Raw genomic sequence first — 139530 nt, forward strand, 5'->3', positions numbered from 1 at the left:
GATGAACCGGTCGTTTGATGTCGCCAAGCACCGATTCCTGTGCCGCGGCAGCACGAGAGACACCACAAGCCTGTGGAGTTCCGAGCGGGCCCAGAGGGTGTTGGTGACCAGGCGTCGGCACCGGAGGAGCGTCTGTTCGGGGCCGAACTTATCTAGCTCACTAGTCCCCACGTGGAAGACGAGCGTCGTGATGGTTGGCCGGAAGGTTGGCCACCTCCCTCTAGCTCGATGTCGAATGTTGACGCCTCGCGGATAATGATAAAGTCAGGGGCTGCTCGGTCATATGGATCAAAGCGTGGACGAAGGTACCTGGACTGGGGTAGATTCTTGGGGTACATCCATGTAAGTTGCCCGATCTTCGTTGCGCCGGGGACCGGTCTTGAAATAATGGGCATGGTGGCGTGGGGGTCGAAGGCGTAGACTAGGCGCCTTTCACGGGTACTCTTCTAATAATTACTATAGTAGCTGGCAGTGTGAGAACATCGGGGGTGTGTCTTTCGAGCGCCCGGCCTCTAGCACCCGCTCCAAGCCTTCCGCCATGCTTTGGCTGCGAACGCGCGCTCGAAATACGTGATACGCCGAAGCATTGTTGTCCAAGGCAGGAAGCCCACGCTGATGACGAGACAACTGAAGCTGCTCCCTGTCGTCCTCACCTTTTCGGGGATTATAGCATGTTTAATGGTACATTACATGACGTTGAAGCGATCCCACTCTGTAGAAAAGTTTTCCAAAAAAATTCAAAGGGGCTTGTGTTGAAACTTGCAACAAGGAAAAATCGATTCTTGGATGTTCCGAGACTGCACAATCTATGGTATCCCCGCTAAGATTTCTCGGAAAGCACTTCCTGTAAAGATATGTTGCGTCTATATGTTACAAAGTTATGTTAAAGAAGTAATGTTATCTAAGTAATATGATACTTTATATTAAGTATCACCAGCAAGCAGATGTTACTGTATTTGAATCACTACTACTTTAGAAAAAAATTGATTGCACATTTGGTCATTCTGCCAGGGCAGGAGGACCCTTCACTTCTTCCACTGCCTAGGGTGGATGGTGCTCTTAGTGCAGTTGGTGCCTATAGGGCAGGATCTTGTGTGGAAACAGATTACGTTACTCCATTGTTTCCTTATGACGCTGCGCTCGCTTGCCTTCAGCACCACCGGGATACAAAGCATTTCCGCTAAATTTTTCTGGTAACCATAAGATGGAAAAAGCGCATCCCTGCCCGTTACACTCTTCGTTCCGCGCGCTCTTTAAACACCAATTGTTTTTGCCCTTCTCTTTCTTGCCCTTTGCACCCCTCTCCACACCGCGCGCTTTCTCACACTACCTGCTCTTGCTCCTCCTGCTCCTGCGTGCTGGGTCCGTAGCTCAGTCAGTAGCGTACTAGGCTTACACGCCGGTGACCGCGGGCTTCAATCGATAACACAAATTGCCAGTTTTTTTTTTCTTTTTAAGAGTATTTAGCGGTTATGGTCTGACTGGCCTACACATTTCGTTCTCTTGCGGCACTTGAACCTGGTTGGACCTTTAAAACTACCGATTTCAAATACTTCAAAAACTACGAGGTAGGAACTCTAACAGAAGGATAGCGTACTTTTTTGGACCCTACAAAGTTGTTGCTTGCAAAATCTTAATGTCCGGCAAATCAAATACCATTTTTCTCATTTTAAGTATGTTTTTACGCTGAAGGCCTACAATGCATTTCAATAAAAAAGTAGGAATTAAGACGTTTAAATCATTATGACAGGGTTAGTTGTTCAACCACTAAACTACCCGTTCAGAAAATGCAGTATTAAGCCGCGACAATTAAATAATCAATAGTATACTTGTTATCAAAGCGATAACTACAAACCTGTAGCTTCGAAAGCGTCCTTGCAACCTCACTGCATCCTAAAACGTTGTTCTCGTGCCCTTAGCTTGCGCTCTGTTCACGCAATAGTAGATCGAAGAACGACTTTCTCGAATTGACGTTTGACTCGGGCGCCGATCGGCAACAAGAACAGCGAAATCTCTGTGACACGTTGTAACGGGAGCATCCTGAAGCGAGCCTGTATGTGTATGTTCGTGTGCACGCATCCACAACCAACCGCCCGCCGCGCCGACCGCTCGATAGAGCGTGGCCACGGCCCACGACTACCGCGCGATCGAAACATCGTCCCGGGGGAGTGGCGCCGCCACCAGATGGCGCCAGCGTCGAAGTCCCTCCATAGAGAACCGATATATGAGAGAGGGGTCAACTAAAACAACGAAAGCGTTTGCAATTTAATGGCGGACGCCTCTTGCGCATGTTAGTTGCTTATGTGCATGCGTGCATTTTAGCGTGGCGGGGATTATAGCCGGAGAAGAGGGATGAGCGAAGCTCTGAGCCGCTCGCGAACGATCGACGCTCCCGCCGCCTTCTCGCAGCTTGTATTGCAAACGCGGCCCAACAAGCCACGTGACCGCAATCGAGTCATTGGAAACATTTTCAAATCTAGGCACACTGGCCCTCCATCTTGCCAGCCATACAGTCGGCGGTGGACACGGAGGACGCGAGCTCTGGCCCCGGCCTGAGGTGATCGTCTTTTGATTTCCTCAATCGTACCGCACCCTTTATTCGAGTTGACCCCTTAGTCCGTAACACTTAATTCCCCAAAACGGCAGGAAAAAGAAATTCTTTCTACAAAGTGGAGTACCACTTTTCTGTATGATTGGTGCAGTGATATACATTAGCTACTCACTCGGTATTTTTCGTTAATTCCCTGTCTATGTTGTGCTAAATAGTACAAATTAACCTCTATTAACCCTTCTTTTACTCACGATCACAAGTTATGTACGGGCTTGAACCTTGAAGCGCGCACACTTAGCCATAACTTGAATAACCCATAACGCGTATGTTCCAACAATAGTTTTAAAGCTATCGTACCCTCATCGGTAGCTTCGACAAAACTTCACGCGACTTTATAGAGACGGGTTCCACTTGCGTCGAAGCTCAGAATGCGTTGAAATGATGTTGAAATAGCACCCCGAAAACGCGTCCACGCACCCTTTTCTCCCTTCCTTCATACATTTTTACATATGCTTTCATTGACGTCGTTCAGAAGGTATTTAAGGTTGAGTATACACAAGGTAAACTCTCTCTCCCTCTCTCTCTCTCTTTGCGGAGTTTCACGCTTGATTTCCGTCCGCGTCGACTCTCTGATAGGGGTTCAGATGGCTAACCAGCCGATGGCCAGCTGTGTATCTATTTCGGCGACCACTGTTTCGATCGAGACAGGCGGCGACGACGGTTGGCCACTCGGATGGGCCCGGGGTTTTCATATATACTACAAAGTTACGCCACTGCTAGTGACGCCGGGTGGTTACGAAAGCGAATTGTCGGTTACGATGCTACGAGGACGTGATTCCCAAATTGACGACATTGTACGAAAGAGTGCGTCAACAGTGGAGGAAATGCGGCGTTTCCTTCCGTGTATTTGTGGCCGATGCAAACGTTGACGGCGTCTGTCAAAGCCAGTCACCGTCTTTTGTAGCATGGTTTCTTTTTTTCCTGGTATTTATATCTGCGAGAGAGCACGAAATCGGGATTTGAAATTGTGGTAGAAGCGCTAAGTAGATTCACTCACCCTCAAACTCACACTCACACTCACACCAGAAAAACGGTCATTCACGTCGCGCTGACTTTCAACTCAAATTGTATTTTCGTCTTCTTTCGTTTTTCTTTTACCCGTCTTAAAATTGTCATCTCACTTCATTCTCTTCTGTACAAAACAATTAGCAATGTCTATCGCACATTACCTTCGAGAATCGAGAAAAAACAATTCTTTTTCCGTTAGCGTTATGGATGGACTGCTAACACAGGTGTCACTTCTTTTTATGATGTGAGCTGCCTCTATTATCTCACGAGTTAACTGATGATGGTTCTTTGCGATTATGGTGCTATTTTCGAAGTCCGCGGCGCACCCACAGTCACGGCAGTGAATGCCCAAAAGTCCTGAGTTAGCTAATCGGGTGTTGTTGTTGTGTTCCCTTAATCTGTCGTTAATACATCTTCCAGTTTGTCCTATGTATTGTTTGCCGCATGATAGGGGAAAGGAATAAATCACTCCTTCTGAGCAAGGTATGTATGGGGTTTTATGCTTTTTAGTGCAGACGGTATTAGTTTTTGGTATGGCGTTAACTTTTTTACAAAGGCCTGATAGTTTGATGGGGGCAGAAAAGACTACGTCGATGTTTGCGCGATTCCCAATCTTCTTCAGGTTATGAGAAATGTTATGAATGTAGGGGATGACTACCGGTCTCTGGTTACTGAATCTTTCGCGTGGCTTGCCGGATGTGATTTGACCTTTTTTAATCTGTTTAAGGAGACTTTCGGCGACTGAAGTTAATATATGTGAAGGATATCCCGCACTTACTATCCTAGATACTTGTCCTGTGAAGCTTGTTAGGCCTGTATGTGGGCAGGACTTGAAAATAGAGTTTTTGAAGCACTGATTAACTATGCCTCTCTTTACCAATTTGGAATGCGCCGAATTATAATTGAGGAGTGGTTTTTTCCCTCTTGGCTCATACGACCAACAGACATGACGGGGCTGAAAGGACAATCTTAGGTCCAGAAATCTCAGGGATCCTAGCTCTGGAAGCTCGTGCGTAATCTCCAAAGGGTTTAAGCCGAGGAAACACAAACTCACCTTGATTTGCAAATGGCCCCTACATTTTATTTTATTTTATTTTTATTTATTTGAACATACTGCCAGCCGCCTGTTGGCAGCCAGGGCAGGGGTGGGCATAGACAGACACAAACAAAAATAGCACGATAACCTAACACACAGCAAGCATACCTAACAAATCATCGGCGATCAAAACAAAAAACAAAGTGTTTAATCATGGTAAAAAATAAATAAACAAAGTGGCATCGATTCACTTGACACAATCAACTCTCGAGCAAACGGTTCCAATTGTGTACACAAAAAAAAAATAACATGCAACAATAATAACCTAATATACCGTCTGCAGTCACCGCGAAAAAAGTTGTTCTATCATTGCTGCAAATGATGACGCTGTGGCTGCATCTGTAACACTTTCAGGCAAACTATTCCAGTCATTGATTGTTCGCGTGAAAAAGCTATTTTTTAGACAGTCAGTTCTACAGAAAGGGACCACAATAGTTTTCGAGTGCTTATTGCGCGTGTGCCTGCTTGAGTTGTAGTCCATGTACTTTTCGAATGACATGCGCGAAGAGTTGTGCACGATAGTATAAAGAAGCTTGAGACGGTTTATTTTGCGACGGGTTTCAAGACGAGGCATTTTTGATATGTCGTATAATTTTGTAATTGAACTTTTTCTTCTGTATTCGTTGTACGCAAATCGTAGTGCTTTCTTCTGAACTCCCTCAATTCGGTCTACGTTGATTTTGGAAGTGGGATCCCATACCACGTCAGCATACTCCAGAACAGGGCGTACGGTGGTGCTGTACGCTGCTAGTTTTGTTTTTGGTGTACAGTGTCTTAGTTTTCTTTTTAAGATCCAGAGTTTCACCATCGCTTTCTGCACAATCCATGCTACATGATTGTTCCAATTGAGTTTTGACGTGAGTATAACACCGAGATACTTGTATTCGTTGACAGTTTCTAAGGGATGGTTGTTGATGGTGTAGCTAAAAGCAAGGGGCGTTTTCTTGCGTGTGACGCACATGTACACATACTTAGAACTGTTAAGCGACATCTGCCAATTCGTGCATTATTGCGTTATACTGTTTAGACAGTTACTGAGCTTTACCTGATTACTTCTCGAATCCACCTCTGAAAACAATTTTATTCTTTTGGAAAAGTGAACTGGACGAGAAGCAACAATACCAAAAACAGTTTTATACGGTAAAACTACCATGGGATTATCAATAATTGTTACATAAAAAAAAGTACGTAGCGCCGAAGGTTTGAGCTCGTTTTGCAATTCGAATTTTATTTGTTTCAGAGCACCTTGGGGCCTCGCTAATGGCGGACCCCCTGGGGGCCCTCTGGGAGTCGGCCGGAAGCTACGCCTACTCGCTACACGTAAGTCTATTGCGTCTCACATCCGATGGCCCACAGGCTAGACTAGAATTGCTCCATCGAATCCATAGCAGTGGTGCAATGCTTACTTACGAACTCACTGAATACTGCTTATGTTTCACGACAATTTACGTTCATACGATAATACAATATACGGCGACAAATGCATAGGCAGCTTTGTTGTATGCCTTTGTATTCAGAGGGGGTAGTATGCCTTCACAGTTTAATCTACATCTCATCACTTTAATAAGACGATAAGTCATTTATGGACGAGGCCTTTTTAATGCTCATCACATTGTGGCGATGTTGCACAATTGGGCGTCAAAACGACGGCCGTTCATGTCTAAATCAAGACGAGGTAAAAATGAACTTACAATTTTATGAGCAATGTGCATTCCGCGGGAAGTTCACTGTAGCAATGAGCGAATTTAAACTTGGGAGTATAACGTACATGACGCAGAAAGGTAGCTGCGGCAATGCAAATATAATAACTTAAATACCTCAATTAGTATAATACTAAAGCTCCACATCATTCATATTTTGTCTAGCAATAAAAGAAAAGGAAGGCGCAGCTGTGACTTATGCATCCGGCGTACCTGTACAATCACTAATGCAAATGAACGCTACATGTCGACGCGCATAGAGGTACCGAGCCACACCCATGAGCATCCGAGGCATCCTCTCCGCCCAACTCGGAAGGAAACATAACCTCCGTTTCCAAAGAAATGAACTAAGACCAATACAATTAAGAAAAATTGACTCCGGTGGATTTGTTCTTTCTTTTTACGACTGCTGACCGAGCACATTCACAAATATTTACAACAATGCAATTCTTTGTGTCTGAACTCGGTTTTTAAAATGTGGCATCTGCTTTTTTATTAAGTCTGCGAAAAAACTTGTTTCTATGGACGAAGCTACAAGTTTTACGCTAATAATTCTAGTCACGGTAAAAAAAAAAAAAAACATATGTCGACAATGAGTTTTTTTGCATGCTTCTAGTGTTGAACCGGTAAACAGGCTTACACAATATTTGTCTTGCACAAAAGCAACTATATTTCGACCGATTGGTGCTCAATATTGCTAGAAAGAGGCGGGTTTGAAATTCAATTTCCGCAATACAAGTGATGTTCAGGAACAATTTACCATGTAAAAATGAATCGAATCCATTATTCAAGTGATGAACTATAGAAGACGCGGATGCAATAGACCTTATTCAGATTCGCCCGCCATCTGTCGGACGTGGCACCAACCATTCTTCTGACGCCATCTTTGAGGCGACTGGCAAGGTGCTGTGGCCGTTTGTTGCGTGTGAAAGCGACGCTCAGTGTCCGCACGAGCTTTGTTGTTCCGCTGCGTTATTCAACAAGGAAATAAAATGAAGAACAACCGAGGTAAAGATTCAGATTGTATCGTTTTCTTTTCAAGTTAAAGGTATTATAGCCGACGTTTAAATAGCCGTAGCGTTTTCCTGTACAATTCATGCTCCCAAGAAGAGCACCCACGCGTTAGTGGTGTGTGCTTTTACACGGCTCGTAAACCTTTCTTAACGTATGACACGTTCTGCAACGGCATGAAGGGCTCATGGTAATTGTATGTAACATCAGCGGGCATCTATTATTTTATGTGACTTTTTGGGAGCTTGGATGTTGGCTAGCATCATAGCTTCGCTGGCGCAGAGCAACGGCGAGGTCCAGTAAACATCACCCAGTCAAGAAAGGTAAAATAACGCAGGCGAGCTGGTAAATGACATCCATAGTAACCCTGAAACGTAGGAATAATAAAAAAAACTACACTGAAGATCTGCACTAGCCTGCTCACACAAGCGTATGCGAGGCACACAAGCGTAAAAGGATATGACCGGCGTGTTGCCGCGGTGCAAGTACGCAAAATATAACGTATTAAAAAAAAAAAAACTTTTTTACAGAAAGCCGGAACATTTTCCTTTTATAATGATAATAATAATACAAAAAACTGAATTAAATAGTGGGAATTATGTTTGAACTCACCGCGATATACGAATCATGGTAGTATGTAAAGATTAGATTGAAAAAAAATTAAGAATCTAAAAACGGCAGTTGAACCATGCACTTTCCTAGGGATTGTCGTTTGAAGCAAAGAATATTTACATTTCATTGTGCTCTTATGCAACCAAAAAAAAAAAAAAGTACCGAGAATGTATTTCCAACTATCACTGGCTGACAACAAAAGCGCAACGGCTAACTTTCGCGTCACCAATGGCTGCAGGGTCTTCTGCAACGTCAGGGTGTTAGGCCAACATGGACATCAGTTACCGTGCAAATTTAAGTAAGTAAACAGTGTAGCGTAACTTGACGGACTCCCGTAAGTTCGCTTATGTAAGACAAAATGCCTTTATGCTCGCAAAAAAGCAAAAAAAAAAAAACAAGAATAAAACAGCACACTTTTACTTTTCACCGCACTCACCATAAACGGTACACATTAGTATTCTTGTTTGCAGACGCTAATTATGGGAAAATGATACATCGATAAGCCTACGACATCTTCGTATTCTGCGCCTGATATGTTGTTTTTTTGTTGTTTTTTTTTCTGAAAACGACGGTCTTGTATTAGTGACACGTAGAGATGTTATTGATAAATCATTTCTTTTCGTGTAGGAGGAAATCAGGATAATGTAACAGAGGGTGTCCATAAAAACATTTACAGTATTTTTCTTTTCATGCAAAATTAAATTACCCATTGCCGAATCCTCAATATATGCCAAAATGTAGGGCTAGCGGTACGAACTAGATGCCAATGTTTCGAAGCTTGCCATGATATGATTAGCTACATACAATTATCGTAAATTTCCAATGAGAAATTTTGCGACCGACGAAACACCCGAATACCTAGAAATGAAGGCGCCAGATATACCGAAGAACGGGCCCCCGTCTTCCGACTGAAAGTTTCAGAAAATAACATAACTGTTCAATAAGCTGACAGTTAGTTTTGAAACCTTGCGTCCGGCCCTGCAGGAGTGGTATACGGAGCGGCGTTCCAAGAAACACGCTCCTGGAACACGTCTTTGGAACGGAGGAACGCAGCGTTCCATCTTGCATTGGGGGAACTGGAACAAGATTTTGTTAAATGTTTCGAGGGAACAGCAAGAGGAAAGACGTTTGCTCTTTTTTGTCTGTACATTTGTATTTTAATCCGAATGTACAACGCATTTAGGCTTTTTATTGACGTCTATTTTAACCTACAACTTCAAGGGTTTAGGAAGTGTCCAAGAGATAGTCGAGAACAAAGAACTAAAACAAATGTGATCGTGGCGACACCAGGCGTTCTTCAATGTGGAAATTTTCACTTTCTCGCTTTATAGTATTCGCCGGGTATCCAGCCGAATATCTCATTAAAAGACTGCCTACGTGTAGGAATGCGAAAGCATTCTTGCACGCAGCGCATTCGTACAAGCAGCGCGCCACGTCTCCCTATCGCACACGGCGCTGCGGCGGTGACACCACGCTCCCCCACTGCGCAGGCGCGGTTAACCCTGCCGGGTTCACGACGGCTTCCGTGACGAAGCATTGCGTTGTTGTGCTTTTCTTTGTGTTTTATTTCTGAAGCGCGCCCGCTTTGACCTTGGGCCCACCCGCTGGCTTCCGTGGCGAGGCATCTGCGTTGTTGTGTTTTTCTTTGTCTTCTATTGGGAATGGGCCAATGGGAAATTGGGTGCTGCTTCGCTCAGCCAATGGAAATTTAAATCCCGTTTTTCGCCAGTTTCACTTCATGGAACATTTAATGCTTTCGCCTTAAAATACGCAAACGTAACGTTACGGTTAACGCCACGTTTCAACCTTAGAAACGTAACGGGAAGGTGTTCCTTCCGAACCACCGGAACTTATTACGGGAACTCGTTCCAAGATCGAGAAGGAACGAGAAGTCCATCTGCTTTTTTTTTTGCAGAGGTTGCGGTAAAGTCAGAGCGCCAAGGTCTGATTCGCTTCGGTTGAAGAGCAATGGGTAGAACTAAAAGAAACCTGCCTTCAGGTCTACCCACTAGGCTCCAGTCGGAGCCAATCAAAGCTCGGTGTTCTGACGTCACCATAACCCCTGCAAAAAAAGCAGACGAACTTTGCGCTCGGCATAGTCAGAGAACAGTCTAGGAATTTGAAAGGCATGACATTATCTTCAGGATTCTTGGTTCCTGACTGGTTTTTCGGCGTTCTTATTGTCGAATGCCGCAACCTCATTGGCTGCCTAGCGATAATGAGATGCTCGGGCCTGGCCACGCCCTTCGTTTCTTAAGTTGTCGGTGACTAATCCCGTTAACATGAAGAAAAAAGAAAGAAAAAAATTTGGCAGCGACCTTTATTTTTAAAGTCCAATAAATGCATGAAATGCAGTATTTTAGGAGCGAGTGTTTAAATTTTTTGGTCGACAGTAGAAATGCATCCCAAATTGCCCTGCAACTGTGCTGCTACCTAAAACGTTCTTGCTTAAGCGCTATAGACGCTTTCTATTTCCTGTCATTCTTAGTCACGTGGGTTATTTATCTTGTATGCGGGACGAAAAAAAATAATAAAACATTGAAACCTGGAATATGCGAAAAAATATAGGGGAAGCAGAAAACAATGTGAGACAATCACGCATTTTTCGTAAACACCTTCCAGCGGCGTGGAGAGATCAAAACGATGTTCTACCGCATGCCAGAAGTAAAGACATTCAAGATGGCTGCCCCCTTGTGGTAAAGGTGTACAGCAACCTCCAGGAATTTCCTCTCGAGCTGCGCCTCCAGGTCCCTCCACTCCTCTTCACCCCATTCACTCATTGACCCATTGACTTCCTCCGTCGGGTCCGCCTGTGTCTAGAGAGTATAGGCTTCTTGCACCTGACGTAACTTCTTATTAGCGTCGAAATCGAAACCAACATGGTCGCCTGCCATCGGTCTTTTGGCGCCACACTGGAGGCATTCGGCGTCTTATTGTGGCAGCAGAGTGCCGTAGTGCCCTGGAGTTTGCCTCGCTCGCGTTTGATTATAGAGCAAATTTGGAGCGAGCAGCCCATGGAACACAGGTCATAATAAGCTGACCTGTTTTAACATCCTCGGACGGTACTTGAATGCGCGCGTGAGGTGCCACCGCTTTGATCTTGAACACCTATAGCAAGAGTGCTGTCGGACAGCAAAAATGCATCGTCTGCTAATTATTTGAGGCGACTAACAAGAAAATTAGTGCCGCCACCTACACGTAAGATCATTGGCGGATATTGTGCAAACCTTGCTGGCACTGTAGCCGATCTTCCAACTTTTTGACTGGCTCAACAGAGGAGACTGCAGCTGTCGCGCAAGGAATTTCGTCTTCTTTACTTGTTCTATTCAAACACAAACAGGTTCCTCACGATAAGTAGTGCAGTTAACAAACCCTTAGTTGGTACGAACTTTTCTGGCGAGATATTGCCGGCGTCTCCGTCGGAGTCATTCATGACACCGGCGAACCTATTGCTCGAACATCTCCTTGTCCTAATTCCTAACTAAAACCAAAATTCTAAAAAAAAGAAAAAAATATTAAAGGGAAACTGAAGCGGTTCTCTATTTGAGAAAAAACATTTCAATGGCCTTCATTCTACCTCCTGGATGAGGAATATCAAGATTATTTTTCAATTTGGTGCACGGAGGCTTCAGAAATTAATTTTTAAAGTACTGCCGAAGCCCCTCCTTCCCGGGGCGTGACGTCACACTAGGAGCCCTCAGAATATCTGCTCTCGCGCATCTTCAGCGCCTGTCAAAGCTATGCACGCGCACTCTTCCTATTTTCAGAAAGGTCAGAAAGAGACGTCACGACTGGTGTCAGTGCGGGGAAATATACCTGGCAAGCTTGCGTTGCACGCGCTCAACACACGAGCGACACGCGCTTGGCGGCCCAAATATCCTAGTATGACGTCACGACTGGTCGAATGTTTTTTCGCTTTTTCTCGCTTTTAGTTGCATCTTCAGGGAAAACAAAAGTGATGTTCAGATTCACGGGATAAAAATACGCCAGAATTCACCTCTAACTCGTTTTTTTCAAGAAGTGTTTCAGCTTCCCTTTAAGAGAATAATGTTGGTTGTAGCTCTATATTGTCGCCGACTTTTACTGCTGAAACAATTATTATGGCGCAACCGACCATTTTAAACATCAAGTGAGCGGAAAAACTACAGCGTGAACACTGCCCCAAAACACACAAAACACACAATAACCGCGACGAATGCCTCCAACATGAATTCCGGTGGGTTCCTGCGAGATTTTTGAACCGGAAGTAGAATGACATCATAGTCTCGTGCAAGATCCGTATGGGAAATGACGGGCTGTGGCCGGTCACGTGTAAACTTTCCCGCTAAATTTACTGGAAACATTTTTTCTTTTTGTGTAGGTCACATGACATCAAGCCGTGTGTCGTCATTTTCCCCAGTGTGTTTAGAGGAAAAATATTCGGCCAATCACGTATCAATTTTCTCGCTTAATTAAGCGGGAAAGCTAAATTTGTCTGTACGTCGCGTGACATCAAACCACGTGACGTCATTTTCCCGCTGAACTTCACGGGGATATTTGCGGTTCCACTTTTGGTGGCTTCACTTTATTTAAAAACCTTAAAAGTCGTTCCGGGAGTAAAGACTCTATAGGCGGATGGAGAGATGGGAAAAGAAAGGGAAGGGAAAGGGAGGAGAAGATCGAAGAGAGGAATTGTTTGTGTCACGTGACACATTTTCCCGTTAAACTTTAGCGGATAAATTAATTGTTATGTAGGTCATGTCACATCGGGCCACAGACGTCAATTTTCCTCGCTAAATTCAATATGGAAACTGGATTGGTGTTTATGTTACGTGACATAAATTTAACCATAAACTTGACCGGGAAAACTGGATTGGTGTTTACGTTACGTGAATATTCCCACTAAATCTAGCGGGGAAACTGAAATAACGTATAGGACACGTAACGTTTATTCATCCACCTGGTGTATGTGTCACGTTAAGTTAGGTCACGTGACGTTAATTTCTCCCGCTAAATTTAGCGAAAAATGCAAGGAGCCGAAGTGAACTCGCCTGCCTCAAATGGCCCAAGTGACCTTTGTCAACGGAGGACAAGATGACGGCGTCTGCTGCATCGCCAAGCACGTTTAAATAGGGCAGGTCCAGACATGACGTCAGGCCCACCGACGCCGGAAAAAGAAGTTAAAGAACTCAATCCCCGACTGCCTCGCGCACCGACGCGCTCTCATCCAAACTCCCACCGTCTGCTCGCCGCTCGGTCGACTGCGTTAGGCTTACGCTACGTCCGCTTCATGCCCGCGGTCTGCTTCGTCTGCTCGCTGTAGCGGCTGGCCTTTGATGCGACCGGCGCTCCAAATAAAATTTCAGTGAGAACCCTCGTTCTTATCAGGGCGGAGGGATACAAACACCTGCTGGAAGCAGGGCTTGGAAGACTTTCTCAACCCGCAGTGCCATTCTCAGCTCTCGTGCGCATACGAAGACCGACACGCTCGCTTTCCAGAGCCGCGATACGACGACTCGCTCAAGACGACGCTCCCAGCACGGTGTCGACAGCGTCCCTATGCACGACGACGTCCTACTGGTCAGGTTACTGTGGGGCTTCAGATCTAACCTATTCTACTCAGATTCGGTGGACGCCGCTAGGAAAATAAGGGGAAAACAACCACGTTGCAACGGCGATGTCATGGCAACGCAGATGTTTGCCGTATACCTTCATGGCGGCGTCCGTTAACTGAGTTTTCTATTCGCGAAGGAGTTTATTTGATACATTAATAAAAAACAGGCAACCTAGTAAAAAAACTTGGCAAAATTATTGTTTTAATAGCCGAGAGACTCAGGGGACATTTCGTGGCCATGCTTACTTCCGTTACACTTCGCTCTATGTATGGAGAATACGGACGCCACCTCCTGCCCACTATGACCTCCTTGTGCATCACCGACGGCCAGCGTTATCGACGTGATTGATGATTCGGAACGCAGGGGGAGGCATCCACGCACAATCGTGGTATCGAATATTGTTAGAGGGTGTACGTCTAAGGGTTGGAGTAGATTAATAACGATCGCAGCCTCTGTTCTAATACGCCGCGGAAGCCGGCGCTATTACGAGCGCCTCGCACGTGGCCATCGTTGATGCAATGGCCACGCGGCTCCTTCTACGTCCTCTCCATTCGCCTTTGTTTGAAGCGTTTATATTTTCGTTTTGGTTTTAACTGTGGTAGAAATAGACAAGTATGATGTAACACGAGCAAAAAACGTTTCTAAAAAAAAAAGAAAGGTGTTTCTGATTTTTACTTTTGTGTCCTTTAATGGATTGTCCGATCAAATTTTATCTTTTAGAAAACAATAAACTACGTAGTAATTGCTTTTCGGAATTTCATCCGCACAATATTCAAATTTTAATCCTCCTCCGCACAAGTAATTCAATTTTAGGCAGAACCCGACTGGCTCAAACTGCAACAGCGTTTTCGTTTGCAACAGAGGAAGCTCTGACGTAACCTCAGGCAAAAAAAGCCACCTCAGGTTTTGATTTCTGTCTGAGTGAAATAACTTCGTTCCAAGAAAAACAAGATTTACGGTAGTGAGGTAAGCTCAATTCTACGACGATGATCTTTGTACATATCATGAACCATTTTGATGAAAACCGGGAATAAGTCAACGCCCACGACTCTCGTTACAATGCTTGATGTGCCGTCACGACAGGACCAGCCATGTATACTTGCGAAATTGGGCGTAAAGTTTCGCATTGATGCCCATAATTGGTTTACCGAATGCTGAGGTGTCCTTTAATGAAATAAATATGGCATACGATTATATTTAGTCCCTCTCTACATGACGAGCGCCAAAACTTGGTAACTTCCGGATATCACCGGACAATCTCTTTAAAATATATGTTGGGTTTTTTTTTTTTTTTTTTTTTTTTTGCTGGTCACATGAGGTGTAGCTCAACTGAGGTCGTTAGGCCTATGTACCAATGACACTTCGGAAATGCCGAGCCTCGTTGGCTCAACGACACTTGCGAGCGCTCGTGTAAGTAGGGCATTAGTTAATGGCGTTGCATGAGAGTATAATTGGGTCCCACCTGTTGCAGTAAGGCTCGTGAAAAGTGAAAAACATTCCTATCTAATATCTTTGCACGGCCCCTTTAATTGAGTGCACGTTAACCCCACTGGCGCGATTGATTGTGATTGGGCTTTTATAAAGCCATTAAAGCAAAACAGGGAACTCCCAAACATTGGGCATTGAATTCCCAAACTTTGGGAATTCAATGTTCAACAAATAAAAAATCAGCACTGCCCTTTATTACACAAAAAAAAAATCAATCTGGTATTCTTTAGACTAAGCACGTTTTCAGCAGGGGTGTTGTTCCATTTATTTTATTCCTGGGTGGCGCTGCTGAAACACAAGGTTTTCTTGTGTTTCCTTTATTATTGCGCCGTTTCTACGTCTGCAAATCTTGCTCCTTCTGTGCCCCATTAAAACTTCATTAGAATTTTTTTTTGCTCTTTCTAAAGCTCAGTATAAAAAAAAATTGACTTTTAAAACTACTTCCGGAGTTAGCCTCTCCTTTTCGGTTTTTCTCATTTACAGTCGCGGTTCGCCGAACACTCGCTAAATTGAAAGCACTGGTTTAGAATGTGCTTCATCGATCGCGTGGGGTTTTCTCGGCTGTCCGCTACTTCGTATTAGCGCCGCTCACAGCCGCTCCCAATTTTATCGACCTGTTTTTTTGTTTTTTTTTTATCGGTGTATTGCCCGGCTTACATTCATATGCTTCGTCTGTAACGTGATCGCTTATGTGTATCGGTGATTTTTCTGTCACCAGATGAGTGTTTGTCGTCCGTGATTCAAATTCTCTCATCTGCAACCTCTACGGCAGCAAATAGGGGATAAGAACAGACTATTGAATGGAAGGTATAGTCCATTTTATATTAGGGTGTTTTGGGGAACCGCTTTTCCACATCCGATACGGTACAATGGGCCCTCCGGTATACGAACTTTGCATATACGAGTATTCTGTGGCCGCGCATGCGCAGCTTGTACCGGAGGGCCCATTGTACCGTATCACATGTGCGAAAGTGGTTCCCTAAAAGTCTCTATTAAGTTGGACACTATCCACCGCCACGACCCAATGGAGCCAATCAAACGTCGTCAAAGTGTCAGGTCGCTCGTGGTCTTTGTGCATCGGCTACCAAACGCTATACTAACAGCGCTAATCGAAACTCAATGTGAAACAGAGTATAGACAATTGCAAGCATGGCGCCGCGACTGGTGTCCCGTGTGTGCATGCGCGTGGAGCCTATGCGTGAGCGTAGCTTTGTCAAGCTTGCAGTTGCCCTGACTCGTCCACACGACCAGAGACATGGCATGGCGGTGGCCTGTAGCCGCCGTGCCTTTGCAATCGTCTATTAGCGGCGAGAAGTTATGGTGGCGCCCTCCTACGGTTCCCCCTTATGACGTAATTACCTTGCAAACAACCAGTTCGATGGTGTTTGTAAATAGCATGGTAGAAGCTTGAAATCATTGCACTCTCAAAGGAACACTGACAACACCGTCAAAATTAAAGTTCTTTCATTCCTCTCATTTCCGTCGATGACAAATCCTTTTCCGACGTCATAGTCAGCGTTTGGCCAATCGTGGAAGGCCGACCATAGCGACGCTTTCGGTCGCGCTCGTCGCCAATAGGAGGCATTCACTAGACGCCATATTTGAATGCGATGTTTAGAGCGCCTGCTCCGAACGAGCTTGCATTAATAGGCTGCCAAGACCGGGAATCTCAATGGTGAGTATTGCACGTTGCAAAATAACCGTGAACACTCGCCGTCAGCAAGCGCTCGGCAGTTGGGCACGCAGCTGTGGCCGCCTGTGAATACATCCTACAGACCAGTGTCCAAAATCCTAGCCCCTAGAGATAAAAATGGGAAATAATAATCTCAAACGCGGGCTCTTATGAAGAGAGGGGCAGTGTTGTACGGAACGGCGCTCCTGGAACCCGTTCCTTTTAAGAGGAATGAGGGAACGCCGCCGTTTCATTTTACATCGGTGGAACTGGAACGGGTACTCGTTACAATTTTACTGGAACGGAAAGAGTAACGGCGTTACTTTTTTCGTTTAGTGGTGTCATTTTTATTCTATTTTTACGAGGGAAATTTTAAAAAGCATAAAAGCTATATCATTACGAAAATATTCTTTTTAACTTGTTCACGTTTTGGTTACTTATCTTAGGATTCATATTGTGTGGTCTTCGCTTAGTAACAGTCGGTTGCTGAAAAGTTAAAAGACATCAATCTTTTTTTTTTTTTAGTGCCTGAGACTACGTTACAAAAAACAAAACGTTTAGTCGCATGAAAAGACACAAAGAGGGCCGTTTTAAACTCAGCTCCTCATGCACCCAGAAATCTAAGGCCGACTACAGCCATTTCTGAACTTTCATAAAGAGACCTACAGTTACAACAAAATCACAGGTTACTAGACAGTGAACGCACTTTTGTATCACGAACATTGGTCACTTAAACGACATACAAAAATTAACCTTTAGTCCTTCTCCCCTTGTCCCCCACCTTCAAACTGAACAACGAATCCAACCGTCACAAAGAACTACTTGTAGTTTTGAAGACTGACCTTCCAAAAGCATACCCTCTCCTTCACTTCTTCGTATTGCGGAGAGCAGCATCGAGAAGCAACTGCTGTTAAGTTCGGACGAGGGACTTCGTTAGATTGAAACGTGTGAGGTTGTTGTAAAACGCTCGTGCAATGAGGGGTAAAGCGCGAGACACATGCGCGAAAAAGCCATGCGATCCGACGTGTGAACCGCCGGAACGACGTCCGAGGGCGAGGGTTTTCGTCGCACCGGAGCGTCGGACGAGGCCTCCGTCCGGCGCCGGCGTGCGTCCAACTTGCCAGATATCGCCGCACGCACGGTCCGATTTTCGGAAGGCCGCAGTGGCCGCAGCCAATGAGCACGGATGGCGAAGGTCATGTTGTCAAGTGACTTTCGGACCGATCGGGCGAGGAGGCGCGACGTGGTTCGGGGAAGCGGATGTGGCGGTGCGCGGTGCGTCACGCGACGCGAGTCGTCGTTGTGAAGGAAACGGACGCCATCGAGTTTTCCCGCGCGCACAAAACGTTGTGCTCAGCAGCTCGTTTTGTACCACAAAACGAGCTGCTGAATTCGCGCGCCAAAGCAAGCCGGCCTTCTGGGACCGATCGAGCCCGTCGAAACCCGAATATACTCCGTTTCACCTTAGGATGGACAGCAGCGGACGCTATGAGCCATTCCAATGTCATGTGAGTGTCACGTGAACTTGGGGAGAGACTCAACAATGCGCCCGGTACGTAGTCACCTGATATGTACGCAGTGCTCGTTTCGCTGGGATGGCTCTAAGGTCCGCCGCGGTCCTTCGCGATTAAGTGATGTTGAGCAGAAAAATAGCCTCACGGAAAATCTTCACACACGCACACTTTAATAGAATGTAATAAAAAATATTACGTTTGTTTGAAAGTCGGAAAAACCAAGAAGAGCGAGGGAAGTATTTATTTTTCTAGGCTAGGTGGCGCGAGCTACCACCCGTTATAAATATGGCCATTAGCATCCATCTATTCATTTGGTAGAAGGACACCCGAAACTGGGCGGAGCTGAACGGAGCGACGCAACGGCGCGTCGGAAACCATGTGTCGCGAACCGTCCGGTGCGGCGATTCGGAGCAGCCATCTTCCAGACAGTTCGCACGCCGGATCGGACAGTTTTGACGCGCATGTGTCTCGCGCTTAACAGTAGATGCGGCTTGTCTCAATCGTTCACCACAAACATGAATCTGGTTAAAAGCTGAGATTTTAAACTTGAATATATCAACAAAAAAAACCTTGATTCCGCTTGTTTTCTTCTCCTGGTGCCCTTCCATCACGACATATAAATTCGTATGTGCCCATTTGATGGAATAGATAAAAAAAACTTTGCTTGATCTAACCAAATATGGTAATTAGAAAAATACAGATGTAACGTATATGCAACGAAACATTCCATTTTTTTAAACTGTAACGGGAACGAGTTCCTTTTTCACAGATGTAACTTGTAACGGGAACGCGTTCCAAAATTCAGAAGGAACGAGGAACGAGCTTTCGTTCTTTTTTTTTTTCGAGGAACGTGTACAACACTGGAGAGGGGCTGCGTATAAAACAAAATGTTAGCTTTTTATAACACTCTTCGCATCGTTGTTGTTCCTGGAACTTTGTGACTACGCATTTCTGACGTTCTTAACTGCACAGCGTTATGTGCAAAAATTTACAAAAAAAGAACAACTGAGTTTTGCAAAACGTGCAGCTTACCTACCGTGTCACGGCGTCAGCATAAACAATCATAGCGACGCCCATGGAACAGAGCAGACACTGGTCTGTAGTAATATGTCAGTAAAATCATAAGGGTTTACTTTCGCACGTGTCGGTGGCTTCGGCCAGAGCCGTACATGAAGAGGGTTCGGTCATTCGTCGGGAAGTATAGGAGGCAAATGAGGAGGCGCCATTGGCCGAAAGCGGACTGGGCGTGTCCCAGAGCGTCTTCACAAAATCGAATGTGGCCAACCAGAAGCCGAAAATAATACACTGGTGGTGGTCGCGAGAAACGAACTTAATAAGTGCGCGGGAGTAACTCTCGGTGATTGAAAATATGGTGCACGTGATGTTTCAATCATGGTCATCCAAAGTCATAGTGGAAGAGTGCGACTACGGAACGATCAAAATAACCCGTACTTCGAGCGCCGATTGACGGGAATCTGCCGTCCGAGCGGTCACACTCTGTCCGAGCAAAACAAAGTGAGACCGGCACATTCGTTTCTTACATCTTTCTGCATGATCATGATCGAAACATCACGTGCACCCTATTTTTAACCATAACGGGTTACTAAAGTTTACTCTCACGCGCTTTTGAAAACCATATACCAACCTATACCTATGATTAAAACAGTTTCCCGCTACCACCGCTAGGGGATTCTTTTCGATTAGTGCTTGGTCAAGAGAGCGTGCCAAGCCCTCTTTCCAAGTCTGGTGCACACCCTGGCTCTGCCCGCGCCTCCCATTGACCAGACTCTCTATACACGGCTCTGTCTTCGTCCAGTGGAGGTCATCCCCGTAAAGGGTGCAGCTCCGCATTAGAGATACTAATGAGGAGAAGCCTACTTCTGCGCTTGCACGCCCCCCGAAACTTCTTTGGGCTGCCGAGGTTGGATCGATTAACATTGACTGAATGCATATCCGACGCATCCTTGCCGGTAAAGCACCAAACATGCGCAACTCACGCGATCACTGCATTTGTCTCGAACAAAGTGTACAACTGAGGATTTTTTTTTTGTTTCTTCAAGGAGTCAACGTGACAGAGCTTCGCTCAATTCTACTCTAAACACAGTCCACAGATTGACGAAATCCACGCGAGGCCTTTCGTGTGCACTTTCTTTCGCATAAAATTTTATTTATTGCAAAAAAAAAATAAATAAAAAAACGCGGACCGGATACGCCGACCATTCAGATATGCCGTCGCCTTTTTCAGAAACGCCTGGTACGCGCAGGCTTCTCCGATGCACATGAAACAACCAGTTCTAACGACGCTAGAGGACGCTGCATTCGAAAAAAAAATAAAACAGGAAATAAAAAAATAAGATATAGCCATAGGAATATGAGATTACTAGGAATTTTGGCTTTCTTTTTCCTTAATGGTATAAAAAGTCGGCGCATCCCTCACTTTATGTACCCTGCCATTTTGTAAAGAAAACCTGATTTCAAACGCGTGCGCGTTTGAAATCAGGTACAAAAACGTACTTACGTCTTTGTGCACAAAAAAAAATAGGTGAACTAGGCCCAGAAAGCAATCAAACGCGTCGCAAACTGCCATCAGTTTTGTTTAATATTATGTTTATACTGCGCTAAGAAAAGCAATAGGGGTGGTCTGCCTTGGGTGGACGTGAAAGGTGGACTCATACAAAATGAATACCTCGAGCTTTCGTCTTCACTCACTCTGAGTGAAACGGGGGCAGAGGGAAACCTATCGACCGCCTCTTCCGGTACCGCTCGCGGTTTCGCTCCATCGGCTCCGCGCTGTGCGCTACCTTTCCCGCGACCTTCTGCTGGTCGGGGGTCGTGCGAGCAACAGTCACAACAAACCGATTCTGTTCCGTCTTGTGTAAGTAGTGTATATCAACGCAGAACGCGTTTTTTTTTTTTTTTTTTTTATCAGCCGAACTCTACGATAAGACCGTCTCGAAGAACCGTTACGAAGTATACGGTGGCATCACGTCACATCGTGACGTAATGTGACACGGTGACGATATGTGTCGTCACGTTGTCGCGTTACATTACGGTATTACGTGACGTCATGTGACGTCAAACCCACAAACACACACAAACACAACTAGCGACGGCCGGGCTAGGGTGCAAAGGCGCGCTTTCTTAACGGGCCTTCACATAAGGGTGTAGTTCCTCCCCGACACAGCAGTTCGGTAAGGTCGCTCCGACTTCGCCCTTCCTTTAGCACTTCACCTCATCATTACCCCAACCCTCACCGTGTGAGCCTCTTCGCTCCGGAATCGAATAGAAAAAAAATTCCCGAGTAGTTATCGTACCTATACAGGCCACGAGACCGCTTGCCTGCAAAGACATGCGTGGAGCACATATTTCTCTTCGTATTCCCAAAACAGATATTTTTTTTTTCATAAATGAGCGTTCATTCATCGTTGGCCACAAATGTTTCAATCGGCGCGCCACAGTCGTTGGCACGCCTTTTTAATCACCGTGGTCGGAACAGATGCCCAGGGCGGTTCAGGAAACAGTGGAAGGGGTAGCGTGGTCGCGCTCCCACGCGGTCAGAATATAATCCCATTGCTCCTAAGCGACAGCACAGGACGCGAGGAGAGCCGCTTTTTAGGCCTGCCGCGTGGGGGCGCGACCACGCTACCCATCGACCAGTGGCAACCGATATTTAATGTATTTTTTTATATTTGCTGATATATTTAATATTTCGATACTATTAGAGACATTACGGAATGCCTCGTGGTGAAAAGGCACTCGAATAACCCAACCTGCGATGCCTGGTTTGCCGGCAAACAAATTCAAGTAAGTTAACCGCAATGAAATGCATGTCTACCTAAGTTAAATAAATCTATAGGGTGCTTGATTTTAATTCGAACATTTTTTTGAACAGGGGATGAGAGTTAGACGACTTCTTTTTTTACCGGGAACGCGACAGAACAGCAGACGACAAAACAGCACGCGACAAAACAGCACGCGTCAAAACAGGACAGCGTCAAGACAGCACGGCGACAAAACAGCAGGCGTCAAAATAGCACGCGGCAAAACAGCACAACGTCAAAACGGCACAGCGACAAAAGAGCACGTGCCAAAACAGCGCAGCGGCAAAACAGCACAGCGACAAAACAGCACGCATGTAGCAACTTCGAGCGCGCTCTTTACCTCTCTCTGCGCGAATATATTCGAACCTCCTTAACCTTTTCATTTATTGTCGCTAGGTTATAAAGGAATTTATTGCCTATTTCATTGCTAAGTCAGTGTCCCGACTGGTGCTACTGTGTTATTTCTAAAAACAAACGAAGTTAGCAGTAGTTACGACTACTTAACTCCGCTAATCTCTGAAGAGATTGGGTAATTAGAGGTGATATCTTCGCGTCGATGTTGGGCGCGTTGCCTGATCTTTTTTTTTCTTTTTAGAGCCAACGAAAGATGAAAAGTTATTGGGAAAAAAGCAATCCATAAGTTGAAGTTATGAACCGTCTGGTTTGCGGCGGTCCGGCGAGGTTCCGTAGTACTCGTCGTTTCGTAATTACCACCTAAGCGTAGAACGTCTCCCCCAAAAAGCAGGAGATGCGCCGATTACAGATGCATTGATAGAACCTGGAAGATAAGGTAAATTTAATGTCGAGCAAATTCAAGGTTTACCATGGGCAAAGATTCTGCGGGGTTCATTCGCCGTGAATAAAATATCCAGGAAACACGTGGCTGCAGCTTGCAGGCGAGAAGTTGTTTCGAGTTAAATTCACAGATTATTTCCGACAAAGGCTTCGATCGAGTGGAAACCGGTGAAGCAGAAACATGCCACAGCCTCAGTGCTGTTGCCGTACAGCGTGGGCTAAGCATACCGTTGCCGCACACACTTTCTGTTTTACTTTTAACAACTAACATCAGCACATTGTCGTGCGATTGATTCATTTATTGTAGACGACATCACCAGCAAACTTGAGCGTCAATATTAGCAGAACTGCTCGAGAAATAGCCGATATACGCAACAGCGGGCGCTTCGGTACTGCCCAGGGAGCCTTCACGTGTGCATCGAGTATACTCCCCGCTCCCAACTTGCTCCCATGAGAACGGATTCGACAAATTGGCCGTCGACGAGATGACCTTCGAGGAATTGGCCTAGACCCTCCATTCCTTTACAGTGCCTACTTTGAGACATGCATTCTTTTAACTCCTTCGCTATATTTAGGGTTCAACGTTTTCGGCTTAAACCGATAAAACCGGTAAAAGTACGACGAAATCTTTTTTAAAAATTCGGTTTTAACTGAAAAAGGTCAGTATTTTCGAGGGCGCTTGGAGGGGTGGGTGGGGAAATGTGCTTCATTACTGACAGTATGACCACTTCCTCCCGCAGTTTTTAGTCTGTCTCCGAGATCGGTTCAACTTTCAACAATAGTTGAACCGACGCAATGGTCTTCTGGACGAAATGTGGGTTTTTCACCTGATAGGGATTTGTGTGTCGAATTTTTTGTTCAAAGGAGAGAGTATAATCGTGAACTGAACAATAAAATTAAAGGGCATCCGTAAATGCCGCACATTTTTTAACACCCATAGCTTCCGTCTACTAGAGGAGGGCATAAATACGATGGATTTATTGTCGTTTCTTGGACTGCGCAAATGAACCACCTCTCGCAGTCGTGAAAATGACGCTCCGACCGAAGTGGTAGTAAAGCTCATGTTCGTCCTGTGTACCAATACGAGCCCACGACGATAATGTCAGATCACGATAGGGCCCCAGTGCGTCTTGCAGAACAGGTCGCGTCGGCTGCTACAGACAGAAACAAATAAGAAATTCAGTACCTGGTTCACTCACTATTCATTTTAAACAAACGCCTTTAAATATCGCATTTTCGTCAGTATACTGGCTTTCGTCAATAAACCGAAAAGAACTGAAAAGTTTATGAGTCTACAAATATACTCAGCAATAAACCGTAAACTTCTGCTTGAAATAAAAACCGAGAAGTGTACGCTGAATTTCAAAATAATTAAAACAGAAAACGCCAAACCCGAGCTCTATTGTTAATGTCCTGTTTTGACGCTCTGCTGTTTTGTCGCGTGCTATTTTGACACGTGCTGTTTTGTCGTCGTGCTGTTTTGACGCTGTGTTTTTTTGATGCGTGCTGTTTTGACCGTGCTGTTTTGACCGTGCTGTTTTGTCGCGTGCTGTTTTGTCGTGTGCTGTTCGGTCATAGTGCCCTTTTTACCATGTATGTGCCAAGCTTACAACCATATCTTGTAAGGACTACTTCGCCTGGCGAGTGAACAAGGCGCAAAACCTCCTTTTATTTTGAGGGGGAAACGAGCATAATTAACTAACGTTACTGAAATCAGTTTTTAATTTTTACCTTACAATTTGTTTTTCAGTTATCGAATTGAACTGAGACTGTATCAATATTGTTATTGTTTTTTGTAGCAGCTAAAAACGTTTCCGCTTAATATACGACACTTTATTTTGATACCATATTTTAATATAGGTTGGTTGCTTTACAATATATCCACAGACATCTTTATCCTATAGCAAAATGTATTTCTCGTATTTACGTAATGAAGAAAAATAATCAGACGGCAGGTTGTCCGGCGTGTTTTATTCGGTATGAAACACTTAAGAAACAAGTCGAATTCAAGTACCGTTTTTGTACTATATTATTTTCGTTATAAAGACTCGTGTTGTTGCGGTCATACGATTTAAACGTAAACATTTGACAGAGGTCTGTCTCGTGGGGCAAGACTAATTAAAAGGAGTCCGGGACGACCAACCAAGCCCTGATAACAAGGGACCCGACGCTTCGAGGCCTTCTCCGCCAAGCCAGGCAATGGCTATTGAGGAGCAGAACTTTTGTTTCAGAAGAGGCCAAGTAGACCTTGAAATGTTAGGTCCCTTATTAGGGCTTATTCAAACAACTCGATCGTTGCTCGTTTTTTTTTTTTTTTTGGTTTAGGCAAGTTTGTTTGAGCATTCTTTTCATTATTTTTGTAATAATAGACCCATTTCTGAATTTTGAAATAATGCATGTATTATGTGCGGCCGCCATTAGTTGGTCATGCAGTGTGAGCACGCATTGGTCACCAGCGCTTCGTCAACATTCGCATTCCAGACGACTGCCGAGTCAAAGTTCGGTGCGAACTCGGAACCAATCACAGGCTTCGCGCCGGAAGGGATGAGACCAAATAATGGCAGCTGCGCATAATCTTTGCATCATTTCACGATGTCGTTAAGGGATATTGGCATCAGAAAAAATTAAGCGGGGTAAACCCTTACGCGCAAAATACTTTCTCAGTTGTTCTTTTTTTTTTTTAATTCTTATTATAGTTTTTGTTTTGCACATCAGAAGAGTAAAACAGTTGGAGGTTGGAAAGAATCCTATCAGCGTCATTAACATTATATATATATGCTCGTATTACGAAGCAAAAAACGCAGGAACATGTCATGGATTGATTTGCACCCAAGATTAACAGTATAATAGAAAGACAAACCGAAAATTTTATTCGCAGATTCTGGAGTGTGTTTTATTTTCAATCGAGCTTTACGCAGCTATCGAAATCATCAAGAGTTGAAAATGCCAGTTGAATTGTTCTCGGACTTACATGAACACTAACGTTCGCCCGGTGCGACACACCCGATTAGTGTGTCAAAGAATTTACGTTCAACCGTTCAAAAGCCCGAAAATATTGTATTAAAGAATATGGGGAAAAAAGAATACTTAGATCGTTCACCGCCCAAAGTATCGAGCGCCCATCGACACGAAAGTAAGTAGGATTTTCTTTCGGCTAAAGGTCGGGGTGCACTAGGTTAGAAAAGGTCATTCTGTGCAAGCTTCATAACTGATTAAACGCCTTTAAACGCGCCTTTTGTCCCTCGCACAATAGGACGATCGATACACTCAAATTTCTTTCGACTGGCTTATTTACGCAACATCGTCGACCCCAGAAGTAAAGCCGAAAAAAAAAAGAGAAAGAAGGAAACTACCAGAATAACCATCGCCGGGCCGACATGCAGACGATACATACGACGAACTCACGTAATTCAGTTTGCACAAAAAGTATTACGATCCCCCGACTCGAGCGACCCATATTTATCTATTCATTAAATTTTCTACCCCTCCCCCCTCTTTTTGACTCAAATGCACATCTCTTTTTTATTCCTGTGACGCAGCGCGCGGTTCGACGCAGACAGGGGAACGACGCTTCCCTTTTTGTTTTTTCCCTTTCCTTTTTCTCCCGTCCCGGGTTTTCTGCGTCCCCCGGCCGGCGCGGGACTGCGCATGCGCGTTGAGGGAGACTGACTGCCGCGGGAAAGGCTCGACAGGCGCCATTGGTGCAGCCTCTGCGCGTCTCTGCTCCGTCGTCGCTCCCGGGCCTCCCGCCCGCCATCCCGAATAGCGTCGACATTGCTGAGCCCGGTGGGAAAAAAACGGTGAGCGACCTTCGGCGGTACGAGCCATGCTCGAATCGTGACACGAGTTATTCGAATCCGGCGAAACTCGCGAAACCCCGAGCAAGTGCGCATATTCGGAGTGCGGCCACCATTACGACGTGGGGGAAAAGACCTGCTCGAACCGAGACCGCACTAGAGTTTTTCCTCGAATCACTTGGTCACGTGCGCCAGGGACTTGCGAGTCGTCAACGCGCGCGTCTTCATCGCACTAAATAATATGCCAGCGATGATTTATGGCGTACCTAGGGGTTCTAGTGGTTTTCAGTCGAAAAGCGCTTTTAATTGGTTAATATTCTCTTTTCTCATGTATTCCTGCGCTGCCGGGAGTACCTTTACCTGCTGAACATCGTCATGTATCGTTGACGTATTGCCGAGTGACACCCGTGAACGTTCTTCGCTTTATTCGAGGATTTTGTTCGTGTGCGGACGAAACACATAAACGATGACGGCCCAAAAAGCACTCCGCCGCGTGCAAAAAAAAAGAAAAAAAAGAGAGTTTAGCTTTTGTGGCAAGTGTCTTGATGGGATTTGCTGGTGCAAATGCTTGCGAGCCGGTTCTTTACATTTCAACCGAAGGGAGTTTATAATATGCAGTCAGCGTTTCGCATGGACCTGTGACCAAAGCTGAGTAATCAGAATCATCAAAAATTTTTTATAACCAACCAATTTAAAACAGACACTCGTTTCGCTCTCTCTCTCTCGAAGAACACTCGGAGATCGCAATGTGATGACACGTCCGAATGCTTTATTGACTCGTTTCGCTAAACGCTACTCTGGCATCGCTCATTCTTCGAAACCTATGGGCTTATCCCCTCAAAAGTAGTGACGCAGCACAGTACTTGCACCTCGCTCGGACAATACAGTCGTATCATCTTTTTGACGAAAAAATGCGTATAACGAACTCATCTCAGGACTTCGTTAAATTGTTCTGAGAATCCTGGGAGTAAACGCGTGCCTTTGGAGCGTTCGCAGCTCCATCGGGTGTTCGTGAAAACAAAATATTTTTAGAGCTAGGCGATTGTAACGCTGCGTTTTACTGCACGTAATTTATTATAAGTAACGCAAATGCGAAAAAAAAATTTTTTTCTTTTCTCGGAATAGCAAGCTGTTTGGGCATACTTCGTTTTCCAGTCATTTGGCCAAGTCGATGTGACGTCAGAAACATGATTAGGTTTATATATTGAGTCACGGGCGCTTTTCTCGGACGTGACATCATGCTGCGCTTTGTAGTGGTGCACTCTGCACCATTGCTTATTGACTTTCCCCGCAAGGTGGGTCTTGCTGCACAAAATTAACAACGGGAAACGGACACCGGCATTATTTGCTGCAGTTATCGTCTAATTCCCCTGTCAGACGGGCGTCTTGAAGGCCTTTGGAGTAAATGTTTTTTTTAACTCAAATGTCATTTAGGCGGTGTCAGACGCGCAAGTCAAATGTTATTCGGGCTGAATGACATTTACAATCAACGGAGTTCCAACAACTTCGATAACTCCTCAACTGCCTACTCTTGTCAAGGAATCACGGATGTCTACGAAAATAATAAAACATTGGCACTCTTCATTAGGAATTCATTAGTTGTGATAAAATTTAAAACAATTTATGGAGCTCTTTGCTTACTTTAGCCATAGAGTTATTATAATGTACGCTAGAAACTCAACTGGCGCTAGTGTCTATGCGACTTCCTCGGCGAAAATTGAAGCAGACAGCAACCAGTCTACGTTTGCGGTGCTCCTGTGCATCCCTATGGGAAAACGCGCATACATTTTATCTCTTCGCCAGAAAATAACACGGAATACTTTAGTTATTTGGGTTGTACCGAATAGTATGTACCTTGATTAACACTATAAAAGTGTAAGTGCTTTAGTTAGCGCATTTTTTTCATCAGTGAATGATGTTTAACTTCGCTACATTTCAGTCCCAAACGTGTGTTCCGCAGCAGGTGTGTAAGAACAAGCGACGATTCAAAGCAAAATTACAATCGAAAGGAATATAGAGTGTACTCAAGGCTCGCCAGCATTCCGATGACGCTTATATAATGATAATACGCCAGTCCTGACACTATATGAAAATAACCCCGTCGTGCTTTACCGGGTAAAAACATTCAAAGCGTAAAGAATCAAGTACATGGGCTATGAAAAGTGTCTCTTTGTGTTGTATTTTTGCCGGGCAGCTTTTATTATGCCCTTCTTCTCAAAGATTTCGAGCGTGCGGGTGATATTTTGAGCGTAGAACAAACATCTTCGCTCACAGCAAAAAGAATAAAGTGGTGCTACTTATTTAAAGTCAAATATATTGCGTGGCCTTTAATTTATTCTGTTCGTACGTGCACGGGTCTGATCCAGTGTTACTGCGTAGTTCTTGCTGTCACTCTTTGTTTTAAGAGGTCCTTCGTTCGTTTGGCCTGTCCCTCATGCTGAAAAGCGCCGTCGTCGTGTTCGCGCTAACAGTGTCCGACAGTGCACATAAATACACGTACGAAGCCGTTTCAGCACTGTTTTTAATGCGATGGATTCGAAAGAAAAACGCCGTAGCTGACCAATTATTTCGTCAGCCTGACTGAGAAATGTTCCAAGCTACTTAGTACGTACGAATTATTTGGAGTATTTTCTCTTATGATCGAGCGCAAGGAAAAAATGCACTCACCTTTTCCCATAGAAATCCATTACCGGAATTCAATTTTCGACTGGTTACTGTCTGCTTCAATTTGCGTCACCACACTAGCGCCACTTGAACCTCCAGCGTACATTATAATAACTCTATGACTTTAGCGTCCTTTATATATATATATATATATATATATATATATATATACTCGCGGGCACAGCAATCACATTCTCCTCTCTTCCTTCTTGTTCGTACGCGTCGCTGCTCATCACTGCTTTCTGTTCTCCTTACCTCTTAGCCCTTGATCTTGTTTTGCGTGCTCCGTTTTCCTTCGCTTGTGGTTTTGGTTTATAACAACTTTATTTTAGCAGTGTTCTTTTGTATTTCGCTTGGAGGGCCAGATGCTGGCCCTCCAAGCGATCGGCTTCATTTATTGCCAATGACACGGCAGCTCGGATGGCAGTCACGGAGCTTTGCTGCTGAGCGTGCATACAAAAAAGAAGTGCACCCTGAGTCTCTGGCGGTTTCGAAGGTTCCATTGTCGACACTACCAGAGTTGGTGGGGTAAGCAGACCAGACCGACTAGAAACCGGACAAAGGAGAAACTCACAAGCCAAGGAACAATGGAAAGTTTTCGCGTGGGAACATCATTGTTGCCTTTAGAGCGGCTCGTTCCAAACCGTGCAAAGCAAATTTGCTTCGCTAGCAAAAACAGCACGTGTAATCGTTAAAATAATCCTTATAAACACAACCCATATTATTGTCTACAAAAGAAATGGCAATACATCGGCAATTTTGTTTTATCGAGTTGTCTCCAAAAAATCGATAACTACAATTGCAAGAAACATCTCCTAACCGGCATTCGAGATGTTTTCTGGCACGTCTGACACCCGAAAGTTTGAAGGACCTTTGGGAATCTCGAAGGTCTTTGGCCTAAATGGAATTTGAGATGACCGTCTGACAGGGGTATAAGACCGCCATCACTTTGACCTTCATAAGGTCTATCTCTGCCACCGCTAAGAGATTGGACGTTTCCAAGTGGTCATCGCCCGCTTAAGCAAACACCGTCCGCCGTCTGCTTGGGGATGCAATGAACAGCTTACTAGAAAGTAATCAGTGGGATCGAAAGACACCTCAGTAAACAAGCTCGAGGAGGACTAATAGAAAAAACTGTTTACAAGGAAAAAGAAGGAAAAAAAAACGAAACATCTTTTGTGCCTCGTGGCAAGCTAAAGTAGATTGTATTATACTACACTTTTTTTGTTCTATAAATGCTTGCACAGTTAAAGTGACTGCTCGAACCTCACGTCAGATATTTTTGTCCATGTGCCGCAGGTGATATTGAGGGTTGCTTCAAGTTTGGCTCTTTAAAAATTATCCTAACCATCCTCATGAAGAGCGTACAGCTTTCTGGCGCCTTAAGTACAATCAGTAACTCAAACATTCGTATATTTAGGTATTTTTATTCATATTATTTACTGTGTGTTCTAAACGAACAATCGGTCGTTAACGAGTCGTATTGTTAGCGCATTTGATGTAGGTTCTTTTGTATTTATATTTCTTATTAGTTATAAAATGTTATCGCAACTTTTTTTGTTAATTGCATAATCTTGGCTAGCATTATAGCCAGCATAAAATGTTATTTAACGACATCATTGAACTGTCATTAAGACCTATAAATGTACAAAGCTTTTTCTGTGTACCTCGTTCCAACCAGTTAGCTGTTTCTGGTGACACAAAATAAACGGACGATGATGAGGATACAAAGATAGCAATAGCTACTACTATATGTTTATATTATTTGCACTATATCACAATATTCTCCATGCGTGGCGTGTTCTTAGCTGTCATTAACTAGCTACAGGAGATTCGCATGCTCTTAAACACTGTTACATTTTAAAACATTTCACCTATACTTAGGTGGCTTTCCGCCTCCACCCATTAACTTTCATCGCGTTCACAGCTCATGTAAGTTGCATTCGTTTATTTGTGATCAATTTCACAGCCAAATGTCATGCCGTTGGCCATAGTTAGTTGGCATTTGCTTTTAAATGTATTAGTACGGACGGTACTTTTAGGCCGTTACACATAATAACTCCGGCCGTCTCCCTAGGTCGTCTCCCTCTCAATCTCTACTCTTGGCTCACTCTGCCGCCTTCAAATTTCTTTCTTTTTTTTTCGAATTTTATTTTTGTGTCGGAGGTATATAAACGATGACCATGATGCTGATGATCACTAGCGTCTAGTAATGGAGGCGAGCCGTCAGCCGCCGTTTGCCGAAGCTCCACTCAGCGGGTATCATCAGCACCGAACCGAAGACGAAAGTGGCTTCGTCCGTCCGTAGAGCCCTCCAAGCTCCTTTACGTCTTTGATCACCGTCCGACTTCTAGGTTAGATACAACTATATATATCTATATAAAAAAGCAATAGCGGTTGTTGCGTAAAGTAACGAGAGAAAAACGAGAACGACATTCCAGATCTTCTTCGAACCGGCCGAGCAATGGCTGCTTGGCTTGGTGCCGGAAGCCGTATCTTAAAAGTTTCTTGGTGGTATCCGAGCATCTCGGTCGAATCTCTCCTCCATGTGTTTTTTTTTCGCTTTTAGGATTTTAAGCTTCAAAGGAAGTGATTCGTTTTTTTGTGTGTTTTTTTTTTTCACGTGATATAAACTACGATAAACATTTATTTTCATACTGGATCATGACCGTTGCGTGCAACGAATCCCCGTAAACTATTTGGTAGATATCTATGTGCAACGACTCGTATTTATTTTCTTTTTTTTTCTGATTTTTGGTCCTCGTTTTGAAATTTTCATAAGGCATTTTTAGGCCAGTGCTCGTCACTTTTGTGGTTTCTTCTCGAGGATCGAAACTTATAGGGACTGCTCACTATCTGCCACAGCCGGTTGCGATGATATTGCACGCGCATGTTAGAGACAAAACCATTCACAATGTTCATTGCGCACCATCGAAACGACTGCACTTGGAAAATAATAAGTAGCTTTGTTTCAGTCTTGTTCTGATGACCATACATGGGAGTAGACCTTTCCGGGAAACCCAGGGAGACCTTGCAACGAGGGGAATTGTGGGGCAGTTCGGATGTGCGCCCGGTGCCGGCTCGAACGCTTCGTATACCCTGGTAACGGCACGATTCGTTCTTTTTGTTTTATTGTTGGGAGCTCAGAACACATAAACAAATTAAGCAAACGAAGAGAAAGGTCATCACATACTCTGTTTTGCTTTCCTTCCGCCTTTTCTGCGTTCTCAAATCACGAACTGTGAGACCAATGTCAACTTCGTCTTCGCTTCTTGGATAATTTAAGGTGCCGTACATCTGAACGTCACAATGCGTAAAGTAAACGCTGGGGGCACCATATATTTCCGGAAAGGTCTATTTGTCTTGTTGAAGCTGGAACGGACTCGCATGACTGTAGGTACTCGTGTCAATAGTATGTACGGATCTCTCTCCTTGGTGACATGATGCGGTTCTATTACCCTAGTTACACTAGCGTTGCCAACTGTCATTAAGCCAACAATCGTTGGGAACTCTTAACTGTCAATGAGCTCAGATAAGTTGTTTGGTGTTACACGGTACATAGCCCTAGCAAACCCCAGTTGAGATGCGCGTCAAAGGACGCAGTTGAAATCCAAACGAAACCAAAACTGATGTCACATCATCTTTCTTAGATGACGATTCAAATTAATTATATGTACACTTTTCATTTATTATAAATGCTTAAACAAAATAAAATAAACTTCTTTTTTTTTTTTTTTTAGAGCAAAGAAAGTGCAAACAAAAAGTTTCACACGAATTCAAGCAACAGAGAGACAAGGAAAGTCTTATCGGCTTCGACATTACAAAGGCCGCCCTCGCCGAGTTTTGACTTCCGCGACGTGCCGTGCTCGTTCTAGCCGCAGCTCTGGCCCCGAATCATACCTCTTAGGGCTATATTTTCTGCTACGATAATTTCTAGATACCCACCCCAAACTTCTGCAAGAGTTAGTGTTTCGCTGGCGCTGGCCATGGGCGACAACGCGGCAGAGGCCGCCATCTTTAATTGGGGCGAACCCCCATCGCTTATACTCCGATTCACCCATAGAGATCAGTGGTTTTACCTAATGTTCTACCGCAGCGAAGGCTAGAAGCGAGAGCTCATGGCGTTGGCAGCTGTCCTTAATGCACGATAGCTTCTGCTGCCGAGATACGGTGGCCGAGATGTGCACTATAAGCAAAAAGCTCGCGCTTGTAGCCTTTCCTACGGTACACCATACGGTGAAATAGAGTATAACTGAGGTAGGCCAGCTCCGTTGAACTCAATGATCGTTAGCGGCTCAATGCCAGTTGGCGCCGCCGATTGACTCAACTATGGTTGTCCTAATGACAGTTAATAGTATATGTATAGGTATACGACTGGCGGGTATATATATAAGGCTCGCGTACTTTGAGTCAAATACACCTTTCCAGTGTTTAAAAATCAGCAGCCCAGCGCGTGATCTCTAGAGCCCAGCACGCGCGGGTTCGTTACTTCGGAAAGCGAGAATATACGCACCATACATACAAACCCTGGGGATGGCGCCTGACAGAAGTTATTTTTCTTAGAATGCTACATATCATGAGGCCTATGCACACAGTGCTTCGAAATATAAGTGCATGTTAGCGTAAGATTTCTATTTCGTGTACCGCGTGCAAAGGTACTTCTTGAATTGGTTGACATGCTTCGTATGAAGCACGGGTGTCTTGGTAACTCACGGTCGTTTCCTCAACGCAGTCAACCCCGTTGAAAGGCAATCGACGTATTGCTAAATTACCCAAGCATCGAGGAGAATGCTGGGAATGTATCTACATGCGCCAAACTCGGTCACCTGCCCCTTATAAAAGATCCGAAATAAAACACTAAAATAAAGCGTTGACGAACGCGCGTGCAAGATGCCTAAGGCAAAACGCAAGTTCGTCTGCTTCTTGCCCATGAATTGTGGTGACGTCAGAACGCCGAGCTCTGATTGGCTCGATTGGATGGATAGTGGGTAGAACTCAAGGCAGCTTGCTTTGAGGCCTACCCAGTATTCTTCCATTTAAGCCAATTAGAGCTCGGCGTTCTGATGTCACCGCCACCGCTGTGCAAGAAGCAGACGAACTTGAGCTCCGCATTGTTTCAGGCATTTGCTTTAGAAAAGTTACTACTGCTGACGCCAGCACGTGCAGCACGTGTAAATACACTCGCAGCACCAAGCAGCACAAAGTTGGCCGAACATTGGCCAATTGCTGGCAATTGTCGTTTGGCCAGTGGCCAGACAGTGGCCAGAGATTGACCTTTCTCTGGCCATTGGCCATTGGCCACTGGCCATCAGCCATTGGCCAAGCATGGGTTAATGAATGGTCACTCTTTGGCCACTGGCCACAAGACCATCCCCAGCCATTGGCCATTGCCTGGCCAAAATCCGTGCTGCTTGGGGCTCCTTTGTGCTTGGGTAATTCAGCAAAGGGTCTATTGCGTGAAGGCCCATACACGCAGGTGCGTTTCAGACCGTTTGAGTTCATTTGACGGTGTTTTGACCGCAAGTATAGCAGGACATCCGTACTTCATTTGTCGCGTGCCAGGCTACTTACTGGATCGGTTGCCACGATCCATTCGAAACACGAATGACCCGGTAACTCGCGAACGTTTCTCGATGCAACGCAGTCAAACCGATGTTTTTGGTCAAAAGCAGTCAAACTCACTCAAGCTCATCTTTGTGTATGAGCCTTTTATTCGCACGACGCGATTTTGCTTGCGATATCGCAGTTACGACGTCGAACACCGTAGCTTCCACCACTTTTTTTTTTCTGTCGTGCGGGTGACGTCACATTCGCGAAATCGTAAGTAACATTGAACCACGTGAATCGGGCATGAATAGGCCTTCATATGTATTGGCGGCGTGCAAGCTCTGGGCGGCCATCCATAATTTTAGTTAAGACCTCACTATAGCATCTTCAGTACGATTCTGCTCACAAGCTTCTACCGCGTGCTCTATCAGCGCCGAGATGTTTCGGTGGCACCCTCTTAAGATTTCCGTTCGTGATGTCACGATCAGAATGTGCCTCAGCGTGACGTCATGAGATGTAATCTTACCATAAGTTCCGAACTACAAGTTCGATGGTGTGTGTAAAAATGACGATGGCAGCTTGGAGTCGTCGCATTTTTAAACCAACATCGTCACGGTTGGCACTCTGACATAGTGCTGATTTCTGTCGATGAAAAAAACTTAATCCAAATAAAGGCGTCATAGTAAGCGTTTGGTCAATCGTGAATTGCGACCACAGTGACGCTTTAGGTCGTCCACGTCGCTGATACACGTTAACCATTAAGCACGCTGTTGGTGATTGATGATATGTAGCCAATATCAATACCGCTGATGCAAATCCTGGCTACGGCGTCATGGTTTGGTATAAAAAATGGAGGGGGCTACCGAACTACCTCGATGCAAGCGTCATTTGCAGCGTTCCTACGTATGGAGACTGCACGCGCGTGTGCGAAATTAACGCGCGTGTTGCACCTCGTCACGGTGCCGGGAGGCCATTTCTCGTTCACATATGGACGCTGCACACACACTAAAAAAAAGTTCACTCTCCGGCAGTTCACGGCTGAAGCGAATCATGCCGGACAATACAAGAATCCCAGCAAGTGACGCAGCTGAAATTGCGATTAGACGGAAAAAAAGTGTTGTGCACAGGGACAATGATGATGAGGTTAATTTGCTCATTGTTATTCGCATATCGCATTTTTCGAGTCTAACCGTAAACTGAGATTGGGCATTCGCTAGGATCCTTTCATTGTTCACACCGATTGGCTGTTTGTGTTCTGCGGGAAAGTAAACTCGCTGACGCTTTCTTTTAAAGAGTGCATGTTGTTTTAAGTTTGGGCATTCTACGTGCGTGCGTCGTACCAAACTGACCAAGTTGCCCGTCTAAAGCGGACAAACCATTCGTAATTTTTGGTTGAACTATATCATTCCTGCGTACGCGCGGACAACGGACGAACAACCAGACTAATTTCTGGAAGTAGGAATTTCGTTATAATTTATAAAACATTATGTGCTTTAAAAATTAACTTCTCTCGATCATCCTGATCACTGCGGAGAACACAGATAGTCCTAATGAATGATAATGTGCACATTACGCGCGCGTTATCATTCATTAGGCTTAGATACAGTGACCTGTGGGCAGTTCCGGATGCGTTCCGCGCGCGTCATGTTCATGTGCTACGCGGTACCATGAGGATCATTAAAACAATGTTTAGGTTTATTCTTGACCCATAATGTTGTTCGAGGGCCAGCTACGCTTGATTCTTGACCCACGATGTCATCCGACAGCCAGCTGCGCCTGCTGCAGCAGGATCCCCTAAGTGACGCTTAGTCCAGCTGCTTTTGCTCCCGTTCACCTCTTCTTGGCGAGAGTGAGCGGGCTTCGGAAGTCCAGGGTTCTACTTCCTTCGCACCACTTAGTAAATCTCGCTAATTACGATTAATTGTGCCGAATTACATTTAAGTATGATAACTTGTCACTACGTATGCTTAAGCACTGCCTGCTATGTGGCATCGGTCTGCGGGTAACGGTTCTTTGTTACGCTGGAGCGTAACGCTTTTTGCAGGAAATACAGTCCTTAAATATATTATGCGTTAAAACACGGACCGCTTTAGTCGCCGACAGTTTAAGAAACGCAAGGCGTGGCGAATGCATCTCATTATCGCTCCACGACCAATCAGATTGCTGAGTTAGAATATAGTAAGCCTCGCCCTTTGTTTCTTAAGCTGTCAGTGCCTATAGACCTTTTCAAAAATCACCTTCTGCGCGCTGCCATCTTTGTCACTGGGGAACGTCTTCTGAGCATGCGCTGTTGCTCTGCTGTGTGGCATATCAAACGCTGCGCATGCATAGCTCAGTGACTCAACATTTTTCGCCCGGGTGATAAGCGACAGAAATTTTCTATAGCCATGCAATTTTCTCCCGCAGCTCTTGCGCTGTGAGGAGGCCACCTTGCCTTAATATCATTCGATCTTATTACTCTCCGGCGAGTAAGGTTATGCCGCGCCTCGTCAAAAGTGCACCATCGTGGTATTCGTCATGTTTGTGTACCTGTTCTCTTATCTCCGATTCAATCATAAACAGAAACGGCCTATAGCGACTTGCTCCTTCGACGCTGCTTGCTCGGTTTCATCACTTCGTGGCGTCGGGACTTGAGCAGAAACCAAGTCCGTATAATCCGCGTTCGGGGTAGGCCCTTGCGCGCGCGTTCCCTGTCAATCCCCGGTTGTCCCTGCCGTCGAGGCGAAGCGCTATGGGGGCCCGCGCTGACTCAGCGGATGCCAGACGATCCACTGCATCCCTGCTCGAGAGCGTGGGACGGGTCGGGAGGACCCCCCCGAGCGTTGTCCCCTCCATTCCCACGTCATGCACGGGAGATGCTTCCATGATGCCGGCGGGCGATTCGTGCAAGGGGCGTCATGCGCTTTGGTGGATCCACTTTCGTTTCACTGTACACTATACTTCGTTTCAGCTTCCGTCCGAGCGCAGCCAAAGCTACGTGTGACCGGAGCCAATCCCACGAAGCAAAGGGTCACGCGATCTCGCCTGCAATTTTGTATTACTCCGCTGCACCGCTGGTCGTCCGCGCCGCCCGCGCTCTCCGAGTGTTTCGTCTGCTACGGATGTATCAATGGTATCGTCTGCTACAAGTTCAAAAAGTGCCTGTTCACGTTCTGAAATTTAGTCACAGGTGAGTACGTAGGCTGGCCGCTGTTGTCTGCGTCCGAGCTTTCAACATGTTTGGCATTTAGGCATAGTTTCGAGACGTAGGTATACAATGCAAGGTTCCCGATGACCCGGCCGTTGATATTTCCTTGTACTGTATGGAAATACCAGGGCTCGAGGCGCAGTCCTTTCCACCAGCTTCTCGGCGTTCAATATGATCGGCAGGTAAAGGGGTGCCCTGACTTCGCCGCGTATCAGGGAATTGTAGTGGCCCGACGCTTTTCTTGTTTACAACGCGTTCGCGGTACGACGCGGCCGGAGTCTCCTGCAGAGTTGGAAAGTAGACATTTACCACGACCTCTCGCGCCTGACGCCCGAGCGTGCCTTTGTGAAAGGACGTTTTGAAGCGACTCGGTGAGGAAAGCAGCGAAGCACATGATTTGGCCATTACGGGAACGAAATCACACAGAAAAACCGAGCACTGCAGCCGTGTTGCCAGCGGATGTACGTATTTTCTCCAAACCACATTTACATATATTAATCAAACATAAACTTCAGATAATTAATTATTTTAGTTGCAGATCATTCTCAGCAGTACACAACTGGAATATATTGCATTGTTTACGCACAAAACAGTTACTAAAAGAAAAATACTTTTGCGGACTACTTTGTGGTGCGTAGGAATGCTCTTCTCGAAGTTGCGAACCGTCCCTCAGCCTTTGGCTGCGCTCGGACGGAAGCTGAAACGAAGTATAGGCGGAGCGCAAGCTAGTCTCCTTCTTGCACAGGGGTTGTTGTGATGTCAGAACGCCGAACTCTTATTGGCTGATTGAAAAAATAGCGGGTATACCTCGAGGCATCTAGTATTGAGGTCTACCCACTATCTTTACAATCAACGCCAGTCGGAGGTCGGTGTCGTTCTTACGTCACCACAACCGCTTGTGTACTCTAGTCACGGCTGAAAGTTTAAGAAACCGAAGACGTGCCGACGCCCGAGCCTCTTTATAGACAAACTCAACTCACTGATGTCACGCCACTGTGGTGGTGCTGCTGCCTGTACTGCGCATGCGCAAAGACTTCACTCCTATCGAATTTGATTTCTACTTCGCACGCGCAGTGCCCACACCTGGTGTGGGCAAAGCAGGTTTGTTTGGAAACACTATATGTTGGCCTATAGACCGGTTTCAAAAGTTCGCGCCAACGCCTGTCCGCCGTTACTTGCTCACGGACTCTTAGCATGTATTGGACACGAGGGTTGCGTCAGTGTTCCCCGAGGACTAGGATCCAATCACGCGCTTCGTGTACATGGAATGGCTCTACCCTTTGTAACGGGCGGTAGCTTGCGCCACATAGCCTGAGTCCAAAAAGACCAAGCAATGGCGACAAAAGTAACGTTGATGGCGACTGCCAATGTTGCTTGATGGACTTTTGAAAAGGGCGTATTGCCGCGCCGAAGCCAATGATATTTTGGCGTCAGCCAATGAGGGCGCTGCGGAACAAATACCGAAGCAAGAAGCGTGGACATAAAAAAACACGCCCTGCGTTTCGGAAGCTTTGAATTACGATAGAGATGTGTATTCAATGTTGGGTTAACTACAAAAATTAATCCTCTTTATATAGCAACGCAGTCTAGCCGTTTGCTTGCCGTTGCAGCAGTGTAGACCGGGCAACATCATCGTGGCCATTAGCTAAATTTGTTGAACGCAATTTAGACGCAATAAATCTTCTACAATTTAGAACCACACATTAAACATGCCCGATAAAACCTATGAAAGGCAAAGCGTGGTTAATGTTGATAGATGAACTTGAGTTCCCGCGCAGAGAATGGGATTTGTTTATTATAAAAGGGGATGCGAGCACCGATCTGGAACCCCGAGTCGCGTGAAAATTGTTCTATATTTCTCTCACGCGTATCTCTGACAGCGAGCCAGAGCTAGGAGCCGTCCTCGCCAATCACGTACCTCTGTTCTGTCGCGTGTTGCTTCAAAGGCGCGGAATTGATCTGGACAGCTTGTAGCTACAGCCCTCCTCCAGGGGAGTGGGAAGTAAAGTTCGTGTTCTCTCTCTCTCTCTCTCTTTCATTTATAAATAAGACAATGATTGTCACTTTAGCAATGCCGGCAGCTTCTTTACATTCGGAGCGGAGTCACGCTTTGCTAATTCGCTCCTGAATACGGAGCTTCTGCAAACAACAATCACTTCGCAAAGACATCCTGCAGCATTCTTCAAAGTGACAATTTACATTATCCATATCAACTGCCAAAAATGCGCATTGATTTTGACATACAAGAAGTTTTAGTTCTGCCACGATTGTTTCTTTCCAATACCAGTACCTTGCCAAAGCGAAAAATCATGGTCGCAAAGGCTGCAATGGCGTCGTTTTACGCCTTCTCGCTGCATACGCAGCTTGGAAATTAGCACTGGCTCTGTTCCCCGATTCCTTACTTCGCATAAGCCAGGGAGCGACGCTTTATTTTATATAATATTATTCAATCTTCGGCTCGCCCTGGAACAAGGGGGAGGAGGGGGGATGCAGGGATGACTCAAGGACCAGGCATCGGGGTGTGCGTGGGGAGGGTGTCACGTTGCGGCAGCGTGGTCCTGACAGGCGCAGTCCCAGCTCGCTGAGTCACTTGAGGTCCAACCCCTCCGGGGGGAATGACGCTCCCTTCTGTGACAGTCGGCCTGCCAAACAAACAATAGCAGTGAGGGGCACTTGACGGAGCAGTGTCCATGAGCGATTTACATGCGGCCGTTCGTGGCGCTAAAGCGTTTTTGAAGGTTGGTATCTCGTGCTTCACGTCAAATGATATAGCACAACGTGTAGCTCTGCCATCAGCACGGCGCTTGCGCGGACGTTCCACTTCCCACGATCCCAGCTTTTGCGCAAGCGCAGTGATGGATAGAATTGTTTCTTTTTCTGTTTCTTTTTTTAGAATTAGTACGCTTTTAGGGCGACGTATGTCAAGAATGATATAGTTGTGCCCAGCCTACTATCATTGGTAGTCTGAGGTTTAAAACCATTTGAAAGTTGCGTTTATTTATTTGCTTATTTGTTTGTATATTTATTTAAAATCCCTCAGGGCCAATAGGCATTAAAGAGCGGAGTGGGAGTAACAAAATAACACAAAAATAAAAGAAACAAATGGGCAGAACACATAAGGTACCATGACGGCTCAGGATACTGCAGAGTGGTTATAGCATTTTTATACATTTGAATATCAACAATATAAATTACCGAATTCGGAAGGTGATTCTATTCCAAAAACGTTTTAGGAACGAATGACTGTAGAAATACGATATTATTACGCTTACAAATATTAACTTGGAGGTGATGATCAATGCGAGGTGAAATGTAGAACAGTGGGATGAAAAGACATGGCTTTAATCACGGGTTAGCATGGTAGATCTTGTGAAAGAGGCATAAACGATCAACTTTACGTCGGAGAGAGAGGTTAGGCATGAACAAGAGGATTTTTATGGCGCTTACACTTGCAGTGCGATGATAGTTACCTAGAATCAAACAAGCAGAACTGTTTTGTGCCGCTGTCAGAGCATTAATTAGATTATACTGACTGGGGTCTAAGGTAGAAGAAGCATATCGTCTGATTTGGAGCGAACGAAAGATTTATACAGTGTGAATTTTAATGCTGACGGTGAGAAAGCAAAGTTTCTTTTCAGGTAACCTAGCATGCGGTTAGCGTTATTGATAACATATTCAACAAGCAGTTTCCAGGAGATGTTGCAAGTAATGTGACCGACAAAATATTTATAAAAAAGAAACAAGGGCCAAGGGGACGTTGTTGAGATAGTAGAAAGGAAAACGAGGATTAGTGCGCAATATCCTAATAACTTAACAATTTGTAATGTTAAGTTCCATATTCCAAAGTACACACCAGTGGTAAACAGCACTGATATCTGTCTGGAGCTTTAAAACACCAGAATCGTTAGTGGATTTAGTACATATCACACAGTCGTCAGCGAAAAGATGAATTAATGATGAGACGCAATTAAGGAGGTCATTTATGTAAATGAGAAGCAGTAGGGGTCCTGATACGGATCCTTGAGAAACGCCGTATGTGACGGAAGTGAGGGGTAACGTGTTCTTATCAGCAGCAACAGACTGATATCGGTTAGTTAGAAAACAGGCTATCCAAGCAACTACGTACTTTAGGATCAATACATACTTTGTTAAGTTTTAACAGAAGCAGCTGGTGAGGAACTTTATCAAAAGCCTTGGAAAGAACTAGAAAAACACATTCAACTTGGGACCCTCAATCAAGGACAGAAGGAAGATCGTCAGTTAATGACAAAAGCCGTGTCTCACAGGGGTAGAGTTTGCCCATTTATGGTTAATAATTTTTAATGGGTTTACTCCGCGCAACATTTCTAAGCTTCTAAGAAAGTCAAGTAATACCCAGTGAAGAAATGTGCCAAAGAATAAAAAGACACGAGTTAATTGTAACCCTAACCAGAAACTTGAATGACGGACATCCAACGGAGAAAAGCAATGCGAGCATCTAAGCTTGTAATGCTTTTGTGAGAGACAAGCAGTCCCGCAATGGAACGCGAAGCATGAAGGTTATAATAACCATCATGAAAGCATGAAAACATGAAGGTTATAATAACAGTCGCCGCGTGTTCCTCCACCTTCTAGGCCTGCTTGTGAGACACGAACTATAGCCCGTCGCAACTCAATAAGGTAGGACGAGGGAAAGGGAGGCCGGGGACGAGGAAGCAGAGGGAAGGCTGGAGAGAGAAGGAGCTTCCCCCTCTCCTCTCCAGCGTTCCTTCTGCTTCCTCCTCCCCAACCTTCCTTTCCCTCGCCCTACCTTCTGGAATTGCAACGGACTACAAAATATAAATCATAATTCATTTAGGACAATCAATGTCGGCGTAAGTTTCTCATTGCACAAATGCATCGTGCGTAATTCATACAATGTGGCAAACCAGCCAGATCCTCTGAATGCGACGATGCTCGAAACGTCAATATGAAGCGTCAGCTCTTGATACTAAGCCCTCATTTCTTGTTTGTTTTTTGCTTTAGTAAGTTACGTAGTACATAAGCAAATATAACCGCGGTAGCTTTTTAGAAGTTGACTCGTGTAACAGGGTAATAAACGAAAGTGAATTTTTTATGTCCTCATTCGAGCATATGAGATTTATTTGACACGTTTATCACGTTCCTTGGCGTTTGTAAAACGAAGCGATGTTTTCTTATATGACGTGCTTAGGCACCAAGAAAATAATTATTCAGTTCGCCCGGGATACAATATTACTATTTTTTTTTTGTATTTTTGGAATAGTACAACGTTTCTCAATTTTTACTATATTTGATACAGGGTGCATTTAGATTGACAGAGATAAAAAAGAAACATCGTGAGGATTTTAGGTTTGTTTTGAAGGTTGGTGCAACGAGACATCTGAACAAACCGAAGATAGGCGATTCAGTCAACCATGAAGAAGAAACAAGCAGCTGGTGTCGAAACGTTTGGACACCTTTTGAAGTATTTTATTAGAATTTTTTAATTTCTATATAAGTACAATATATCTTATTTTATTGTTTATTTGGTTAGAATATTTTTTTTTATTTCTATATAAGTACAATATATACTGTTTTATTGTTTTGTTTACTCTATACCCGATCGCATACACACTAGCACCCACTTTCTGTTGTTTCTGTCTCATATATTTTTTTTAAGTGTGAAAGCTTGGCGTCTTTTTTTTTTTGTATAAATTCTCTAAACCTTTAAATACAATTAATTTAAATTATCTATATTATTAGATGAAACATCCGTGTTATAATGCAATATTTTAATATAAATTGAATTAATTTGAAATGATATTAACTGCATTGCAAATATAGCAAAAGCACTTACGAGTAAAGCCACAAGGAGGCTATGTACAAGCTCTTGTGTTGTTGTTTTTTTGTTGTTTTTTTCACACATAGATGTTATTTTATATATATATTCACTCTTACAATTTAGTGTGACAAAATATGAGTCAGCGCATTTTATAAAAGGTTCTCCTATAAATATAAAAACCTGCCCATATGTAGTATCAAAATCCGTCTAGTAAAAACACTTTGTGCAGAGAGAAAAACTTTTTAATGTGTTTTACGTTGCCTGTGCCGTGTGATAATATATAATTAAAAGCACGTTAACGCAAATATCACGCACGGGTTATCAGTAATTTGTTTTTCACTTCTTCCTTGGCTAAGCAGCCGCGTGAGAACTCTTTTATTGCATGGGATAAACAGGTGAGGCGATGTCCAGTGCTCCATCTGAATCCGTGGACTGTCGTCCTGCCGCAAAAAATAGCGTTTTTAATATTTTATTCTTCAGATAATCATTGTACCAATCTAGATCTATCCATACGACTAGAGAAACACAAATTTGGAATAAATTTTAGATTGCTCGACCGTGTAGCCGAGTCTGCTTCACCTTGAAAAGATCATCATAAGATATGCGGTATTTTCATACGCACTACGCAGTAATACAATGTGGGTAGCAAAAAAATATTCTGACTACATTTTTCGTCGCTACGAAGACTAAAATAAAAGTCACCATTTCCCAAAACGTCGTCCGTCCGTGTTGTGTGTGTCTTTACATCGCCCATATCTTCTTCCTCTTTTTAATACGTGTTTTGGCTAGATACGTTAGACTCGCAACAACGGGTCACCATTCGCAGCCAGTCGACACGCCGTTTATAGAAAAGCCTGGGACAGCCAAAACAAAAACCTCGTATTTCATATTCGTGGTTACACATTATACACGGTCAAAATGTCTGCACCTTTAAGCGGGCTTCGTTGCATCGTCTAATTCCCAGTCCACCGAGAGATGTCCCTAGTCGTCGCCCTCCCGCATCGATCCTCCCACGTTCTTCCCCCACCTCCCCCACCCCAGGGCCCAGACGAGAAACGGCTGTCGGTTCAGCGATGACGTCATTTCCGCCGTCCCGTTGATGGATCGCTCCGTGGGGGTCTCTCCCTGAGCCCGTGTTGACGGAGACTTCTCTCTTGCCGAGCCTCACTAGGGCTTCGTCCGAAACGAACGACAAAACGAACAATGTCCCGTGACGTCCCCTCGAACCGGAGAGATTGAAATTACGGAGACACACCGCCGAGGACGGGCCTGTCTCGCGCTCTGATGCGAACAGAGCCACAGAGCGCAACGGCGAAGATACTAAAAAGCGTACAAGAGAGAGAGAGGGAGGGGAATTGCGGTATTTCGGGGGCGTCACTTCCCCTTCCAGCTCTCTCCTCACCGGAGAGCTGACAGAAAGCAGAGCCTTGCTTATCCTTTCGGATTCTAAACCCCCGGTCCGGAGATGTCTTCTTGAACTCCGTGCTCTGAAACGTCCGGAAGTAGCTCCTCCCAAAGCGAGTCTCGAGATATCAGCGGCATTTGACAGATGCGAACGTGAGCAGGCGACCTGTTTTGGAGGAAACATACGAATCTAAACCCTCTGATTATATACTCTGTCTCACCTTACGATGGACCGCAATGAACGCTAAGAGCCATCCCAGCCAATCACACGCTTTGAAAGTATCACGTGACTAACCCCCCCTCATTCTTCCAAACGTAGAGGCGTCCCTTCCAGAGGTCACGTGACGCTCCCACGGCGTTGGATTGGCTCTCATGATTCGTAACGTCCGTTGCGGTTCATCAAAACATGAAACGGAGCAAGAAAGGTATAAGGGACAACACGACACCAAAAATCTCTTCTTTATTATTATTTTTTTTTTTTGTGGGTCGTGTTGTTTAATATTTGATTCCTCCTAGGCTCAGTGTTAGGAAAAACTTTAATTATTCCCATCCGGGTACACGAATGGCAGAAGCAAGAAAAAAAAAAAAGCTGTATAACAGACTGACGAAGGCCCTTGCTCCCTTGTTGTTTCATATATAGGGCATATAACACCAAATTATACGCAGCAACCGCGTAGAAACTCGACTGAAAACACAAAACAAAATAAACTCTTTTTTTTTTTTTTTGCTAATTCATTTATACGTTTCTATTCACCTCGTTACTTAAAACTTTCATTGTGATTTAAATAGGGTCGATTTTATTTTTTACGAGAGCATTCAACTGAATTTTGTAAACGAAAAAAAAAAAAAAAAGTCTGACCCTAAAGAAGAAAAAATATTAAAAAAGAAACTCGTTCCGATATGCTCTACGAAATGATAAGAGGCTTCGCGCATACGCTAATTAGGTGTAGGATACCCCGACGCAGGGATGATTTCTCTATGATGCTCTGAAGACGAAAGAAAATGGAAGAGAGCATGGATGAAAAGAAAAAAGAAAAAAAAAAAGCCAGCGTTCGAGAGAGAGAGAATGGAAAGCGAAAGAGAGAGGATGAGAGAGGAGGCTCTGCTCTCCCATCCTCGCGACTGCCGCCATTGGAGGCCGCAATGTAGCGGGTTTTACTGTTTCCCGCCTGCTTCGCGGCGGCATGGGCGCACAAACCCACAGGTGAGCATCTAGAGAAAGTGTCTCGCGGTAACGTGCGTTCTGGGCTGCTTTCGATATCGATCTCTCTCCAGTCGCTCGTTCTGACGAAGCCGCGCAGAATACGGGCTGCGGCGCGGTGGGGAGCCCTGGGTCGTTCGGGGCGGCTCCTCGGAGCTCCGTCGTTCGTCGCGTGTTGCCGAGCCAAAACATCTTTGGCCGAGGAGGGCCGATGGAGGTCGACTGGTGCGCGTCTTAAAACCTTGCTTGGGCATTGCGCGCGGTGTCCACCGGCGGCCAGACTGACTGTCAGTGACGCGAAAACAGAAGGGGGTGCAACTTAACCTCCGACAATCAGCCCATATCATTTCGTTTACCGTTATTTTATTTTATTTGTTTATATAAGAGCATAGAGTTTTTTAAGGAGCTATGGTACCCCCTTAGGATAATAGCTAAAACCCCCGATCCGTCCTGTTTTTTTGTTTGTTTTTTTCCTGTGGTCTCCACAACCTTTATTATCTCTCAATTTAGGGGACTTTTAGGAAACAGTTACCGTGTTCCGCGTACCGCATTACCGGAGCCTTCGAATCATGCTTTTAAGCGTGCGTCCGGGTGATACCGTGACCTCGGGGCCCGCGCTTAAAAGCAGGCGCTTCAAAGGCTCTGTGCTGAGGTACGCGGAACACGGTAACGGTTTACTAAGAAGTCCCCGAATAGTCAGAAGTATGGGACCTCAACTTCGCATTCCATTTCACGTTCGGGACACGGCTCTCTCAAAAGTTGGCAGACGTACACCAAAGAGGCACGAGGGTCTGTTTCAACTGATATTGTCCGCGATAGTACATCTATAGTGGTACCGCTGTAAGCCTTTATATTATCCCAGCGAGCCCAAGCAAGTCGCTTTGAATGTTTTAGGAGCCCTGCTGGAGGAGGCCGGCAAATTAGTCAGTCTGTGGACCGTCGTTAAGAAAGTGACGAAGAGTAGTAACGGCTGGAAAGAAAACGACAGAGTGTACAAACGTCTGAAAAAAAAAAATACGAAGTGTAGAAACGTTAAGAATACGACGAGGTGTAGAAATGTCTACAGACAGATTTGAGTGCGAGTCACCACAACAACCGAGCTTCATGCCGCATGGCAACCAAATCAAAGGATAGCTGGGCACGCCGCATACGAAACGCGTGTACCGCGGTGACCAACGTTTGAACGGTGTCTGCGAACTGTCGTTTATCTGATGCATAAGTGACGGGGCCAAGGCTTTATGGTCAGACGCCTGGCGCGTTCACGTAAAAATCCAATGTCAAAACAACAAGCAGATGATGAATCACACAGTGTTTATTCGGTTCCCTAAAATGATACACACCATATCCCAAACAAGTATTAGCTGTAACACACTAGGACCCTTCGCTGGCACCGGTGAAAATTATTTAAATCGTTTATGCAGCGATTCTAATTACCAGTCGCGGTTACATGGAACTGACAGAGTTTACACCGAGACACTTCCTCGTCACCTGCGTGAGCAACGCTCCCTGAAATGCTGGTTAAATGAAACTTCAAGGGAAACTCTCCTCCCGTACATCGATCCAGACCTCAAACTTCCACCTCACACCGGAATGAAAAGAAAATATGACGTGGTCATCCATCGGCTTCGACTAGAGTTTGCTTCTACCAACAGCCTTTCATTTCGAATCAAACGACGTGGTTCTCCAAGGGGCGAATGTGGTGACCCCTATCGAGACGTGCAGCACGTTATCCTGGATTGTGAACACTTTAAACACGAGAGACGCAGGATGGAGGTTCCTCTTCAAGCGATAAATGGCAAACCCATGTCTTTGGGCAAACCTATGTCACGTTCGCGGAAAATGCGCAAACGTGCTCTCAAAAATCTTGTGTAACTTTCTGAAGGACACTGAAATCATAAATAACTATTAAGTGTTTCGATAAACTTAGCTGCAAGAGTGAATAAATGCGGGTATATGCGTCAGTCTGACAACATCTAACTGTGATGTGGTGTGCTCGGCGAATCGAGCTCGGACTGGGATATTTCGTGCTACACTATGGTATGTCCTTGTTCTATACCTCACTGTCCCACTTTTATGTACCTTTATTTATTACGTACATTATACTTTACACTTTTTGTCTCTCCCCATTTTTTCTTTTCTCTCTTTCTCTTTCTTTCTCTCCCTCTTTCTCTCTTTTCTTTTTGTTGTGGGGTAGCCGGCGTCCTTCCTAAACGACATCTTTCTAAAATGCACCTATTATATATATATATATCTTTCTCTCTCTCCAGCCGCGGCTAACATAGAAAAAAAAACAAGAAAAAACATATACGATGAACAGAAAGCAAAAGCGCATAGTGATACAATTTTGTGATGTGCTCGCTCTGCCAATATAGGTATGCAGCTTCCATTGCAGGGCACGGAACTTCTCAGATGAAGTATAGTGTTCTCTTCGGCCTGGAACCGTCTATCACTATGAAGCTTGCCCTATTGGGAAACGAAACATTTCAGATATGTTGTGTCTGGTAAACATGTAATGTTTATCAGACTTATGAGATACTTGAAACACGCTTTTGCTAATGCGGTTTTCAAAAAAATAGCCCGGTTTAACGTCTCAGTAACTTGGAACGAAAGACGCAACTTGCGTCTTTTCTTTTATGTGTTAGATCGATCCCAGTCGCATTGCAACAAAGAAGAAAAAAAAGATTGCGATTGAAATACAAAAAAAACAACAGATACATACACCTGTAAACAAATAATGATACAGTCTGACGAATAAATTTTTTTTCTTCGATTCCGTTATTGTACCCTGAGAACAAGGAAAGTACATGGCCATCGAGGAAACTCCAAGTCGGTAAAAATGACCAGGCTCAGCTCTCTATACAGGCTGATAGATTAGTTAGACGCTTCCGTGATTCCTCTTGTTACAAAGGAACGAAGTTGAACTTCTACGAAAGGCGAAATCGGCAGACAGCACCGAGGAAAACCCCTCTTCACATTCGAACCGAGGCAGTATAAGAAACGGAATCTTATAAAGAATCGGTTTGCCCGCCAATTGGCTTACGGCTTCCTTGTCACGATCGCATTAATCGCAATTCTGCTAAACCGCAATTCTTCTCACCAATCGTCTGTTCACCTTTCTCTAGAGAGTATCACATACTCCCGTGGGTCAATTCACCGACGTTGACCAAAGTACCAACAAATTTTCCAAAACCTCGACTCATCATGCATTCATTTTAAAACGGCAGTGTCCATGAACCTATACCCGGTTTCACATTAGGGACTTTTAGCGAACCGTTAGCGTGTTCCGCGTACCGCACTATACCGGAGCCTTTGAAGCATACATTAAAGCGTGCGCCCCGCGGTCACAGTATGTCCCTCGGGCGCGCGCTTAAAGGCTTCAAAGGCTCAGTTATTGCGTGCTACGCGTAACACGCTAACGGTTCGCTAAAAGACCTTATTAGGGAGTTTTAGGGAACCGTTTTTGCACATCCGATACGGTACGATGGATCATCTGGTACTAACTGCGCATACGCGAGTATATTCTGCGGACTGTGCATATGACAGTCTTCTGAAGCAGCGCATGCTTAGTGCGTACCGGAGGGCCCGTCGTACCGTATCGGATGTGCGAAAACGGTTTCCTAAAACTCTCTAATAGGTCCAACCGCTGCCAACGAAACGATTCGCCGGAGTCAATCAGGCGGCGCCAAAAGTGCATGTCACAGCTCTTATCGTCTTTGTACGTCTGCCATTGCCAGCTCGTGATATTGCATCATTACGGCAGACAAAAGTGACGCGTATCCCTTTCTGGTGTTGTCCCCCTCTGACCTTTGGGCCCGTTTGCTCGAAGCCGGTTGACTCTTCTTACCACGGTTAAAAGTTAACCGCATTTTCCTACGAGGGGAAATTTGAGGTCACGTGAGCGGCAGAGTAAAGACGGCGGGGAAACATGGCGGTGCCCCGTCCAGCGAGCCCCGCTCGCTTTGGAGCGAATAGGGAGTTTTAGTAGACCGTGTTTCCCGCTCCGCTAGCCCTCCGCTACGAAGAAACCGCCACTGCGCCTGCGCGCCGATGGCCTTGGCTGTAGAGTTCCGGGTAGCGGAGGGGCTTAGCGGAGCGGGAAACACGGTCTACTAAAACTCGCTAATATGTCGTAGCAGCTGCAATATCGGGCTCGTTAGTCGGCAATGAATGGTGCAGTAGGCTTTCGCTTTGGGCTTACCTCACCTACAACGCAAAACATGAGAAATCACCTCGCCGCATTTTTTAGATTGTCTTTCGATTCTGGCCCTTCCGAAGACTAAATGAACGCGATAATTGTCGGCATGGCAACGTCTTTAGAAAGTGGATTGACTTGACTCAATCGGCCGGGTACTGATAGCACGCAGAAAGAGACAGCATCCCAAGCGCTGCACGTGCTGGCATCTGCAGTAGTAGCTGTTCAAAAGCAAATGCCTAAAACAAATTTTGCCTTGTACGCGCGTTCATCAAAGCAAAGCAAATTGTTGTGTGTATGTTTATACAGCCGGAAGTTAGTCTAATTCAGTGGTCGTCTGGTGTCTCAGCTGTAGATGAGCAATTTAGCCAGTGCGGTACAACCGCTAACCTTGGTTTAGCGGTTGAACCGTGCACCACGAAGTAGTGATACACGACCGCACGCCGGTACGATGCTCATCCAGATCGAAACGGGCAGGGGCAGGGATTGAGCCCAGGATCCTGGGTTCTGCAGCGCCAGCTTTCGCTCCACGCGCTCCGAGCTGGTGTGCGCTTGACCACTCGGTCACCGATCCCCCCATTCGTCAAAGCCTTATTATAATTATTTACTTCGAATCTTTTATATGGGGAAGACTAGCGCGCGGAGCGTAGAATTACACTTTCTGCGTTCTCCTCGATTTTTAGGTAATTTAATAATAGGTCTATTTTCATCGGAGCCGAATTACGCGGTTTTCAATTTATGATGGTGTTATATACAGTTCTTACATGCTGGCCAACCTTGCTGCCACGGTGTACCGCCCGCCTTTCACTGCTCACTTCGTTATCGTTTCTAGGACTGAACTTCGTCGTCCTCTTTCGAACTTGGAAGAAAATTTCAACGAGGCTTGTCTTCACTTCAGACAGACAAACATTTAGAGATTTTCAAACAAGGGTTAATTGAGTTTTACCTTAACCAACATCTGTACCACGACCAACAAGAAGCGTTTCTTAAGCTCAAATGTATGCCGCGTTTTATCGCGAAAACCCGAGCCCGCGTTTTTGGGTCCCCCCTTTTCGGGAACTTTTTTCTACGGAAACCACTTATTTTCGCTACAACCAGTAGGTGACGCCAGCTACCACCCCATATTAAAACACGGAGCTATTGCTCATCCAGCCCTCGTCAAACTTGGCTAGGTACTTGTAACTACCTAGTAAGGAAGGGCGGTTAACTTCTAACCGCGGTTAAAGTTAACCGGCTTCGAGCAAACGGGCCCTGCACGATTTATCCCATGTTGTCCTACTCTTTTGCCGTACACTTTCTCATATCCCCCCCTTCTCCTCACACGCATGCACGCACGCACACACGCACACACGCACACGCGCACACACACACGCACACACACACACACACACACACACACACACACACACGCACGCACGCACGCACGCACGCACGCACGCACGCACACACACACACACACACACACACACACACACACACACACACACACACACACGCGCGCACGCGCGCACGCACACACACACGCACTTTTCACGTATATGCAAGTGACCAACTTTCGCGATAGAAAACATTCTTTTGAAAACAATAGCGCGAATAGCCAAGAACTTGGATGTTTCATGCACATTGAAGGTGGAAGCTATCTAATCCAACGGCCAAAGTAAAAAAAGAAGAACAAGAAAAAAAACACAGTCCTCAATTTAGAGTCTCTGAAATAACCGAAAACGCCCCCCTCCCCCTTTCCCCCAAGAAAAAGGAAATCGTGGGCACATCCACCTGAATTTAACAATGCCATAAATAGAAACCCGCTCGACCCCACGCTTTTCCTTGCGCCAAAGGAAACTGCCTTTATTCATGCTGGCTTTTTGTTCGGAGCTGTGGCAGAAATAGAAAGCAAAACATAAAATACATTTTAAAAAATACCTATTTCTGATTTGATTTTTATTGGTAGTCTATTTCTTTGTAAAACGAATAAAGGCCCCCTCTGCGTTCTTCTCTTGTGCCCTCTGCATTGATAATTACTTAAAGTATGTTTAGTTCTGGTGTTGTTGTTTTTTTGTTTCTGGTTACATAATCCTAAACAAGGTATGATACAAACCGAGGTTGCAAGTGTGTACCCAAAGAGGAAAGCTCTTGAGGCCCCGCAGACGTGCTATATTTAAACGCACGGCAGTGTCCGAGAGTGTTCATTCGTTTAGTGCTCTATTTCGTCATACTCCAAATCTTGTTTTGCCGTGACGCCAACTGTACTGGCATCTTCCAGTTAGGTATGACCGACACCTCGGAAGGTAATTGTATTATGAATATAACATACTTCTAATTGCACCGGGAAGGGAAACGCTTTCGGGGGGAAAAGGAGAGACATTCCTGATTTGTTGCTTTGCACAAGCTTTTAAATGACAAAGTGTAATGCTCAAGTCTATTACCGTAAGCTTTTGCGTGCGTTCTTCCTCCTTAAGGTAATGGGACTCAGGTTGGTGGGCAATCCCAGGTTTCGCCACCCACCCGAGTGGAAACCTCACTTTATAATATATTTCCACATCTTCAATTGACATGTTTATGACTTTGTTTGGTTATAAATACTAAGTAATATCAAAACCTCCTCAAGCTATGCGGAATGTGTTTTATTTGTTTGGTAGTTTTTGTGTATAGTGTTAGAGTGTTGAATGCGTGTGTGTGCGTGTGTGTGTTTGTTGTTGTTGTATGTGTTAAGATCAGACTTGTACATAACATAAATACTCTACTAAAGTCACTGTATCTCAAATACTTTTAGGAGTAACTTGGTATCTTACAAATTCTTTCAAAAATCAGTACTCAGTAACGCAACTTAGACACTTCTCGCGAGTAACTTGCACTCACTTCTTAAGTAACTCGTAAGTTATTTCCGCTTTTTTTCAGAAGATCGAAAGAAAACTGTGAAGTTCAAAAAAAAAAAAAAAATAAAGACGTCTACAAATCTCTGTAATTCGAAACTAGAGCGCATCACTTGAGGAGGAGGAGGGTAGGGTACGGAAAGGAGGGTATGCCCCCCCTCCCCCATACCCTCCCCTCCTCTCGTCCTCCTCCACCCTTCCTCCTCCTCCTCCTTCTCTCCTTTTCCTCCATTCCTCCTCCTCTACTCCTGCCGCTGAATTTGTTCATGGGTGACGGGACACGATGTCGTGACGTCATTTTCCTCGCTAAATTTAGCGGGGAAACTGAATTGGTGTTGAGATCACGTGACGTCGATTTCCCCGCTAACTTTAGCGGGGAAACTTAACTCGCTAAATTTAGCGGGGAAATTCTGACGTCTCATAACGCAACGCGGCGGTTAATTACGCCGACGCCGATGCCGACGCCGACGCCGCTTAACCCGGGAACGGGCGCCTCTAAAAGTGACAAACTTCAGTTCCTTAGCTATGCTTCTCAGCTTAGCGGAAGCCGGAACACCTTTCGCTGCAGGTTCGGGAACTTCAAGATGAGTGGGCGTGGCACGAGCGCGCGCGAATATTCCTTCGAATGAGGACTCTAGATCGTGTTAGATCCCTGATCACCAGCCCGGTTCTGGTGCCTCTATTCAAGCTTCTCGGGGTCCTGGACGGCCAACGCGAGATGGTGGACCAATTGATGAATGACGAGGTCTCCAGGCTCCGACAGTCGTCGACCCCGATGACAGAGGAACGCCGGCCTACAGAAGAGCACGAGGATTTTTTTTCTCGTTCGAGCAGTCTGTGCCTTCACGGAACAGCCATGGCGCTGCTACACATCAGTTGTCGTCTTACTTCCACTACGACGATAGGAACAAAAAGATGACGGAAATGACGAAGTACTCCACACTTCATTACCATTTCTTGAGGTACAACGTTGTTGTGCCTTCCAACGCCTCCATACAGTCCCTGTTCAGCGTCGGCGGTCACGTGTTCAAAAAGAACAGGGGCAGGCTGTCCGACGAAGACTTCGAGAAGCAACTGTTCCTTCTAGTGAATTAACCTTTTTAGCAAAGGCGTTTTTTTCTATTTCCTTTTATTGTCGAACAGCTAGGTGACTCTGATTTATATAATAATTTGTAACTTGAGAGTATCTTGGAAGTAACGGGATACTTTTATGAGTATTTAGTACTCTACTCAGTTAATTTTTAACCGGGTATTCAGTAACTTACATTAAATACTTCTTTTGAGTACCTTGTACAAGTCTGGTTGAGATGCACCATCGGGAAGACATGTTGCTGTTGGTGGACATCAATAAATAAGCATAAACACTATACTCGTTGTCGCTAGGGATTTTTCGAACCTTCCAAGGTTCGAGTTGGACCAAGTTCGACTTTCTCGAACTTTCAACGCGATGTTCGACAAAAGGCCGACGGTAGTTCGACTTTCGTGCGCATGAGCCAAAATTTGAAAACGAGCCGACACCACCTGGCAGATTAAAAGCGCAATATTTGTTGGATTTATTGCTTCACTGGTTTGCATTACTAACTAACAAAAGCGTAAAAAGTACGAATTGTTTGCTTTATGTCTTGTAAACGTTGGTAATCATTTTATGAAGTATAAAATAAGCTCTTTTCTAAACTTTGTTTCTTTCCCAAAATTTCAAATTTCAAATCTTTTTGTAGAATCCGGAAAAAAACTGTTCATAAGTCGAATTTCGCCGGACTTTGCAAAAACGTCCAATGTTCGCCGAACTAGTGGAGTGTCGAGATTTCGAAGTGAAGTCAACCAACAAATTTCATCACGTCAAAAAAAAAAAAAAGTTTTGCGCACGTTTATGAGCTGCACGAAGTAGTTCTTACAACATTTGGTTGTCGAAGAAAGAAACAATAATTTCGGTTTGACACGTATTTGATGCTGCACTCGTGTTCAACGTGTGACCCAAGCTGACCTCCGGAACGTGACGTAGAAATTTTCAGCACTAAGGGGTGTTGCTGTAACGCGCTTTCTTGTTCCCCGCTTGTTTCGTTTGCCAAGCGTCCCCTTTCACTCACCCTACCTTTCACTACCTTTCACAACAGGATCACACTCCCACCCACCCATACCCACGCGCGGAGAACAACGTGAGGTGATGAAAAAAAAGGCGTTTGATTAGTCCCGTGAGTGCGTACACACTATAAACTTAGGGTTGAACCTACTTTTATAAACGCTTTGCAGCAGCTGTGCATGGGCGCCGCCATAACCGACCTTCAGTTCTTGTTTCCTCTAATTACGTTTACTTCACTTCATCGTTACCATAGCGGGGCAGCTTATTTCCATTTTAGTTTCTATAGTGTCCTTCTCACAGCATTGGCCTTTCTGGAGGCTTTTCAACGCCCGCTTCAGTGGCTGGGCATCTGGGAAAGGCAAGAGAAGGTCAGTAATGGCGGCTGTAATTTGGCGCGTGTGTAAAGCGTATACACTCCGTGCGACGCGACCGGCGCGTCGCCGCGCGGCCGTTACCGAAGGTAGGCAGTGAGAGCCCCAGCGAAACGAAACCACGCCGCGTACATTGGTACGCATTGAACTCGGAGCGGTGCGGTTGCGCTGGGTTGACAGCATAAAGTGCTGCGTCGTTAAGTGCTCCAATAGTTATGCGTCGTATCTCGTGGGGACGAAATTTCACAGTTTTTCACGTCGCCGACGTTTTGTGGGACAGTGACAACGATTGACCCGTGCCGTACGACGCGAGAAATTTGGTCTCCCGATCATGTCTGCCACTGTATCGGCACAGCTGACATATTCTACACTACCGCTTTGCGCTCTGCGCTTGTTTTCGTACCAGTAACGCCTACATAACTCAGCTGGAACTGAAATGCCATCCCACACTCGCGGGTATGCAGTGCAAATTTCATTGAAGGAATGCCCTCCAAAGAAGTTTCGTTCCCATCGTACGTGTCGATGATATTTCTGGACCAGTATGGCACGCAGTCTGCACTTCATGAAGAAAGATTCGGATGGTACAAAAAGTGACAGATATGAATCTAGGGAAAACTACAATGAAAATGAGAAAATAAAGAAAAAAAATACAATGAAAATTAGAAACACTGGACAATCGATGTTTGAGTATCGAAGTTTATGTGGTGCTCGTGCTTTTTTTTTTTTTTTTGATCAGCCTACTTTTAGATATGGAAAAGCTGACACACCGAGTCTTGTAAACAACAATTTTTTTTTCTCGGCTTTAGAGCCCCCTATCGCAAAGTTGTTCGAACTGGAAGTACCGTCCACTGGTCCCTTCCTACCTGTAAAGTCACAGTGTGCACCTCCCGACCATGATGAGTGGTATTCTCTTGACAGCCTTTGACGGTCAAAACCGGTTCCAATTTAGTTACGTTGTCCAAAAATATTTCCACCTGGTTAAACTATGCCACCTCTTTTAGGCATAATAAGTGTTTTGTCAAGTTAGGTTGTCAAAGTACCTGTGTGCCGAAAATCAGCACCTCGCACAACCAGATCACTACACAACAGCTGACCGCAAATGCCTTTGACGGCCAAACCATGTGTTGGCCGGCAACTTGGTTTTCTCGGCTTTGAAACCACCTTTCGTAACGTTGTTACAATTGGAAGTACAGTGCACTAGTCCCTTCCTACCTGTGAAGTCTCCATCTCCCACGACGAGTGGTATTCACTTGACAGCCCTTTCACGGTCAAAACCGTTTCCCATTCAGTTACGCCGCCCAAACCAAATTTCCACCTGGTTTCCCCATGCCACCTATTTTTGGTATTATAACTGTTGTGTCAAGTTACGGTCATGTCCAAGAACCAGTGCGTCTAAATCTGCACTTCGCACCGCCCGGTTATAACACAACATTTTGGGTCCAATATTGGATATTCCTGACAGCTTTATTCCTTTATTCGTTCGAACCATAACTTTCACACCTGCTGTCTTAAAAAAACTTGGCCCACTTAGTGCACAAACTTAGTGAACATGTCACTCACCTACAAATATCATCGTCCCAGCAGTCCTACCTTTACAGCGACGAGCGAAACAAATTTCCCACTATAAGAGCAATTATGGTGGCGGCCGTCTTGCTTTTCGGAAAATTGCTCAGACCGCTTTTTCGACCGCAACTAAAGAAATTACCCCTGATAGCGACTCAAACTCAGTATATAAGAAGCGGAGAACAGCTAAATGCCCTTCTTAAATCTGCCCCAGCACTCGTGCAACGTCATTCTCAACTTATCGGCTCAAAAAGCAAAAGTTATGTCCGTTCGCGTTTCCGCCGCCACAGCTTCGCATGCGAAAAGGCGCCGCAGGCTGCTGAGCGCGCCTCACTGTCGAACGCCAGCTCTCCCGCTAGCGGCGTTACGCGCGTTTTTCAAAGCGCCCCCTATTAGCCCCGAGAGCGAACACAAGCGTCGCTGCGGTCGCCGCGCCCTGATTGGGTGAGGTGTACCGTGACGTCAGGAGGAGGACTCCGCTCCGCGATCTCGCATCGGCTCGCTTCCCAGCACCGGTTTCCTGGTTTGGCGTTGTGTGCCGCAAGCTCTTCGAGTAGCTGGACTTCGTTTACCCGGTCTACAAGACGTTGAGTTAGGCCGATATTGACGTGCTTCCGTACATTTTATAAGCCTGCTTGTCCCTTTTACCTTTAAAATTGGGTTACAAATCCCGAAAGCTATCGGCGGAGGCGATTCCGCCGATGAGCCTCCCCGTCCGTCCACAGGACACAAGGCAATCTTGCGAGGGGTCGGTGAAGCGGTGGCGCGAGTGTTTCAGACTCTGGAATCCTGTTCCTTGCATGTTCATGATTTAGGACAATATTACATCCCGCTTTCAAGGCATTTGAAGTGGCTTTTATATCATGGGCGTTTGGCTGGTCGGCAAATTAGCTCGCGACCCCGACTTTGCGGTGCCACTCTGCATGCGATGGTTCGCAGATGTTTTAAAGGCCCTGCGTCTGATGATCTTTGAAGTGCTCGTGGAACAGGCTTGTTTTACATAAATGTAGCTTCTTCGTGAATTAATTATATGGTTTATACACGTATTCAGGTATATTTCTTAGAAGATGCACAATTACTGGAAATTAGTTTGTATCGTAGCAGCAAAAACGGCCGAATTGCCCCCAGTTGCCTGTATGATATGTATTGAACTGCCCAAAATGTGCACAGCAAATAGTGCTGTAATTTGTAATGTCTATAATTTTTTCTGAGATTCTTTATTCCAGACTTGCGTATTCGGAAAATACACCGTTTAGTCTGAATTGTCATTTCCAATTAAAAGATACACTGCTGCAGGTCCCCAAAAGCTTCCTCAGCCTCCAAACTCCCTACAGCTGGACTCTCTGACAACAGAGGAAAACAGGAGTAAAAGCAAGCATTCGAACGTCTGTCCAGTGGTAGATGCAGCACTAGTAGCAAAAAATGTGAAACGTGTGAAGGGCGACAGTCTGCGTGAGAAAAGCTTCTGGTATTTTAGCTTTAGGACAATTTGATTTTAGTAAAATCTAAATTTTAGGGCTTAAGGGACTAATAACGAGCTAGACACCTTCGCTTATATAGACAAGTCCACAGATATCACCCGTGTAGTCCATTGAAATATTATCCGAATCCAGCAAAGGTCAAATGCGACCAATGTATATAATAAATGCTCCTCGTTTTTTTTTTTGTTTTTTTTTTACTTTTCCCCTGCATTTGGGTTGTCTTACTTGTGATTCTCTCCCCATGGCCCAGACTGTATTTAGCATGTTGCTCGAGCAGCATGCAGCTTTTCTGCTTCGGCTATCTTGTTTAAAAACAGAGATACAAAAGAAATAGTATACATAACCTGCCAATTCATTCAGACCATCAGCAGCATTTATTGTGCGAGACGTAAATCTATAGTGATGCTCCTGCAATTGTGACTATATTTCTTTGTTTTCATATACCAGCTGTGAGTCATGCTTTGCCTGCCATTCAACCATGCTTACAATGTTGGTTGAAGTTTCGCCTGTAGCTACAAGCCATACCTCAATAAAGGCACATATAAAAATTTACACTTCCTACGAAAAACACGCCGAAAAAAATTAAATAGAAACGAGCGCGCCGACAGCTAGCGTCGTCACAGCCTCCATAGGGCGAGCGGGGCGAGTCGGGGAAAAATTCTCTCCTCGCCGTGACGTCACGCCGGTTCGCCGTAAGGGGGCGCCACGCGAACTTCTCTAATAGTTCCCGCACGGAGTGTATAGAGCGAGGCCAGGTGATGGAATAGGGGCGCAGTTCTTATTTTCTCCAACGCGCCATAAGCTGGGAAAAGGGCCACAAAACATACGCGCAGAGATTACTGTCATTTCTGTGACTCCTACGTTTCAGCTCCAGCGTGACAAAATCCTGGCAAAAAGTAGTTGCGATTGTAATTCCAATGTTTGGAATTTTTTTGCGTGAACGGTGCCCTAACTAGAATTACTTCAGTTCGGAGTACTGAATTGCAGTACAAATATTATATAAAGTTCTTAAACAATTGTACTTTAATAACGAACTACTCAAATATGGTAGAAAACCATGGATAAATGAAACCCCACGCCTACGCATTACAGGTTATAGCATCCGAGGCTAGAACACTGAGAATTGAGCTCCTTATTTATGAGAAGGCAACGCAAACTTTCAAATCAGAAAAATAGCAAAATCTTAAAAAAAAAAAGGTTTTTTTCTTCTTCTTTTTGTGCAGGAATTGGCCACAATGAGGCTCAAGCTGAACGTCCCCCTTCCAGAAGAAAAATGTCTGCTGCACAGGTGAGCTCTTCGTTACTCTTGCGACCCCGGGATTGAATATCCCCATGTGCATAACCCTATACACGCGTAGTGATATTGCTAACCATGTACCTTACCCAGATCTGAAACTTTGTTGCCGCCTTTTGTCTCCATCCGCCAATTTTATCCATAGCTTACAGCCTTACACCATCCGATCTTCTACTCCCAATGTTTTCAAGACTTCTTTTTTTTTTTAATTATTTACACGGGGTCGCTTTTTTGATGTAGTAGACTCCGCCATTCAAAGAAAGGCTTTTCGTGGTGCAATGTGACTCCGACTGACATTTGGGAGTTTTCGTAGATGGCGTATCCCCCTCTGGCTAAGCCTTCCACAACCAAGAAGCCGCGCCTGCGCACCGATGGCCTTGACTGTAGAGTTCTGGGTATCGTAGAGGTTTGCGGAGAGCGCTGCGGGATTGTCAAAACGTTTCTCCCTCCGCTAAGTTGCTCACAACTTCGTTGTGAGAGGCTTAGCGGAGGGGGAAAGTACGCTCGGATTTCGTGTACTTTGCTCGATTTATTGCAGAAGTTCAAGCACCTTCGGTGATCACGGCTGGAACCTCTTGGCGTACCGAGGTGGACGCGTAGCTGTGTAGTCTCCATTTCTTTTTGAGTGGGATCGGTGGGATGGCACGGTGTACTTTCACAAAGGCCTTGCACGTCGAGCGGAAGCAAGGTCCACAGGAACTCTTCGGTTCATTGCTTGTGGCACACAGAAAATTATAAGCTTTTCCATTACTCAACGGGCCAGGTCGGCCTGGACAGTGAAACGTCGACTCCAACCCCTTGCGCCCTTGCGAAATGTCTCGCCGGCATGGACTCGCAGGGTCGGTTTTGAAAGTTCCGATCCCGACAATTAACTCTACTAACACTACACTACAAAGAGCTGTGTGGAAGTGACTGACGGAGCATGCGCTCCGGAACGAAGCTATTTTTTGCAGTGTTGTACGGAACGGCGTTCCAAGGAACGGCGTTCCTTTTAGGAGGAACGAAGGAACGCCGCCGTTCCATTTTGCATCGCTGGAACTGGAACGGGAACGCGTTACATTTTTACTGGCACGGAAAGAGTAACGGCGTTCCTTTTTTTCGTGCAGTGTTTTTTTTTTTTTTTTTAATTTCTACGAGGGAAGTTTCAAAAGTATAAAAACAATATCTTTACCGAGAGCAGAATCTCGCTAACTTCTTGGTTAATTATCTTAGGGTTTATTTTGTGTTATCCTCGTTCAGTAACAGTCGGGTGCAGGGAAGCTAGTTAATAATGCTTCTTTTTTCAATGCCCAAGACTGCAGTACAAAAGAGCAAAACTTTTAGTCAAAAGAAAAGACAGAAAAAAGACGTTTCAAACTGGGCTAATTTCTTTGCTTCCACGGTTCCTCATATACCTAGAAATATAAAGCAGACTATAGCCATCATGGAAGTTTCACAGGGACCTAGAGTTTCAACAAAATAACATGTTACCAGACATCGAACGCACTCTTGAATCCCGAACAATGATCACTTATTTATAAGATACAAAAAAATAACTTTCATTCGCCCCACACCTTCAAACTGAACGACTAATTCAACCTTCATGAAGAAGGAGAGGTAGTTTTCAAGACTGACCTCCCGAAGTCGTAACCTTTTCTTCCATTCATCGTTTTGCGGACATCAACATCGAGAAGCAACTGTTTTAAAGTTCGCAGAGCAATGTAGGGTAACAGTATATTTTGCTCGTTTGATTCCGCCCACCACAAACATAAATACGGTTAAAAGCTAAATTCTTTTTTTTTTTTTAATATGAATACATTAACGAATGAAACCCTGCGTTGCTTGCTTTCTTCTCCTGGTGCCCTTCCATCACGGCATTCAAATTCGTATGTTGCCATTTGATGGGATAGATTAAAAAAAAATATATTTGTTCTATGTAACTAAATATAGTAACAAGGCGGTAAGTTGGGCTAGTTGGTTGAACATCGTCAAACTTGAAAACAGCGCAAAAAATTGAACAAAGGACAAGTGAAAGAAGTGCACGGAAAACAGTGCTTTGTCCGTGCACTTCTTTCACTTGTCCTTTGTTCAATTTTTTGCGCTGTTTTCACGTTTAAAATAGTAATAAGCAAATGTAACGTATATGTAACGATAGTAAACTTGAGGAAGAAAACGAGAAAGGACGGACAAACACAAGTTTACTATCCATACCAACCCGCTCGTTCCGTCCCTGTAACGATACGTTCCATTTTTCGAACTGTAACGGGAACGAGTTCCTTTTTCACATATGGAACTTGTAACGGGAACCCGTTCCAGAAATCAGAAGGAACGAGGAACGAGCTTTCGTTCCTTTTTTGAGGAACGTGTACAGCACTGATTTTTTGCCCTTTTTGCAACGCGAATAATGGCATGCGGTTCTGACGAATAAACGTGTTTTCGCCGGCGACACCAGATATGCTACCACTGCCACTTTTTCTTTTTTTTTTTCCACATTCACCACATCTCAGATGCTCTTTGAACAACTGCTCTGTACGATTCGTTCGGAGGTTGAAAGCGAAGTTCGTAGTAGACGTTGAGCACAATTTGCTGCACTTCTCTTCCAAAATACAGATTTTTTTTTAACTGTCTGGAAGTTAGCTGGCAAAGAAAACACAGAAGCTGTCGGCGGAGTCGGGCCTGCCATTCCGCGGCCATTACGGCGAACGAAAGTAAGAGCGCAGTTGGCGCAGTTACATATGTCAGGTAACATTGTAAACGAACAGCGAGGTAATTTTTGAAGTTCAAATTGTTTCTTCCAATAAATATCGAACTTTTGTTCAGCTTGTGCATAAAAACTTTCAAATAAAACTCTCATTCTGAAGAAACATTTCTTTGCAGCACGTCGCATCGGCCATGGTGCCATGAATTTTGAATAAACAAATGGATATGGATATGGATATAGATATGGTGGCTTAACCCTTTGTATCGGGCGATCACAGTTTTAACAAAACTGGATCTAGCCAAAAAAAAAAAAAAAAAAAACCTAAATTTGATTGCCATTGCCCCCCACCCTCCTCACAGTTTTCCCCCACCAGTCCTCCAGTCTTCGCTTTGTGATTTCAACCACCCCGAGGCCGCCGACATCCCCCCGCGGACTGCGCTGGCCACCATGGTCTCGACTTCCCACTTCATTAATGCACGTCGTCTGCGTCGTCTGCCCCTGCCCTGTCGATGGTGTCGGTCCCAAGTCCAACCCTTTCAGACCCAGTGCAACCGCATAATCCACCAGATCTGGTGGCATCAGCGGTCTCAGCTCTCGGCACTCCATTATGATATGTTCAGCTGTCTCCTCCTGCTGGCCACATAGCTGGCATGTACCGTCCATCCCCGGCGTGTACTTGGACCTCAGGTGGCGTGTCCTCAACACTCCACTTCGTGCCTCGCACAGCAGCCCACTGCCCCTCGAGTTGTCGACGAAATCCACGCCCACAATGCTCTTCTTTTCCGCACCGTAGACGGCGAGGGACGGCCGCGGCGACCCATCTGGTCGTTTTTGTCTCCTTCACGCGTTCCCGCACCTGTTTCGCCGTCCCCGGAGATTCGACCTCGCACAGCAGCACCCGTGGCACGTCATATCGCTCCGTGAGCTTGTTCACTCTCCTTACCCACCGGGTGTTGATGCTTCGAAGGTGGATGTACTTGAACACCTGGCGAGCCCATCGTTGTTCCGGCAAAGTGCAAAGCTGCCGCTCGAAAATCAGTTTGCTGCTGGCCTCACGGGCCTCAAAGCAGGACCAACCCATGTCGCCCTGGACGTACTCACTGGTGGTGTTTCGGTGTGTTCCCAGCGCCAGGCGACCCACCTCTCGCTGCCTCACTTCCAGATGTTCTCGTGTACGTGCCGACAGGCACAGTACGGCATTGGCAAAGGTCAAACCCGGCACCGCCACCATTTTCCAGAGTGCCCGCACCGTCTCGTATCGGCTGAAGCTCCACATTCCCCTGCATCCCAGGTAGCCCTTGCGCTTGTTCGCCGTGGTCCGCAGCTCGGCCTCATGTTGTTCGAGGTACTTTTGTCCCGACTGCAGCGTCACTCCCAGGTACTTATATTCGGTCCTCCACTCTATCTTTTGGCCCTGGATGTTCACTCTCTGCGAAAGCTGCGTAGAGGCATCCTCTGTTTCCTGTTGCTCCACCCCCGCCCCAAGGACTCCAGACTTGCTGGGGTTGAACGTTAGCCCCAGGGTGGTTCCCTCTTTTCCACAGATGTCCAGTAATTCCTGAAGTTCCTCCAAGGACCCCGCCATAAGTACCACGTCATCTGCATAAATCAAGGCAGGGATCCTCCGTGACGGCAACGACAGCGTTGCCAACCAGAAGGCTAATTTCTCCAAACATGCTGCATGTGTATATATTAAATGTCAAGTTTGAGAGCTCCATTGGAACATAAATTATGTATCACTGGTACGAAACACGAACATTATGATAATTACAAAGGTTACGTGACTTACACTATTAAAATCTTTGACGCACAGCTTTTTGATGCGTAAGAATGCCTTTCCAGGGCCGCGTCACAGCCCCTAGCCTCCAGTTGCAGTTCAACAGAAGATGGAACGAAGTATAGTTTTTCAATTGTACTACCATTCCCTCTTCGTGCTGGCAGCAAAGCGAGCTATTGCTGCGCTATTGTTATACGGCTCAACTACCGTTGAGACACGGCACTGCAAAAGATTTCGTATTAGGCTATAGCCAAGGAATTTGACCATGCCTGTCTGCAACGTTGGCCGTAACGCATTTCAAGTAACGGTGACACCGGTAACGGGTTAATTTGTTCGGTAACGTAGTAACGACTAGTTACCCTTTCAAAAATAGTACCGGATAACGTGTTTACGATACTTACTTTGAGTACCGTGTAACATAATTACGTTACTCGTTACGTCTTCGTCCCAAGACATAAAAAAAAATTACCCTCCAATTTTTTCCGTGTTTCTATGCACCAAGTCATGAGTTCTTGCATTCATACCGCATACCTTCAACATTTCGCCTTTCTTTTCCCCCACAAACACTCCCACTTTAGAAAAAGCTTAACTCATAAATAGAAAAAAGTAAATCAAAAGTAACGTGCGTTACATTTTCGGTAACTGTAAAGCTTTCCTTTTATTTGCAGGTAATGTAGGCTGGTTACGCGTTCCTTTTATTTGCATGTAACGAGTAGCGTATTTTGTTACATTTTTTCGGTAACGCCTACAACACGGTATGTTTGTAATTATTTTCACAATCGTACATGTATTCCCTCTTTATGCTGGCGGCAAAACGAGCTAGTGTTAAGCTATTGTTCAGAGCTCTGCAACTACAGTTGTGACACGACACCGCGACGGATTCTGTCTTAGACTATAGTCAAAGGTGTCGACAGCCTATGGAAAAATTATGCGGAGTTGGCGCCTTTCTCATGGTGCTCTTGGAACGTGACTCTTTTCTTTCAGCCGCCACGTTAGCCCCGGCTTCGAGGACCGGCTGAGGTCCTACAGGGGAACATCAGACAAGACAGCACCCTTTCCGTAAGACCCTTAATGTCTCCTTTCCGCAAACATTCCTGCTGTCGACCCAGTTTGTAGTTTAAAACTATATCAGAATCACAGTGTAATGAGCATTACCCTTTAATCAAGGAAGCTTCCCAGGGTGTGACAAGTTTCAAAAACGTTTCTCCAAATGTGAAGGTGGTGATTTACTCTCTATTTTATTTAGTAAGGATCTTCAAGTATCTAGACATGCTGTATATTGCCGTTGTGAGCCAGAAAATTACTCTAGGGTAGTTATACCATGTGAACCTAGATATTATACGTGACAAAAATAAAGACGCTGGTTTGAATGTTTCATGACCCACATTATAGAGCAAAGCCCATAGAAGTGTAAATTGCATTCTGTTACCAGTTCACATAAATATTCAATGTAACACTACATATTAGTACTTTGGATGTCGTTCTCTAGAGGGAATTATATTTCTTTGTTGGACGCATTATAGGTCTAAGTCAGTCTCTTCTAATTAAACATATGTCTATTCCTATGCATGTCAGTTAGCTTACACTAGTAACTCTACACTTCCGCATTTCTTGAGCTGATCAAGGAGACTTCTCGAACGCAGGTTCCGACCGGCATGGGCCCCGGAGCGGCTCTCGCCGGAAGGAGCCATGTCACTGTCCTCCCCTGAGCCCGACGACCGGCAGGACACGCTGTCCCTGCTGCGGTCCAACAGCTACGGCTCGGACGACTCCTCCACGTCCTCGGACGAAGAGTCCTCGGAGATGAGCCAGACAACCGAGAACGGGAGCCCGGAGGCCAACAACAACAACCTCGTCGAGTCCCGGATCGACTTCGTGACGGCACGTCCGGTGTCGCCCCAGCTGGCCAACGTGCTCTCGCTGAACGTGGGGCCGTCGCCTTCCTTAGACGCGACCAGCGACCTGGTCAACGTTTGGGCGCCTGGAAGCTTGGTGGACCTCAGCACGGGTAACCGTACCGAGACCAAGATCCTCAACACGGCGGACGCTCGTAACCTGAACCTCGACGACGAAGCCGTGCGCAACGCGTGTCGTCGGAGGCTCGAGGAAGAGGAGGAGGCCCGGTGGCCGGACCAGGTGGCGCAGATCTTCGACAAGGCGGAGCTGACCAGGGAGGCGACCACGTCGGCGGCGTCGCTCCTCAACTTTACCCCGGAGAAGGTGCGGCGGTCCAGGTTTCCCGAGGGGCGTCGCCGGACTGCGTCGCCGCAGCGCGACTTCGACGTTTACAACATCGAGACGACGATGCCGACCATCGACTGGGACGCCATGGAGACGCAGCTGGCCAGAGCCGCTAAGGAGGCCGACTGGATCGCGAGGGTAAGCCCACTTGACATCCCCTGAAGCGCCATACGTCAGTCATTGAAAACATCAGGTTCCCACGAACTATAGGTATAGCGAATAAAGTACGCACGTTATTCACGGATGTATATATATTTTTTCTCTCTATCGAGAAAGCGTGTTCAGAACTCCTTTACTTAGTTTTTTATATATATTTTCGCTGTCGTGTACGTATATGATTTCAGTGGCAGTCCGTGTTTATGCTTTAAATGTTCACTTCGACTGGTCACGGTAAAAAAAAAAAAAAGCCACCATTTACTCGGCTGGCGTCCAGCCGAGTAAATGGTGTGGTAATTTCTCCACCAGCAGAAAACGCCAGCCAGCCCTTGCTTTCACTGCAAGTCCCAAGCTTGAGCTCTCCTTTTTGTCGAGTTCACGATACGATTTTGTTGTCACGCAGCTGTAATACATATGCCATCGTTAAAGACTGTTCATATCGGTAATTTGGGGGCATAATTTTTCTTCGTGCTTTAGGTGAATTCCTAGCTCCCAAAGTAGCTACAGTTAAAGATACACTCTACAGTGTAGCCGTTGGTACTGACGTATACGGCATCACCAACGGAAAGGTACAGTCAGTGCAACTGGTTAAATTGGGGCTACATTAATTAACGCTTGATGCATCTCGTTTCCGGTTTTCTGGAATGCAATCCATTTACCATCTAAGCGTGAATTCGAAAGAAGTTAATACGGCGTCTCCTTTTACGCGCGAGTCGTACAGATTTTTAACCTCTTCCGTCTGGCTATACTTGTCATAAGCCGCTTTGGAGCGTTCAAAAAAGATTTAACAAAAAAACAAAAAAAAAAACATGGAAACGGAAGTTTTTTACTATGCAAAGAATACAGTCCGACAGCAGGTGCTTGCCAGATTGCGAAGCAGGCGAATACCTCCAACGTTTGATCGTACATTCTGCTCTCCGTCAACCGTTGTAATCCTGAACGCGTTATCATTTTTAGAGCATGGTGCATCTCAGGTGTACTTTCTTGGCACACGCGCGCCTTCCTTTTGGTGTATACCGTGATTGCCGGCGCAGCGCCGCCGTTTGTGATATAGCCCTTAGAGGATAATTCAGTTCGTTTCAACTATGGTCAATTCCTTTTCCTAGCTTTTAGACTGGCGGGAGTACTTTATAAAGAACCCAAACCTTTCTACGAGCGATTTTAAAATTAAAGAATACTCTGTTAAGGCTATTCTTCAAAAGTACATGTTTAGTGCGCTGAATAATATATTTTAAGGGTGCGTCCCAAAAAAAAAATTATTTTAGTGATCACAATCAGCTTTTTTGCACGTGTCATTCTTTTACAGTTTTATTAGTTATTTTTGCTTCGCTTTGAATTAGCAATTTTGTGCAAAATTACCACGGTAACGAACACATGTTTGGAAGATGTCACAATCAATCTGGTGGTATTGGACAGCTCGCGCTGCCACTGTGTGAAGCCTGCTTTGAAGTGCCTCGTCCGAAAGGATAGCGTGGCCCCAAAAACGATCGGCTATAACTTTCTACTCATGAGCACATTTTTGGTTCCCCTGAGTGTTTCACAGAGCTCAGGCTTATTTTGGGGTTCCTCTGACATCTTCAGGAAGACAACGACATTCCTGGGCTAAACATTAAATGAGACTCTTGCGTGGATTCAGGCCATTTGGCGAGTTAGTGCAGACCTCGGCAAGATCAGCGTTTAATTAAAATTGCCATTAAAGCAAGTATTCACCGACCTTCCGTTATCTTGGGACAGCGTCTTTTCAGACGTGAGATGGCCGGGCTTCATTTTGTTTCAAAACATCCATCCAGTCAAAAAATCCAATATGGGTCAAAACATCGAACGAGTCAAAAGATCCAATATCGGCGAAGAAAAAGTCATGATAGTCATTGAACCAAGAGATCCAACAGGTCAAGAGATCGAGCGAGTCAAAAATTCAACGAGTTAAGAGGTATAACGAGTCAAGAGGTCCAACAGTCACGTGACAGCCGAGTCAAGAAATCCACGGATTAAAAATATCCAATATTGGTCAAAATATCCAACGAGTCAAAAGATACAACGCGTCAAGAGATCCATATGGGCCAAGAGGTTCAGAGAGTCAGAACATTTAATATAAGAAATGACAAGCTGGGCATATAATAAATGTGAAGCAGGGCTTAAGCAAGCCATGAAATCATCATCCGCACTGTCCCGCATCCTTCGTTGTTTTAAAGCAAATCTTCGCGCGAACTCTTTATAATTTTTTCTGTCGTTGGTGGGAGTGGTGGCTTCGCGCCAGCAGGCCGGGGTCTCCGGCAGTTTGACACCCGACACTCCAAGCAACAAGTGCTCCTGATTGCGCGTCCTTCTGCCGCCGCTACTCATGCCGTTTATTTTGAAACGCACAGGCGGATATGACGTCGTCGTGGAAGCATTCTCATTTCCGGGAAGCAGCAAAAAGGGTGCTCCCGCGACGTCGTCGTCGCCGCGGAGTTTTATCGCGCCGGCTTCGTGGCGCTGGAACTTGAGGGCTTCGTGAATCATCGTTTGGTCCACATGGGAAACGCGAGACGCAGAACGAACTGTGCTGACGCGACGACCGCGCGCACATTTGGGAAAGTTTGTGCGATGTGCGCGACTCTACACTCTCTCCTCTTTGCCGCCAACAAACTGGCCACGTGAACGTTTGATCGGAAACGCGACCGTTGTTCGCCGTCTTCGCCGTGGCGTCGTCAGCGGGTCCGTATCGCGGGGTCTGCCCACGTGCACTGATATGCGTCTCCCGTGGACGGGATGGGACGTGGGCAAGTCATGGCATTCAGACTTCTCGAAACTCACCCGGATGACAAGACCCGAAAGTGCCTTTCGTGGGACACTAACTATGTGTCCTCCATGTACCGGATATGCTACGAGGATGAAAGTGACGTCGAGGATTTATCAGACTCCGAGGTGAGCGTGCGCTACCTCGTATAAGTTGCTATACGGAGCGCAAGTTCGTCAGCTTCTTTTGCAGGGGTTGTTCTGACGTCAGAAGGCCGAGCTCGGATTGGCTCTGATTGACTCCGATTGATGGATAGTGGGTAGACCTCAAAGCAAGCTGACTTGAGTTCTACCCACTATCCTTCAATCAAGGCCAACAACAGCTCGGCGTCCTGACGTCACCACAACCCCTGTGCAAGAAGCAGGCGAACTTGCGCTTCGCATACTATACTCTGTTTCCAATAGGGAGCACAAGTTCGTCTGCTTCTTTTACAGGGGTTCTGGTGACGTCAGAACGCCGAGCTCCGATTGACTCTGATTGAAAAGATAGTGGGTAAACCTCAAGGCAGCCTTCTTCGAGGTCTTCCCACCATCCGTCCAGTAAGAGCCAATCAGAGTGTGGCGTTCTGACATCACCAGAACCCCTGCCAAAGAAGCAGACGAACTTGCGTTCTGAATTAGGGCGACCGCAGTCAACGCCACGGTCTGATGGGACCAATAAAACAGCAACAAAACTGCATTGTCACGGTTGTTTGTCGTCTGTGCGTTTACTATCATCGGCTAAATCAAAGTCCCTCCCTAGATAAGAGAATCCTAGATCTTGCGACATTCTTTGAAGCGCCGACTGCGTGACGGTGCAGGTTTTAGGAAGCGAATGGCGGCGCACAGCAGAGGTTTGAACTGAACGCCACCATTTTGTTCCAGCGGAATGTGCTTTGTCATTTGTAATGGTTGTCGTTACTTGTAAAAGCAGTAACAAAGGATTTTAAACTAAACCCAGTCCTGCGCTTTCTTTTTTCTGCGCACGACCGGTTCAGTTGGTGATAGCGGACGCACAAAGACGATGGACGCCATGACGATGCACTTTTCTTGACTTAGTGTGCACGAATCAACGTGCAACGGTAGCAACACCTCTTAACAAAACCGCAGTGCTCGACGAGATGGCGAATCAGAGAAGGCCTACGCTGGGCAAAGATTGGAAACTGCTGCGTCAGAGCTCAAATTCGACTCAAGCCGAATGGACGCAATCGTCGTGTCCGATCTGTACCTGCCGTGTTGGCCTTCTCTGATGACGCCATCTCATTCGGCACTGCGTCTTTGTTATCTAGGAGGGGCTGAGTGCATGTAGAGAGGGCGTTTCCCAGCTGCGACAGAGATTGTGCCCTCGCGAGTTCCTGTATCATAAAGAATCATATCGATTGGGTGTCGGAAAGAAATCGGAACTGGACTGAAGCAAGATATATTGGGTACCCCTGGGAGTGGCGGCTGCATTGTTCAAACGCGAGCTATTACTCTGGTGGCGCCGCTGAGCCTAGTGTCCGAAGCAAGAAATACTGGGTATCCCAGGAAGCCGTGATCGCGTAACGTGCCAGTAGAGCGAAAGCTACGGCCCTGGCGGGCCAATCGGAACGTGACTGCCTATCACCGGAGCGCGCCTCAACTCCGAAGCGTCATGCTCCAATATGTGTGACTTGCGCTCGTATACGTCGCGCATTTCGAAGCATTCGGCACGCAATGTGGGGCTTATCGTTCGCCGTTTGCCAAGTTACAACGAGATAGGGTATAACCGTGCGCTCTCACCCTGCTGACGCCGCCTGGCCGTTGCCGGTTGCCTATAGTTATCCACTTCGCTTCGTCATAAGTCAGAGTGCTGTCAAGGGCTCATACAAACACGGACACACACACTAAAAGCTCAAAGTCAAAGAGCATATATTTACTGCGCCTCATTCGTTTAGAGCCGATTATAACGCACGCACAGAAATAATACCAGCACCGTGACGTTGCGCTTTTGGCGTTGCTTGTTTGACTGTCTCGGCTCGCCTCAGTGGCACTTTGATCTGACCCGAGGTTAAACAAAGTATGGACAATGCCCGAGACAACAGAAACGATATGATCTGACTAAACTCGTCCAATGGACGAGTTTAGTCAAGTATTCTATAGCAATTAACGTTCCATAACTTCTTTTTAGATAACCGGATTTTTTTTAACTCGAATTTTCCACCGACACTTTACTTGCCAGGGTGTGTTCACCTGTGTCTCGGCCGCTGGTGAAGCAGTATGAATCGTTTGGATAACAATGCGCGCAGACACCGCAGCGTAACGGTGGTTTTTGCTGAACCCCGGTACCTGGAAAGGGATACATAAGAGCACGTTCTCGCTTGTTGTTGTCTTTCATTTTCCTAATATCGTGCCCGTTTTTCTTTAGCTCTCTTTCTCGTGGCCCCAGCTAACAGCAACGCAGAGCTGTATGACCCATCTGATGCCGGTGCGCTCCTCATCCCGCGGTCGCTCTGTTTTCCTTCCCTCTGTTGTGCCATATATCTGCGCAGGGAGACTACCTGCGGAAGCGCTCTATCGACCGTGGCGGCGGTCGCACAACATAGCAGACTATAGTTTTTAAGCAGTGATAGAGTGCAGGCGAGCTGGTAATTAATCGGCATCTTGTAGACCCTGAGATGGGGAACGATAAAAAAAAAATGGACGAAAACAACAAAATCTTAAACGTAGCTGAAATTTATTGATTCGAGCACACCAATAAATAGACTTTCAAACAAATGGAAAAGAGAAAAGGAAAAAAAGAACTCAAACGCGTAAACAAGACGATCAACGAGTTCGCCCCAGACAGCATGAGCCACTCTCCGAGTTATTGGTGGGCTTTTTAAGATTTTGTTGTGTTTTTTTTTTCGTTTTTTATCTCAGGGTCTACAAGATGCAGACTATATCTTTATCTGACTCTGCTTGTATGATACGAATAACAAGTTTGGCTCATTCGCTTTTCCATTATCATCCGTCTCTATGGCCTTCTTCATCCGTCACAAAGGGAATTATTGTACCAGTCACGCGTAAACAAGTGTATTGGTAATAGCAATACAAAGTGCACCCCCCCCCCCAAAAAAAAAAAAAATGAAAATAGTTTTTTTGCACCGAAAAAATAAACCACAAATCTCCAAATGCTTATTCTCGGCCCCAATGTAGCGGTAGAGGTTCGAACCAGACGCAAAAGTTTCAACCCGAACCGATATCTGATATTCAAAAGTTATATGGGATTTCCTGGAAATGTCAATAAAAAACTGCGGCCCATTTTTGCTCGTTTTCGGTTTTTGGCGCCATAGAGCTCCATGTATTCGAGAGTTCCGTCGGCCGCCATTTTCCATTTGAGGTTTTCTGAAAATCACTTATAACTTTTTGAAAAAGATTTCGGTTCGTGCTGAAGCTTTGACATATGGTTCGGACGGACCTCTAGCGCTACCTTTGGGCGAAGAATAGGCATTCGGCGACGCATAGTTCACTTTTCCTGCGAAAAAGAACCCTGTAAGTAACTGATAAGCGCGTTTCGCTCTATCTGAGCCCCGAGTGAGCGTCCTCCCCTCGAAGCAGAATGGAATTGCCCGGAGCGCTCGCAGCGCCCCCGCCAGCCACCGCCTCGGCCACGCGCTCCCAGTGGGTCTTTCATATTGCCGGAGAGTGTACGTAATTCAATTTTTCCTAGATAATTTCCACCAGCACTCCAGTCTCCTCTTCGTTGCCGGTACTTTTTTATGATCCACCCTTCCATTTTCTCCAGCGAAACCGAGGGCCACCGGTACGTTTGTTGCCCCTTCGGGAGGGGCAGGACTAAGCTCCTTACATCTTAGAATCACATGCTCAATTAATTGTTTCCGTCTCCTCTTTACATACTGCGCACGTTACATCTGTGTCTTCAAATTTGGAACAGCGGAGCGCTAGCTCCTTCTTGAATTATCGAATAAACTTTCCTTCTTTATTTGTTGCTTTTGTGTCCTATAAGCCGTTAAAGCTGCTTTCCCCTGCATTTTCTCCTCCCACATCCATGATACTGAACCGAAATTTCGACTTCACAAAACAAGCTTGGACGGTTAGGCGGGACGCTGCAAAACCCAAAAGCATCACTCATACAGCGGTACCTCTAACGGATCCCCGTATTTTTTGGAAAAGAAGTGCGCGATTGACAACAGCCGACGAGCCCGACGAGACAAGTCACGTAACAATTCTCATTCCCTCTCCTCCTCGCTACGTCCCGTCGAGCTGATGAACGGATGCGAGGAGGAAAGAAGCGAGGCCGCATCTCTCCCCCTCATTCTCAAATTTTACAGGAGAACAATGACGTCAAAGGACGTCCCTTAATCGCGCCCTTCTGTTCCAAAAATACGGCCATCCGTTTTAGATATCGATGTATAAATAATGTTTTGGAGTTCGTAACGTCTTGTTCAGCGCTTCTACGGCCTTATTTTGCAAAATCCAAATTTCGGTTCAGTTTTCCTCTGACTGAATTGTCCACTGAACCTGTTTGCTCCTCCCCATTGCCCGTTTGCAAGATTTTCATCCTAAGCTTTCCTGTCTGCTTCGTCCATCTCGTGTTCAGACTCCTCATATAGAGGTATTTATATATTTTATGTGCAGGTGTCCTCCATGTCTTTTAGTCTTCGGTCAAACTTTAGCTTTCTCACTGCCTTTCTGCTCTCAAACGATGACCAGCCCATACGCAATCCCTCGTTTGGAGAGTCCCCATGTGCCCCTAGAGCTGTCCTGCCAACGCTCCTTTGTCCTATCTCCAATTCCGCCTAAACTTCAGAACTCGTGTACAAAACTGCGTTACCAAAGGTCAACCCTTATGCCATTCCTACTTTCCATACTCTCCGCACCACTTCGTATCAAATTTTCATCACGCCCTGTGCTTCATAATGGCCGAATTCTTTTTGCCCTTTCCAATTATATGTCTCTCATATTCCTCAAGGTGTTTCTTTCCTGCGTTGATCCCCACTCCCAGATACTTGTACTTGTCCACCGTATCTACCTCTATGTTATGTATCTTTAAAGGATCTCCCTTGATGTCGTTAAAAAATTCATAATTCCAGATTTTGTTCCGCTGAATTCAAATAGGAGAGCGTCCTCTTCCAGACCGCAGATTCCGATCAATTTCTGCAACTCTTCTCGGTTATCTGTCAAGGGTACAACATCATCTGCGTACATTGGGCCTGGCAACTTCTGCATGACTGTTTTTCCTCCCTCCATGTACGATATATTGACGCCCAATTCACTTCTCTCAAAGTCTTTTCTCCATTTTACTGAAAGTTAAATATATAAGGAAAAGCTAGGCGACGGGGCATCCTTGCCCAAGCCCACGCCTTATTGGTTATTGCCGCTGGCTCTATTGCTTCAGACTCCCATGTTATAGTTGCAGTATTATCTATCTACACTTCCAGCAAAGACCTCACCAATTTCATACTTAAACCTGATTCCTTTAGGGGTGTTCACAGAATTTCCCGATTTACACTATCGTATGCTCTCTGTATGCCTAAAAATGCCACTCATAACGGTCGTTGGCTTGTCTGCGCTATTTCTATACATTGCGTGACCGCATATAAGTTATCTTCTAGTCTGCAGTCCTTGCAAAAACCATTCGGGAGGTCTCCTAACATTTCTTCTGTTTCTGCCGATGATCAGGCTAGATGAAAATACTGCCTCGAAATCTGACGCCTTAGGATGACTCTGTAGACGGGCAGTTTTACGCAGGTCGACCGCTAACATCTGTTGTTTATTTATACGTGGCCTTAACAACTGCACAAAAACACTGAAAGCGAACAGCGTAATCCAATGTACAATTTACACTACTCCCTTTAAACGTAAACGAAACTGAAACCATATACAAAACCGGAAGTGATATTTTGCTGAGGCGAACCGGAACCGAAGGAGCTCCAGCCTCCTGGTGGCTTGAACTGGCGTTCGTTAGCTTTGTATCGCATCTTCAAAACTGTTGCTCATGGTATACGATAAGTAGCTGACGACACCTGAGCAGCGCTACATCAGCGCTTCGATTCACATGAGAACCGGCCTTTAACCGATCACGCGAAAACCCCGGGAACCAAATTGTACGCACTCCAAAGTTACACGTAACTCCAGAAAACGAAACCGAAACCGCAGGACACATTTCCAGTCAGAGATTTGCTTACCCAAGATGCATCGCTTCGTGGGCTTTGTGGTTGTTTGAATCGGGGTGGACGCGAGTGGGATGGTGTCTCGGTTTTCTTGCTTCGGTTGGTTCGGTTCGGCGACAGCCCGACTGATATGTGTTCTTTTGTATTTCCTCGCCGTTCCGACGACTCGATGCGAAGCTGATCGACGCCTCCTGGGCTGATACGCTGCGGGGGCGGCAACGACCGCTCAGTGGAGATTGGACGTGGTCGCGTGGTTTCTCGCGTTGTTGTGCATATTTCGCCGGCATTCTCCGATGGCCCGTCGAGTGCCGACAGGCTCGCGCGGTGACACCGACGTCTTGAGTGCGGCAGCAAGCGCCATGAAGGGCGTGTTGGGTTGGATCGAGCGACCGTCGGTGTCGGCGCGCTACGACTTACTCTGCCAGCAGGACTTCGGCTACCCCGACGTAGTACTGGGCAGCGCGCCGTCGCTGGGCTCCGAACTAGACTTCTGCACGGACGCGGGAGACGCCCCTGAGGAGGTAACGAAAACCTCGAACGCTGCCTCGAACTCCTTGCTTGGCATGGCCCAAAGAAACGGCGTTGTAAAGTTTTGGACAACGTGCTTACACCTTGGTATTGTCTCGAAAGTTTGCCTCTACGGCTTCATGGAAATTCCAATTGCATTTTCTTCGGACGAGAATTCAACGGTCCTTTGTTCAAGTCTAACCATAATGAACTCTGCTCTGGTTAGCGAAGTGCAACGGTAGATTTAAGGTAAAATGCCATTTTCGGACTAACCAAACTGGTTTACCCGTCATTTAGCATTTTTCGAGTTTGATTATTGCTACAGACCCCTTGCAAGGATGAACTTTGACAGGGTGACATACTTCTGACGTTTCAAGGGCCGTCGTTTTCTGTCCTGTACCGCCTTATCTGCAGCGTGACACACCTAGTGGAGTAAAGAGACAAATAACTGCCCTTTTTAGTTGAACCCGATTTTCGTTGAATGGCGCAGGATCACAAAACATGCTTGAAGTTCTGTCTGAATGAAGTAATGGTACGCCTTTGTCATGTCTTGCTTAGCTTGTTACCTGTCTTACAAATTCAGTATCTGCTCGATTTGTTCATACTACCCTGCAAAGTTTTAACAAAAATTAACCTAGCGATGCAGGCGAGTTGGTTATGCATGTTGAAAAGTAGTGAAAGCGCACAATAAAGACGAAGACGGAGAGACAAACTTTGCCTCTCAGTGTTCGTATTCATCTTTATTGTGCGCTGTCAATACTTTTTAACAACAATGTCGGCATGACTTAGCAGTCAATGAAAGCTGAGACCCCGATGAACCAATGCGTGAGGGTCATAGGAGTGTATCAACTCTGTGCACTCTTCTCATGTAGAGCTGTCACTTGCTTTGCTCTATCGCTCTGATTGGGTCACAGAGGCCATTGCTCTTGCCTATTGCAAGGTTATTCTGAAATGGAGCATATTTGTGTCATCCGCTCCAAGAGCAATAAACTTGGGACCAACAGCAGTTTCTGCTAACTTACCCGCCTGCTCGTGTAGCGGTGACATTGACTTAAGAATCTATGTCAGAATATTTGTCAGGACTGCAGGTTCCGTTTTTCCCACTTCAATTGGTTGAAAGTAATTTCGTTCTTGGAGTAGGACTGAACACAAATGTTGGAACATCTCTGTGACAGGACATATACTTCCATCAAGGATGCAATTAGACTATAACAAGCTAGATCAGTCTGCGATATATATTTCTTTGCGACTTGAATGCTTTTTGACGAGCAATCGAGCGGCTAGTGTTTGTGGTAGTGGCTCAATTTTCCTCTTTTGTATGTGTTTTTTTCTTTTATTCCTGTGACAATGTGCCCCTTTTTAGGCTTACTTCGGTTTCTGAACACATAGAGATAAAGATTATTATTATAGAGCTGCATGTTTATGCTAAACGGGCTAAGCAAGGATGGAGAAGCACATACTAGGAATCGGAAAGAAAAAAAAAAGTTTTTCAGTGCGAAAATGAATTATGCATTGCCAAACACTCTGTCTCCACCCATATGTGGCCCTAGCAGTGTGGACCAGGTGAAAAAGTTTCGGGGCTTGATGTGAAATGCAAGAACTGTAAGCGATTTTCAGACATTTTTGCAGTAAGAAAATGGGGACTGTTTTTGGGTAGCCAACAAACTTCACTGTCCTGCATTCGTGAGCTTCATCGACTGCTATTTCCTCGCACCTTGTCCTGTTGTCACCTCCTACTCTGTCCTTGTCTTAAAAAGTTTTACCCGTAAAATGTATTAAGACCAACTAGTCCAATTAGCCATTTAAATTCTGACTAAGTATGGCAGAGAGAACAACTTGACTTGAGTAAAAGTAGAGGTGACTCATGAACTAAAGGGCAATTAATAATTTTCGGTTTTGGCCCCCTCTGTGGTCTCTTCCCCAAGAACATTTAGAGCATCACCCAAAGCCTCATTTGCTTTGTAACATAAAACCTAAATGTTTGTTTTCATTCATTGTTATTTGACCTTGGCAATATTATTAAATAGTAAAGAAAAACACTTTACTTTTTAAATAATTTGTTTCCACTGCTTACCTAAGTAGACAGAACCTGAATTTACCTTAGACCATTGTTGCCAACTCAAAAATCAAAAACCTGCTAAAGGAATCCCTTAATCAAATAGATGGTGCAGACACTTTCAATCCTGAACTGTAGGGTGCTGTTTCACAAGCCTTTTTCATGGTTTCGACAGACCTGTTCGTTTACCTGAAGAAATATGGTAATAAATATATAGGTCTATTATTATTATTATTCAACATACCCTTAGAGAGTTGGATGAGCGTGTTGACATAGATAATATACTGAAAGCTGTCCTTGTTCCTCTATTTTGTATAGCTTTTATCATATTATAAAATACCCTTGTTTATCGTGAACAAGAAAAAGCAGCTTCTTGGCATAAGCACTGATAATGCTCAATAACATTCACATTGGAGGGTGTAAAAAAGGAAGCAGGTATAGTCGAAATTATCTTTACGACACACATCCGGTCAGTTATCAGATAGCGTAGAATTACCGGACACTAATAACATGTTGTGAAACGATAAGCTTTACTATAGCACAGCATAGAAAATAGGCCCACTTTTGTTTACACGAGAACAAAAAATTGAAAGGGCCGAGGGAAAAATGCAAACATCACTGAGCAAAGAGTAAGCATAGGGGAAGGCAGAGGTTTGATAGAGTGCTGCGAAACATTTTGCCATCAGATATGGTGACTGTTCCAGTATTTGATGGCACTGACGAGTTAAAGAAAAGCAGATGTGGAGCCACAAAGGCTTCGCAGCTTTTGCAGCATTTCTTGCAGATACTCCCTTCAGCATTAAAGAAATGTGTGGGTCACATTGACTGGATTTGATAAACTGAATACGGGGAAATTACTTAATTGTTGACAAGAGGGATAAAACACAAGGGGATATATTGAGTATTTCAATTCACTTTGTCCAATTAAAAGTTTGCATGTGTGTTATCAGTTATGTGATGCAGTTTTACATGCATTTTGAGGTATCCAGGGGAATGCAATGGATCAATGTTAACTGTGTTGATATGAAGAAGCCAGGATAAATCATAGGTAAGGTGAAAACCTGGATATTTGAGGCAACATAAAATGAGAGGAAACATAATTTTAGATATAGAGAAAATATTAAATACTGTTTTGAGAAAAGTGGTAAGTATAATTTTCCCTCGATAAAATAATATGGTCATAAGTCTGACTTGTTGGGTCAGCTTTGAAACCCTTGTTAAGCAAGTGTTAGGAAGCCGTCAAACTGCCATTTTAGCAGTGTTGGAGACCATTTATTACTGTTTAATACTTCCATGTGCTTAGGCTTTAACATTTTTAGCCTAAATGGGAAAAAAAATAATATACAAAAGTATTTTTAACATTGGTTTTAAATTTTCAGGTCAGTATTTTTTGGTACTGTATGACACAGGTAACCAGCTGATTTGCATTTCTTCCTTTCAAGTATTTGAAAAGAATCTTTATTTTGGTTTAATTAACTTTATATGAAAAATTTGCTGTCCAGGTAAAGAACAAAAGGTATACGGAATCTGACAAAATAAAACCGAAAACGCAGAACCCTGCATATATGTTCCCTATAACCAATTTAATTTTTATGAAGTTGCACAAAAATCTGGATGTGCTCTATTTATCCACTGTTGGTGGTTCTGGTGAAGGTGTCGGTAAGGTCTTTCGAGACACCTCTGGTCATGGAACGTCCACCTAACGAACACCCCCTATTGACACCGGGAAATGTCCATAAGGGGGTGTCCGTTAGGTGGACATGTTTTTGTTTAGCCTCTCCACTTTGAGCGAGCCAATCAAATATTGCACTAAAAAATAGCTTTATAAAAAAAAAAAAAAAAAAACTTGTACGTTAACTTTTTGCTAGCCCTGTAATTGATCATTGAATGCAAGCACTGTTAATTTTTTTATTGATCTGTACAGAGCTTAAAAAACAATCCTTTTCGGGTTTTTTTTTTTCAGCTGCCACTCGCGGCGTTGAGTTTTTACAGTGGTGGTGGTTTTGAAATCTCATTTTAAGATGAAAGAGAGGAATGAAATATGACATCATTTTAGGAGGTTGTTTGAGATGGTCACATTTGAGCGGTTGCTTGAGCGTAGAGAGCCAAAGGCTCTTTCATGAACAGAAACTTTCAGTGCAACGGCGTATCACCACAATTTAGGGGTGGCTAATTTAGACTGGGTCCTACATTCTGGTAGCACTTCATAGTTGCCCGACTCTCAGTGATAGTAGCTAGGTTAGTGGCTATTTGCTGCCTTGCCAACTCGGTGCAGGGCCCGGTCACAAAGACAGTGATTTGATTACTGTGCCAAGGTGCTTACCCTTCTACACTCTGCTACATTTTGCCGAAATGTGACGAATTTGCGCCAACATTGCACCAAAACAATATTTTACCTTATTAATATTGAAAATATAACTGACACCCTGCTACACGACCTTGTCGTCATGTTAGGCTTGTCTGAGTTTTCAGAACTCCCGATTATCACCTTATATAACATTCTACTCGATTTGGTATCTGTATCAAACACTGATGGTAGCCCAAAGTCGCGCAATATTTCTCGTGTTTGTGCTCTGCTCTGATAGATTAGGTAGCTTCGTTCAGTGCGCTTCTCACTTGGCACAGGTGCGCAGAGGTGAAGCGAGAACCGCAAAGTAGGCATCGTAATTTTGCTTTTCTTGCCTCACCGCAGCGCGGCAGCCGTGCACTAAAAAGAAAACACTCCTCTAGAGCAGGACAAAAAAAAAGTGATATGGGTTGATATAACAACTCCACCTTGCAGTGTAAACTGAATACGACTGCTGCTAGCATATGACAGACTTCAACATTCTGACAATCTTTTTTTCAAACTCAACGTTTAGCAAGGGTACTTGTGCGCTTGCGGGGAGAGATATATGGACGGCTTTATAAGTTTGTTTTTATGTCAGCTTTCTTGTTTAGTTATCACCTTTGCATAGCTTTTATCTGTGCAATGGCACTGCAAGCAGAGTAAATTAAAACTAAATTAGCTAGAGAAAAGGATGGAAACTTGCGATGAAGCTTGACGAGTTCCACTGAATGGTTTCTAAGGTTAATTTATCATTACATGCCGATTTTTGTTATCATGAAGTTCTACATATAAAAGTTAATTATTAATAATCAAATGACAAAAGCTTTGCTTTTATTTGGTTTAATAATTGTTGTTTTATTACAACCTTTAGGACTTCAATGAAACACCCTTTTAGGTGCTCAGTATTCTTTTCTAACATTATTTCCATGATGTGTAATTTGGTTTACCTTTGTCCCCGTACCTAAAATAATCATTCACAGCAGTTCAATCTGTTCATCACTTAGCACAGTGGTTCACAAATGGGGGTCCGCAGACCCTTTGGGGTTCCGCGATGGCATCCTAGGGGTACGTGAACCCCTGTCTCATCAGTCAAGCCCTGCAATTTAAGTTGTCTTATTTCACATTGAGAAGAAACGTTTAAATTTTCGGATGAGTTCTCTCATGTGTATGTGATTAAGATAAGTCTACTTCCTGCTAGAAAATAGTTATATTCATATATAAAATTATTATCATGATTAATCTATACCTTTCTATTCCTCTCACCCAAAACAAGGTCCTCCATCTCCTTTGGCTATCTACAAGGGGTCCACGAAACATCAATGGTTGAGAACCACTGACTTAGCATATTTTTGTCATGCCTGGTACTTCTATGTGCAATTAAACAGCTACCTAGTTCTGTGTTTAAGGGAATCAAACCTGTCGTGCATTGATGGTAACAAAAGGTTCCATAGAAGTGAGAAAGCAAAGCATGCAATGTCTTTTGATAGACAGGTCAACATGTGAATTTTAACATATAATATTCACAGTGCTGGGAATGAAAATTAAGTGTGTACTTGTGCTCCAAAAGTTACTTTTGGTGCTCCAAAATGATTCTCACCAATCACACCACTGCAAAAAGCTACCATAGCAGTATAGAGAAGTTTGGCGACCAGCATAGCGAAGGACTCAAACACTGGTAAAATGAATCCCTTGAGGATGTGTGCAGTTGGTTGTGCTGATAACGTGCCCTTTAGATTGCGCTGAAAATGTGCCCTGTTGGTTGCACTGAAGATGTTCCCCATAGGTTGTGCTGAAGATCTGCCCTGTTTGTGCTGAAGGTATGCCCTGTTGATTGTGCTGAGGATGTGCCCTGTTGTTGCACCAAAGATGTGCTGCCCAGTAGGTTGAGCTAAAGATGTGCCCTGTGGGTTGTGCAGGGGATGTACACTGTTGGTTGTGCTGGAGATCTGTCCAATTGATTTTGCTGAGGATGTGCCCTGTTGGTTGTGCAGCGTCGCCATGACCGGGAGGAGATTCGGCGCAAGCTGGCCATGGACACGGACGTGGAGGAAGTTGAGCGCCGCAAGCCCAGCCTGACGTCCAGGCTGCAGGGCAGCAAGAGTCTCCAGGTCTGCTTCATGAACCAGACCTTGGAGGACCCCAGGGAACAGGAGGAAGATCAACAGCAGCAGCAACCTTCACCACCACCACCACCACCTGCGGCACCTCTCCAAACAACAGTAAAAACGGCAAGACTCTTAAAGATCACTAGCATGTCAGAAGAGGAGACAAACCTTTTGTGAACCCTTTAGTTTGTCAAGGAGTGTTTCTACCAGTACGTGGAACATTTAGTAAAATGGCATAAAAATAGTCATGATGGGTCAAATGAAGAGGTGAGATGAACAATAATTTTAGTGGACATCATTCATTATATTTGGCAGATTCCGGTGGGCACTGTTTTTGAACAAAGACTGCATTTCTAGTTTCTCAGAGCATGTGGATGTAAGAAGGTGCATTATAAATGAAAGGCAAGATGCAATAGTACCTAGTCTGGGAGCACAAAATGCCATTCTCAATGTCATAATACTGATAGCATTTTTATGTAAAAACTGTCATCTCTGCATAGTCCATTGCTAGGTTCCTTTTGCAGGTCATAAAAAATGGCCTGCCATGTATGAGAAGTTGCTAATGCCCTCAAGTGAACCATTTTTAATAGGCAGACTTTCAATGCATGCATTTGGGAATATTGTTATAGAATCTTACCAGGCATTCGGTCCAAAGCTAAATGCAAAGTGTGTTCTCTTTGGGACACTGAATGGCAAATACTTTTTGCCCACTTTCCATGATGCAAAGGTCTATGGCATTGTTTCTAAAATGGGGGTCCACAGACCCCTTAAAATCCCCAAAGGACTTCTTGGGATCCCCAAAGCCTTCGAACGATGGTCAAGTCTAGCAATAAAACAGTTTTTTTTTCTGTTGATGCTGGCTGTCCCACAAAGCTAAACAGATCAAACTATGTGCACTGAGTGAGTAGGGTTGATTATTATCTATTTCAGGGTTTCAAAATTTGTTCTCACGCATTTAGTAAAATTTTTTCATTTATCTTTTTGTCAAGGTGCAGGGTCCCCCATCACTTTTGCGAATTTAGAAAGGGTCCCTGAAACATCAGCAGGGTGTCTAGTGACCGGGAAAACCGGATATTGTCAGGGAACTTTATCGTCAGGGATATTGTCAAAAAGTGAGCACAGTCACGGGAAATGAGCCGGAAACGCCATTGAGTGCCCTGAGCAAAGACTTGGGGACTTGGGGACAGAAAAATAGGCAATAAATTCTGCTTAGAGCTGAGCGTGGGCTCTGCTCACCCGATGTAGAGTGTGCTGTCCGATGCAAAGAGAACAGCCAACAAATCGAGTCCAAGCCTTGGATTGGATTAGATTGAGAGCGCAACACTAGGCTAGATCCAGTTAAAGCTACTAGATTTAATAACAAATGGGAAAGCCGCAGACTTTAATCTAATCCAAGCTTTAAGCCGAAAGTATCCGAAAGTGTGCATCTGGCGGCCATGCTGCCATTTGGTTAAGGCTTATTCACACTATGCATCTTTTCAATGCGCAACAGTTTAGCAAAACCGAGATTTTGCGAATTCGGTTTGTTCACACGTGGAGTTTGACGCGCGAAACCTGCGACGTATTGAATCACGAGAATTTCGCCGAACCTTGTTATCTGCACCAGGAATATCAAGCGTTTCGCATAAAAATTATGTGAAGTATGCACAATGTGAAGAGACAGCCTGCTTTATTAATACCACTCAATTAACTTCGTCAGATTCGGCTCACTGGGTTTACTAGTCCTGCCAAACCTGGTGAAGACCGTGAATGTCAAAGAACAGGCGGATGATCTTGAAGCATTTCTGACATTTTTGCACCGTTAAAAGAAAGTTACACCCAGTCATCATGTTTATATGTGGTGCTTCTGCTCATCGCAACTGTTGATGAATCTGCACCATACCACCAACCCATACTGCTAAAGTGCCATTCACACACTTGCAACTGGGTAGGACCAAGACTCATATTGCCCATACGCACCGCTTCTCTGCTTGTCGCTCGCCGCCATGTTTGGTTTCTTTTTTTGGCTTTGACTCAGATATGGAATCGGCCAAAATTCAGACTCCTCCAAAAGCTCGCTCCGCCTCGATGATCAGACGTCATAGCGAAGTCGAGCGGCCATTGGCAGCATCTGCGTTTCTCCTTCAGGTGATTGACAGGCCTCGGTGAGGTTTCAGCAAAAGATTGCTCCAGAAGCAAGGAGCACGCGCCACTTTTTCAGTCCTGTTCACACGGGTAATTTGTTTCCCAAAACCTAGTTTCGCGACACAAGATTCGCCGGCAAGATGCATCGTGTGAATAGACCTTTACTGACGTGTGTGGTTGAGCATCGTGTTTTCATAGTGTTTCCGGAAGTGGCCTCTTCACTGATGATGTCGGCGGCAAGAAAGCGCTCGTTTAATCCGAACTGGACGAACCCGAATATTTCGGAATACGCAGGTTGAATTAAGCCCGTGCAAAATCATCCTCGCAGTGCTCAAATCTCAATGCCTTCTGTTGTAGTGGTTTTATATATTTAACCGCCTCTATAGTGGTCAGTGAATTTCTCCTGAAATTGTCAGGGAGAATTTGGAAAATCGGGGAATTTAAAAATAATTTGCTAGACACCCTCATTAGAGGTTAAAAACCACTGGTTTACTTATACCCTGGTATTTTAACCCTTTGGAGTCATGTGTTGGGTGACCCCCAACAAAAAAATATTCAGGTTCTGGTCAAATGTCGGGGCTCCCCCGACAGGCCCATTTCTCCTTTGCGGTCAGGTGTCGGGCGCGCCCCGACAATTTCAACTTGCGCCGTCTGTCATCGGGAATGTAAACTAGACTTTCTTAGTTTCTTTGCCCTCCGAAAGGTGCCGCAAGTGACACTACAAATTTTTTTAAATTCTTTTTGCGAAATGCGCGGGCGGGAATGTTGCGCGCCCTTTTACGAGTTCAACATGGCAGCCTTTACTCCATCCGCATTTTACAGAAAGGCTTGTGACTCAAGTGACAGTGAATGTGATTTTAGCGGAGAAGACACCTATGATCCAAACGAGGCCTCTGAAATAGTCTCTGATGAGTCTTCAGAGAGTGACGGTGACAGCACCGAGAGTGATGAGGAGACGTGCGCCGACGCCGTCACGCACGTCTATTTGTTTGGTTGCTGGAAGTGGGAGACGTAAACAGCTACATCCTCTTCTGCCTCAAAAAAATCAGCCAAGGCGAGCAACCGCCACGGCACCTCACGTTTCGGAAGGCATTGATAAAGGACCTTGTTGGAAATGTCCCCAACCAGCCAAGGAAACGGGGCGCTCTTCCAATGGAGACTGCGAAGAGAGACTGAGTGGAAAGAACCACTTTATTTATAAACTCGATGGAAGCAAAAGCAAGGACTGCACCGTCTGCAGCGACAGAAAAACCAAGGGGCAACGGCGCGAAACAGTGTTCTACTGCAAAACCTGCACTCGTCAACCTGGCCTGCACCCTGGCGCTTGCTTTAAAAAGTACCACACGCTGCGCAAGTACCGCTAGCATTTCAAGAACTAAAAGCACCCAGGAAAATGCAGAGTTATTTTCAATTGAACATATTACTATATTAAAATAAAAACGTTGAATTTGAAGTCACTTGTTGCTTCTATCACCTTTGCATAAACTAATTCTGACCTGAGGGGCCAACAAGGAGAAAACTCACATGACCCCAAAAGGTTAAGATGTTACAGCCCCCAATGATTGTCTTGCGTCTCCCACTTTGCGCAATGCTATTCTCCTATATCTGCACCTCCAGACACTGGAAAATATATTAAAGAGAGAAGTGGAGAGCTATACTGTGTATGTTGTTGGTTAATAAAAGCAAAACAACTCTCCCCCCCTCTCCCCCCAAAAGGTTCTCTGCTTACCATGATTGTTACTCTCCTCCTCGAAACGGGCAGGGGCGGGGTTCAAGCCCAGGGTTCCTTTGTTCTACGGGGCGAGCCTTTGCTCCACATGCTTAGAGTTACTGTGTTTTAACAGACTTGGCCACCGATCTTCCAGTCTTTTGTGTAAGGAAGGTGTAAGCAAGCACCTTTATTGTGAGTTCTATAATCCACAAACCAGGGAACACAATTGTCACTCCATTGTACGACCATTGCTGAAAGTTGCGAATGATGCCTACAAAAACAGAATATCTCAGAATGTCGGGGAATGTTCTCTACAGTTTCTTGTTTTATGTGTGATGCATGTTCACACGAACACGTGCAGTCTGGAACTGACTTTAATGCTCTAATCTTAGGGCAGACTTGTGTGCATATGTCTCATGCTGAGAGGCTTGCTTTTCCACACAGGTGGTAGAGGCCAGTGCCCCTGGCCCCGCCCGGAGACCCTCGCTGTTGTTTGGGCGACGCCGTGTGTGCCGGCAGCCACCAGAGGGCGAGGAGGCATTCAGCGTGCGTCAGGCGCGTCTGCAGGCGGAGGCCAGGATGGCCCTGGCTCAGGCCAAGGAGATGGCCCGCATGCAGATGGAGGTTGAGAGGCAGCAGCGCAAGAAGTCACCCATCGCCGAGATTGTGAGTCACTTCACTCCCTCACACTTCACACATGCACTGATATCAGTGCTAGTGTCAGTGCTGCATCAGTGCTAGTACCAGTGCCACATCAGTACTAGTTTCAGTGCTGCCTCTGCACTATAGCATCAGTGCTATTGTTAGCACTGCATTGGTGCTAGTGTCTCCTGCATCAGCACTAGTATCAGTGCTGATATCAGTGCTGTATCAGCACTAGCATCAATGCATCAAGTATAGTTGAGGGGACGCTGCACTTCTTTCCATAAAGCAGTTTTTTTGTTAACTGCCTGGACAGATGTCATTAGATGCACTTTCTTGAAAAAAGAAATGAACAGAGTATTTACGCCTCGAGACGCATTTGGACTTTGGAGCGACTCTGTCTATTTGTGCACACTAGCTCAGAACTTTAATTTAGAGATCAAATGTCAAGATAGGAGTCATTTTCTGAGCCCCTCACTGGCTGGAAGTTGACAAAGCAGAAAGGTGCCTCACCTTGCTGTGCTGTGACAGCCCCTGGGCAGCGAACAGCAGTCACCTCGGCCAGCTGCTATGCTCTTTTCCTTCTTACTATGGATTGCAGAGGGCGCTGCGAGCCAGCGAAGCCAGTCTAATACCGTGGGAGTGTCGTGTGGCCTTGAGAAGCGGCACCACGATGCGGGGGGCACGTAGGCACACGATGCATTTACAGTGCTGGATTGGCTTCGATGATTTGTAGCGTCCGCCGTGGTTTATCGTAAGATGAAACAGGATATAGTCGGCGCTGTGCCGTTCAAAAAGGACACCTTGCGCAGGCCATGCCACCAATCGATCGGGGACTATCACTGCGTCACAGTTCGGCAGGACGACATTCCAGCACGAGATCGAATCCAACGATTGCAGCTGCAGACTGTCCTGAAGTTGCAAAAATTGTGCATGCTAAAATGGCGCTACCTGCCGTAACACACTTCTTTCCTTGATCGGTGTCAGCTGCAGAAAAGCACGTGAGAGAAACGTGGAAAGGAGGATCGATCCACCTTCAGCCCGTTCGCCCCTTCGTTGGCCCGTCTGAATAGAGTTTTGTAGCTTAACTAATGCATTTTATTTTTCATTTTTTTCTAGTAAAGTGCATTTTGTGACATGTGTCCTATCCAGGCAGTTAAAAAAAAATCTTTGTGGGAAAGGGGGAGGGGGGCAATTTGTGTACAACGAAAATTATTTACACTTTTGAAAGTGCTACCTAAATGTAAAACTGCGCACACGCGATGCGGAGGAGACGATCGTTTCATTTGTCGGCTGCTCTTCCGGGCTGGTAGTCGCAGTCAGAGCATTGGCCCTTCCAATTCAGATGTTTAGCACATCTGCGAAGTTATAGTAATAATAGTAATAATAATAATAGTGTTTATTTCCACCATAAGATTATGGTGGCGATCAGGAAAAAAGCCATGAGGTACAACTTGACGGGTTCCAGTTTTCGGTAAATACCACTTAACTCCGAAAATTACCTCCCCAGAGATGGTTTGATTGAGGTCGGGGAAAACCGAAGAACCCTAAAATTCAGTTGTCCTCGAATGTGTAAAGAAAACTCGCCTTTCGAAGGAAGAGGAAAACTTACCTACAATTTTATTGTGTGTCAACCTAGAACAAAGCCTCCATTGAACTGTTTGTGAGGCTGCTGCTTTCTTTGGAACCACATCTCTCTTATCTCGTTCCCTTCTTTCGTCAGTGTTGGGGCGCTTTTTAAGTATCGGGGTTATGCGCACATTCCGTTTAGGTCGAGAAACCCCGTTCCCATGACCTATTTTCTTTGACGTAAGCACCGATAGGACGCCAGATTTTTCTGCCGATCCCTAAAATTTGCACCTAAAAACAGAAGATCTGCAGGACAAAAAATTAACCCTCAAAAGAACGCCCTAGCATTTGCAGAAAAATGTAAGTGCCGAATACACTAAGCTCTAGTTGTCACGTGACATACAATATTTTCCCGCTAATTTTAGTGGATGGTGGTACACATACCAACCTTGGGATTGTGTCGTGCAACACTGTAATGCAGTGTCACGAGACACTTGACTTTGTGGTGTCATGTGATACTGCACTGTCGAGTTAGTCGCTTGACACTGTGACGTGAAGTTAACTGGTTTTGTGACACTATGACATCAAGTTACGTTAGGTAGTCACATGACACTGACGTCAAGTTACATAGCCGTGTGATACTATGACATCAAGTTACGTTAGGTAGTCACATGACACTGACGTCAAGTTACATAGCCGTGTGATACTATGAAATCAAGTTTGTTGTCACACGACACTGACATCAAGTTACGTGGTCGTGTGACACTATGACATCAAGCTGTGTGGTCGTGTGAAGCTGACATCAAGTTACAGTGTCCCACAACGCAGTCACGTCAACTTACACGGTTACGTGTCACTGCAAAGCCAGGTCACATGACCACGTAACCTAGAGTGGCACCAACTGCACACCCGCCCATGTTATGTTTTTGTCGCAACTCTCTGTGCCATTCTAGACTTAGAAACCAGCCCATAAACGAATTCTGCTTCAGCGCCGTAATACATGAGGGGGATCAGTGGCCGAGTGGTCTAGCGCACACCAGTTCGGAGCACGTGAAGCAAATGCCCATGCTGCAGAACCCAGGATCCTGGGCCCAATCCTTGCTCATGGCTGTTTCGATCTGGGCGAGCGTCGTACCGGCGTGCGGTCGTGTATCACTGCTGCGTGGTAAAGGTAAAGGCCCCAGGGTAGCGGTTGTACTGCACTGGCTAAATTGCTCATCTACAGCTGAGACACCAGACACCCATTGAGGCAGACTAACTTCCGGCTGTATAAACATACACACAACAATTTGCTTTGCCCTAATTTATGCGTGTGATGTTGCTCGTTGGAACTGAGGAATAAAACTGGGCCTGATACATGGTGCGCGTAGCGTGTCTACTGCAATGACCAAGCGACCCTTGACCTCCCGTGGCAGGTTGGCATTGCATTCCCCGACGGTCGCCACCGGCTGAGCCGCCAGATGCTGACGGACATGAACGTGGCACAGCTGCAGGTCATCGTCAACGACCTCCACTCGCAGATTGAGAGTGAGTCCTCTACAGTCAAGACGGGAGAGGGACTCCATAGGGTGGCTTTACATGGCATACTTCTTGCTCGAAATCTTGCCGGACGCCATGATGGTGAACTTTTGGAGTATATCCCTTTCTGTGTGGAGATGCAGCGTTTTTCGGCTGCTGAGCCTTTTTGCGTCGCAATCGACTGCATACCCTGGAGCAGTCGACGACGCAAAGGACCATTGTTCGGTACTCAATCTTTATAGACGCCGGTTTTGTTTGGACTTAAAGGGACGGTGCAACGATTTTTAGAAGTTTGTGTTCGATTAACTGCGGGAATTAATCTGAGTCGCCAGTAGTATGAAGAAGAGGAAACCATTTTTTTTTTTGTGCAAGCTAGTTTTTATTTTAAATGGAAGAAAACAAATCAAAGGTCCAAAAACCCCTCAACTCGCACGCCGTTTTTCGTGCGACGTCTCTAAGGGGACTGCCTGGTTTCCCGTTGGGTTCTGTCTTCGGAGTCCCCAACCACTCCCTCTGCAATTACATTTCGAGGATTAGCATTGCCGAAAGTTGCGACGAGCGGTCGAGACAAAACACAGTGTGCCACGGGACCGACGGCGAGCGTAGCAGCGGAGGGGGACAGGTTTTGTTGACTACCGCATAAATTTGTGATGTGACACAGCTGTTCCCATAACCAGCCGACGCAACTGCAGATTAGCAAACACTTGATTTGTTTTTTCTTTTGCTATTACGCGTCGGAATAGCAATTTTTTGGGGAAAGGTGTTGCGTGGGCTCTGCCTTGGCTACGTGAGGGCACGCTCAATTAGGCTGTCTGTGCAATACTGCCGTGGGTCCCACTCCGGATATGCGAGGGCAAAATTAGCACAGACGTGTGCTTCAGGGGGCCAAAGTAAGGGCATGCCCAACTTGGGCTGCCCATGCAGTGTGGGGTGCAAGTTTGTCTGCTTCTTGCACAGTGGTTGCGATCATGTCAGTACTCGGAGCTCTTATTAGCTCGCTGAAAAGACGGTGGGTAGACCTCGAGGCATCTGCATCGAGGTCTACCCACCATCCCTCCAATGAAAGCCAATCAGAGCTCTGCGTCGTTCTGACGTCACCGCAATTCCTGCGCAAGAAGCAGACGACTTGCTCTTCGCGTAGTTTGAGAACCATTTGCTTAGTGGGCCAGCTGCTAGATGGTGCCGCAAGTATGAGTGTCGAGCCACTTTTGTCGTTTCTGCCGGAGTGCCTCCACCGAAAATGCTAGGGACGGTGTTCCATTATAAGACGACGTACAAATGACACGGACAAAAGGAAACCCGTACCATGGACGTGCGCTTCTCTGTCACACTCTTCTTCCTTTGTCCCTTTTTTTTGTGCACCCTGTTTGACATTGATTCGATGCCGACTGGCTATGTTTTTGACGCTTCCAATGACATTCTAATTTTTCGCAGTGATGGAGTTGTGCCTCGAAATTTCACAAGATAAAAATCCTCCACTAAAATATGCCTGTGTGTGAAACATCGCATACCCAAGGCCCATTGGTTCGGTACGTTTTCCGGTTGCTAGAACTCAACTGTAGGCTTAGTGTGGGCTGCTACAATGGTTTTCAACCACTGATGTTTTGAAAACCCCTTCTAGATTTCCGGCAGTGATTGACGCCTCCATCTGACGGGGGGGGGGAGTGGGGGGATTGGTTGATTAGGTAATTACAACAACGAAACAGTAAGTGAAAAAAACTAAATGCAAGCAAACCAACTTTGAGTTCTGAAACAGAGAGTGATTGACCCTTTTTACTCGGCACATATGGTATGGTCTATTTGCCTTTGTGGTATGACCAGCATCAATTAAAATGGGGAGTTTGATCGCGCTGCTTGACTGACGGTCAAGGGCTTTCTCGGCGGCCCTAAGAAAGCATTCAGGGACGCCAAAGGGTCCGCAAGCACCAATTTTAGAACCACTGGGCTACTAAATTTCCCGGCGTACCGAAACTCGCATGCTTTGTGGCTGTGTCATGTCACGGCCATGCAGTCAATGAATTAAAAATTACTTCCCCGCGTAATTGAATCCAATTTGAGAGGGCTGGCCTGCCATAGCCCGCTTGTCGGTGAGCAAGCGAGCCAGCATTCCACTTTTGTGGTCTAAAGGCCTACCTGATGCAGAAAAGAAGTCCCAGTGAAAACTGGCACACCCACAAACTTCCAAATCACCAGCTTTCAAACTTCCGCATAAAATATTTGTGCATGTTTCTTTGCTTTTTTTCTTTTTCGTTTTTCTTTCTCATTTTTAAAATGGTTGTTACAAGGAAATTGGTTAAGCTGGACCACCCCAATTCTTTCAATTCCAAGCATTACTCTACAGATTGTGATTGATGGTGTATGCCATGTGCTCAGAGTTCACTTAGCATACGCCACACTTGGTGATTTTATGTATAGCAATTCACCGACCTTAATGTGCACGGCGATGCCCTCGCTGCAACCTGTGTCACTGAGTCGGAGCCAACATTTGTTCCTTGGTTTCAGGTCACAACGAGGACCTGGTGCGTTTCTTGCTAGAACGAGACGACCTGCACATGGAGCAGGACTCCATGCTGGTGGACATTGAGGACATGACTCGATACCTGTGAGTAGATGGGAACCGTGCGGTAGAGATGCGAGGGCTCAAACAAAAACACCAAAAATTTTCGAAAAAGGTTTTTTTTGTCTTTTTTTTTTTAACATAAAAACAAATGGAAAAAAAAAATTAAATTCAGTTGGTTCAAGTATTAAAAAACCTCTTAAGCTAATTTTTGCAATGAATGTCTGGAAAGTAATGACTGTCTAAACTAAAAATGGCCATGACATGTATCTTTTCATTGGGTTTAATTGAGAAAGCAGGTGGAGGAATAATAATCGCAATCTACTGAATGCCAGGTTCATGAGAGAAACTAAAGCCCGGTTTTCCGGCTCGTATAAATGAACTGTTGGATTTATGAAAGAAAATAAAGCCTGTTTTTCTGGCTCGCATAAATGAACTACACATCACAGAAAGCTGAAGATTATTGAGACTGTGGCACTAGCGCTGGTGGTAAAATGTGCAAGTTTGTGAACATTGCGTTATCTGTATCGAAAGATCAAACAGAGGCGCAAACATTTTCTGAGCCGACGTCCATCTAAGCCAGTGTTTGTCAAACCAAAAAATGACAGTACAAAAGAAAGCCTGCTGAATTTATTTAAGGGGGGACACTACAACTTCTGTACTGCCTGTTTGATTTCAATCAAATTTGCAGTGGAAGTGTATATGAGTTGTGGGATTTCCCTTGCTGCTACCCGTCTCGGAGAATGACACAGCACACCGGTTCAACAACACGTAAACATTTAATGACCGCTATCGCCTGCGCCGCGATCCCAACAGCCCCCCCGCATCCGCTGCGACGGCCTTTTATCAGCGGCGGAGCGCCGCTCGCGTGGCCAGTTGCCCTTGGCCCCCTCGTGGTCAAGATAACCACTTATGATTGTCGGAGAGGCAGCCTGGGCCAACCGCTTGGAATCGCCAGGTTGCCCACACATCTCCCCCCTTCCAAAAACGAAAACAGAGGACGTCTTTGATGGTCTTTGGGGGGGCCTTCCTTCTGGGTCAGCAAGGGTCTTCTCAGATGAGCGAGCACGGGTCCGACGTCAGTACTTCCGTACAGTACTGATGCAGCCATGGGGGGTAGTCTGATGATGGGAGCTGCGTCGCCGCTGTCTGGCACGAGGAACTAGAAATTAAAAACAACATGAGGCCATGGCGCGGTAGGAAAAAGTAGCCGCGCACACGGAAGATGCCTGTCCCACTGTGCATGCGGGAGCGCGGACCATTTCTCTTCTCCGCGTCCGGTGCCACGGCGTCGGCGATATCGTACAGGCCCTGGAGAGCCCTTACAAACTCAATAAGTGACTCTTCCGGGTGCTGTGTGCGCACGCGCAGCTCGTCTTTTTGCACGCTGTAATCCGGAGGCAGGAACTCCGTCCTAAATCGTGCCTCAAAATCTGACATACTTGTGAATTTAGTTTGTCTTTGCCTCCACAGTGCTGCACTGTCTGTCAGTGCAACCGGCAAAAGGCGGGTGAGGATGGATTCGTCGTCAATTCCCGACGCAGATTGGTAGTCCCGCAGTTCCGAGACGAACATCGCAACTGACTTTCTATCTGCGTACCCAGAAAAAAACGGAACGCTAAGCGAGAGCCTTAGGAAGTCCCTGGGGGGCGTACTTCCAGCAGGAGTGGGTCTTGAGCGCATCATCTGCTCTCGTTGTATGTTAAGAAGCATGGTCATGGCCACTCTTAGTTCTGCTAGACCACCCTCTAATGATGCGTCTACCGGGACTGAGACTGCAGGCTTAGCGTCTGGTTTTATGTCACTGGCGGCGTTATCCGCGAGTGCACCGAGCGTCAAAAGGTCGTCCTCACTCACGTTTCTGTCGGCGTCCTCTGTAGACGACATCGTGTTGTAGTGGAGACTTGCGCAGGTCGATGAACGTGGGCTTGCGAAGAAACGCCCCCTCAACTTTGGGCAAACTCAGGAACGCAAAATTGACTATGTAAAACGTAAGAACGAACCCAGTTTGCTGCCATCCTCCCAGACGAGCAGCATATCACGTCTGGGCGCCAGCGTGGGATTTCCCTTGCTGCTACCCGTCTCGGAGAATGACACAGCACACCGGTTCAACAACACGTAAACATTTAATGACCGCTATCGCCTGCGCCGCGATCCCAACAGCCCCCCCGCATCCGCTGCGACGGCCTTTTATCAGCGGCGGAGCGCCGCTCGCGTGGCCAGTTGCCCTTGGCCCTCTCGTGGTCAAGATGACCACTTATGATTGTCGGAGGGGCAGCCTGGGCCAACCGCTTGGAATCGCCAGGTTGCCCACAGAGTAACAAGCCTATTCCTGCCAAATTGCATTGTCCTATGTCAATTCTGAAACTTGTTATGAATGTTACAACATGGAAGTCAGTGTGTTTGCTTAGAAAAACTATTTTCTTAAAATAAAATAAAAATTTGTGATTTTTTTGTGTAATATAGTTATAGGAATACCCATAGCACATACCCAGCTAGTTATTTTGCTATGTTGCATTGTTTTTCATAACTCCATCAGAAAATTACTTTTTTTTCATGTCTGTGCTTTTTTACAAATGTAGTTTTTTTATCATAAAAAAGTGTTAAAGTAGAAAAACTAAGCAGCCAGGCACGTTCCTCACAAAATTCTGTCCCAGAAAACCACCTAATACTTCTCTATTGTGTAATAGGAAAATCCTAAAGTTAAATTTATGCCGAAAAGTGGAACGGAGAAAAATGCATTTAAAGTGCTCCAACCTTTGCCTTTTCTTAAGCATCGGTGGACCGAAAATAATTTATGAAAAATTAAATATGTAATGTAAACTAATGAAACTTTCTGGGAATATTCTTTAGATGTTGGTGGATGTAAATATGTCACTTTTTCAAACTCCTTTTTTTGCAGAAATTGTTTATTTTGGGTAGTGTCCCCCCTTAAAAAAAGAAACACTTGTCAGCAAGAAAGGCAGTATGGCTTTCTTGCTTGCTGGCAGGTTTTTGCATTGATATAAATGCTACAGGCTCCCAGAATCTCATTTTTTGGTTTGACGATTCTCTTAGGGTGGACGTGGGCTCGCAGAGAAAGTCTGTTTCACGGTTTTATATTTTGATCAAGGTAACGTCATGTCCTCAAGCTTTGGCATTCTATCACTACCGCTAGTGCCAAGGTCTCACCGAGTTCGAGCTTCCTATGTGTTATTTATGTGGACCAACATATTAGGTTTAATTTTCTCTCAGTACAACAGTACAAAAGCAGGATAAGGTAAGAAACTCAAGTGCTTGAGGTAGTTTGCTCCTTGTTCCCGGATGGTATTGCTTGCATTGCACTAAAAATTTTAAACAACAGTATTTGTACAATTTTCCAAATCCCGTGTAAAAAAGAATAAAATATGCAGTTGTTTTTGCATGAGCTGCATCTCTCCAGTCTACAAGTCGGTGTTGGCAACACTGGTACATCGGCTTGTATGCTAGGGCCGGCTATACCCTTTGTAACACTCCTCGTTACAAAGGGTATAGCCGCTAGCATCCATCCATTCAAATTCAAACTAACTTTCTGTTTTGGAAATCTCCTTTGTTGCGGCAACGTTGGTTGTCGCGCACGTTATGTGTTATGTTACTGGAACTTTTGCATATGATCCCTTGAAGCCACCTTTACTACAAGATGTCGGGGAAAAAATACTTTCAAGTGTTTATTCCCAGCTATTCGACCGACTTTCCATTTATCAAGACATCGCGCAAGGGCGAAAGGTATGCATTTTGTGGTCTGTGCCCAGGGGCGGATACAAAACTCTGTCTTGGGGGTGGGGGGGGGCAGGGCGGGGCAGAAAATTTGTAAGGATACTATTCTCCCATTCTGTCTTGTGCACTGGGAGTCTACCCATGTCAAATTGTCCTCCGAGAAGGGGGGAGAGAGGGGGGTTGACTTTGTTTGGGGAGGACGGCCGCCCCCGTCGCCCCCCCCCCCCCCCCCCCCCCCCTCCGTTAAATCCGCCACCGTCTGTGCCGCTGCGATGTCAACATTTCGCACGCTGGTTGCCAGGACATCCTGTGTCATCTGAATACAATAAAGCACAAGGACTCTGCAAAGCTAGTTAAAACCAACAAGAAGCTTCGAGGGTACTTTAGCCGATCAACGGATCACGACACTACCTTAGCCGAATGCCTTTGTACAGCATTTTTGATTGAATACAATGTGCCATTCACGGCGGCTGATCAAGCTGCAGACCTCTTTCGGAAACGAGTAAAACTACAGTCGCCAGCCGATTTTTCGGTCGCCGATAATTTGGGCTTGTTTAATATTTCGGACCTAAGGGAGCAACCGTGACCTACCCGATAGAAATAGTGGATATTCACAACCAATTTTTTGGACAGCTTGAAGTCTGAAAGTTTGATTTCTCTGACAAAATCATTGCAAGCAATCAGCGGGAAACACCACCGAGAAGCGACCATTTTGGATTCTATGTTGGCTGCACATGGATTGGCTTGGTTTGGCAGCGCTGCTTAAATACTGCTAAGTCCTACTGCGGTGTGACGCTGTACGACTTGCGCTGGGCCTGTTATCATCATTAATGTTTCCATTTTGCTTGCCATTACCGTCGCCACAAGAAAGGCGTTAAGTGCACGGAGGGCTCTTTCGGCCGTGATTTGTCGGCTCGGGGGCGGATCAGGTCCTCTAGCTCCACTGGGCAGCCGAGTTAATATTTGCACGGGAAAATCCCCGCCCTCCATTTTAATTATTTACCTGTTTTCTTTTCATATTTATTTTAACACGGAATTATTATTATTATTCTCTTTCTGTTATCCCCTTTCCCTTCCCCCAACAGTGACATACAGGCATTACAGCCACTCACTCTATCATTGTATGTTAAATAAAAGCTCTCTCTCTCTCTCTCTTCCATTTTTCTTTGTTCATTCGCCGTTGCAGTCATGGACTTGCGCCTCTCATCTCGATCTCGTCTCGGTGAATTGTGTTTTCGGACTATGCTGGCTTGGGACGTCACTGCCCCATCTGTCCTTCCGCCGTCGCGATCTGTTGCTAAGAGGCACAGACAGTACTCTATCATAACACTAGAAAAGAAGGCAGCAATTCTCCAGCTAACAGAAAGTTGCCGAATGCAAACGGAGGCTCAACCTAAAACAAGGTGCGCAGGCGTAACCTGAAGCAAGGCAATATTTTTAGGCTTTTTTAGCCCGCTTAGACGTAATAAAGGCAAGTTTTTTAATCTGCTGATCTTTCGGACTGCTGCATTATTCGGACGTTTTTCGGTCCCTGCGAAGTTCGAAAAATCAATCTGCGACTGTATACGCAGTACGTCGTGGATCTCGACTGGAAACAACTATATGCACGACGCAGTGAGCTCGTGCCATTTGGGTCACCCTTTTCGGACAGCGCGTGTATCACTCGGGAGCTTGTTAACCCACCCCGCTCTCGAAGGTGACTCCACGGGACAAAACATTGGTGCGCTTGTTGTAGAGGCGTTAAAGAGCAAGAAAACTCCTATCCGGATCTGTATCGGCATGGCGTGCGATAACGCTCCAGTCATGATTGGATCCAAGAACAGTGTTGCTGCTGTCCTTAAGGAGAATCACAAGAACGTTGCTGTCATTGGATGTTGCTGCCATTTAATCAATCTGGCGGCACAGAAAGGCTCAGCATGCCTCACACTAGGTGTAGACAAGGCACTAGTTGATGTTTACTACTACCTCAAAAAGAGTTCTAAAAGGAAGAACAAGCTAAAATCTATCCAGTCTTTCCATGACGTTGAGTCAGAGAAAATTTTAAAGCATGACAGTACTAGGTGTCTGTCTCTCGGCAAAAGCCTAAAATGGTTTGTGGAGCAGTGGCAGCCCCTGCTTAGCTTCTTCTGTAGTGAGGTAAGGTCATCTAGCCAGGTCTAGAAGCTACCAAACAAACTAAGGGAACTCGAGGCAGACTCTAAGAAAGCTGCAAAGAAAGGAGAGAGTGCTCATCAAAGCAAGAGACCAAGAATTGACACTCGTGTTCCTGCGACGAATATTAGCCCCGAGAAGTTCGCGTGGCGCCCCCTTACGGCAAACCGGGGTGACGTCACGGCGAGGAGAGAATTTTTCCCCGACTCGACCCCGCTCGCCCTTGGAGGCTGGGACGATGCTAGCTGTTGGCGCGCTCGTTTCTATTTAATTTTTTTTGCCATGTTTTTCGTAGGAAGTGTAAATTTTTATTTGTGCCTTTATTGAGGCATGGCCTGTAGCTACAGGCGAAACTTCAACCAACATTTTAAGAATGGTTGACAGGGCAGGCAACGTTCGAATCACAGCTGGTATATGAAAATAAAGGAATTTGGCTACAATTGCAGGAGCATCGCTATAGATTTACATCTCGCACAATAAATGCTGCTGATGGTTTGAATGAATTGGCAGGTTATGTATACTATTTTTTTTTTATCTGTTTTTAAACAAGATCGCCGAAACAAAAAAGCTGCATGGTGCTCGAGCAACATTCTAAATACAGTCTGGGCCATGGAAAGAGAATCACAAGTGAGACAGCCTAAGTGCAAGGGCACAGTAAAAAAACAAGGAACATTTAATATATACATTGCTTGCATTTGACCTTTGCTGGATTGGGATATTATTTCAATGGACTAGACGGGTGGCAACTGTGGACTTGTTTATATCAGCTCTCAAGTAATGTATAACAAACGTAAGCTAAGGTGTCTAGCTCATTATTAGTTCCTTAAGCCCTAAAAATGAGATTTTACTTAGATCGAGTTGTCCTGAAGCTAAAATACCAGAAGCTTTTCTCACGCAGACTGTCGCCCTACACAGGTTCCACATTTTCCGCTATAGGTGCTGCATCTACCACTGGACAGACGTTCGAATGCTTGCTTTTACTCCTGTTTTTCTCTGTTGTTAGAGAGTCCAGCTGTAGGGAATTTGGAGGCTGAGGAAGCTTTTGGGGACCTGCAGCAGTGTCTCTTTTAATTGGAAATGACAATTCAGACTAAACGGTGTATTTTTTTAATACCCAAGGCTGGAATAAAGAATGACAGAAAAAAGTATAAACATTCCATATTACGGCACTATTGATGTGCATATTTTGGACAGTTCAATACATATACAGGCAACTGGGATAATTCGGCCGTTTTTACAGCTATCATACAAACTAATTTCCAGTAATTGTGCATCTTCTAGGAAATATGCCTGCATACGTGTATAAACTATATAATTAATTCACGAAGAAGCTACATTTATGTAAAACAACCCTGTTCAACGAGCACTTCAAAGATCATCAGACACAGGGCCTTCAAAACATCTGCGAACCAGGGCGTGCAGAGTGGAAGCGCAGAGTCGGGGTCGCGAGCTAATTTGCCGACCACTCAAAGGCCCATGCTATAAATGCCACTTCAAATGCCTTGAAAGCGGGACGTAATATTGTCTTAAATTATGAACATGCAAGGAACAGAATTCCAGCGTCTGAAACACTTGCGCCACCGCTTCACCGATCCCTCGCGAGATTGCCTTATGTCGTGTGGACGGACTGAGAGGTTCATCGGCGGAATCGCCTCCGCCGATAGCTTTCAGGATTTGTAACCCAATTTTAAAGGTAAAAGGGACAAGCCGGCTTATAAAATGTACGGAAGCACGTCAATATCGGCCTAACTCAACGTCTTGTACACCGAGTAAACGAAGTCCAGCTCCTCGAAGAGCTTGCGGCACACCGCCAAACCAGGAAACTGGTGCTGGGAAGCAAGCCGATGCGAGATCGCGGAGCGGAGTCCTCCTCCTGACATCACAATACACCTCACCCAATCAGGGCGCGGCGACCGCAGCGACGCTTGTGTTCGCTCTCGGGGCTAATAGCTCCTTCTCCAGGAATCCAAAAGCCTCAAGATGGCATGGTCTTGAACAGGGAAGAAAGACTGTTCATGTTCTTTTCGTCGGATGTCAGCAGGGTGTATTGCGACTTGCTGTTGGTCATTCCAGAGTTTGAGAAGGCAAATGTGCTTCTGCAGTCTAAAGACCCCATAAATACATTTGCTCTGGGAAATCCTTCACAACCTGCTTCGGGACCTGATGTCGAGCCGTTGGTAATCAAAGGGACTGATGTGCTGACAGAAATTGATTACAAGTCTTCTGACAACCAAAGAGATGATGAAGACATGGTACTGGGAAGCCAGACAGCACGGAGCATACAAAACGTGAAGAAGGAAGCCAGGAAAGAGGTTTTTGCACGGATCAGAAGATTCTTTGTAACAACAAGCGATTACATCATCCTTAAATTTCCTCTGAAGTCCGAGATTTTGAAAAGTGCGGAGGTGGCCAGACTTTCCGCCATTGAACAAGCCAGGTTTGCTGATGTGAAGTACTTTATCGACCACTTCCCAGTTCTCTTGACAGTTGCAGATGGGTAAAGTAGGTAGTTTGTCCTGGATGAGCTTCAGGCTCAGTTCAGCCACCTACAAGTGGAAAATCTTACTGCTGAAATAACTATGCAGAAGCAAATTGATGAGCAATGGGGTGCAGTCTCTGACCTTCAAGACATTGTAGGAGTGGAGGCTCGGTGGATCACGCTCCACATATTTATTTACAATATTTACACTGTCCTTTTGACTAGCTCATCGAAGGGCCTGTCGCAGAATCCCAGAGTCCGTGCCGCTTGTAGTCCAGGCACCTCGTGTCCTCAGCTCGTGCCTGCCCAGTGAGCTTCGCACCGTTTAAGCGCTGGATCGCTGCCGTTACAGATACTCCCCCCTTGCGAGAAAGCGGGTTGGCAAGCGTTCCTGGTTTTGAGGGAGTCCGTGTGCAGGCTGGTGTTCATCTGGAACCTGACGCAAGGTGGCTTTGGAAGGCGCGTGGTTCCGGATGAGTAGAAATTGGGTGCTAAGTGAGCTGGCTTGACTCTGTCCAGAAAGACTACTACTTCTCGACCATTGACGTCGAATGTCATGTTCTTGTTGTCTCGACGCATTATTAGATAAGGGCCGTCATACAGGGGCTGCAAGGGCTTTTTCATGCCATCGCGCCGAACGAACACGTGCATACGTTTGTCGAGTTCACGGCTAATAAAACTGTGTCTTGTGGAGGGTGTTCTTGGGCAGGTCGGCTGAAGGTCTTTGATTAGTAGTCGCAGCCGTTCGACATACCTTTCTGCTGTTTCCTGTGAGATGTTGGATGAGGAAGAAAGAAATTCACCAGGCAAGCGAAGTGACGTGCCGTAAACGAGCTCAGCTGCACTGCAATTAATGTCCGATTCGAAGGCTGTTCTGATTCCCAACAAGACGAGTGAAAGAGCCTCTGTCCATGCTGGGCTGTTAGTTTGTGCTTTGATGGAGGCTTCTAACTGACGATGAGAGCTCTCTACCATGCCGTTGGAGATTGGATGGTAGGACATTGTATGGATGTGTTGAACTACATGGAAGTGGGAGAGGGTTGAAATAAAGTTGTTGCAAATTGACGTCCTTTTTCTGTAGCGATCGTCTGTGGGACACCAAAGCGACTAATCCAGATTTCAATCAGTGTGCGAGCTACGGTTGTTGTGGTGATATCTTTCATTGGCGCCGCTTCGGGCCACCGCCTGAAGTGATTAATGCAGGTCAGAAGATAACGGTTTTCTGGGGATGTACGAAGTGCTGCCACGATATCAACATGAATGTAGGCGAAGCGAGTGTCCAGTGTGCTGAAAGTTCCCAAAGTTGGTGTCTCGCCAAAGGTCGAGACACCAACTCCCAAATTATTTATGAAAAGCACTGAAATTGTTGCACAGCTCCTTTAATAATTTTTTTCCGGCCTTCAAAATTTCCCAAAGATTTTCATTCCTACCATGGGGAGGGGGGGGGGGGAAGGGGAGGGCACTGTTGTTGCTTTTGTGTTCCCCCTGAACTCACACATTGTCCTTCGTTTAGGCAAATGGATTGTTTTCACGCCAGCTTTGCGCACTATTAATTTGGCATGTTCCTAAATTTTGGGCTGCTGTCTTTTACCACACAAACTGTCAAACTGGGTTCTCAGGAACCCTAGGGGTTCTCCAGAGTACCTTCAGGGGTTCCTCAAGTTTCCATATTTCACTAGCTGTCCCTCCCTGTAAACAAACAGGTTTTCAGTTTAGGCACTATTTTAGGAGATCTGGGCTGTTCATCAACGAAGAGCTATGTGCCAAACACTGCCCCGGTTGTGCATTCCTGGGCACGTCGAGTCCACACTTTACTCCCGCTCCAATGTTCTGAGTTTGATGCTCCGAGTGCAGCAACTAAACGGAGCATAGCGTACAGGAGCGTGACATACCGAGACTAGTGACAAGTCGCACGCCACTTGCAGCTGTAAGGTTATGATACGAGCACGGGAGTGTTTTGGATACTAGATCATTACGAAAATAAATTAAGGCATCTTATACCCATACGCATTGGCAAAATGTAAAGTGAAAAATGCAGGTAAAGCTACGAAGGTTTCAATGTTTTAATGGCTTAATACTCCCAGAAGTTTGAGAGACTCACTTTAAATACAGAGGCAGTGCATTGCCGTGATCAGTCTATTTATCGCCAATCCCGTCTAGATTTATAAAAAAAAAAAAAAGGACAACGTTCTTGAACATTCTCAGCTCAGGAAACTATCAAACTTGTCAGACTTGTCTTGCAGCGTGAGAGCTAGGCCCATCGATTTGCCGTCGGCATACTACCGTTTGATAGATTGCACACTAATTCGCTTTCAAGGAAAATACAACAATAAATCTTTTCTGGGATGCTAATTGATGTTTCGCTTTTCCAATCAAATCGTGTTTACCTGATCGGCTAATTGGTATTCAAATGAAAAGGGGCAGTGGTCCGACTGCACCCCTCATCTCAAAAGCTTTCCTGTCTGCGCAGCCATCTTGTTTGGGGAAGTGATGTTGTGGAGCTTGAAGAAACAACTGGCGCTTCGAGAAAAACTCTGTACACGAAGAGTGTGCTCGAGTGTCAGTCTTCAACGGCACTTCCGTCTATTTATTGAATGGATCACCAAGCTTTCGTGTTTTGGAGCACGGACTTAACGTGCCTGTTGTTTACAAAGCAGTACGTAGGCTCTGCTTTAATGCTGCTATGCCAAGACCTTAAAGAGTTCCCCAGCCTTCAGTCCAACAGAAGCAGGTGTTTCCCTGGATCAAGTAGTTTGAGGACCGTTTCGAATATTCTTTTTATATCAGTAAAGTGCACCTTTAGAATTACAGTAAAGATGGTATTTTTGTTGGTTCTATAGTTTGCACATTTCGCGAAATGGGGATTTGTGGACGATTGCCGCGTGTGTGGCAAAATCCCGCCAGCCTAGGTTTTACTTTTCGTTCCTGTCCTGGAAAGTTCTAGCTCATTCTCGTAAATGATGGTGTGTCCTGGTTTCGAACGGCCCCGAGCCTGGAGTGGATGTGAAAGCAGCCGTAACATGCTGCCTCAATTCGGTCTGTCGCTAGTCTTCAATCTTGTTGTCACGCCGACAGTGACGCCCCTCAACACGAATTATTCAATTTTGTTTTGACAGATGTTCGCCTCATTAAACTTCTAGTTGTTTCGGTTTGTTCCTAGCTGGTCGCTTGTCATTTGCGACTGTAGTTTGTGTGCATGTTACTTCATGATTGAAAGTGGTGTGCTATGTTTTCGTAAACCATGGGGTGCTTAGAGTGATTAATTTTTCATTGTTTAATTTTTAAACTACAAAATTCACAAAAATTAAGCCTTTACAAATATTAAGTTTTTTTTACAATATATAGCATATAATAAAGCGGAAACTGCTTCTTTTTTTTTTGTAAAATGAGTTTTGTTTTATTAGGAGTACCCTGATATGATGGAAAGAACCCTTGTAGATTGCATCTGCTAATTGTATAGACATAAAAACTGCCATGTTAGTTATTTTTCATTCTCATCTGGCACACACTTCGCTGGTCAAAGATGAACGCTGCGGTCAACTGTGGACAAATCTTTCAAGATGCATGGCATACATACGGTGCTAAAAAGATGGGCACTGATTGGTATGGCGTTAGAACACCATCGGTACTGCTTTGACAGATGTCCTTGATGCATGTTTTGCAGGGGCGCCAAGAACTCTCAGGAGAATACAGGCGTTTCCAGCATCCAACCGGAGGCCAAGTGAAACTCTCGGCGTGTGCGGCCATCGTCTTTGGACCCACAAGTCTATTTTCATTTTGAACGATGGGGGCGGGGGAGAGCATGTTGTGTTTTCTTCGGGGGCCTCTTGGCCCAAACGAACGCGGTACCGCAAAGACCGAACGAAGGGACTCAACGATAGTCGGCGCCGGGAGAGCTTCAGAATGGAAGCCAAAGGTTCCTTTCAAACTCCAAAAAAGCACGGTCTCCTCAAGCAGGTCTCTATTCTGAGGTTCGCCCGAAACTCAAAACGCGCATTGTGACTCTTGAGAGCTCTTAGAGCCAATGTCTTAGCCAGTAGCACTGCACTGGAGCCAACGACAGGGCTAGCTGATGTGGCTTGCTGCTTTCTAGTCTAGGGCCGTGCCAGCAGAAGTTGGCCCCCCTCCCCCGCACCAATTACGCCATCAAGGAATCTCCCAGTCTCACTTGAGGAAATAAGACCTCTGGGTGGGATACTGCGCTGCTCTGGGCAGAAATGCTCATTTCCTATATACATAATACTATTCCCCCCTTTCCTCGTTTTAAAGCCTTTTCACATGTGCATGTCACCACTGAGATAACGAAAAGTCAGTGCTGCACCAGTACTCACCAGCTTTACCATCAGTGCTGACAGTAGCACTTCTAAGTACAGTTGAATCTCATTAATTCGAACTCGAGGTGGACCGAAAATTTGTTTGAATAAAGCAAAGCTTGACTACCCGGGAGTTTCCTCTCATAGAGACGCATAGGATGGGACCTGCATGTTAGTTTGAATTAACGAGATTCGACTGTATATGTGACCAGGCTTCAAGGCCACTCTGTCAAACACAGGGCAGCGACAGAATCCCGAGTGCCATCATTTTTTCTCCTCCTCGGTACGAACCGACGCAGACGGCGGTCGTGTCTTGTAACTTTCGTTTTCAGACAAGCATCTTCACTAGTGTCGTGTTCTGCACTGTTCTGTTTGTGTGCGCGAAGCATGATTTGCGGTACGAGCTTAACGCGTTCCCCCGGCTGCCCAGATTCCGCACGCGAGGCTTCGGCGCGTAGCCAGCTCCTGGGCTTTTGTGACGTGTCGGACGCGAGTTGTGTTTTGTGACGTAGTGTGTATAACGCCCGTATTTATTTGTTGCGAGAGAGAGGACCAGTGGCTATTGGTGCGACCAGAGGACCGTGACCTCCCCACGAGATAAAACGGCACTGCTTGTATCGACGTCGCCTGTTTCAATGAGCGGTTGAATAAATATACCACTAATTTAGAACGCTGGTCTTGTGTCGACTTGGTCATCACTGTCGCAGGTAAGAACCCAGATACACATAAAGCGAAAACTCCTTAAAACTTGGCACTTCTGGTGTGTGCTTGAATTAACTTAGCATAGACCAACTGTTGTTGCCTCGCAAGTCTGTTCTGCTCCGGGACATGTTTGGCTTGGGAGGTTGTAGCGTAACAAGGGGTGTCCGGTTATAATGAAATTGCCGAGTCACTAACTTGGGATATGTGTTTTGATGTCGTGCTATAAATTGGGGTTTAACTTGCCGCAACAACCTTCAATGAACAAAGTTCAAGGGCAAGAGAGTTCCCTGCTATCTTTTAAAGGACACATGCAAAAGAAAAAAAAAACATTTTTTAACATTTTTTTGAACAGCTTAGATGGAAAACAGGATGTCATAAAATGATTTTACAACGAAGAAAAAAAAAATTGTTAGAGCTATATTTTTCGGCGCTATACGAATTTGTAGTTGGCGCTCGCGGGAGCCGCCGCTGGTCACGTGGTAGGCCCGCGCGCCGCCGCGCTGCGTCGCCGCCGCTCGCTGAGCGTTGTGCGAACGCCGCTTCAACGCGTTTCTCCACGCCGCCGTCGCACAAGTTCGTCTGCTTGCGCTTTTTCAGGAGTTTCCTTTGGGCTCTAAAAGTTACTTATTCATCTTAGTTTATTGTTATACTTCAAACAAAGATGAAATAAGTTACTTTTAGAGACCATAAGAAGCTTCCGAAAGAGCGCAAGCACCACGTGACAAATATGGGCCCGTCACGTGATAAATAAAGGCCACTTTTCCGCGAAAATCCTTGCCACCCTTATTTCTCCCTATCTCACCGCTATCTTGACGGCGATGGGGGCAGTGACTCCTTTTGTTGCAGCATCTTGGGGCCAGATAAGCCAGGAACTTATCCTGGCTCATCCAGCCCCAAGATGCAGTAACAAAAGGTGTCCCCCTGCCGTCAAGAGTGGGAGAGCGGGAAATGGAAAGCATGGGGATGAGGATTTCACCATGGTTGAAAAATATTTTGCAGGTTTTCTCGGTTTTCTGGACGTGCAGTAAACCTCGGTTTTCTGCACGGAAGATAATCCTCTTAGCGCTTCCTTCTATTAAGCAGCAAAAGGAGCCAAGTTGGCGCAAGGTAAAAAGTGGAGAGGATATAGGAAAGGAGGAGGCGGGCAAAGGTGAAAAGTGCAAAATGTACGTTGGCCTTTAAAGGGATACTTCAACGAAATTTGAAATATTCCCGTCGTGTTCAAAAATAGGTTGAATATGATCCACAATATCCGTAATTGACAATCGCACGTTTGTATTTTGATCCTGGTGGCTGTATTTTTCGTTATAAACGGCCCACTCTGGCAAGCGCTCGGAGAAGGCCCAGCTTAGAGCACGTGACATCCAACGCAATCGTGACGTAGGTCGTCTCAAGACGAGCAAAGCTACGGCGAGGCTGACGTCGAGAGGATGGCCTAGTCGTTCCAGCCACCGAAGTGGCTGCTTTTGTACGAATTTTGAGTGACGGGTTAATCCTCTATAATCTTCTAGGGGGACAATAGCGACTTCTGCGACACACAAAAGGGATTCTCGGGAAGAGGGGAGTTCCTCCTTCCCCCTCTCTCGTCGTGGCCGGAGACGAGACAACCTCCGTCACTAGCTGTCAAGGTTCCTAGACGAGCATTACAAACGAGGCGTTAGCGACATCCACCAGGTGCTCTTTGGTAATCGTTTAATTCGTTTTAAAATTCCTTTTCGAGGCTTTTTTAACAAGACATTGGTATGTTCCATGTGATACTGCTCTTTTAAACACATATAGACCAAAAAATGAGCGCCGAAATTTCGTTGTAGTATCCCTTTAAAGAGACACTGACAGGGTATATTTATGCTCGCCAAAGTTTTTATTTGTACATGACATGAGAGCCCAACTACCCAGAAAAACAATTCGCCGCGCGAAATTTGTTTTCTTTCCTCCTGAAAACAGCTGATCGAGAACTGGCCTGCTCGAGTCGCGCTCAAGGCCCGTTCACACGTTGCATTTCTTCCTCCCCAGTCTAGTTTCCGTTTCCAGCAGTTGCGCTTTTTTACTGTATGAAAAATATATGTGACGCTGTAGCAAAATATTGACTGGGCAGTCTTCAGACACCGTAATAAATCGGGGGACGCTCCTCCCAACCTCCTTTCCAGCGTGCACTCTGCTGAAGTGGAAAGGTGTGGGAAGAGTTTCCCCTGGAACTCAACCTGACGGCGAGACGCTTTCAGGCAGCAAAGTGGATCGTTGGGCCAGTTGGTGAAAGCGCCGAGAAAATACAAGGGCCATGACATCTCAGTCCTTGTCTTTTTTTGGCACTTTTACATTTCAAAAGCTTTCAGGCAGCTGGCATGGGCGCTGTCATAACTAACCTTCAGTTTTTGCTTCCTCTTATTTCATTCGCTTCGCTTCATGCATTACCGCAGCTGGACAGGTTATTACCACTTAAAGTGCTACTCCGTCCTCGGCGGCATAGGCCTTTCTGGGGGCTCGTCAACGCCCACTTCAGTGGCTCAAATTTATCGGTAAGAAAATTCAAAGATCAGCAATGGCGGCTCAATTTGGCGCGTTTTTACAACGTCTATAATATCCGCCCGCATAATGATGAGAGTATTAAGGGTAAAAGGTGATAAATGTGTTTATTGGCACAGCTTCCACACAGCCAAGCGTCGGAGGCAGTCAAAAGGCAGAAGCCCGTGCGACCAAGTGCTGGCCGTTTCCTCGGCTGTATGTCAACAAGGGTTATACAAAACTTATTGAGCACTTAGGACACGCGACACACTCCTGCTGAAGTCGCAGAGTTCGTTCCTGGCCCCGGGCAGGCACGGATGCGTGCGCTCCGGTAAAGAAGGGTAATAGGCGCTCTCCGCGGAGGGGAAAAATGAAGCTTCATGGCGTCGGGTGCAGGCGCAGAGAGGGATAGAGGACAGCCTGTCCGGCTAGATATCCGGGGGACCAACCGGCCAGCGAGGGGCCAGCCGGCCAGCGAGGGGCCAGCGGCAACAGCAACGAGTCGGACACGCGCAATTTTTTTTACACCGGCAATTATCATTAGTTTATTTTAGGGCGTACATTTATCGCCATGTGTCCGTCGCTGTGTGTCAATGTCAATCACCGTGCAAGCGTGGCCGTGTGTTCATCGCCGGTACCACGGCGCATGCGCCGGCGAGCACAAATCTGAAAAACAAAATGCTTGTGCCAGCTGCGAAGTTGTGGGGGTAGAACCCAGGTTCCTGTGCTTCTAAAGTATTAATCCACTCGGCCACGAATCTTTATATCCTCTTTAATACATAGAAATAAAGCCTGCGGCTGCAGAATATCAGGTCAAACGCTCATTAACAAGACAACTAAGGATCATGGCCCGGGGGAGGGGGGGAGGGGGAGGCACTGCCCCCTCCCGGATCTCACCAGGGAGGCACGAGCCCCGATGCCCCCCCCCCCCCCCCCCCCCCCCCGTAGTCTACGCTTATGGTGGGGAGAACCCCGCGAGTATGTCTTGCACTCAACTCTCAGCTAGAAAGCAATACAACTTAATACGAGCGACCCCACCAACATATTGGGCTATCGGTTCAGGTCTTGCCTTACAGCGCTGCTCGTAGAAGCTGTTCTTGAAACTGATTTCGAATGTTTCCAATAGTAAAGGCATGGCCAACATGTTAGCAAAGAATACAATAGAAATAGATTTTATTGTAAATGAAGATTATTGCGTAAAAAATTGTTAACATCACAAAAATAAAACTTGCATATGTAATGTTTATAAAAGACTAGAACCTTATAGTTATCACAGAACGCCCAAGCTTTGGACATCTTGTGCAATTGCACCCTCAATGTGCAGTGTTACTACTTCTCTAGCTGCTGCTTCGCCAGGCGTCCCTTTGCATGGGCGAGCCACGACTTCAGGGCCTTCTCAACTTTGTAGTCCGTTGCCGCAAGCTTCCTATTGGCACGTAGATACCCTGGAACAAATAAAAAAAAATGGAAGTAATAAATATGTTTTTCAAAGTTCAAGGGGGGGTATGAACCTAAAGTCAGCCATGGTCTGGGAAAACGAAAAGGCAATCAGGTCCAAGGTGTTTTTTTAGAACGTAAAGCAACTTCAGATTAGTCAGCGGATTCCTAATAATAATTTATAGCTAGCCATTTACAGTCGTTATTTGAGACATACGTCTACTGTATCAGTGGCATAATGCAGAGGCAGTCTAGGGTCCACCACACAAAACGGTGTGCCAAAATCTCTGCGCTTGAAAAGACGCCAAACCGTGACGTACTTGCTGCAACAGTATGGCGCAGAAATACGAAGCTACGGCCAGATCAGATGGATAAGGTTTACATCATCGTTAGGTGTCCTGAAGGAAACCCACACTTTGAGCAACACAGTTAGTGGTTTTGCCGCATCGCGTGCTCCGAGGTGAGAGGGCCCACACGAGGTAAAGACGCGAACGTCGTGTCTTACTTCTAGGCAGGGATGGGCAGTATTTCAAATACAAGTATTTGAAATACGTATTTCAAATACTTTGTGTATTTTGCATTTGTATTTAATTACAAATTCTCACCCAACCCGGCAGATATCTGTCGAATATGTTTACTTTCAAATTGGGTAATGTATTTGACGTGGGTATTTAAATACTAAAACGTGGGTATTTCAAATACAATTGTAATTAAATACAATTTTCTGGGCGAAAATACATCCCTCAAATTTATTGTCACGACTCATTTTGCTCATCCGAAGACGTGTCCAGAGCAGGAAGAAAACTACGTTCTACACCGAATGCACTGTCTCTCAATCAAGCACAAGCGTTTAGTGACTTTGTGATTACGGTGCTAGTCCAAAGCAAGAATAGTGACGAAATCGACGTTCACATTCAGACTGGCTAAATAAGTGCCTGTGACAGCTTGTGATGCTTTCCAGCTTGATTTCCATCCATGTTTTTGCCTGGAACATTCTAAATGCGCGGGTTGTCCAGATTTTCGTAACTGGTGCGAGTTGCAACATATAAAAAAATTCTCTGGCTAGGGCTGCGCGTCTTGGTTGTCTCAGTTCTTTGTTGGTCTATACCAAAATGTAGTCGACAAAAAAAGCTGCTTGAAGCTCTGTACTTTTTTCACCTATTACGTCCAAGCTAATTCAATTTTTTTTGTGATTATATTTCTCTTACGTTACTAGAGCCTCGCACATTAACTCCCGAGTGTGGGATGCAAAATTAAAATGAGATACCCAGAAACCGGTTGCAGGTGCCCTGAAGTCGCTGACGCAAATTTTGAGGGAATGTATTTGGAAAAGTATTTGGAGGAGTCCAAATACATTTGGTTGTATTTGTATCTTGCACTTAAATGCTTCTTTGGAAATGTAATTAGATTTGTAATTAAATACATTTTAATTTTTGGACGAAGTATTTTGTATTTGTATTTTGCCCATCCCTGCTTCTAGGCTTACTCGGCGAGATACAAACGAGGAACTACTCTGGCCCAAATCACATCGCTGACTTGAAGGGATACTTCCGTCGCGATGGGGAAGATGAATAACATGAGGTTGCAGTAGGATATAGGAAATCCCCTGTTCCTGGCGACCCAGGAGCGAGCTCCGGAGTGCGGACTCGTCGAGTTAGCCGCACACTACACGAACCCGTCGGCAAGCAATTTTGCAGTGGAGGCTGTGGCCACTGCCACAATCTGCGGCAGTGTATTTGTTCATTGTGTGTTGTTTTAATACTTTGTTCTGCGCAGGATGGCTTCTTGAAAAGACGGCCATAGACGCGTCACCCAGGAAGTTCACCGGGAGGAAACACGGGCCCATCCGTTTTCCCAAGTGCTCAGGGTGGCTGGCACTTGTTCGGCGTGATGAACGGTTCAAGCGGGCAGCTCTCCACCCGCGGCAACCTCCAAGCGGAACGGGGCAAGTACGTCAGCGTCGAGGGGACCAGTTGGAGCAGGCCCCCTGCTGCATCGCGGTGAGTGGGACAGCGTGCGACGGACAGGTCGAGATTGTCTGCCGGCTTCGCAAGAAGAGTCAGCCGTTGTGGATTGCTATTGCTAGCAATTACAAAGCAGTTCTGTGACACGAGCCGCATCAGTAAACAACCTTACGTTTCTTATCGTCAACTGCCGAAGTAGAAAAAACAAATCGGACGATCTTTCTGGTTTTATCTCGGTCACCACACCCGATGCCATTATCGTAACCGAATCATGGCTTGACGCCTCTGTCCTTGACAAGGAAGTATTTCCTCCGAACTATAACGTTTACCAAGCTGATAGAAATAATTATGGTGGTGGTGTATTCTTGCTTGTTAACCAGAACTTACATAGCTCTCCAGTAGACATTAATGGTGTGTTTTGTGAAACAGTGTGGTGCAAGATTTCGCTTTCTCAAGGTAAATCTTTGACAGTAGGCGCGTTCTATATTCCGCCGTCGAACACGGCGCAGTCTCTTACGTCGCTGTACAACGCGATGTCCGTTGTGGCACCGGGAAATGTAGTTTTGGGTGGGGATTTCAAGCTCCTAGATGTATCTTGAGCAAATTATCGTCCTGTGACTACTCATTCATCGTGTGTCTATTCAGCGTTTTTGGATATTGTTAATGACTGATTTGTATCAGTTTGTCACGGAGCCCACTAGAACCAGTGCCAGTCGATGGACTTATTCTTGTGCAATAGGCCGTCAACTGTAACCTCCGTTTCTGTAATACCAGGCATAAGCGACCATGAAGCAGCTGTAGCGACAATAAAACGTTCAAATGTACCACGATATAAAAGCCAACCAAAAAAGGTTTACATGTTCGGCAGAGCTGACTTTGGTGGCCTAAGTTTTGATCTTATGGATTTTTTTGCCTCGGTTTGAGGTACAGAGTGTGTCTACCAATATAAACGCTTTGTGGAATTTATTTAAGGATAATATAAAAGAACTGCTTCACGTTTACGTAGATAGTCAGCGCAAGGCGCAAGCAAGATAAGCCTTGGACAAATCCGGAAATTAGACGTTCAATATATAGAAATAAGCGTATTCTCGCACGGTATAAAAACACGAACGATTCATCTACGCGCGATCATCTTAAAGAGCTCCTACGGGAGCTCAAAAATAAAATAAAAAATGCAAAGTCCAAATATTTCTTTCGTTTGGTCAAAAAATTAAAAATTGCCCTAAGGAGCTCTGGAAATATGTTAAATCTCAACGAAAGGATTTGGCGGGTGTCCCTCCACTTGTAATTGACAACGCCCTTGTCACAGACGACAGCCTAAAAGCAACTGCATTCAATGGGTATTTCAAGTCTGTCTTCTCAACTTCAACACCTGCATCTCTACCGCCAACTGTTGACGTAATTAATGATGCTATGGACGACATTATCTTTGATCATAACGGCATACGTAAATTATTAAGCAATATCAGACTGGGAAAGGCCACCGGACCGGACGGAATTCCCAACATTTTTTTTTAATCATGTGCTGATATCGTCGCATCATATCTAATCATACTATACACGAAATCGTTAGAAAGCGGCTGTCTCCCTGATGACTGGAAAAGTGGAAATGTGGTTCTAATACACAAGAACGGGGCAAGAAATAATGTAAGCAACTATAGGCCAATATCACTAACGAGTGAATGCTGCGAAATAATGGAACATACTATCTATTCAAGTCTTGCGCGTCACCTAAATAACCACAACTTCTTCTCTACAGTTCAGCATGGTTTCCGCCAAGGTTTATCATGTAATGCACAATTACTCGAATTTTATCACGACCTTGTTTATTCGTTTGATAAATTAGGCTGTGAAACTGATTGCATTTTTTTTTTTATTTTAAGAAAGCATTTGATGTAGTCGACCACTCACTTCTGCTTCACAAGCTGCGTAGTCTGAACATCGATACAAAAGTCCTGCAATAGACTGCAAATTATCTCGGAGACAGGAAACAACGTGTCGTCATTAACGGAATTCACTCATCATAGGTAGCTGTAACATCGGGTGTACCACAAGGTTCAGTTTTAGACCCCCTTTTTTTTTCTAATTTTTATAAATGATATTCCAAACGGAATCTCATCTCACATCAGGTTGTATGCGGACGATTGTGTTTTTGTATAAAGAAATACGCGGAGACGCAGATGTTGAAGTTCTACAGAGTGACCTAGATAGCATTTCAAGGTGATGCGACAGATGGAAGATGTTTCTTAATACATCCAAATGTATCCATGTTAGATTTACAAGAAAACGTAAAGTAATTCCTTCAGTTTATCTTCTAGGTAACCAGCCTTTGGATCTTGCTACTGAGGCAAAATATCTTGGAGTTTTGTTGTCTAATGATTTGAGATGGAACAATCACGTCACGGGTTTACGTTCTAAAGCTAGCGGCATGTTAAGTTTCCTTTGTCGCAACTTTCGGCAAATTTAAGCAGACCTGAGACTCTTTATTTCTCTTACGTTCGATCAATTTTAGAATACGCGTGTATTGTGTGGGACCCGCGTACGCAAACATGTATTAATCAAGTAGAAAGGATTCAAAACCAAGCGGCTAGATTTGTTTCATATAATTATAACTTCAGGGAAAGCTCCTCAGAAATAAAGCGCACAGTGGAATGGAAATCTTTGCAGTTTAAAAGGAAATGTCTACGTTTAAAGTTCTAGCACAATCTTTATTATGGGAACACAGGTCTAGATAAGTCAAAATATTGTATAACGCCTTCCTACGTTTCCCGGAGGATTGATCATTCCAAAAAAAAAAAAAAGTCGAAAATTCTGTCAAGGACTGATGTCCTAAAGTAGTCATTTTTTTCTCAGACGATCCACGAATGGAGTATGCTCCCGGATGCCTTAGTAGAACTTTCTTCTGTTTGCTCCTTTGTTGACACTATCATGTTGATGTAAGGTGCCCATCATCCTTTGTTGTATCAATTTTTTGTTTGTTAGCACTGTACTGAGGATATTGTGTTTTGTTTTATGTGGCATCTTCTGTATATATTGCTGTTCTGCACTATTTCTCATGTACTATCCCCCCCCCCCCCTTACTGTAATGCCCACTGGGCGAAGTAGGTAATAACTAAATAAATATTGGAGACACCGTAACATTAGAGAAAGAACGCCCTTTCGTCGCTCAGGCCTTACTTTCATCATTGTCTCCTTCACCGGCAGATTGGCCAGATGCTGACAGGGTGGAAATCGAGTGTAACATGCACTGCGTGACGGTACTTTCTTACCTTGGACTGCAGCGAAGGCTACGGGCTCAAGGTCACAAGTTTAAGCGTTGCTCATCTTGTTTGGTAACAGGTGCAGTGAAAGCAGCAATCGAAACTTCGAGCTCGGACTCGTAGTCCTCACCTGTGTTCAAGGTAACCCTGGGATTCACCACTGTGTCCGCGGACGTACCGCGGACCTGCGGTCTTGTCCGTAACGAGGTCAAGGACACGTGACATGCACATTTCCCAGGTCCGCGGACCGGGTTCTTAAGATTTGGCCGCCGTGTGAATATTTCTTAAGATTTGTCCGCTGTGGGAATACACAAGTGTCAATAAAGACAAGGAATGCTGGTTTGAAACGAATTTATGGCTTGGCAACTTTTATAACTTATATACACGAAAACTCACGACTCGCTGTACGACGCGGCATAATATAAAGCATCGTGCATCCGAGCGAGCATTCGCTCACTCAATCATAACGCATTTCATTGAAAGGGAAAGGAATAGAGGCTGGGTGTCTTGAACTGGAGACATTGGGTCCAACCTGAGCTGGGAATAGACCGATCTCACGAGGAGTTGCGCGACGCCACCGCTACCGCGGTGCATTGTGGTACCTGTAGTTCTTCCCAGTTTTCCGGCCGCGTCGGTACGCATTGTACGCCCGGCGTTTAGAAATTTTCGGGTTAGCACGAGACTTTTAGCCAGGTGTTGACTCATGGTTTTTAATTGGTGGCTTCACATGTTGTATGCCACGGAGCTATAATAGCAGCACCAGGCAAAAAGGCCTCGGATATTCTGTCTTCTGTCTTCCCGCAAGAAAGCATGGCAAAGAAAGGTCGACAGAGCCGGACAGAGCAGCAGGAAAAATAGCGTTTTACGATTTGCTTCGCGATTTGCTTCATAATTTATATGCAATTATTGCACGTCAGCTCAAATATGTAAGATTACAGGGCACGAGACATAGAGCGTACGGAAGTGTTCCGTAAGCTGGAATCTCTCCGACCATTTGCTCCGTAGCGGCCTATTCGTTGGTCTATCTCAAATAGGACCTCCGCACTGCTTTGCGGAGGCCGTTTTTAATACACTTCTTACTCTGTGTATTTTGGTGGTTATAACTGTCATTACGACGACATGTTTCAAGCACAACTGCGCTTCAAAAGATCAAGACAATCACTAAAAAAGAGCAGCGATTTCTGATATGCACCACTTGATATAAAACAATTTTTTTTCGGAGCAGCCTTCATTTTTTTTTTTTTTTTTCATACCAACGCGAAAAGAATTCATAATGCAATTTAGAAGTGCAACACACACTTACCGCCAAAAATGTAACAAACGAACCTCATCCATTTTGTGGTGGTCTATTAGGCTGGTGTTACTGATCCATTCTGCACTAGCACCAGTCGAAACCGCAGAAAAAAGCTTCCCACCGTCGGGCGACTGTTAGCCGTTCGGATCTTGCGCAAACAAAATAAACCTGAATAGAAACTGTGCACGAAAAATCATCTCCACCCCAAGCTTTCAGGTATCTGGCATGGTTGCTTCTTTTTGATAGATGCTAATTATTACGGCACGTCAGGCATGGCCTTTCTGTAGATCAGTTCTTTGTGTGCAGGCTTCTCCCGCTGTTCATCTAAACTCAGTCGCACAGGCTGTCATCCAGAATGAAACCCTTTTAGAAAACAATCGCTGACCGAGAAAGTTTATTTAGCTCCTCTTCCTTGATGGCTGATTAAACGTTATGCACAAGACTGAGTACCACCAAGCTCATTTTTTCATCACATTTGATGCTGTTCCGTGATGCTACACCGAGCCGATGGTCCCTCGAATTTTCTTGTTCTTTGCTAATGCACTAGATTTTCACTTGTTTGCAAGGCAATTGAGACATCCGAGGAGTCGGAATGCTCGAGTAGTGGCGCCGTTGTCTTTTTGTTTTGTTTTTTCTGCGGCCGCAGTGGGATTACCCCGTGAACAGCAGTGGGCTCACGCGTTCACGAAGACGAAGAAGCACACGACGACGAAGCAGACGACAAAGCGATTCTAAAGCGATAAGAAGACTGAAACTGCTTTTCTGCCCTTGCTGAGGAAAGTAAGGCATCACAAACAACACAATCTTATGAAGTAAAAACATGCAAGAGAATCAAGGTGATACTGGGGCGTGCCAAATGATAATCTATGATGATGTACGTACGCGCAGCCGATTGTAGCCGGGAAGCCGGGAAGGGATGACTACAAGTAGCATGGCGGCGGCACCACTTCCGGAATGTGCGCGCCTGCGCAGTTCGCTTGGTGACATCAGTCTATTAGGGGTGATGGGGAGGGGGGATAAAAATAAGAAAGGAGAGGAGAGAGAAAAGAAAAGAAAGGATGAAAGGGAACTTAAATATACACATGGCTATGTATGGCTTTTATGTGTTGAGAATGGGGACTAGTCAACTCCTGGTGTGTTGTGTATATGTGACTAGATGGTGCGTGGGCTAGGCTGAGCGCATCGCATCCGGGGGGACAGCTGGCGCCATCTATCGAGCTTTTCAAGTGAAAATGATCTCTACACGAAATACGTCACAAAAAGTGAGGTCACGCGATAACTTCAGGTGTTTCGTACGCTTCGCTTGGGAAGGCTACAACTGCGTACTCCTGCCAACGTCCGCTGTGCAGCTGTACACCGCTTACATAAAACTAGTTTTTTTTTTTTTGACGAATTTCTGCAGCAACAAGCGCTGCGTCGCTATGAACTTGCGGAGCCGAAGTTCGTGGCGCCTCGTGCGAACCTCCCTCGCTCCATACATCCGGCGCGTGTCAAGGACATTTTCTTCCCAGTGCGGTGAACGAACAAATCGGGCAGCTCAGGTGGTATTAGCGATGTGCGCGGCCAAAAGCGTCGCTGCGGTCAGCTTTCCACCATTGGCCAAACCACGGACATATGAGCACTGTCAGATTGTCAACTTTGACGGTGCTGGTTTCGGATTGCGATGGCTCCTAGCTTCCACTGTGCTTTTTAAACACACCATCGAACTCGTCGTCGCACCCGATGATAAGTAGCCAGACCAGCAACTGGTGACGTCACGGCGAGGCAAATCCCAGTCGTGACGTCACGGAGGGAAACCATAAGAGGGCGCCACCGAAACATCTCGGTGCTAATACACACATAAAACACGGCCGGGGGATCGTGCAGCTCGCTAGGTTACGCAGGAAAATAGCGACACTGCGATCCCTTTTGACATCGGTGAGCTGATTTTCCTTCTCGTATCACACTGCCCTACATTCCCCAATTCGTTCTTGTCCTTTCTGTGAATGTAGCTATTCACTTTATGCTCCGCTTCACATCATGCACGATAGCAAAGCCAACGCTACAATCCCATGTAGTCAATCAAGCGACGTGAAAAGTGCACCGTCACGACTCTCGTCATCCTTTGTACTTTTGGTACTACTGAATGCGCAGTGAGCTTGCGCTTTTTTCTGGGTGTGAGTTGTTTAGCCGGTCCCAGCAAATGTGCAAAAGACGACGAGAGTCGTGACGATGAACTTTTGAAGCTGCTTGATTGGCTCCAATATGAGCGTGCATGTTCTAAGCATAGTTAGTTATTTAAACTATGATCAAATAAATAAAAAAACAAACACAGCCGGTTTTTTTTTTAGCAAGTATTTTTTTGAAGCTAACGACTCTCGTTGCAGTAACATGCACGATTAAATATGTTTAACGCTTGTGCAACGTACTATCGCAGTAAAAAAAAAAACAAAAAAAAAACGTCATTGCGTGTAGTCAAATAAATCGGCCAGTTAACCAGGCAAAGTGGCCCCACCAGCGACTTCTATGTAAAAAATACACAACTCGCTACGCTAAAACAAATTAAAAAATTGAATCTATTTTTCTTTTTTTTTCTTTTTTTTTGCGGCCCGACGGTTTTATTTTAATTGAACAAAAGAAAATTATTGCTTTTTACAATGCTCTACAATTTGACGATAAAATATTTAATTTCCAGGCTATAGTTAGTATATTTACAATTTTGGCAAGTAAAGAAAAAAAAAGAAAAAAAATGACTGCCAAATAACTCTTCTCTGTGCGCTTAGTTTTTGTTTTTGTTTTGTTTGTTTTTGTTTTTGTTTTATAGGGACGTGCTGGCAGAAATCATTAGCATCGTAATTGGAGGTACCACAATGCATATTTCAGTATATGTATATCGGCGAGACAGCATGCTGTATTTCATTTTTTTTTATTAAAACGCTAAGACTTAATCATGATGTTTATACCATGACACTGGGAAGGAAACTTGAAGATATATTAGAAGAAACAAAAGAAAGGTGACAGACCGGCGTCTCGATGAGACGCTTGTCTGTCACCTTCTGTTTCTTATAATATATTTTCAAGATTTTTTCACAGTCACGGGGTTTAAACATCACAATTAATACGCGCCAGGTCGCCTGCACGTTAATATTTCTTTCACGTTAAGTGTAGTTTTGTAGTCAATCGTGGGAAAAGTTTGTCCTGCACTAACCAGCTTGAAACATCCAGCTTTTCCCCCTGCTTCCAGCAGAAAAAGGTCAAGCTTCATTAAGTTTAAAAATGAGAACATCAGCGTGTGAGGCATGTTTTTTTCAGTTAATATCAGCCTAAAGTGGAAATCGTTAAGTGCCCCTAGCCAACAGGCATCACCCGTTCACACTGGAAGTGGATCAGCAACAGCGATGCGGATCCCCAACCGCGAAGCGGATTGGCGCTTTTGTAACAGCCAAGCGGCTGTGATCGTAAAGATGGGGCTCGGTTTTGCCGATTGCGCTTCAAAATAGTTATCGAGACAATGCGTTTAATATTAAATATTCTTACCCAATGCACATTTTGTCTAGTTGGACATTTTGACCTGGGGGACATTTTCACTCGATTGATCTTTGTCTCGCTGGACATTTTGACTTGAATGGACATTTTTGTATCGTTGGACATTTTGACTTGTTTGGAGAATTTAACTCGATGAACAGTTTGGCTCGTTTATTCACGTTTTGACCGGTACTGATACAGACATTTGTAAACGCTCCAAACATATATGCAGATTCGCTCATTATAGAACTGTCATTATGTGATCACTTGCGGAATTATAAACTTAAACCGTCGTTGGCAATTCTTTTTTACAAGCGACACTTAACTCAATATTGTTATTGGATTGCAGCAAAGACCATACGTTTTGTAAACTTGATAAGACAATAGCAACACTAGCCAAAAATCAAAACAGTAAAAAAAAAAAAATTAACGGCGCTTTTCTTGTTTCAACGGGCGGGGTGTGCTCTCTAATAAACTTTTCACAAAATTACCCAGTCAGTAATGCGCACAGAACGAGCATAGTTGGCCACAGTGACTTCCTGAACTCATACTTTATTAGAAATAGCTCTTTGCACGCGCGCTCGAGTGCAAAAAGCTATTTTCGCCAATCGAAATTAGCGCAAAACAATCAACGAGAATTTAGAAAAATACAAAAAAGTGTCACCAGTAGGTTTAGCATTTGTTCCATTTATTACGGCCTAGACTGAAATAGTGTAACCTATTTGGTATTTCGATCTAAATGCATGTTTTGACTCGCTGAACATTTTGACTAGGTGCAAATTTGGCTCGTTTGACACTTTGTCTCGATGGACATTCTGATCCGAATGGACATTTTGACTTGTTTGGACATTATGACTCGATGAACATTTTGTCTCCATGGATATTTTGACCCGATTGGGCGCTTTGTCTCGATGGACATTTTGACCCGCCTGTCACGTGACCTGCTAAACATTTTGACTCGATGGACATTATGTCGCGACGGACATTTTAACCACAGGCTGTTTTTGACAACCGATTCGGGACCGATTTCTACCAACCAAGTTTCGCGATCTGCGATGCGGCAACTAATCGCGACGCGACGCTGACGTGACGTCGCTGACTTTCGAAGAAAAATGTCATCCGTCGCTTTTTGAAACGTCATAAGCGCCGTAGTCCAAGCGTCACAGTAGACAAATCAGCCAAGAGATTGTGAGTCAATTCTTATCGTGGCGGATCGAAGTGACGTCAGTCACTTCGATCCGCCACGATAAGAATTGACTCACAATTTTAACTGGCTACGCTCCGTTGATTTGGTTCAGAAATAACTAGCTTTCTCCTTATTCGAGTCGCCAAAGGCCGTCACTCTGCTGCCACGTTTATCTTTGCCCGTACAAAAACTGAGCCCGACTCTGATCGCCCCGAATGAGATCTTTTGTGTCCACGTCGGCAGTCGCGTAAACGGCTGGAAGACAACCGTTGCACGACGTTCAAACGTTTCCGTGGAAGTGGAGTCACCTGTTGGCAACGGTTGACATCAGCTATTCTGAGCTATACACGTTGTCGAGGCTAGTGCGGTTTCCGCAGTGGTCCAGCGCTCGCACTGTCAAAGCAAGAAGCGATGAGAATTGGGGGCTGCAGCTGCAGTGTGTAGGCAAGGTTAGCTTTGGCGACGTAGCACGAAATAGTTGACGCTAAGTATATCTGTGACTGGACAAACATAAACTGTCTGCAGGCCCTTTCGATACAGACGAATGTATGGAAAGGATTCGAAGCAGGTTGAGGCGTGCCCGCTAGATGCTTCCGTTATCGTGTCTGCAGTGGACACCGTGTCTTTTGTACGATGAATGAGCCATGTGCTTGTACATCTCGCCACTTAGCAGTATACGCGTGCCACTGAACGGTACTCGGGCTAATGGGGAAAGGTATATATATATATATATATATATATATATATATATATATATATATATGGGTGGTTTCATCTCAAATCGTGCAGGCAAAAAGGGTCGAATTTTTAATTTCGATGAAAAAATTATATGTTATGGCGCCGTTTCTAAAACCGCAGTCGCCACAAACCGTAAGTTCGTCGGATTTTTTGTTCTCGACTTATGAATTTTTAAAGAGGCCGAGGCGAAAAGCAGTGTTTTTTACACCCGTCGTGGGTCGGATGTTTCGCTTGAACTCCCGCCATGGATTTTCAGTCCACATTATATTACCTTTTTTGAAGCACTCTGTGGACACATTTAAAAGGCTTCAATACCATGAAATAATTGTAGGCCTTTTGCTTTTTTTCTGTAAAAATGTCAAAAACGCCTCCTCGGTCAATTATTGACGAACTTTGACAATTAATTACTGGCGATCTGCTTGGGTTACACCAATATTTTTATGTCCACGGAGAGCCCAAACCACGCTCTTTATATTTATTATAAAATGACTCGGCTGTATAAAATATTCTTTGCGGTACGTTTACGTTAATATTATACAAAAACCAAAAAGTACCATTTTTGAAATTGATTTTCTCAAAAAACCCATTTTTTTTCATTTTTGTTTAAAATGTAGGTATGATAGTTGTCTACACGAAAATCAAGCCTAGAAAGTGTATATTTTGTTTGTATGTTTTATATTTAGGCATCAATATCGGAAAAAGACGTCTTTGTTTTGCAAGACCTAAGTCAGACATAGCGACCCATGCGTCTCTATGAATTGTGAAAAAGTTTTCTTGAATTTTCTTCTGCATTTTGTAATCAATTATAAACGGATTTTGTGGTATTGAATATTTATGTATGTTTTGATAAGAGCGGGAACCACGAGATACATATCTAACCAAATCAGCAGGCCTAGTAGACTTTCAATAACCAAAAGGCACAGACGTTGTATTGTTTCGATTTATAAACCTTTCACAGTAAGCTAGCACGACTAGCTATTAGCTGTCATATTACTAAGACAAAGAAAGTCACCACATCGTCGATATATTATATACAATTTTTTCCGAAACCAAACATAGGGGGTTTGTTCACCGCACATCGCACAGGCCACCAGGGAATGTCCCTTTCACTTCCGTAATACACAAAAGTGGTGACACAGAAACGGTCCGAAACACACAGAGAGTGTGTCATGGAGAGGGGTAGGAAATAAAAATGAATAAATAGGAATTAAATTGACCAACTCCGATCTTAACGAAAATTGCGTTAAAAAAATAAAGTATTTAGGTTCGAGTGGTGGCAAGGCGATAGGTCTACGCCTGATGGAGAGTCAGACAAAGAAGTCGACGGCACGTAAAGGTAAAACAAAAAAAATCAATAATTTAATAAAGACGGGAAAACTCAGCCGCACATGGCAAGAACAAAAACCAACTCCCCCGGGCATTCCCTAAACGGGACGCAACCAAATGCGTGCGAACACGATCTCTACATCACCGCCAGGCCGCTACGCCATGACGAAATAAACCCAACAACTGAACAGTGCTAACAAACAGTTAGTAAGAAAACATTGAAAAAAAAAAAGAAGGTTCGGAAAAAACCGCACCCGAGAAACAAAGTTCAGCGGGGCGAAGAAACACACACGAGTTGATCACGACACTGAAGTCTGGCAGGATGACGGCGTCCAGATGATGCTCGAATCTGTTCCTCCCTCTATTACGCACATCCACGACGGCTGTGCGGAACAGTGGCTGTGCGAAACAAAATGAAGAATAGATTCGAGCAGCGATGCGCGAGAAGGTAACCGAGACTATGCCTCAAGCTTCATATCGGGAGAGGAGCTTTCGAGGTAGTTTCTGCAATTACTCAAACTTTCTCTTTCCCCTTCCCTTTTTCAAAAGAACACGTCAGCCGGCGCTAACTTTTCATCTCGGGAGAAGCCCACTCTTCACAAACGGTTATAGTTGACAAGGAGGCTGACTTCGACCCAACTAGTCTCCGGGCAGAATACAAACACAAGTATATTTATTAGACATGAGGAAGATACATAGAAAGGGGGGACGGACAACGAAGACTTCCAACTAGCAACAACATTTATTGACCCGAAGTTTGCAGATATAGGTGAAGGAGGGGAGGGTGAAAGACGCTACACTGGAAAGTGGGAAAGCGATGGGAGAGAGTGTAGAGCCAGGGAAATGAGGGACGATCCCGTGAGGTAGACATCTAATCGCTCGGAGCCGCTAAAACGAGGGACGTCAGCTCTGGCCCCAGGAAGTTTATCTCCCTCCTGGATAAGCCTATAGACGGGGACCCGAAGTTGCTCTGAGTGTAGTGCATGGCGAAGACCTCCATGATCTCTCGTCCGTATCTTGAGGCGTGACCTCCAATCCTGGTGGTCGAGGGAAGGTCGGCCGAACAGAGTTCGCTGCACTCAGAGGTGTGTTTGGCAATCGGGTGGTAACAAATCTCCGGAGGCGGCTTTCTTGATCTCGTCTGCATGTTCCCTCACCCGATCGTTTAGGCATCGGCCCGTCTGTCCGATGTATTTAGCACCGCAGGACATGGGAACCGAATACACGCACTCTTTGCAGCAGGTTACATAATTGGTCTGGTGCTTTTTCTGGCACGGGGGCGTTACCAACGTTTTCTGGCACGTTACCAACACGCTCGTTTTAATGTCAGTCTCCGGGCTTTGCTGTTTCCAAAAGAGATAACCCTTTATAAGGACAGAACGAGCGGGTTGGTGGGGATAATTAAACTTAAACAGTCCCTTCTCGTTTTCTTCATCAAGTTTAATAGATAACCCTTCGGTGCTATCGGATCTCCCCGGAGAGAGAGAGAGAGAGCACGGCCGTTTCAAGGTAAGGATAGGGCGCTCGAAGCTAGGGCAAACAGGTGGTATCGTTTCACGCATGCACGGATGGCTGGTTTCAAATTTCCCCACATCCCTAACGAAACCGGCCCATCTTCGTGTGTGCGTCTGCGGGATTTCTGTCCCGTGCCGCCGGTTTTAGCGCGCACGCGGCGTTGTTTTGGCTGGCAGAACAGTTGTTGACCGTCGATATTGTAAGGCCGTGGTGTCCTCATCCTTTCAGGCAACGATTCCTTTGCTTTCCCTTGTGCAATACTCTGACTGACTCCTCCTGGGTGGCTCTCACTGTTCGCCGCGTCAACGACACAATCGTACCATTTCACTCCTCGCGACACAGGGTGCGCTGCTCGCTTTACTGTCACGGGCCGTCCTATCTAACACAACGAGCGCGAAAGGTCGTGGTCATCTGCTGGCTTCGAAAGGGCAGGACGTTCATGCAGGCCAATGAGGGCCCCGAATCAATACGACGACGTCTGCCGACTCCTACACGTTAAAAGTTTACGACACCTGCTGGTCTGTTAAGAAGTGTTGCTTTCTCTTTTTGGAACTCCTCCGATGTAGCTTGCCGCCTATAATAAAATTTAAATAATCAATAAATATAAGAGGGTGGAAATACTGTATTTCATTTTTATGTGGGAACGTCGAAAAAAAGAAAAAAAAACATTTCCAAGCTTGTGAAGACGCGCAATTCGCAAGTCAATTTCGAGCCGTAAAAACACGTTTTTGTACGATATTGATTCTTAAATATAAAACATACAAACAAAATATACACTTTCTCGACTTTATTTTCGCGTACAAAACTATCACATCTACATTTTAACAAAAAATAAAAAAAATAAAAAATGGGTTTTTTTAGAAAATGAATTTCAAAAATGGTACTTTTTGGTTTTCACATAACATTAACGTAAACTTACCGCAAAGAATATTTTATACAGCCGAGTCATTTTATAATGCATATAAAGAACGTGTTTTGGGCTCTCCATCGACATAAAAAGTATCGGTGTAACCCAAGTAGATCGCGAGTAATTAATTGTCAAAGTTCGTCAACAATTGACCGAGGGGGCGTTTTTGACATTTTTACAGAAAAAAAGCAAAAAGGCTAAAATTTGTTTATGGTATTGGAGCCTTTTAAATGTGTCCACAGAGTGCTTGAAAAAAGATAATATAATGTGGACTGAAAATCCACAGCGGGAGATCAAGCGAAACATCCGACCCACGACGGGTGTGAAAAACACTGCTTTTCGCCGCGGCCTCTTTAAAAATTCATAAGTCGAGAACAAAAAATCCAACGAACTTGCGGTTTATGGCGACTGCGTTTTTAGAAACGGCGCCATAACATATATTTTTTTCATCGAAATTAAAAATTCGACCCTTTTTGCCTGCACGATTTGAGATGAAACCACCCATATATATATATATATATTTTATTCTGACATTCATGTTCTGCAATGTGTCCCTGGTGACGTGAAAAAAAAACATATACTAGTATATATTTTACGCAAGGAATGTTTACTTTCAGGAGTCACCACTTGGGACATGATGGCAAGCGCGGCATCCCGAGCAACGAGGAGGGATTATCTGGAAAAATTCGATGCTCGCGCGTATGCGCGCATGATGAACAACCTAACGAAATCCCAGGTTTCGTTTCAGCAAGAGGAACTCCGTCGCCTTTTTCAATCGGGTAAATGTTGTTCAGTGTTCCGAACGTCGTGTAGCATCTGCTTTGTAGTGGTTTGCCTCCACAGATATCGACGTGCGATGTGAGTGTATAAACTATTAAGATCCATAGTAACCATGAAACGTAAGAACAACAAAGAAAGGGGCAGGAAAACCAAGTCTCTAATTTATTGTTTCTTTTCATTGTTCCCACGTCTCGGGGTTACATGGATGCCATTTACCAGCTCGCGTGTGTTCTTTTACCTTTCTTCGCGAACTATTAAGATTGCTGCGCTACTCATACACTGTAAGAAAGACATGGTACCATGATAAAATTAATTGCGGACAGGCGCCACGGATGTCTGAAGCATGTTTGCTTCGTACAGATATGTATGTTTGGAACATGCCCAAAGACAGTTTTAGAGCGCCGCTTTTAAGCACGGTCCAAACTAACGCGTTCCTTTGCACGCGTAGGCCGTGGGCTTCCCGGAAATTGCGTATTTCGTGACGTTTTGTTGTTTCCGGTGCGCTTTCCGAGTCACAACCATGCGCGCTGCAGTGATTATACTCCGTTTCACCTTATGTTGTACCGCAGCAAAGGCTAGAAGCGCGAGCTCATAGCGTTGACAGCTGCCTTTGGTGCACGAGAGCTTGTGCCGCCGAGATGTGCCCTAGAGCTATGAGCTCGCGCTTGTAGCCTTTCCTGCGGTACCACATAAGGTGAAACAGAGTATAGGGGTATTCACTGGACGCCATATTTGTGGGTAATGTTTAGAGCGCATGCTCAGAACGAGCTCACACCAATAGGCTGCTAAGACCGGCACTCTTGATGGTGCGGAATGCACGTTGCAGAAGAACTGTGGAAGCTCGCCATCAGCACGCGCTCAGCATTCGCGCACACAGCTATGTCCGACAGTGAATACTCTTTATAGGACGGTGCAACCTCGGGCGAGCGCGCACGCATGCACGAGTGCACCTGCCCAACACGGGCGATCTCCTTTCAAGCGTTCTCTTGTTTCGAATTGTATTTGTGGTCGCGCCGAAGCTTCCCGCACAGCCAAGAGTAGTTTTGGACTAGCTCGATCAATTGAAAGCACTTGGTCTGGTCATCGAATACGGCAGCATCTGCGGCCCTCTGCGGGCAGCTTCGTCTTTCCTCTGCGCGTCCGCAGCAGCTTCGTTTCGGCTGCAGAAGTCCCGTTCCTCGTCTCGGAAACTGGCTTCTCCGCCAGACGGCGAAGGAACGCGGAGCCGGAACTGGTGCCCTCCACCGATTGGCTGGGAGGCCAGAATGCCCCACTACGTCAAAGCGCGTTTTCTTGAGCCTTCAGAAAAAGTTGGAAATGTACAACTTTCTCGTGCGCTCCCGGAAGGCGTAGGGAATCAGCGCGACTTCATGAAATACGCAATTTCCGGAAGCCGCACGGCCTGTATACACGTGCACAAAAACGCGTTGGTTTGGATCGCGACGTTTCAGCGTAATTGCGCGCGTTGCAATATGAGACGTCAGAGTTTTCCACGCTAAATTTAGTGGACAAACTGAATTGGTGTTGAGGTCACGTTACGTCAATTTCCCAGCTAAATTTAGCGGGAAACTAATCAGCTATATCTAGTAAGAAAAAATTCGCTAAATTTCCCTCTCAATTTAGCGGGAATATTTCCCCGCGAAATCTAGCGGCTAAATTTTGGCAAAATTTAGCGGGAAATTTAGCGAAAATATTCCGCTAAATGGGAGTGGAGAAAGCGAGGGTACGGAGGGGAGGAGGGGCATACCCTCCCCTTCGTACCCTTCCCTCCTCCTCCTAAAGAGGTGCGCTCTAAGTTCGCATTACAAGGAACTGTAAACGTCTTTCATATTATTTTTTTTTTTGCCGTCGTACAAAAAAAAAAAAAAAAAAACATGCGTCAGACGGCGTCCGCAAACTGGATTTCGTACGATGTTTTAGCAGTTAGACTCCTGTGTCTATTAACGATTGTCCTCGCGATTTAAGGAAGCTATTCTGGACAAAACGAAGTGCTTATCAGGTGTTGCCATTCCATGAGGGAATCAAATCGGAGTAGCCTGACCTGTCGGGACGATTAGCCCATTTTCCGATATCATTTTGTCTGGGCGACATTTTAGTTTCCGTCGTGAACTACGGATAGTACGAAACTCTGACTGAACCTGAGCAACAACAGCTAGAATAATCAAAGCCTGTGCGGGAAAATGTTGACGTCATCACAGAGAGACAGAGCGCAGACGCGGGTTGGATACGAGTCCTGAGCCAGCGCTCGACTGGGCCTCTTGTCCAATGAACACGTCGAAGGACGCTTGGTATCGGGCTCGGGTCCAATGGCTGAGTTGGCGTCATCCGATGGTGATGAGGCTATATAGAGGTAGAGGAGGATGTTCAAAGGTCTCGATGATTTTAGTTGGTATTGACCTGAACCGCGGTGGGAAAGGCCGGCCACCCGTCGTTTCCTACTACTCCATTCATGCAGCGTTACGTAGGTGACACAGCTTCGGTCCGAGCGCGGCCGATGCTATGAGCCGGAGGGCCAATCAAACAGCGAAAGAGACACAACGCCATGGCGTGCTCTCTGCAGTTGATAGGACCAGCCGCTATTCGCCGTCTCTTCGTGCGTGCCCCTCCGCCGGCAAGTCTTATCAAGCGCAAATAGCACACCATGACGCTGCGATTTTTGCGGTGTTTCATTGGCCCTTCGGCTCATAACATCGGCCGCGCTCGGACCGACACTCAAAACAATTCCGATGACACCTAGGCACCTCTTATAAGTTGCGAATAAGACAGAATTCTCGGCGCCGAGAGGAGCAGAAGCAGCCACAGCGCCGGCAGGGAGTGCGGCGGTGCGCCGCGAAGACCGCCCTGGCTCGCTTGTGACTGATACTCGGCTAGGTGAGGCAGCGGCGGAAGTGCTAAGCTCGGCGCGGCGCCGGGAGTGCGAAGCTCAGCGTGGCGCGTGCTGAAATCACGTGTTATTTCATTATCGTCATCGCCTTAGCTGCGGGTAGCGGTTGACGACATTAGACCTCAAAGCGTAACGTTAGCCTAACGTTAGGCCTAACGTCAGGCCAGCATATACCGGCCGCGTCCCCCCCTCACGCCGCGCCGCCAGCATTTCGGCTGGCTTCTTAGCAACGATGACGCCGTTGTTATGGAGCCACATGACGCGTCGCAGCCAATAGGAATTTAGGTGCCGTTTCAGTAAGTCGGAATTTAGGTGCCGTATCGCTCAGGCAATGGGTATTTAGGTGCCGTTCGCTACTACAGACATCAGATAACGTCGGATTCGCTCAATTAGCCATATAATGCTTTCGAATTACAAGAAAATGCTGTCGCATATTTGAAAAAAAAAAAAGAGATAGCATGGCTAAGGCATTCTTTTATATGCAGTGAAGGTGCGGTATAGCCCTGTACGCGTGTAGAACTTTCTGTGGCATTTTCGACTGAAGGAGGGGTACGCGCACGCAGCTTTAATTGTTCGTCCACGCGCCCGCCTATCTTTGACTGCATAGTGTGGCTTCCGCCATCTATCGTGGACACTCGCCGAGACCCTGTGTTGTCTTTGCGACTCCGGTAGGCTTTCTCGGCGCCAAGCAAAAGCGCGAAAGTGAGGACAACGTGACGCGTACGTGTTCTCTTAAACGCGGTGTACCTACGCCGCTAGGGGAGGATTTATGCTGTGGGCGTGCTGTCCAATGCAGATGAGCAGAGTAGAATATGTTTTCCCTAGTAAAGCAGCTGACACACGGAAGTAAACCAGGGTTAGCTCAATCTCCCCACGGGTCGTCCATACTGCGAAAGTCTTTTTTTTTTTTTTTTTGCCTTTGGGGTCCTTGTATTTTTTCGAACTGTCTAGTACCTTCCGTGTGCTACAAAATAATTAGGGGAAATATGATTTCTGTAAATAATACAGAAACCCTGAGCGTGAAATACGATATCCGTATGAATGGAATAAAAATTTGTTTAAAGGATAGGAAATGGCTTTTACATCGACCTTTGAAATCTCGTCTGCTCTCCACAGATCTGGTTCAGGGCAAAACCCTTCTGGATGTAGGCACTGGCCCTTCCATTTGCCGATTGTTCGCACTCTCTCGTCACTTCAACGACATCGTGTTGAGTGACTTAGTCGAAGGCTGCAGACTGGAACTCAACAAGTGGATCAGCAAGGATGAAGATGCCGTCGATTGGACCGCCCGTGCCGAGGAATTTGCTGAACTGGAAAGCTACAGGTATACCCGCGTGCAGCGAGGAACTGGTACCATAAAGATGCATAACGTGCTGTCCTACACGCGTGAGTTATGCTTCGTGTCGTAACGAAGCCAACAGCTGTAGTCCTTGAGAGCTTAAGAAAAGGAGGGTACGGCCAGTCCCGGCTTATTTTCGCTCCACAGCCAATCAGATTGCGGCTTCAGCCGATAAGAACGCCGAAGGACCCATCACGAAGCAAGGGGGGCGAAGATAATAGCCCCCACCCTGCTTCTTTCAACGGTCTGTGACTATAGTTGCAGCATAATCACAAACGCGCAAATTAAAACGCAATGTCACGACGCATTCCTGGTGCTCGATTGAATTAGTTTTTGGTAACAAAACTCAGCAAGCGCTAATTGCGATTTAGCGTTTACTGAGGAGACTGAGTGGCCCCGTTGACTCGTAGCGTTGTTAGCCGTCGGACTGACGATGGAACAGAGTATATATAGGGTTGTTCGTTTTCGGGTACACCCGATTTTACCCGAAATTTACATCCCGAACATGTGTCAGGAAAATTGTGTTAAACCTGATTTTTGTGCATTTCCAAAACCACATAAACCAACCTATTTATTTTTACGCCGCACGGAGTTCCGCGCTTCGGTTTTCCTCTTCTGTCCTTTGTTTTTCATCATTTTGTTATTTCTACTACTTCCTACAATAAGCGCAAGTGCTTTAAAACATATTATAGAAACCTCTGGGAGAGAAAAACTTCTTACCCGATCGCTCTGCGTTGGTGGAGAACAAATAAATACACCACCGGAGGTCTACTGGGGCACCACACTCTAAAAAAATAACTGTCAGTCTTCTTTCCCGCACAACACTCGGAGAGCCAATCATCGCAACTTACGGAGGTAGCTCAGCGAATGACGATGCCGAAACATACGTTTAGACCAAAAAACGCGGTCTGAGTTGTGACATTAAGCAATGCGAAGCGTCACACTTGCATTGCTTAATGTCACAACTCAGACTGCGTTTTTTGGTCTAAACATTTGTTTTGGCATTGCCATTCGCTGAGCTGCCTCCGTAAGTTGCGGTGATTGGCTCTCCGAGAGTTTTGCGGGAAAGCAGACTTACAGACATTTTTTAGAGTGCAGATACTGTGGCGCCCTCGTGGTATTAAACTCACGCCGAATGCGGTGAATAGTTTATTTCGCAAGCTGCGTGCAGCATTGTGGACGCAGTGCGCCTAGCACACCGTGACATTCTACGAAGGCCGGCTGAAGAAAAGCGACGATTAGCGTTGGGGCCTCGGAGGGGCATTTCCGTCCCCCCCACTGTGCAGGTAGAAGCGCCTTGGCACGCCACGTAGCTTCGGCCTTTCTGCACACAGCTTTTGAATTGCACTATCAACACCCCTTCGACCGCTGTTAGGTGTCGACGCCCAGCCTCGGGTAGCATGGCCATCTCGCTGGTGTCCAACCCTTCTCACGAACAACGTCCGAGCCAGTCAGTCGCGTAAAGATCGGGAAAACTTAACAGGTTCATTCCATAGCAAAATATCTGATCGAAGACGACCGTCCCTCGAACGGTCAGGGTTTTCGTTGAAACCTGAGGGAGAGGAGGATTCCGTGGAGGGTGCTTCCCTTGAAGCGACCGACGGCAATCGAAACTGGAAAACCTTGATGTCCCCCCGATTACCAGCCTGAAACATATCCCTAATTTTAACGCGTTAGCGTGAAAGAGCTCGTAATACCCTCCGACTAAGAAAAAAAATAAAAAAAAATAAAACGAATGTATTACTGAGTAAATTTGTAAATTTACCCCCAAAAAAACCCGAATTCCAAAAAGTTTTCACAAAAAAAGAAAAAAAAAAGAAGAACGGGTTTTCCACGATTATCAACTTGAAAAATACCAACCGATTTTTACCCCCTAATTAAAAAAAAAAAATTAAAACCCGAAAACCAACAGCGCTAAGTATATATGGAGCCGCTAAATTTTTGTAAACAGTGTAATGCATCGTAGCTGCATCTAAGTTGATCGCCGCTCCTTCCTTCTGCTTCGCAGCGACATCAAGAAGGGGACGTTGGAAATACAAGAGCGCACTCGCTCCTCCATCCGGAAGGTGGTTCCATGCGACGTCTTGGAACCCGGAGTTCTCCCGGGGGAACACAGGGAAACCTTCGACGTCGTCTTCTCCGGCGGCACCCTGGAATCGGCCGCCGTAGACGAGGAGTCCTACCGAATCGTGGTGAAAAACGTGGCAGCACTCTTGAAACCTGGCGGCCTGCTTGTTTTAGCTGGTTTTGGAGGCTTGAAAAACACCTATCGCCTGGGAACCGCTGACTTTCCTCTGCCTAACTTTACCGAAGACGTGATCAAACAAGCACTGAAAGATGCTGGTTTTGAAGTCTTAGTAGACCGTACCAAAAGAAGTGCCGCTGAGTTTGGGACACCCGAGGTATTCGCTTTCGTCTTCGCGGCTCGCAAGCCTTGAGTCCGATTAGAGCAGCGTGGTTTTTTTTTGGCATCTTTTATTTTGCCCTCTCCGGCCTACCCTAACCCCAACGTCCGTGCCTGAGAAAATAAATCTTTACTACTACTTTCGTTTTTTCTCCAAAGGCCGCCGTGTTTTCTAAATGTCACCGGGCCCTAAAGAAGCCATGCAATAATTTTTCTATTTTTGCTAAATACTACTTAGAACAACTCCCTAACGTTATTAAATAAATAAACTTGCTCTAGTTTTTTTTTTTTTTTAGGCAATAGCAGTCGCCAAGAAAATTTAAGAGATATGAGCATCGTTAACCCCCTCAACTTGGAGCCAGAACAAACGGCCACGTGACCTGGTGCCCATATTGTGCCGCTAACGTTTATCATATCCACGTGCTGGGGTGTCAAAGTAGAAAAGGTGCGCTGAGCTCCAGGCATTGTTAGAGTTCGGCCATTCTCATCACCGCAATGGTTGGACGCGGCGCGAGCCACTACCCGAGTGTCCGCCGAGGCATCGACTGTTACGAACCGCAGTCGAGTGCTCGAGCAGTTATCGTGTCCAATCCATGAGCCGCGCCATAGCCATACCCACAAAGCCTGGCAGTACGACGACGGAGCCATAGAGTGCCCGGTCGCAGATTCGGACCGCGAGCATCTGGCAGCACAGAGCTTTTGCAGCAGCGAGGACCCGAAACATGGCTTTCAGACCAGACCAGAAAGGAAGCGGTAGCGCGAGGATCGCCAGGAGCACGCACATTCCATCGCTTGGGAGAAGTGTGTTTCGGCGTCTCGCCGCAGCGGGGCGCCTGTCACGTGGCTCTCCTCTCATTCGTTGTCTGCCGCTCTACCTGTTTACTTTCGGCGGCCACTTCTCGTGGAGATCTGCCAGGCTTTGTCAGTAAAAAGAAGGCTACGGACACGCTCTCGACTGTCATCAGGCGGGTGGTTTAGATCCTGCAATTACGTCACCAAATATTGGGAAGGCGTGACTCAAATAAATAGTCCCCTTTGATCCTCGCAATTTGACTGCGACAAAAAGCTTCTGAATCAGTGGCGGTCTTCGCAAGTATGCTTGGATCAGACGCGAACCAAGTACGCCTCTGCAAAGTCACGAACATAGCAAACGGATCGTTTCATGACCCCTCTGAATAAACTTTACGGCACGTGTAACATTCGTAGCAAAGTTTCCGGAGCTCAGCTCGCGATATTTGTAAGGACCAATTGATGGAATCCGAAAACCCCAATCTCAGTACGAGGTTTCAACACTTCAAAGCTTGCCTACTTATGATTCGAAAACAATTCGACCAATCCAAAGTTTTTGAAGCAAAAGCTCAAGCATATTCAACGTTATCGAATTTGGCTAACCCGATTCATAAAAATAAATTGAACGCCCTAAATTCTACGAACCTCAATATTAAAACAGTCGAAACCGTTGAATTTCAATCTTCAAAAACCTTGACCACTTCGAACTTTACGAATTCGAATCTAGACAGTGGTGAAAATTTTCGTAAACTGTCGAATTCAAACTTCGGAAGGTTCGCGACATCCCTAGTTTTGAACGGGTCTAGGAGACCTCTTCACAAGCCCACTCGTCGCAGCCAACTCGTCGTAGGTAAACTCGTCAAATCGGTCATGTCGTCATAGGGCATCTTGTACACGGGGAAGTCGTAACAGAGGGAAACTGGGCACTTGTCCATTTCGTTTCAATTTACCTTTTTCTCTGATGTTGCGTTTGCAGTTCGGCTTCGATAACTGATGACAAATAGTAATTTACAACTAAAAAATAAAAGCACGATATGGTCTTGCATAGATTTTTCTCAAAAAAAGCTTCTGCTGCCATCTCGAAGAGTATGTGCTTATGCCGCGTGCTTTGCTCGCTTTCCGAAGCGACAAGCACGCACATGCTGGGCTGCAAATATCGCACACTGGGCCGTACCTGAGAACGATATAGGGAGTATTCACTGGTGGGGCATATGTGTGTGCGCGAATTCTGAGCGCGTGCTAAAGCCAGCTTCTGCAGTTCTTTTGTAACGTGCATTCCGCACCATCAAGAGCACCGGTCTTAGCAGCCTATGGATGTGAGATCGTTCTGAACATGCGCTCTAAACAGCACCCACAAATATGGCGTCCAGTGAATACTTCCTATATTGTCGGAAACAAGTAAAGAACGCGCACGTGAGCTTCCGCCGTGCTTTGGTTGGGCGTGCGCGCTCATGCTATCAAGAGAAGCAAACTCATTGGCCCATGACCGGCTGTAACAACCACTCTGAAACATGAAAATATTGGGTCTAGGAGAACTGATCACAAGCGAACTCATCATAAGTAAACACTTCAAGTAGGGCAAGTCGTCCTGGTGCATCTGAGGGTGATGGCTTTGGCCTTGGCAATGCTTTCTATCTCTACAGACCCAGTACATAGCGTCGGGGTCTTTTCGGCTAAGCGTATAAGAATACCCTTCGCACAGCACGGGAGCGTCACGCCGGGTTTTAATTCGGTTCATCATACGAAATGCGGTCGTGCTCTCTGAAGGTCCGCACATTTTGCCCCTATATATATACGTATTCGAAGCCACTACGAATGAAAAACCCCTTTGGAGTAGATATAGAGAAAAGAGAAGGTGCCCCAAAAGACGAAACCTAACTGCTACACTTCCTAGCATCCTGGTGCGGAGGTCTGCATACCGCACCCCTGTTTTGTCATTGCACAATAAGTTTCGACCTAGCAAAGCTTCCGAAAAGGGCTTAATAACAAAGGGACGTCGTAAGTAAAGATAACTCCGAAAAGCCGACCACAACCGCCCCCTGCAAACAAGCAAAAGGAGAGGCCAAGTTTGAATTTGCGACAAGTTTGATGCGATCACTTACCAAAATAAAGCCCCCTCCTCTTCCCCCCCCCCCCCCCCGCCCCTTCCCCTCCCCCTATAAAAAAAAAAAAGTCTGTGACGAACTTTCCAAGAACGAGAAGGTCACTGCGACCACTTTCCCTACTACCAGTTCACCTAGAACGAGATGCCCTCTTTGACCAGTTCACCTATGACCAGTTTCCCTGTGACGACTTGGTTGTGACGAGTGGGCCTGTTCCCGTTTTGAACAGAGGCTTGTATCATGATCATCGACCCCCCACGTCACCGTGTGTTTTGCTTACCAGTGATGTAACGTCAAGATGAGATGACCTATATGTCGCAGGGCGACGTCCTGCTTTACATTAAAGAGTTAAAAAATACCGCTTAAGAGATTACGTGCAAGCGATCAACATGCGGGCCATGTTGGAACGCCGGCCTGAATCGTAGCTTTTATCGTACGGTCCAGTATAATTGTCGCCTGCAGTGTCCTGTTGTCTCCACCTCAAGAGCGATTGCGCTCTCAGGGAAGGGCTGAACAGGGTTGAAAGATGACAAAAAGTACGTATATTTAGTGTGGTATATTAGTATTAAACAAAATCACGATGAAAGAGCTTTTGTGGAGATAGAAAAAAATTTCCTTTGTGCGGTCTTTAGACAACAGTCTGCTTGTGGCCACGAAACTTGTTTTCGAACTTACCATGGCGTAACTGGCCGTACACAATACCTGCCTCAAATCGCGCGTTTCAACGCATTTATGTTGGCCAAATTGAGGTTTCTGTGTGTTTCCGTGAAGTACCGCCTTCAAACAAGTGAATACCTCCTTTACAAGCTGCGTAGTCTGAACATCGATACCAACGTCCTGCAGTGGATAGCTAATTATCTCAGTGACAGGAAACAAGGTGTCGTCATTAACGGAATTCACAGATCATACGTAGCCGCAACATGGGGTGTACCGCAAGGTACAGTTTTAGGCCCACTTCTTTCTCTAATTTTATAAATGATATTACAAACGGAATCTCATCTCACATCAGGCTGTGTGCTGGTTTGTGTAGAGAAATATGCGGAGACGCAGATATTGAAGTTTTACATAATGATCTAGATAACATTTCAAGGTTGTCCGACAGATAGAAGATGTTTCTTAATGCATCCAAATGTATTCATGTTAGATTTACAAGAAAGCGTAAGGTAATTTCTTCCTTTTTTTTTTTTTTTTTTTTAGGCAACCAACCTTTAGATCATGCCACTGAAGCCAAATATCTTGGAGTGTAGTTACATTTCCACCGTCGCAACTTACGGAAAATTTCTGCAGACCTGAAAGAGACTCTTTATTTCTCTTACGTTCGACTAATTTTAGAATATGCGTGTATTGTGTGGGACCCGCATACGCGAATATGCATTAATCAAGTAGAATGAATTTAAAACCAAGCGTCACGATTTGTTTCAGATATTTATAACTTTCGGGAAAGCGTCTTAGAAATAAAGCACGCACTGGGATGGACATCTTTAAGGTTTAAGAGGAAATGTCTACGTCTAAAGGTTTTGCACAATCTTTATTATGGGAACACAGGTTTAGATAAGTCAACATGTTGTATAACGCCTGCCTACATTTTCGAAAGTGTAGAAAATTCAAAAACAAAAATTCGAGATATCTGCGCTAGGATTGATGTTCTAAAGTATTCTTTATTTTTTTTTTCCCAGACGATCCACGAATACTCCCGGGTGCTTTAGTAGATCTCCCTTCTGTTTGCTTCTTTTTTGACACTATTATGTTGATGTAAGGTGCCTAGTATCCTTCGTTGTGTCATTTTTTTGTTGTTGTTAGCACTGCACTGTGTCTGTTGTATTGTTTTGTATGGCATCTTCGGTATATTTTACTGTTCTACGCTATGTCTCATGTGCTACCCCCCCCCCCCCCTTTACTGTAATGCCCACTGGGCGAAGTAGCAATAAATAAATAAATAAATGAATAAAAATAATTTCAAGTCTCAAGTTTATTTGTTCCTCTTCGTACAGAAAGAGAGGGAAGAGGGAAAAAAACGGTACAAAAACTGCTTGACAAAGCCCCCTCCTCCCCTACAGCAACAGCGGTAGCAGCACTTTATCGAAATAACAAAGGTAAAGTATATTTTGTACACACAGTCGACTCGCTATGTTTCATGTAAAGAAACAAGTACCGGTAATACAACTGTGCGGGGAACACTTTCAATACAAATGACTAGTGACAAAAAAAATAGTTTAACACTCTGGGGAACTGATGGCTAGTCAACTGATCTCCGTAGTTAGTTCTGGAGCGCGGGACAGTGACATCGGTATGACGACTAAAATGCAAAGACATATTTAAGTGAAGAGAGGCATGCAAACGAAACTACTGTTTTCGTTATTTAGGGTTGTTTTATATGCTAGTGCAAGTTTGTAGTTGCAAAATTCTGTTATCTTAGTAATTCCGAAGTTTTCAAATAGCGGCGCGGTGTAACTGTCAAACTTTTAATTGCACAGAATACGAACTACCTTCTTTTGTCGTACATGTAGGCTATGAACTTTTTATAATAGTGGTGTTCCCCCATACCACAAAGCAAAAATTGAAGCAAGCATTGAATGAAGAGTTATAGAGAATTCGTAGTATAGACGGAGTTAATGCTTTTTTTTTGTACTTATAAAGTATGCCTACCATTTTGGATAGCTTTTTTCTAATCAGGTCGACCTCATGAGCCCATCGCATCTGTTCATTAAATATAACGCCACGAACCTTGACCTTCTCTACAATTTTTATACTACAAGATCCTAGGAGTAGAGCCTGAATATTGCAAAACCCTACTGACTTCGACATAAAAACTATAGCCTTTGTTTTATTACTGCTTATTACTGACGATTTCAACATCGTCCACAGATTAAGTTTTTCTAAAAAGTGATTGCCCGTTTCTATATTTTCAGAAATGTTTGACCCCGAAAACAATATAGTGGTGTCATCAGCATAAATTATCATG

The 139530-nt window shown here is 45.4% G+C and overlaps 2 protein-coding genes and 1 pseudogene across 5 annotated transcripts; all 3 read left to right on the forward strand.

The window, feature by feature from the left end:
- The first annotated feature begins 2482 nt into the window (after positions 1-2482).
- Positions 2483-106605, forward strand: LOC8038802 (IQCJ-SCHIP1 readthrough transcript protein). Of its 4 annotated transcripts, none has more exons than XM_029982769.4 (10): positions 2483-2557; positions 5956-6035; positions 60324-60388; positions 65836-65910; positions 66495-67230; positions 83023-83259; positions 87416-87637; positions 90598-90709; positions 93203-93302; positions 105287-106605. In XM_029982769.4, the coding sequence occupies exons 2-10, from the start codon at positions 5976-5978 to the stop codon at positions 105345-105347; spliced, it is 1668 nt and encodes a 555-aa protein (XP_029838629.2). In that variant the 5' UTR covers positions 2483-2557; positions 5956-5975; the 3' UTR covers positions 105348-106605. The 4 variants fall into 4 exon arrangements, with proteins under 4 accessions (XP_029838629.2, XP_029838630.2, XP_040355269.2 ...); XM_029982770.4 differs by having other exon boundaries at positions 2501-2557; positions 83023-83250; XM_040499335.2 differs by lacking the exons at positions 2483-2557; positions 5956-6035 and adding an exon at positions 46407-46546 and having other exon boundaries at positions 83023-83250.
- Positions 97237-104948, forward strand: LOC120836899 (annotated as a pseudogene).
- Positions 106606-122489: 15884 nt separating the features above from the next.
- On the forward strand, positions 122490-133835 carry LOC8023425 (indolethylamine N-methyltransferase-like). The gene is made up of 4 exons (XM_040205995.1): positions 122490-122499; positions 126888-127049; positions 131051-131258; positions 133282-133835. The coding sequence occupies exons 1-4, from the start codon at positions 122490-122492 to the stop codon at positions 133709-133711; spliced, it is 810 nt and encodes a 269-aa protein (XP_040061929.1). The 3' UTR covers positions 133712-133835.
- Positions 133836-139530: the final 5695 nt, after the last annotated feature.

This window comes from Ixodes scapularis, unplaced genomic scaffold (assembly GCF_016920785.2).
Source record: "Ixodes scapularis isolate PalLabHiFi unplaced genomic scaffold, ASM1692078v2 PGA_scaffold5__190_contigs__length_132052651, whole genome shotgun sequence".
Lineage (NCBI taxonomy): Eukaryota > Metazoa > Arthropoda > Arachnida > Ixodida > Ixodidae > Ixodes > Ixodes scapularis.

What these genes read in the sequence shown, in the direction of transcription:
- LOC8038802 (XM_040499335.2), top strand. Translation starts at nt 46,409, where the DNA reads ATGGAAAGCGAAAGAGAGAGGATGAGAGAGGAGGCTCTGCTCTCCCAT. An exon ending in CGGCACCTCTCCAAACAACA is followed by an intron (nt 83,251 to 87,415) that starts GTAAAAACGGCA and finishes TTTTCCACACAG; the next exon opens with GTGGTAGAGGCCAGTGCCCC. An exon ending in GAGGACATGACTCGATACCT is followed by an intron (nt 93,303 to 105,286) that starts GTGAGTAGATGG and finishes CATGTTTTGCAG; the next exon opens with GGGCGCCAAGAACTCTCAGG.
- LOC8023425 (XM_040205995.1), top strand. An exon ending in CCGTCGCCTTTTTCAATCGG is followed by an intron (nt 127,050 to 131,050) that starts GTAAATGTTGTT and finishes TGCTCTCCACAG; the next exon opens with ATCTGGTTCAGGGCAAAACC. An exon ending in GCTGAACTGGAAAGCTACAG is followed by an intron (nt 131,259 to 133,281) that starts GTATACCCGCGT and finishes TCTGCTTCGCAG; the next exon opens with CGACATCAAGAAGGGGACGT.